Source organism: Thamnophis sirtalis, unplaced genomic scaffold (genome assembly GCF_051295495.1).
Source record: "Thamnophis sirtalis isolate CommonGarterSnake01/CBP01778 unplaced genomic scaffold, rThaSir2_p1.2 scaffold_7, whole genome shotgun sequence".
Taxonomy (NCBI): Eukaryota; Metazoa; Chordata; class Lepidosauria; order Squamata; family Natricidae; genus Thamnophis; species Thamnophis sirtalis.
Genome location: NW_028261387.1, coordinates 1,973,337 through 2,093,535, shown reverse-complemented (window position 1 = coordinate 2,093,535; position 120,199 = coordinate 1,973,337). Strand labels below are relative to the sequence as shown.

Here is a 120,199-nt window from a genome sequence, read left to right as displayed (position 1 = left end):
CCATCCGGTCACATGGGCGGCAAGCCACTCCCACAAAGGAGGCCACACCCACAGAGGAGGTTCGAACAATTTTTGAAACCCACCACTGAACTGAACCCTAGTGGAAGGTATTCCCCCCTTCCCTTGCTATCATGGCATTTCCTGTCAGCATTTTTAAATGCGTTTACTGTGACACAATGCACTACAAACTATCCAACTAAAGTTGATGTGACCGAAGCAATTTATACATTCATAAAAACCTACGGAGATTAATTTATGTTTCTGGGTGTTATGCGAGTCCACACAAGTGCTTCAATTGAACAAAATATCATTAAATTAATAATAATAATATGCTCAGCAGTTCAAGTCTCGCTGGCTCAGGGTTGACTCAGCCTTCCATCCTTCCGAGGTTGGTAAAACGAAGACCCAGATTGTTGGGGGCAATATGCTGACTCTGTAAACAGCTGAGAGAGAGGGCTGTAAAGCACTGGGAAGCGGTATATAAGTCCAAGTGCTAGTGCTATGTATTATTTCAAAATGGCTACTATTTACAGTCTTCCCAATCCCATGTATATATACTTCACAGCATCTTGTCTAAAACCTTTACAATAACATGTATATTTCCGAGATCTATTTTGGGCTATTAAAGAAAATCTTAAGGCATATCCGCATTGCACCCTTCAGCAAATCTTGATCGGTGTTCATGCCAGCTTGACTCGTAAGCCTGCTGGTCATGCCAGCACAGCCAATAAATTTAAATATACTGGACTTTCACGCTCTTTGTTTGAGAATCAAGTTATATATATATTGAGGAGAATGATTTTGTCCTCTGTCTGTACTTCGTGCCCTTTTGGTATCTATATATTTACTGTATATCTATATCTGTCTCTGCCTCTTATACGAGCCGAGGTGGCGCAGTGGTTAGGGTGCAATACTGCAGGCCACTTCAGCTGACTGTTACTGGAACGAACTCCGCGCGGAGATTCGGACCCTCACCTCTCTCCCGGCTTTCCGAAAAGCCGTTAAAACCTGGCTGTGTCGGCAGGCCTGGGGTCGATGAGTTCCCTTCCCCTCTCGACAGGTGTGGTTGTTGGTCATTTTAAATGTCTGTTTTGTATTTGTATGTTCCCCTTCCCGCTTGAGTTGTTCGCCGCCCTGAGTCCCTTTAGGGAATAGGGCGGCATATAAATAAAATAAAACTTAAACTTATCTGCAGTTCGGCGGTTCAAATCTCACCGGCTCAAGGTTGACTCAGCCTTCCATCCTTCCAAGGTGGGTGAAATGTGGACCCAGACTGTGGGGGTGATATGCTGACTTTGTAAACCGCTTAGAGAGGGCTGAAAGCCCTATGAAGCGGTATATAAGTCTAACTGCTATTGCTATTGCCTCTGTCTGTGTGTTTGTCTGTCTGTCTGTCTGTCTGTCTCTGTCCTCTCCACCTTCCCCATCCCTGTCCATCTGTCTCTCTCAAAAGGGCATGAAGTACAGACAGAGGTCAAAATTATTCTCCTCAATATATTATTACAAGCTTAAATGCTTTCTGTGCCACGGAGGAAACCGATATAATTGAATCCAGTAAGCTGGATCTTTCTCTATGACTCCACAATAGCAGCAGCAAATCCCGAGAGTTTCTGAAGTTGCTGAAGAACTGAAACAAACTTGAGCAGAGATGAATTAATCATCTTCATATGAGAACCAGTTTGCCACAAGGGCCAGTTAGTGAGTCACTGGAATGACAAACTCCAGGGATGCTGATCACGTTGGATGTGGTGCCAAAGATGATTCCTGACTCTGACTCAGAAACTACGTGAAATACATATAAGAATATGTCATAAATCAGTGGCTGCCCTTCTCTCTGTGTTGAAAACAGTTGGTGAGCGTGTGTGTGTGAGAGAGAGAGAGAGATAAGACAGCTTCTTATAAGCAGTTGCTCCAGCCATACAGTCCTTGTCCCCAATAGGTTGCTTTAGTGCAGTGTTTCTCAACCTTGACAACTTGAAGATGTCCTGATTTCAACTCCCAGAATTCCCCAGCCAGCATTCGCTGGCTGGGGAATTCTGGGAGTTGAAGTCCGGACATCTTCAAGTTGCCAAGGTTGAGAAACACGACTTTAGTGCTTTCTCGGTAACCTTCCCAACCGTCAGTGAAAACGAGCTATTTGGTTGGTTAATTTCTGTTTTAACTGCTTATGACCACAATTCGGGCCAGAATTGCCATTGCTCACCAAGGGGCTTGTTAAGTGAGTTGCACCCGATTTTATGACTTTTTTTGGCATGGTTGTTAAGTGAATCTCTGCAGTAGTTAAGAGAATCACACAATCGTTGTGAAAATCCAGCTTTTCTTAATTGAGTTTGCTTGTAAGAAGCTGGCTGGGAAGGTCACAAATGGCCTCGGGACACTGCAGCTGTCATCAATACATGCCGACTGCCACTTGTCCAAATTCTGATCATAGCAATAGCAATAGCAGTTAGACTTATATACCGCTTCATAGGGCTTTCAGCCCTCTCTAAGTGGTTTACAGAGTCAGCATATTGCCAACAACAACAATCCGGGTCCTCATTTTACCCACCTCGGAAGGATGGAAGGCTGAGTCAACCCTGAGCCGGTGAGATTTGAACCGCCGAACTGCAGAACTGCAGTCAGCTGAAGTAGCCTGCAGTGCTGCATTTAACCACTGCGCCACCTCGGCTCATGTGACCTTGGGGATGCTGCAATGGTCATAAGTGAAAGGATCAGTCGTAAGTCACTTTCTCAGTCCTGTCGTATCTCCGAACAGTCACTAAGCCAACCTGTATATTTGTTATCTATCATAAAGAGTGATCCTCCAAGAAAAACAAGCTTTTGAAATGTTACGTTTTAAAATAACGTCTTGAAACAACTTATAAAATCTCTTTCTGCTTCAGAGTAAGATAAATCTGGGCACAGGTGGAATTTTTGGTAGGTAAAATCAGTTTTTCTTTCTTCTAAAGCAGATGCTGCTTCGGTTTCATTTTCTTTGCATCGAATCCACACACACCTTGCTTGAAGTGACAAAATGCACAAAAGGAGTAGATAACAAGGGAAAGGCTAGGCAGCCTCACATATGCTATTTAAGGAAAGGTGTTCTGTCCCCCTTCCTTGGCTCGTTAACAAACGGCAGGCAGACAAACTTAAAAGGAACTCTCTTTATCAGTTCTCAGCTCAGACTGGCTGCGAGCCCAAAATAAACCTAATTACAGTCTCTGCCTGAAGATAACGGAATGAAAAACAAATCTTTCTTACGGCAACACAAGTTGAACAAAACGAAAGCAAAGCACTTCTTCCAAAGTCTCTACGAATCAGGGTTACAGAAAACAAAGCACTTCTCCAAGTGTATCTTACATAAACCACGACTGATGATCAATCAATGTTGAACGAACCAAGGAACGTTGACTCCTGCAACCAGGGCGTGGCACCATCCGTCCTTTTATCCCCAGAATATGCCCCTAATGAGCCCCAGCTGCATAATGAATCTTGCTTCCCGAAAAGACTCACAGAAGACATCTGCTGAGTCACAACAGAAAGGTATATTAAAAAACAGGCTGAAATATGTAAATTGCAGTCTCAATTCTGTCCCTGGGAATTCAGTCTTCTGTATCTTTTAATCACAGCAGAACAACAATTTCTCATAGAAATAATTCCCCAATAACTATGGAATACATTGATCTCCATGTAAATCATACAGAGAAACAGAAGTCGCTGTTGTGCACTGGTGACATGACAGCTGCAGCTTGGTACACAATTAATAATGAGACACAGTAAGTAAAATTTGGCACTCAGGAACTGCTTCAATAAATATATCTCTAATAGGCATGTTAAATGTCAGATGCTGACTCCTCGTACATTACAGTAAAGCATTGATTCTTTCGTTTATTGAAACGGAATGATTAGCCTTTTGTGCCAAAACTAAAGAAGCAAAGTTATACTTTATAGCACAGGAGTGTCCATGCCTGCTGGGGAATTCTGGGAGCTGAAGTCCACAAATCTTAAAGTTGCCAAGGTTGGATACCCCTGGTTTAGCACAATGTATTGACTCAGTCTAGAGCAGTGTTTCTCAACCTTGGCAACTTGAAGATGTCTGGACTTCAACTCCCAGAATTCCCCAGCCAGCGAATGCTATTGCAACCTTCTAGGATATTCCAAATTCCCAGTTTTGTCTGTTAGTCTGTAAGTCTGGGATTTCTTGATGGAAATTTTAATAACCAATGGAAGATCTGATCATTTTTAACTGCTTGTCAACTAGGTCCCGCCCACCAACTCTAGACTAATATTCCCCACTTAAATTCTATTTTCAAATGAATAGACAACCTATTTAGAGGGTACTATTTTTGATTATTTAAATAGAAAAAAGGCTAAGGAAGTAGAATTTATTCCTCCTACACCAGTGTTTCTCAACCTTGTCAACTTGAAGATGTCTGGACTTCAACTCCTAGAATTCCCCAGCCAGCGAATGCTGGCTGGGGAATTCTGGGAGTTGAAGTCCAGACATCTTCAAGATGCCAAGGTTGAGAAACACTGCTCTAGACTAAAACTAAACAACTAATCTTAAGGCTTACTGTACTGTGATTTATGAATCAAACCTATCTTTGTGGAAGCGACATACAAGTGGTTTATTATGTAGCAAAGACTATACTGGTAGTGTGCTGCATATAGAACTAAACTATGTAATTTTTAATATATGTGTCCTGCCATCCACAACAGAAGACTTGTGAGATGATGTAGCCTCATTCTCAATTATATTATTGTGGCAATTGTTTATGATTCTTGGACACACCTGGAGGGAAATTAGTGGAAGCCCTACGTATCCTAATTCTTTCGAAATAGCATGTAGTGGATTACTGTCAGAAACCAAAATGCATTCCTCCAGGAATGTATCACTGATTATCTGAGAATATAAATACCCACTTCATTTTATTCCATATGCAAAAAATATCAGAAATATATTGGGAAGCATTTTGAGAGATACAGTAATTACAGCCATACCGTGCATTTCAAAAAGCAATGTTAACACATTATCCTAAAACGATTCATTGGATCTTAGGTAGGGCTCACTGAAAACAGCTATCATTTTTCAGCTTTACCCGTTAAATAATAATTCTTTTTTTTTGGTAGGTTGACCTATAGCAATAGCACTTAGACTTATATACCACTTCATAGTGTTTTACAGCCTTTTCTAAGCAGAGTCAGCATATTGCCCCCAACAATCTGGGTCCTCATTTTACTGACCTCGGAAGGGTGGAAGGCTGAGTCAACTTTGAGCCTGGTGAGATTCAAACTGCCAAATTGCAAGCAGCCAGCAGTCAGCACAAGTGTGTGTATGTGTACACACACACAAACACAAAAAAACAGTTGTATCAGGCTAAAGAATGGAGTGACGTTCAGATATGTAAGATTCTGTTACTATACCCCTATAATAAAAGGACATATTAGCATTTGTAACTTTGGTTACTTGTCTGATCTACTCATAAGGCAAATATCTAGTGTTTCTGTATAATAAATGCATTGTATATTAAATCAGACTATTAAATCATCTTGTTCACAGAATGCATTATTCTAAGCTACACTTGTTACTGTTGCCTAACATTAATAAAATTAACATAATCTGCTGATTCAAATCCAAACAATGTTATGACTGATTCAAATATTACATTAGACCATGTTTAGGTGTGGTTTGGTATTGTAGACTGCAGTTCATTGTGATTTATAAACCGTGACTGATGGCTAATCATGATGGGTTAGGCAAAGCAATTGAGACTTGGCATGATGAACACGGAGATGATTCTACTCTCAAAATGACACTGTAAGGCACTGCATGTCAGAACAACTAGACAAGGATAGTTTTTTCCCCATGCCATCACTCTGCTAAACAACTAATTCCCACAATACTGCCAAACTATCTCGAAAGGCAATATTACCATCCTTATTCTCCTCTTCCCTATTTGCCCATCTCCTTATCATCTTAAGACTATGACTTTATTGCTTGAATCTTATGATTTATATTGTTTACTTAGTATCCTAGTATGATTTATGTTGATTGCTTATTTAATATCCATGACTATCACTAAGTGGTGCTGTATCTAATGTTTTCTGATGGATGTATTTTTACAGTGACTATGAAAATGATCTATCACCGTTGTTGTATGTACACTGAGAGTTTATGCACCGGAGACAAATTCCTCAAGTGTCTAATCCAGTGGTGGGTTTCAAATTTTTTTCAAACCTACTCTGTGGGTGTGGCCTCTTTTGTGGAAGTGGCCTGCAGGCCATATGACCTGGTGGGAGTGGCTTGCCGGCCATGTGTTCTCTCTCTCTCTCTCCTTCCTTTTGTCTCTCTCTCTCCCTTTTTCCTTTTTTCTTTCATCTCTCACTTTGCCAAAGACTGAATGAACAATTGCAGTTAAGAAGGGAACATCAAATAAGCATTAAATGTGATATCTAACATACTGTGTGACATATGCAAAGTATCAAAAATTAGAATGCTGCTATATCTATAGTTAGTATGTTAATTGTTATTTTTTAGTATATAGAAAACTTTCCCTATTGGCTTTTTTTCAAATTAAGTTAGAGAGAACCATATGCTTCTTAAAGATAAGAAACTGGAGGATGGAGGAAGATGTACAGTTTGTTTACAGCTGCTGCTGTTCAACAACTCAAGATAGAAACATGGTTAAAATATATATAAAGAGTGAAATATAGCACCTTTAACTGACTCATTACAAGAAGTGTGGGTTCCCATGGCAACAACCAGCCTATTTCCCCACATGCATGAACCACATAAAGTGATAACTAGCTTTCTATACCAGCAAGAATTATATTTAAAGATTTGATTTTTACAGAAACCAGTTCTAAGTTGAAGAAATCCTGTGTATCTAGAAAGTTGTACATGTTAGTATAATTCTATCACTTTGTAAGATTCATCCATTAGACTCTACATAGTCCCTCCCCTCTATTAGAAAAATAATAATCATGCATGTAATACTTTATCTGGACTGCTCTTTCTTGAATGAAGATTGCAGCATACAAAGGACTGAATGAAGAGGAGGTTTCAAAAGTGCCTGCCAATTATTAATTTTGGGGGAGAAGGCATGGAAGTCACCCCAGAACCTAAACCCAGGGCACTCCAACAATGTGGCTTCAGGATACCTTAATATAGGCATCATATATTTATGATGTGCAAAAAATGAAGAGGAATCTGGATATTCTCAGATATTCTGCAACTGTTCTTTAAAGGCTTCGAGACATCCAGGACGTGCAATGCTCAGCTCTTAGCACTGAAACCCGAGAGCACGATAGACTGATTTGAGATACAATAGCTAAAAATGGTGTAGGACAGTGTTTCTCAACCTTGTCAACTTGAAGATGTCTGGACTTCAACTCCCAGAATTCGCTGGCTGGGGAATTCTGGGAGTTGAAGTCCAGACATCTTCAAGTTGACAAAGTTGAGAAACACTGATGTAGGAGGAATAAATTCTACTTCCTTAGCCTTTTTTCTATTTAAGTAATCAAAAATAGTACCCTCTAAATAGGTTGTCTATTCATTTGTAAATAGAATTTAAGTAGGGAATATTAGCCTAGGGTTGGTGGGGGGACACCTAGTTGACAAGCAGTTAAAAATGATCAGATCTGCTATTGGTTATTAAAATTTCCATCAAGAAATCCCAGATTTACAGACTAACAGACAAAACTGGGAATTTGGAATATCCTAGAAGGTTGCAATAGGAAACCAATTCTGCATGTTCCGTGAAAACTACACAATCTAACAATTGCCAAGAACTAAGTTCTTGTTTATTAGACTTTACAACATACATATAGCAACAACCACTTAGAACATGTGATCAGCAAAGCCAAACAGCAAGACAGTTTCTATGTTGAGATAGGACACATCATCATCATCATCATCATCATCATCATCATCATCATCATCATCATCACCATCCAGGTCAATAGATCACAGTTCAGTCTTATGCAGTAATAAACTGAATGGTCTTCATGGTGTCAAGATTCCCATTTTATCCTTCCTGAATTTGAATACTTATGTCGTCCAAGTGGCACACATCTCCAAAAACCAAGTTATTAAAAAGTTTTTGTAAAACTCTCAAGATTTGCAGAAGTATTTCCTCCTTGTCCCACTCCTTCTCTTTACCCGCTCCCTTTCCTCTCCTCTTAATTTCCCTCCCCCTCCCTCTCCCTTCCCTCTGGTAACCTGCATGGATGAAGTCATGAAAACATTAAAATCCGCCCCCCCATCCATGTTTCTACCCAACCTTCTTTTCCCTGTCCCATCCCCTTCCCCCTTTCCTCCATCTTCTCCCTAGCCCATTGTACAACTTTGTCCTCTTTCCTTCCTATCCCCCTGCCCTTCCTGCCTCTCCCCCTCTCATCCCTTTCCCTTACTTCTGATAATAACTTGCATGGATGAAGTCTTAAATTCAGTATATTTCCCCCCTCTTCCTACCTGCTCCTTCTCCTCTGCCTTACCTCTTCATCCTCAACCCTTCCTCTTCCCCTCTCCTCTCTTCCCCCTTCCTCTCCCTCCCTCTCCCTTACCTCACATAATAGCCTGCATGGATGAAGTCATAAAGGCATTAACCCCCCCCCCCGCCTATTTATGACTACTCTCTCTCCTTTACCTGCCCTGCCCCCCCTCCCTATTTTTTCCTACTGGGTCCACTCCACTTCTTCACCCCCCTCCTCTTTCCCTTCTCTTTCCTCTCTTCCCTTCCTTCCCTGTTGTATCCCCCCCCCTCTGCTATCCATCCTACTCCATCTTTTTGTCCCCTCCCCTTCCCCATCTCCTTTTCCCCCTTCCCTGCTCCTCTCCCACCTTCTTGCTTTTTCTTCCTCCCATTCCCTAAATCCATTAGCCGAGGTGGCACAGTGGTTAAATGCAGCACTGCAGGCTACTTCAGCTGACTGCAGTTCGGCGGTTCAAATCTCACCGGCTCACGGTTGACTCATCCTTCCATCCTTCCGAGCTGGGTGAAATGAGGACCCAGACTGTGGGGGCAAGTTGCTGACTCTGTAAACCGCTTAGAGAGGGCTGAAAGCCCTATGAAGCGGTATATAATTCTAACTGCTATTGCTATTGCTATTATCCTTCCTGTCATCCTTCTCCTGATCCTGACCCTCAACTCACACTCCCTCTTAGCCTGTCCTCCCTCTTTCACTCTCACTCTCATTAATCTCCTAGCAATCTCACCCTCACCCCTACCTTAAACCTAACTCAATTTCACTTACCCCTCTGAGAGCTGGCCACAAAGGAGGGAAGCTTCCAAGAGCTCCATCGAAGAGCAACTGACCTCCAGGAAGGCATCTTCGCACTGGTAACTCATAACTGGCAGTAACTGACACTTTAGCCTGCAGGGATGAAGTCATAAAGCCCCAGGAGATGACCAGGCTGTCTTCTCCTCCTATCAAAGGACACCTGCTCATCCACCTTTATGACCTGCACTCAGGCCACACAAATGTCTCTAGGAAGCTACCAAACCAGTGTTTCTCAACCTTGGCAACTTGAAGTCCTGTGGACTTCAAGTTGCCAAGGTTGAAAAACACTGTACCAAACCAATCACTAAAACTGCGTGCATTGTCCCTTGAAATCAACAGGACTGAATTTGGCAGATCTCACTGATTTTAGTGGCGCAGCCCATTGACTGGAAAGACCAATCGATTTTAAAACCAAATTGGTCAGCCTGATCCATTTAGACCAGTCGCAATATATACTTTGCATTGTTTTGTTTGAGATAGGAAAAACAACCTTCAAAATTTATTACTCTCTTCTGCTGTTTGAAGTCTCTGTCTTCCACACATGCATATCTCTGCTCCTGTGCTGTTTAAGGGGTATTATTATTAGTCTAGGAATTAAAGACTGTTTTAAGTTAGTTTAGGAATTAATTACTGTTTCTTGAAGGGACTGCCTCTTGGGTAAGACTGTCTTGCCTTCTGGGAAATGTAGTTTTATGTCACGTATTCCTGTGTTTCTGAGGGGCCATTGGGAGTTTACTGCCTACTTCTCACAATGGAAGTAATTCCACCGTTTTTTTCCCCATAAATGGGACAGATTAGGATCAGTCAGAAGAATCTCTTCATGACTGTAAAGTACTGATTTGAGAATGCCTGATAATAAATCTGATCTGCTTGTACTTTTGTGCAAAGTTTCTGTCTGAGAAGAGCGTTTGGATCAGAACAGTCACCTTGTCTTATTTCCTGAGTGATGCTCCTTCTGTTTTCCCCATCAAAGAGGCAAGGCTCTATAAACAGTTGAGCGACAGCGGACATGGGATATGGGGGTCAAATTAAACTGCATGCAAACTTGTTTTAGGGAATCAATCTTTTTGTGTGCATCAAATTAAACTTATTTTAAGGAATCAATCTTTTTGTGTGCATCAAATTAAACTGCATGCAAACTTATTTTAGGGAATCAATCGTTTTGTGTGCATCAAATTAAACTGCATGCAAACTTGTTTTAGGGAATCAATCTTTTTGTGTGCATCAAATTAAACTTATTTTAGGGAATCAATCTTTTTGGGTACATCAAATTAAACTGCATGCAAACTTGTTTTAGGGAATCAATCTTTTTGCGTGCATCAAATTAAACTGCATGCAAACTTATTTTAGGGAATCAATCTTTCTGTGTGCATCAAATTAAACTTATTTTAGGGAATCAATCTTTTTGGGTGCATCAAATTAAACTGCATGCAAACTTGTTTTAGGGAATCAATCTTTCTGTGTGCATCAAATTAAACTTATTTTAGGGAATCAATCTTTTTGGGTGCATCAAATTAAACTGCATGCAAACTTGTTTTAGGGAATCAATCTTTTTGTGTGCATCAAATTAAACTTATTTTAGGGAATCGATCTTTTGGGGTGCATCAAATTAAACTGCATGCAAACTTATTTTAGGGAATCGTTTTGTGTGCATCAAATTAAACTTATTTTAGGGAATCGATCTTTTGGGGTGCATCAAATTAAACTGCATGCAAACTTATTTTAGGGAATCAATCTTTTTGTGTGCATCAAATTAAACTGCATGCAAACTTATTTTAGGGAATCGTTTTGTGTGCATCAAATTAAACTGCATGCAAACTTATTGTAGGGAATCAATCGTTCTATGTGCATCAGTGACAGGGCCTCCTGCTTGTGCAGTGGCGTGGACTAGGAAAGGTCCCTTCCAACTCTGTTACTTTGTTATTTGGGAGAACAAAGGAGCCTTTGTCCCCCCCCCAGGGGACTTCAGAAAGCTAAATGTCACTTAGTGGTGGGGAACGATGAGTAATAAAACGAAACGCTCATGAAAGGGGCGATTGGAGCCAACAATCGCTTTATCCTCTCTTCTCCCCCCCCCCCCCCACTTTTGTTAGGAACTATTTGGGTTGCAAAACTTCAAACGATGAGGAGCAACAGATAGTAAACTTTGATCTTCTGGCTAGCTTTCCATTTCATGCAGCACCAGCAGTCGCTTCGGAAAAAAGTCAAGGGAATTAGCGGGCTTTTGCAGAGAACAAAACGGGCCTTCGGTTTGCAAACGGGCGGTTGGTTTCCAAGGAAACCTCGGGCTGCTTAAAAAGACGCGTCCGCCATTTTATGCGGACGTCATCTGCAACGCGCCGGCGGTCGCTCAAGACGCAGCCCGCGTTTCCAAGAGGAACCGGAAACGAAGGCCCGGAAACAACAGCTTCTCTCTTTTTTTTTTTCGTTCTACCTCGGAGAATCCGAGGCGCCGTGACGATGGCTAGAACGGCAGGTTAAGCGTTGCAGGAAGCGTAGAGAGGAGCCGGTCTCCTGTGCGCTGGAGGACTGACTTTGTGGTAGGGTGATTAAGGAAGCCTGAATCGTTTTGCACGGGGAAACTTGGGGCGTCGGTGGCTGTTATTGCAAACGCCCCCCGCTCCCCCTTTGCGTGCATGCTGCCTTTTGTGTTGTTTTGGGTTGCTTTGTCTATATCTGCGGTCATGTGCTAGAGAGAGCATCGGATCCAGTGGGAGAATCGCTGGAGATCTATTGATGGCAGGTCCAAGGGCTGATTTGCAGTAAGTTGGCAACGATTTTTGAACTGTTAAAAGTCGGGAGCTATTTTTAAATTGAAAGTAAATATCTTCGCCTAGTTGATTGTTGGGGGGAGGGGTCTCTGTAAACCGCTTAGAGTGCTTTAACACAGCGGTCTCCAACCTTGGGCAACTTTAAGACTTGTGGACTTCAACTCCCAGAATTCCTCAGCCAGCTTTGCTGGCTGAGGAACTCTGGGAGTTGAAGTCCACAAGTCTTTAAAGTTGCCCAAGGTTGGAAAATGCAAAGCAGAATGAAGCGGTATATAAGTCTAAATGCTATTGCTATTATGGCATGACTGCTTTGCCGTTTTATTGCTTTGATCTGTGTGTTGCTCTCTTAATTACACGCTACATTTAAAAAAAATTAGTACATTGACCTGCTTGAAATGCTGTAAAATGATCCATGATTCCAGGTGATAAAATTAATAGACTCTCACCACAGCTTATATGATTCCAATTCAAATAAACTTGCTCCTTTACAAATGGAGAATAATCTGTTCTTTGAGCTTCCTGTTGCCCTTGCTGGATCATGTGGAAATGTTAATGTGTCAGAAGGTTGACAGTTCTAATGATTGTGTATTTTCAGGATAGGTTGTTGAAGAATGTTTGTTCCCAGATCTCTCAAGGTCAAGAGGAATGCTGTTGATGAGGAGTGTTGTGTCGCGAAAACCCCCAAATCTTCCCACAATGAATCTGCATCGGAAAAGCCTACAGAACTTGGAGATTCCAGGTCTGACATCATAAATGCAGCAACGGTTGAGACTGATGCATTGAAATCAACAGAAGGACACAGTGCGCCACAGATATTTTCAGATTCAACTCTGGCCCTTACTGAATCAGGGTCAGAAAACAACCAGGACTCTTGTGATACAGAGGAACCCATAAAATCTTTCAGTAAAACTCAGCGCTGGCCACAAGCTGGGGAACCTGTATGCGTGGTCTGTGGCCGGTATGGGGAGTACATCTGTGACAAGACTGATGAAGATGTATGCAGTTTGGAATGTAAGGCCAAGCACCTTCTACAATTCAAAGGAGAGGAGGAAATCTCAAAGCCTACTAAGAGTGAGCAAGCCGTCTCTCATCCCACCTTACCTGAAGCCGCTTATGCGTACGAAGAGAATGAATTCCTGTTAAGCCTTGAGGAGGAGCAGATCGAAGGCTTAAAACAGCAGCTGGGCATCGCTGTCGAAGGGCAAGGAGTCGCAAGACCCATTGTTGAGTTTGAACATTGTGGCTTCCCGGAAATTCTCAGCAGCAATTTTAAAAAAGCCGGCTATGAAGTCCCAACCCCTGTCCAGATGCAGATGATTCCAGTTGGGCTACAGGGCAGGGATATTGTGGCCACTGCAGACACCGGCTCCGGGAAAACTGCAGCTTTCCTGCTTCCTGTTATAATGAAAGCTTCAGAAGAGGTAACCTTTTGTTCATTGAGAGGACCCACGTTTATTGAGAAGAATTGTTCAGAGCATTCCAAGGCATTTGAGAAATTCCGCATAAGGTTTTTGAAATTTGAAATTTAATAGAATTTGTATGCCGCCCAATCCCATGGGACTCTGGGCGGCTTACAGAGCAAGATAAAAAAACCATGACCCGTCAAAACCGCGGTAGACTAAAGTGCGCTCAACGAAAGCGCGTATGTGACGTCATCAGCAGCGCGACAAATACGACCGCGGAGAAAAAAGGGCGCTTTAAAAAGCGCTTTTAAAGCAAGCCGATTCACATAAAGGTAAGGGTTAGGGTTAGGGTTAGGTTAAGGGTTAGGTTTAGGGTTAGGTTAAGGGTTAGCGTTAGGGTTAGCGTTAGGTTAAGGGTTAGGTATAGGGTTACGTTTAGGGTTAGGTTTAGCGTTAGGTTAAGGGTTAGGCTTAGGGTTAGGTTTAGGGTTAGGTTTGGGGGGGTTAGGTTTAGATTTACGCGTTAATTTTAAGTTTACCGCTCACAGCGTGCTGTTTTCATCGCGCTGTGATGACGTCACATACGCGCTTTCGTCGAGCGTGCTTTAGTCTACCGCGGTTTTGTGGTGGAACCAAAAAAAACATTTTAAAAAATTAAGAATAAAAATATAGTTTTTAAAATTACATACCATCCATTCTGTCTACGTGGGGCTGGACATTAATCAAGAGCCCCAGGCCTGCCGGAACAGCCAGGTTTTGGTAGCTTTTCGGAAGGCCGGGAGAGTGGGAAGGGTCCGGATCTCTACGGGTAGATCGTTCCACAGGGCCGGCGCAGCTACAGAGAAGGCCCTCCCCCGAGGGGCCGCCAGCCGGCATTGTCCGGTTGACAGCACCCGGAGGAGGCCCAACCTTTGAGATCTCAAACTTTGTTGTTTTCCGGAGAAACTATACATGTAAACTTTTTAAAAAATAAAATAAAATAGGTTTTGCCTTTCTGTCATCTCACTTAAAATATGTGATTATATTTGTGATGTTCATCTGAGTATGTTTTTGTGGAAGAAATTCATACTTGGGCAATTTAAATGTTAATAAGTCTGAAGACTGGAGCAGAATGATTACAATGAAAGAATAAGCAAAATCTTCCTTCCCATCTTCGAATGACTCCCTTCCTTCCACTTGCTCTCACTTCTGCACTTCAGGCAGAATATTGGTGTAGTGGTGTATACTGCTGCAATATGTTATACCAGGGGTGGGTTTCAGGCGGTTCGCGGCGGTCCCCACGAACCGGTTGGTCGGCGAACCCGGAAGTAAGTAACTTCCGGGAACGCCGAATTATCTGCCCGCCCGCCCGCGTTTCATACCCGGTTTTGACGAGTTCTGCGCTTCCACGCATGTGCAGAACGCATACAGCGCCTGCACGATCCTCCAGGAGCTGCTGGAGCATCGCACAGGCGCTAGTACGCATGCGTGCACTGCGTGCGTGCATGAGGACACCGCGGGCCCCGTTCCAACCGAACCGGTTGGAACGGGGCGAGAAACCCACCCCTGTGTTATACATGGTATGACTACTGACATTGCAAGATTAACTATGGATGTAGTGATGGTATTGAGTTGGTTTGATATAAATTAACTCCTCTCATGTTTTCTTTTTCTGACATTTTTAATCAAAGGAAAAATCAGTAACCTATTATTTGGTTTTTTCTTGCTTTTTAAGACTGACACTTTGTCTGCTCTTATTCTGACGCCAACGAGAGAATTGGCTATACAGATAGAGAAGCAAGCTAAAGAGCTCATGACTGGTCTGCCGAATATGAGAACCGTTCTTCTGGTTGGAGGATTGCCTTTGCCGCCCCAGCTTCATCGCCTGAAGCAAAACGTTAAGGTAAATCACGTTATGTTAACAAGGTGAGCCAATGAATAGGGATAGGAACTAAGTCAGCCAATGAGGACTAATTGGACTCGGAAACAGTACTTGCCATGTGAGCAACAAGGAGACAGGAAGGAGCCTGGCTTAGCTGAGAACTGAAAGTGAAACTGCTTGTGTTTTGCTTGTATTGACTGCTACCTTGGAAACCCTGCTTTTGGTAATGTATTGTATATTATTATGATTATTTTGAATCCTGCTGAATCAGTTACTTGTGTGTGCTTTCGGAATGTGATTGCGGCTGCAAACTGTGACCAGCCAGGTCAGCTTCAGCACTTATTGCACCCTGATTCAGCACAGCTGATCGACGGGTGGATTAGACTGCCGGAATACCCCCAATCAGCTGTTCCAGGCTGCAGGGATTGCCACAGACCATCGCTGCCTCCATGCCTCGTGTTTTTGGTCTCTGGTGAAAGTGGATGGGGCTACATTCGGTATATAAGACGCACCCAAATTTTCACTCTTTTTCGTGGGGGAAAGGTGCGTCTTATACTTTGAGAAATACAGTAAATAGCTATTGCAGCGAAATTCCCAGATATTTTACTTCTCCATGTTGAAACTGGAGCCGTTGCAGCCCTTCAGAGCTCCATAACCTTAAACCTCCTTAAATGCAGGCAGGATCATTCTTTCTCTTAAAAGTATTCACTTTTGGATGCAGTCACGTACCAACCAAGAAGGGCATGGATCTCAAATACTGGTAGATATAGAGGTCCAAAGAATCTGTCCCTTTTTCTCCAGTAATAGGGCCAAACTTTTCCCAGATAACCACATCGGTCCATATCTCAACTGCTTCCACAGAACCAGTACATCCATCTCCAAGCAAATCTAAGTAATTTTATGTTTCGTGTGCTGTGAAAAAATCCTGTTTTTCAAATTTAGACATTTTTTTTTCATTTTGGATATTTGATTTAATAAGTTTGTTGGAAGTTGTAATAACAATGAATTTATTTATTTGTGTTTCCTGCCTTTATTTTAGGTAATCATAGCAACACCTGGAAGGCTCCGAGAAATTCTAAAGCAATCTTCTATTCAACTTCATAATATTAAAATTGCTGTTGTTGATGAGGTAAGTGTATATTATTTTTTTAAAAAAATGTGAGGATAGTCACTAGTGTAATGATTCTTCTATTTTGAGGAGGTATGGTTAAATGACTCTTTTTCTGTAGGGTAACTAAACACTGTAGACCACAGTGGGCAAAATATTACAGTTTTAATACTGTAGTTTATGCATGATTAGATTTACTTACATAGCATGTTTGGATTAACTTAGCTTGACATACAATTCAGTAGTATCTCAAAACCTTTTCAACTGTCCATTTTTGAAGATAATGTTTCAGCAGTGACAAATTACAACTGTGAAGATCTTGGCAAAGAAAGAGATGAGTGTGTAAAAGAGTTACTTTCACCTACTTTGGTGGGCATTGAAATAGACCAAATTTTAAACAACATCCTATCATTCTGGACTGTTCCACATAATTATTGTTGACAGAAGCTGTGGACAGAAAAGAGACATAATTTGAGATACTGGGAATATGTACTTCCGGTTCCACCACAAAACCGTGGTAGAATAAAGCGCGCTCGACGAAAGCGCGTACGTGACGTCATCACAGCGCGACAAAAACAGCACGCTATGAGCAGTAAACTTAAAATTAACGCGTAAATCTAAACCTAACCCCCCCCAAACCTAACCCTAAACCTAACCCTAAGCCTAACCCTTAACCTAACCCTAAACCTAACCCTTAACCTAACCCTAACCCTAACGCTTAACGTAACCCTAAACCTAACCCTAACCCTTAACCTAACCCTAAACCTAACCCTTACCTTTATGTGAATCGGCTTGCTTTAATTTAATTTTAATTTAATTTATTTTTAATTTTATTTGTCGCGCTGCTGATGACGTCAGGTATGCGCTTTAATCGGGCGCGCTTTAGTGGACCGCGGTTTTGACGGGTCACGGTACTTCCTAGCCAAGTTGTCTTTGTTACTCAAAGAAGCACCACTATAATATATATTTTGCACTACAATTACTATCTAAAGGACTGCTCTTTCCCTCTCTACGGGCATCGGTGTTCAGAACCATCTGCTAGCATGGTTATTGCTGGGAGATGAATTTCTCACAATACCGAAGTAGTTAAGTTTGGGAAATGCTTAGAGTTTTTTAGAGTTGCTTAGAGTTTTTTAGAGTTTTATTAGTATTTGTAGGCCGCCCTTTTCCCTGAGGGGACTCTGATGCTGATCGTAAAGCCCAGGTAGATGTTGCTAATAAATGTAAAATAATGTTTTCACTCATCTTCAACAAGAAGAAAACACTAGTTAATCCATTTCTTTTGTTTAAAATAGGTTGATACCATGCTAAAGATGGGCTTCCAGCAGCAGGTCTTAGAAATTCTGGAAAATATTCCCAATGATCATCAGACCCTCTTGGTGTCGGCCACGATGCCTTTAAGCATTGAACAGCTGGCGAGCCGACTTCTGCAGAATCCAGTCAAAATAACAGTCGGAGAAAAGAATCTGCCGTGTTCCAATATTCGCCAGATTATTTTGTGGATAGAGGAGCCTTCCAAAAAGAAAAAGCTTTTTGAAATATTAAATGTTAGTGCCCTCATGGAAATGCACGTCTTTGTTTCTTTTCGTCAACCATAGATATTTGGGGAGGGGGGGATGTTCTAGAACCATTGCTATAATCAATTTTGTTTCTGGAAATGCAGCCATTAAAACCATAAATCTATTCCTCTTGGGCAATTTCTCTGCTGAAATATTGATAGCATCAATCTTATTAGTTATATAGACTTGCATATTACTGCATGTATGTATGTATATGTGTACATGTGTGTTTATATGGGGGTGGGTAGGTGTGCCTGAACCTGTGACGGTGGAAGCTATTTTAATTAAGTAACAACTAATATTCAAAGAATTATGCCCTACTCCAAGGCATTTTTGCTACGTTTGAATAGAAATCATGCTATGCTATACATAGTTTTCATAAGAGTGTTAAAAGAATTTGTATTGTGGCATGTTTCCTTCATAAGAAACTAAAACATATAACCTTTGGGCTGTGAGAATTTAAACAGCTCTTGTCAAAATACTTAAATCCTCATGGTGTTAAAAGCATTTTTACAAACTATAGTAATAGAAAATAATTACGGATATTTGCATTCTTTTTAACTATTCAAAAATATTTGAAACATTATTACTTCAGCCTTAGTAATACTGGAAAATAGTTGGATACTTCCTTGGTTTTATTTAACACCACTAAATCTCACACTATTCCATTTATCTCTTTTTGGGGTACATAAATTAATCTTTTTTTAACCTTATGCTCACTGTGGTCTCCCTCTTTTTTTAGGATAAGAAACTCTTTAAGCCTCCAATACTGGTATTTGTGGAATGTAAATTGGGTGCTGATCTTCTGAGTAATGCTGTTCATAAAATCACAGGTTTACAGACAACCTCAATGCATGCTGAGAAATCACAGTCAGAAAGAACTGCAATTCTACAGGTCTGTAAACATCTGGGGCCTATCTAAAAAAGCTAGTTAAATCTATGATTAAAGAACTCTAAACAAGGTTTTCCCAAAGTGTGGCTTGAGCACCTCTTGAGGTTCTGAAAAATCAAAATATTTCAAAAGTTCTCTTGTTTTAATTTCTAATATAGTAAATATCGATACAGTAGCTACAACCCTTATAAACCAAAGCTCTTTGGGGTTCTCAAACTTGAGACCAAACTATTTGAGAACTGTTCCTCTAGACACAGTACACTATTAGGTAGAGAGTTTGAGATTGACCCCTCAGTGAGTCTACTTTTAGATGAAAGTTATTTTTCATATCACAAAATATATCTGAAGATCCATTGTGTTGGCTAAAGCAGCTATGGAATCATGTTTTCAACTTTATAAAATTACATAGACACTTCTTTTTCCTTGTTGTTCATCTGTTGTTTCTGTTTTCTTCGAAATGTATTTTTTGGCTGATGCCCTTGTAATTTTGAAAGGTATATCTCTCTTGATGACAATAATGATTATATTTCTCTTGTGCTAGGGATTATTGCAAGGGAAATATGAAGTCGTAGTAAGTACTGGAGTGCTTGGGCGTGGCCTTGACCTTGTCAATATTAAGCTGGTGGTGAATTTTGATATGCCATCTAGCATGGATGAATATGTGCACCAGGTAAATACACTTTCTGATTTAAAAGGCATAGTGTAATATTGAATCTTTAAATAAAAAAGTAAGTCTTATTGCACAAAAGACCTACAAAGTGCTTGATGATACAAAATGGACTGCGGAGGAAGGACTTTTCAAATTAGAAGTTCACTCCTGAGTATGTTACACATTTTAAAGAGTGCCTAAAGAGCTATGTTCCGTGTTCTGTCCCCCCTTCTCCGCTCGTTAAACAGACGACAGGCAAACAAACTTAAAAGGAACTCTCTTTATCAGTTCTCGGCTCAAACTGGCTACGAGCCCAAAAATAACATAAATAAAGTCTCAGACTAGATAACAGAATAGCAAACAAAAACTCTTACAACTCAATGCACTTCTCCAAGTGTATCCTTGAATCAGGGTTACAGAAAACAAAGCACTTTTCCAAGTGTATCTTACATAAATCACGACTGATGATTAATCAATGTTGAACGAACCAAGGAACGTTGACTCCTGCAACCAGGGCGTGGCACCATCCGTCCTTTTATCCCCAGAGTATACCCCTAACGAGCCCCAGCTGCATAGTTAATCTTGCATCCTGAAAAGACTCACAGAAGACTGCTGCTGAGTCACAACAGTTCCGTATCATGCTATAGGTATAAACAACGAATTGTATTTTTCCAAGCACATTTTGAACAAACAGGTAAGAGAACCAACATTCATTTCAAAGTCTATGGAGATTCTCAGTCATCCAGGTCAGTGGGTCCCAGAGGTGCTTTTCAAAAGGCAACTGGATTTAGTTTTTTTCTTGAAAATATTCTGTAAAAGTGGAATGTTTTCAAGAAAAAAAGTGAGAAAGTCCAATTGCTTTTTGAAAAGCACTTTTGGGTACATTCATTTAAATAACTTCCTTACTAAAGTTAAATTAAACTGCAGTGAACAACATTGTTTTGTGATGTGTCCATGACTCTACATATCCTGCCAAAAATACGGGATCATAAAACTTGAAAACATACGCGATTTATTTTGTTAACTGCTTAGTTATTGTGTCTATTTGCTACATTGTTTTCATTTTTTAAATTTTTCTGCTGATCATTAATCAAATAAATATTGTACTGTATTGTATTGTTCCTTTGTCCATGACTGAAACTTTAGTCAATTTAATTATTTGTAATTAGATATATATTGTACAGGGGGTTCTTGACTTATGACCATTTGTTTAATTATGGTTTGAAGTAACAACAGCTTTAGAAAAGTGACTTACGTTCTGCCTTTGAAGTTACCACTGTTACACTGCCTCCACCGTCACATGATTGCAATTCAGATGCTTGGGAACTGGCATGCATTTAAGACAATTGCAGCGTCTTGTCATGTGATTGTGATTTGCAACCTCACTTAGCTCCCAACAAGCAAAGTTATTTGAAGAAACCAGGTTTAATTAATGGTCCAGTGATTCATTTAACAACTGACTGATTCAGTTAACAGTGCAGTGATTTGCTTGAATTTTTATGATAAAAAATGGTTGTAATATTCATTTCATTTCATTTATTGAATTTCTAGGCCGCCCAATCCCGAAGGACTCCGGGCGGCTTACAGAAATGAAAAATATTAAAAAAGAATTAAAACAATGAGACACAACAGAATTAAGAAGAAGCATACAACATACACCCAATCAAAGGGGGGCTGGACCTCAATTGAAAGGTCAACAGCCCCAGGCCTGCCGGAAAAGCCAGGTTTTAATAGCTTTGCGGAAGGCCATGAGGGTGGGTAGGGCCCGGATCTCTGGGGGTCGCTCATTCCATAGGGCCGGAGCGGCAACAGAGAAGGCCCTACTCCGAGGCGTCACCAGCCGGCATTGTCCTGCTGAAGGCACCTGGAGAAGACCCACCCTGTGGGATCTTATCAGTCGTTGGGAGGTATGTGGCAAAAGACGGTCTCGTAGGTATCTGGGTCCTAGGCCATGTAGGGCTTTAAAGGTGATAACCAGCACCTTGAATCGTGCTCGGAGACCAATGGGAAGCCAGTGCAGCTCGCGGAGGATAGATGTAGTATGGGTGTACCTTGGTACACCCAATATCGCTCGCGCGGCTGCATTCTGGACTAATCGTAGTCTCCGAACACTTTTCAGGTCCAGTTGTGTAATGATTTGCTTTATGATCACACTGGTTTACACTGAAAATTCTGATTAGAATTGTGGCTGTAAGTCAAGCTCTGTCTGTATAAGTTACCTGTAACATTTATCATTGATTTTAAGTACCATTGCTTCCTCCTTTTTTTAGGTTGGAAGAGCAGGTCGGCTGGGTCACAACGGAACTGCAATTACATTTATTAATAATAACAGCAAGAGACTTTTCTGGGATGTGGTGAAGCGCGTTAAACCAACTGGCACCATTCTCCCACCCCAGTTATTAAATTCTCCATATTTACATGACCAAAAGCGGAAAGAGCAGCTGAGGACCAAAGAACACCAGAATAAGCTTGTAACGGGGGATAATCTTATGGACCTTATTAGAAAACATGATAAAAGTACGCCTCAAAAATAACAAGCTATATTTAAAAAATATAATTTGTTCATGTCGACTTGTTTTATATGCAAAATTTTAATCCATTTCTATGGATGCGCTTCAATAAAAATATAAATTTGTAGTCCCATTAATTCAAAATGAGAGAGGTATTAATTATTTTTTTCATTTAGTCCAATGCTTAATTTTTGGTGAGAGCTGATAGTTTAAGAGCCGTGGTGGCGCAGTGGGTAGAGTGCAGTACTGCAGGCCACTTCAGCTGACTGCTAGATCAGCAGTTCAGCGGTTCAAATCTCACCGGCTCAGGGTTGACTCAGCCTTCCATCCTTCCGAGGTGGGTAAAATGAGGACCCAGATTGTTGGGGGCAATATGCTGACTCTCTGTAAACCGCTTAGAGAGGGCTGAAAGCCCTATGAAGCGGTATATAAAAATCTGCTATTGCTATCCATCTCCATGCTTATGAGGTATCAAGAATGCTATTTTAGTAAGAGATTAATTTTGTTAACTGGAGATAATGACTTATCCTTGGTCATTTTATACAGTATTTCATTAAGGGCTTAGAACTCAGGTTAAATGAAAAAATACATATGTACAGGTGAAACTCGAGAAATTAGAATATTGTGCAAAAGTTCATTTATTTCAGTAATGCAACTTAAAAGGTGAAACTAATATTTGAGATAAGAATCATTACATACAAAGCAAGATAGTTCAAGCTGTGGTTTGTCATAATTGTGATGATTATGGCGTACAGCTCATGAAAACCCCAAATCCACCATCTCAGAAAATTAGAATATTACATGCACTCAATAAAAGAAGGATTGTACATAGAACAATATCGGACCTCTGAAAAGTATAAGCATGGATATGTACTCAGTACTTGGTTTGGGCCCCTTTTGCAGCAATTACTCCCTCAATGTGGCGTGGCATGGAAGCTATCAGCCTGTGGCACTGCTGAGATGTTATGGAAGACCACGATGCTTCAATAGCAGCCTTCAGCTCTTCTGCATTGTTTGGTCTCATGTCTCATCTTTCTCTTGGCAATGCCCCATAGATTCTCTCTGGGGTTCAGGTCGGACGAGTTTTCTAATAACTGAATTCCAGCGCATTTCTTTGCAACACTAGAGCCAACATTGCCTTTTAAAGACAGCTTGGCATTCTTTAAAGTGTTGTTGCACCATCTGCATAGGTAAAATAGGTATTTTCTTTTAAGCAAGTTTGGAGGAGTGAAAAAGATCATGTTAGGGGAAAAAACAATGGAAAAGGTCAGTTGAATTGTTGAAAAGGGGACATTAGATAGGAGTGCCTGAATGGTGACACCATCCATCCTGTTATCTAATTATTAGCCTCCGATATACAATCACAAACTCAACTGAAGCCATAGCTGGAATTAGGTACCACTTTGTACAACTTAACAAATGTATCAGGAAGTGAAATTTAAACACATGCACATATGCCAATTTAAGCAAGACTAAATATTCTAGGAATGCATGTTATGTTATCTTCCAGGGGATTCTTAAGGACCTCAGATAATTTATTATTTGTAATTAATTCCGTTAAAGCACACAGACACACGTGGGCACACACGCACACACACCTATGGTATGGAGATTTTTGGTATGGAAGAGCCGAGGTGGCACAGTGGTTAGGGTGCAGTACTACAGGCCACTTCAGCTGACTGTTATCTGCAGTTCAGCGGTTCAAATCTCACCGGCTCAAGGTTGACTCAGCCTTCCATCCTTCCGAGGTGGGTGAAATGAGGACCCAGACTGTGGGGGCGATATGCTGACTCTGTAAACCGCAAGCCTTATGAAGCGGTATATAAGTCTAGCTGCTATTGCTATTGCTATTTAAAGAAATTAATACTTTTCTCTTTGACCATATGCCAGTTTTCTACACTTCCAAACATCTGAAATAAAAGTCTGAAATAAATGTCCCTTTCGCAGTTGCAAGCTTCATCTTATGCACATGGAAAACAGTGATATATTTTTTTCATTTCAGAGATTTCGGGCACAACCAGCAATTTTATTTAGTTTTACTGTTAGAAGTTAAAATAGAAACGCCAACCTAAAGCAGTTGCTCTAATTTTTCACTCTTTAAGGTCTTCTCATTGACATGCGGAAGAGAGAGAAAAACATTCTCTCAAGTACCAGGCTCAAGTCTTCGATTCACTTAGCATTGGGTCTCGGTTGCCAGCAGGAAATGAAATTTAAACACATGCACACGTGCCAATTTAAGCAAGGCTAAATATTCTAGGACAGTGTTTCTCAACCTTGTCAACTTGAAGATGTCCGGACTTCAACTCCCAGAATTCCCCAGCCAGCATTCGCTGGCTGGGGAATTCTGGGAGTTAAAGTCCAGACATCTTCAAGTTGACAAGGTTGAGAAACACTGGTGTAGGAGGAATAAATTCTACTTCCTTAGCCTTTTTTTCTATTTAAATAATCAAAAATAGTACCCTCTAAATAGGTTGTCTATTCATTTGAACATAGAATTTAAGTAGGGAATATTAGCCTAGAGTTGGTGGTGGTGGGGCACCTAGTTGACAAGCAGTTAAAAATGATCAGATCTGCCATTGGTTATTAAAATTTCCATCAAGAAATCCCAGACTTACAGACTAACAGACAAAACTGGGAATTTGGAATATCCCAGAAGGTTGCAATAGGAAACCAATTCTGCACGTTCCGTGAAAACTACACAATCACACAATTGCCAAGAACTAAGTTGCCAAGGTTGAGAAACACTGTCCTAAGAGCCGAGGTGGCGCAGTGGTTAAATGCAGCACTGCAGGCTACTTCAGCTGACTGCAGTTCAGCAGTTTGGCTGTTCAAATCCCACCAGGCTCAAGGTTGACTCAGCCTTCCATCCTTCCAAGGTGCGTAAAATGAGGACCCAGATTGTTGTTGGGGGCGATATGCTGACTCTGTAAACCGCTTAGAGAGGGCTGAAAGCCCTATGAAGCGGTATATAAGCCTAACTATTGCTAACTATTGTCCTAGGGTTAGGGTTACATGTTATGTTGTCTTCCAAGGGACTCTCAAGCACTTCGCTTCACAACCAGAGGTGTCGCTGTAGCGCCCGAGCAGCAGCGATTCTTTGACCGCGCCAGGTCTTCCCCGCTTTCGGAGCCGCGTGTGACGTCATCTATCCTCTCAACCAATAAGAAGCAGCGCGGCTTATTCGAAAAAGGGGAGTCGGAGGTGCAGCTGGAATGGCCGTCTGTTGGTTTAATGTCGACGGGCAGGTAAGGAGCAACGCGCCCAAGGTCACGTCTGGATGCGCCTTCCCATCTTTTGCTTATTGATTAGTGACTTGCTAGATTTCTACAGCTTCTTTAATCGGGTCTCTCTCTTTTTTTGGAAGCATGCGAGAAATATTGCAAAGAGAAAACGAAGCCCCGTTGTTGCTTCTTCTAATGTCGGGTTCGAGAACTGGAGGGAACCCAAATGTCTTCAGTGCAATTTCAGTGCAAATCCGTATTCCCTGCAGATGGTGGGAGTTGTAAGCTAGCAACACCCGGAGTTTCAGAAGTGCCTATTTGTCCCAATTTTTCAAACTCAATGTGTGGACTTCAACTCCCAGAGTTCTCCAGTCTGCATGGCTGGCTGGGGAATTCTGGGAATTGAAGTTCACTCATCTTAAACTTGGCTAAGTTTGAAAAAACATTATTTTTTAGTCCCTTCAGGATGGATTTCTTTAATTTGGAAATGGTGTCAGGTGTTTTTCCCCCCCCTTCTCCTTAGTGAATTCTAAGGAATTATAATTTGATACCAACTTTATGATTGTTGGATCAAGCATTCAGGCCTTTTCAAAAATAATACCAATAACAGATTGATTGAGATCAAAAGATGTACAACTTTCATAATTGTACAGAAGTTTTATAAGCCTGATCATAGCATCGGCAGAAACTCCCCTTTCCACACAGCCCATCAGTTTATAATTTGCTGCTATGCTGTAATGAATTCACTGTTTTGAAGTACTGTATTTTAAGAAATAAAAAAGCTTTTCACTTTTCTTCGTTTTTAAAGAAAAGCAGATTGAAAGTTTGATTTTTTTAATTGAAAATTTTGAAAAAAAACTTTTACCTCCCTCCCCCTCCCCTCCCCCCACAGCCCCCCCACCTCCCCCCACCCCGACTTCCCAGAACCAATACAGGCTATAAATCTTTAACAAAGCTATTCTAAAATAAACTTTAAAAAAAGTTAGTCTCATCTTTCATTTGAGCTTTAACTTCTCTTTGCTAGGCTAGCTCTAAACAGATGATATCATTCCTTATTTCTTCAGTCATAAACTATCTGGAATTTCTTAGTCCCATATTTATTTTGAGTATAGTCACTCCATCTTCTCCGCTCCAGTTTATATCTCTCATTGGAGTGGTCCTTGAGATATGCTGAAAGTTTCATTTTTATATCCCATTTATATCTCGGTCTGCTATATACTTTTTCACTCAAGACTCATTTTGTGGAGTATCCTTTCTCTGCTAGAAGAGAGATTCCTGTCCTTGATACATTTTGTAAGTGGGTCCCAAACAATCTTACTCCAGTGTGAATTTGGACATTAGCTTACAGTACTTTAATATTATCATTGACTTTTTAAGAAAACAAATATCACAGGTAAGTCCTTCACTTATACCCCCATTCATTTTGTAATTGAAGTTACAGCAATAATGAAAAAAACCGATTTATAACCGTAGCAATTTCCCCATGGTCATGTGATCAAAATTTGAGTGCTGGGGTCATGTGATTATCATTTCCAATTCTCCCAGCCATCTTCAGACAAGCAAACTCAATGGGGGAAGTTGGATTTGCTTAATGACCACATGATTCAATTAATAATCATGGCAAAAAAAAAGGTTGTAAAATTGAATGTGACTCAGTTAACCACTTAACATCTGCTTTGCTTTTAACAGAAATTCTGGGTTCAATAATGCTCATAAATTGCAATATATTAATTGTATATGCTTTATAATTTTCTTTGCTTTAGTTTTGCTGTAACCTACTTGATTACGTTAGGAATAAGGAAGATTATAAATACTGTGAAATAGATGGATAAATATTATTTAGTCAGAAATGCATGCCACCAGTTTTAATAAGCCCTTTCTAGCAGTGCAGCCTTATTTGAAATTTAAGAGGTATTTTACAAGCTTTAATTAATTGTTATTTGATTGCATGTGCTACCACCTACAATCCTCACACTTTATTTTTGATTTTTTTCCCACTTGAAAATAACAATGCTTTTTTTTCTGTTTTGTTTTTTGCAGATGCCATCATGACACATTTTGTTTACATTATATAGAAAGTGAGATTTGATGCCAATTCTTTTTTTTTTCAGACAGATTTTATATGAGATAATTTCAGTTCTACCGCTGTGGTTAGTAGTATTTAGTCTTAATGTCTATTGGTTCCATTCCTAAGAAAAGCCACGTTAGTGAGCTTGTTGCGTCTTTGCAAAAACAGCCTTCAGGAAATGTCTCTTCAACGCCTGGATTTGGACAACAGTTAAAGCCGCATGTATTAGAATACGAGAGAACTAGTTCACTTTCACAACCTTTGAATCAGACTAAAGAAATAAATAGGACCTATGTAGTTTCTGCCTGTAACAAATTGCCCGGTGCTTTACCTGCATATACATCAGAAATCAAGTTGACCCTCCAAAGAGGAAGAGCAACGAGGAAAGGAGAATCCAACATAGATAAAATTCACGGCAGTGATGGTACACTGGTGGAAGAAAGATTAACCGTCCAGCCCCGAATTTTAACTAGATCAACTGAGAAATCTAAGACAAATAATATTTATGAACCTAAAACAGAAAATGCTGGATACGTGCCACCGAAAAGTAACGATGCTCCATTTTCATCCAAGGGTAACAATAGTGATATTTTACTTATGAAGGCTACTGGGAAGACAAATTATAAGACAACTGATAGTTGTGTTACTGGGAATGTCACACCCATAAAACCCAGGACACCTGCTGCTTCTCAAAATCAACATGAGATGTCTCAATTGTTACGCTTAGCCACAACTACTCCTAATAGTAAGCCATCAGCATTAAAAACGCCTGGAAGGTTCAGTAAATCAAATGGAAGTGAAAAGCGGCAGAATAATGTCACTAAAAATGAACATTTGGAAAGGCAGAAGACACCAAGGAAAAGTACAGCGGAAGTATTTAAATCGACTGTTCGGTATGCCAAGTGTCCCGGGACTCCCACCTTAAAAAATAGGATGACATGCCTTCAAATTCCACAAAAGAGAAGCTGCGATGGCTTCACTCCAAGCAAAGTGGGAAAGATACAAGAAAACACCCCGTACGCCCAGCGAGTTGCTTCAGTTAAAGAAGACAGCATAAAGCAGAATGTGCCCTTTCAAGACAATTCTTTTAAAATAGAAAACAGCAAAGTGACTGTGGCTGTGAGGGTGCGGCCCTTTAGCTTCAGGTAAGTCTTTGCACAGGTCGTTGTAGTCGTACTGGGGCATTATCTTCTTTCAAGATTACGATCATCATGGACGCCCTTTTAGTGACGAACAGGAGCTATCCAATTTTATTCCTGTCGTCTCTTTCCCTAGTCCAGGGTTTCTCAAATTCAGCAACTTTTTAAGGTCTGTAGCAGGGGTGGGTTTCAGGCGGTTCGTGGCGGTCCCCGCGAACCGGTTGGTCGGCGAACCCGGAAGTAAGTAACTTCCGGGAACGGCGAAGGGCCCACCCGCCCACGTTTCTTACCCGGTTTTGATGAGTTCTGCGCTTCCACGCATGCGCAGAATGCATACAGCGCCTGCGCGATCCTCCAGGAACAGCTGGAGCATCGCACAGGCGCTAGTACGCATGCGTGCACTGCACGCGTGCACGAGGACACCGCCGGCCCCGTTCCAACCGAACCGGTTGGAACGGGGCGAGAAACCCACCCCTGGTCTGTAGACTCCCAACTCTCAGGTTTCCCCATCCAGCCTGCTGGCTAAAGAATTCTGGAAATCGAAATTATATAAGTTAAAGTTGTTGGGAATGAGAAACACTGTTCTGCTAGTCTACTAGCAAAGTTAATCTACAGCTTTTTGCAATGTAGTATGATGGCTTCCATAGTTGTTTTTTTTAATCTGCTTTCCCCTATCCTGAATCTAGTTTTGGGTAGGTTGGAGACACATTTGCTGCCAAACCTACCAGCACCATAACTTCCATTTCTAGCGGGTATTATTTTGAACCTCAGGAGTTTAGGGGCCTTCCTTAAAATTTTATAGAATTAGGGATTGGTTCCACCACAAATGCGCGTACGAGAAAAGCGCGTGTGACTAAAGCGCGGTGACAAAACCGCACCGTCAAAACCGCGGAGACGAATGAGCGCTGAAGCGCGCCGAAAACAGCGCGCCGACAGAAGCGCGCTGTAACATAACCCTAAAAATAACCCTAAAAATAACCCTAAATCTAACCCTAAACCTTACCTTAACTTAAATCACGCTTCTGTCGGCACGCTGTTGTCGGCGCGCTTTTGACATCGTGGTTTTAGCGCCGCGGTTTTGTTGGCACGCTTTTGACGTTCGCGGTTATGTCGTGCCACGCTAGGGATTCAAGTCCAGTTCCAGCAGAATAATACACTGCAGATTTGGCAGCCGAAAAACCATGCCTTCGTTGCCTTCCCCTGAAGGTTTATTTTGTTCAATACTAAACCTACTGAAATGTCCTAGTGAATTCACATTTATTTTATATTGTTGTATGATGCTAAATATTAAATATGCTTTCACTCAATATTTAAATGTATTCTTTTGTGTAGTGGACATATATAGTTGCATTACATCAAGTTCTACTTATTTTGGTTTTATTGCATATATTTTGATTTTGATTCTATTCTATTGATTTGCTTGTTTGTGAGATTATATTTCACATTTCATTCAGGAGCTCAAGGTGACGTACATTATAATTTTTCCTATATTTCCTTGCAACAGCCCTATGATTTGACAGAGACTGATTACTCTGAGTTACTGAGTGATTCTCATTGACTGAAGCTGAAGTAAAAACATGGGACTTTCCAATACAGAAAGTCCTTGATTTACCACCACAATTGAGCCCAAAATTTCTGTTACTAAGTGAGACATTTGTTAAGTGAGTTTTGCCCCGTTTTATGACCTTTCTTGCTACAGTTAAGTGAATCACTGGAGTTGTCAATTTAATAACACAATTGTTAAATCAGTTTGGCTTCCCTATTGACTTTGCTTTCAGAAGGTTGCAAAAGGTTGTAGAACTTTGCAACCATCATAACTATGAGTCATCTGAATTTTGATCACATGACCATGGGGATGCTGCAACGGTCCTAAGTGTGAAAAACGGTCATAAGTCACTTTTCCCAGTGCCGTTGTAACTTTGAATGGTTGCTAAATGAATTCTAAGTCAAGGACTTAGTGGTACCAGGTGTAAGTACTACATCATGATGGTGCTGACGTAATTTCACCCGCCATTTCATATCTGAATCGTAAGGTTCTGATGGTGTAAAACCTTAAGATCTCAGTACAATTTATTAGTCTCTTATTTGGGTTAGAAAAAGAAAAACACATAAAGAAAAAATATACTAATGTGAAAACTACTATAAAATGATATTCTTGATCATGATAAGAGTTTTTAACTTTTCACAACTCATATCCCAAATGTGATTTATACACTGGAGTTCCCAGAACATTAGCTAGATATATGCGAATTGTTAAGTTTTCACGACTATTATAGATCTAATATGTTGAGCGTTTAGCTCATTGCAAATTGCATTTATTTTGTGTTTTTATTTAGAGACAGAAATGAAGAATCTCTCCAAGTGGTTTCCATGGAAGGGCAAGAGACTGTTGTTCATCATCCGTCTACAAAACAAATATACAGTTTCAACTTTGACTTTTCATTCTGGTCTTTTGATAAGGGCTCCAACTATGCGAGCCAAGAAAAAATATACCGATCCTTGGCAATGCCTCTTCTAGAAACGGCCTTTGAAGGATACAATGCTTGCCTTTTTGCATATGGGCAGACTGGTTCTGGAAAATCTTACACGTAAGTTGAGTTGGAAGGGAAAATATGGGGGCCAAATGAGGATCAGCTGCATTCAATGTATGTTGCCTTTGACGGTGATCTTTAATATTTTTACTGAAATATGATTGCATCTGTTGAAATCAATGCAAATCCATGAAGCTAAGATAGAACCTCAGCTTGTCTTTGAGATGCCATGAGTCTCTTCGCTGTTCCTCTGCTGCAACAGATTATTAACATGTTTGATCCCCTCTAGAATATAATTAGAATAGAAGGCAGCTCTCCAGTGATAAAATTTCTGAAAACACGATAAAAAATATTTCTGAGAATATGATAAAAATGCGCACACTCTTGTAAACCAGGGGTGGAATAATATGGTGGCAAACAGACTTTAAAGCAGGAGTTTAACCAGAAATTCCTTTTTAAAAAATGGTACTAAATGTTCTCAGGCAATCATCTTTTGGGTTGGATGCAGAAATTATGCGAGGCCATAGATTCTTTTAAATGTGGTTTGCTGGATAAATAAGAGTTAACTGAATTTATATAATACATTAAGTCAAACTGGAAAAAAATATTTTGATTCAATTCACTGTTGAATCCATTTTTTGTCTTGGACACCTGCCAGCAATATAGTTAGTAATGTTGTTCTCCTTAGAAGGCATATGGTAAAGATGGTTGTAACAAGGTATGTGAGGTCTTTTAAAAATGCCATGCACGTATTATTAACAGGAGTATTAATACAAGTTTTATTGCATTAATAAGCAATACAATAAGATCCAAGGGTGTGTAGGAGGTTTAATCACATGTTTAGTAGCTATAAATAACTGCTCTTCTGTGTGATTCAGAATGAAGATTAAGTTCCCAGCTGCAGTTAGAAAGTCATAGCTGAGCTGCATCCTCTGAAATCATTCTCCAAAACATGGGATTCCCCCCAAACTATGAAGGAGAGAACAGTCAGCCTTCAAGATGGTACTTTCCAATAATTGGCAGTCTGATGTCAGTTAAAGTAAAAAATAGCAATAGCAGCTAGACTTATATACTGCTTCATAGGGCTTTCAGCCCTCTCTAAGCGGTTTACAGAGTCAGCATATTGCCCCCAACAATCCGGGTCCTCATTTTACCCACCTCGGAAGGATGGAAGGCTGAGTCCACCTTGAGCCGGTGAGATTTGAACAGCTGAACTGCAGTCAGCTGAAGTAGCCTGCAGTGTTGCATTTAACCACTGCGCCACCTCGGCTCAGTCAAAATGAGGCATTGGATGTACTGAGAAGTTGGGTGGACTTTCTGTATCCAAAGTCCTTCTGGGTTTGCATCTGGAGAATTTTCACCCCTCCTTTTCTAAATAAATTTATAAGGGCAAAAACCTATTCTCTTTTCTTTCTGTCTTGCCAGCAGTAGCACTTTTAATTTTGGAGTATCCAAGAAGGAAGGCAACATTTCTTCACCTTATTATATATGCTATCAGATATATTTATACTGATACTATATTGATATTGATACTATTATATCATTTGAGGATGAAATCTGCAAGAAGTTCCTACCTTTGTTATTAGAATATGTGTGTGCGTGTGTGTGTATGTGTGTAAGCTTTTGTCTTTCAAACAGTGGTTTATATATACGACTTATGTATACGTACATACAGGTGTTAGGCAAATACTAGGCAGGCAATCAATCTTCAATTCTACACGGAGAACTGTAATGGAGAGAAATACATAAGGAGAGATAGATGTCCTCACATGGCCTCCCTTATATATACAGCTTCTTAAAGTGGCAGTAACCCTGTTGACTTATCCCCATGTCGTCATCTCTGTTTACAGCCTTACAGCAGTTGGTCAACTATTAAATCATCATTACCCTGACAATGTCTCATTTATTAGTCTAATGAAGATGGTTAATTTCTTTTTTAATGCTTGAAGATTTTTCAGTATTCTGATTCTATAGAACAATTCTGATTTCTTTAAGTTGTTTTTTTTTTAAAACCTGGACCTCTTTTGTATGGAGAATGATTTGAAGAAATTCAAAGGTCTTCTGCGGAACTGAATATATTTAAATTGTCATTACAGCATGATGGGTTTTGATGATGATGAACGAGGAATAATACCGAGATTCTGTCAAGATCTTTTCCATCAAATAGCAGAAAAAGAAACAGAACAGGTACTGCAATGCTTACATCCTCCTCAGTTCAGATTTGAAGTATTGTTTTAGCCTGTAATAATTAAAAGTGCATTTCATTAGTTTCTGGAATGCAGATGGGATTAAAATAAAATTTCTTCATAACAGTGCTTCAACTGTGATCATTTTTCCTTAGCTGAGGTAAATAGAAGCTAACATTTATAAACGTTCATATAAAGAACAATGTGATGCAGATAAACTTTATGCCATCTAAAATCTTTTAGTAGGAAAAGCAAAGTTTAAGTTCAGATGCACGCTAGGATTTTTAAATTTTAGGTTTGTAGATTTGGTGCATGTTACCAAAAGTATGTAGTCAAATAGCATCAGAAACCAATTCTGTTCCTTCAAGTGAAGGTTTTTACATACTATGCTTTTATTTAATTCAAGACGCATATATTGATATATTGAAACAGTCTCGCAAGCATTATGAAGTTGGATCACCAACCTGAGTCGAGGTGGCGCAGTGGTTAAAATGCAGTACTGCAGGCCACTTCAGCTGACTGTTATCTGCAGTTCGGCGGTTCTAATCTCACCGGCTCAAGGTTGACTCAGCCTTCCATCCTTCCGAGGTGGGTGAAATGAGGATCCAGACTGTGGGGGGCGATATGCTGACTCTGTAAACCGCTTAGAGAGGGCTGAAAGCCCTATGAAGCGGTATATAAATCTAACTGCTATTGCTATTGCTAACCTCATAGTTTGGCTAGTATTACAGGATAATGCGGCTTTTGTAAAAAGTGAACAAAACATGTTTACAATTGTATCACTTTAAACCAGGGGTGTCACACTCAAGGCCTGCGGGCCAGATTCAGCCCACGGGGTGCTTAGATCTGGCCCGTGGGGCTGCCCTGGAAACAACGAAGGACCGGCCAGCGAAAATTGAGCTCGCGAGGGCCTCCTCCCAGCCCTCTGCCAGCGGAAACATCCACACGCCCCTCCTGAGATCAAACAGCCCTGATGCGGCCGCAATAAAATCGAGTTTGACACCCCTGTTTTAAACCATTACTGACTGGGGTAGAAAGAAACTGAGACAATGATCCTTGATTATTGTTTAACCTAGAAATGGTTAGGGTCTACATTTATCCTACATTTGGCCATTCATCCTAATTAAGATACCAGCATATCTTATTTTGGAAAAGGGGTTTTAGGCTGTGAGATTGGTGTCTTAAGCATCTCTAAGCTTTAAGGCAGTGTTTCTCAACCTTGGCAACTTGAAGATGTCTGGACTTCAACTCCCAGAATTCCCCAGCCAGCATTCGCTGGCTGGGGAATTCTGGGAGTTGAAGTCCGGACATCTTCAAGTTACCAAGGTTGAGAAACACTGCTTTAAGGCATCTATTTTGCCTATGTGGAGCTTAAAACTTCTGTTCTCCAATGGAGTAATAGGGTGCAAATCAGTGGTTGGATTCAGCCGGTTCGCACCTATTCAGGAAAACCGGTTGTAAACTTTCTAAGCAGTTCGGAGAACCGGTTGTTGGAAGAAATCTCCTTTTGCTTTTTTCCCGCTTTACAGGGCTAATCCTGTAAGGAAGGCAGGAAGGAAACATTCTGGTGTTGTTTCTAGCCTCATCTTTATTGCCCTGCTTACAGAAACCGCCTCTCCGGTTAGCCCTTATTACATTGTAACAGCTAAGGCGAAGCGCCCATCGATGTGAGTGATGTTGAGTTGACCACGCTCACCCAGTCACATGACCACCAAGCCCCACCTACCCTGCTGGTCATTGGGGCAGAGAACCAGTTGTTAAATTATTTGAATCCCACCACTGGTGCAAATGTTGGGTTTCCCCCTCTCTGTGGAGGTTCTCTGAGTCATAAAAAAATCCTTGGATCACACTTTTTCAGCTTCCACTATCATGTAGTCCAGATTTATTTCCCCAAAGTACTTAACCAGCAATCAAACTTTTCTTCTTCTTCTTAGACTACTTGTCATCTTGAAATCAGCTACTTTGAAATCTATAATGAAAAAATCCACGATTTGCTTATCTTCAGAGCGGAAAATGGAGAGAAGAAACAACCTGTAAGTTAAAATGTTAATTTTAAGTAAATAAGTTTGTTTGAATGTTTAATAAATTTATAGGCCGCCCAATCCCGGAGGACTCCGGGAGGCTTACAACAATACATTTAAAATAGAAGTTAAAAACACAAAAACATAGTTAAGAAGAACACAACATACACCCAGTCTAATCGGGGCTGGAACTCAATCGTGAGTTCAACAGCCCGGGGCCTGCCAGAATAGCCAGGTCTTAATAGCCTTACGGAAGGCCATGAGAGTGGGCAGGGTCCGGATCTCTAGGGGTAGTTCATTCCAGAGGGTCGGAGCGGCTACAGAGAAGGCCGTTCCCCGGGTAGTTGCCAGCCGACATTGTCTGGCTTACGGCACCCGGAGAAGGCCCACCCTGTGCGATCTTATCGGTCGTTGGGAAGTATGTGGCAGAAGACGGTCCCGCAGATATCCGGGTCCTAGGCCATGTAGGGCAGTCTGGGTTATTTTGGATTTGGATTGGATTTATTACATTTATATGCTGCCCTTTTCCCCGAAGGGGACTCAGGGCGGCTCACAATTCAAGTCAGGGAAGGGGGTACAGACAGGGGATAAAAAAGACGAACATAATAATACACAATTTAAAAGCACACAACACCCATACCATTCGAGGGGGGACAGAAGCTCATTAGCCCCAGGCCTGTCGGAACAGCCAGGTTTTAAGGGCTTTGCGGAAGGCCTGGAGGGTGGTGAGGGTTCGAATCTCCACGGGGAGCTCGTTCCAGAGGGCCGGAGCAGCCACAGAGAAGGCTCTCCTCCGGGTAGTCTCCAGTCGACACTGGCCGGCGGATGGAATTCGGAGGAGGCCTAATCTGTGGGATCTAATCGGTCTATTGGAGGTAATTGGCAGCAGGCGGTCTCTCAAGTTTTTCTCTGATGTTTTGTTCTATTATTTTATTTTATTTTTCTCTGATGTTTTGTTCTATTATTCTGTTTTAACTCTTATTTTTAAACCTCCTAAAACTTAATTTGTTTGCTGTTTTGCCTGATGCAATTCTTACAGTGAAGTATATTAATATTCTTCATAGTTTATAAATAAAATGTAAAGTGAAACAACTTTTTTTTGAGAATTCTCACATTTTTATAGTGTTTCACTGAGATCTTAATGTTGCATGCTGCCTGTATGAGAGTTGGGTGGCCACATAAAACTGTTTGGTAAATAACTAAAAATGATTAATTCTTTTAAAACATTCACATTTCTAATCAGCTTTTTTTTTTTTAAATTAAAAGCTTCGTGTAAGAGAGCATCCAGTCTTTGGGCCATATGTGGAAGAGCTGACAGCGTAAGGGATTATCCAATGATGCCTTTTCTCTGATAGAATGGTATCTGCCAGGAGAAAGTTATTTCTTCCTTCAGTCTTCCTGTTTTCTCCAAATCTGCTCTTGAACTGGTTTGGGGAATATGCACAGTTATAAGGCGGGGACTTAGAATTGATAGGAAGTTTGATTGTGCGAAGAGGATGTCTCTTTGCCGAGGTGGCGCAGTGGTTAGAGTGCAGTACTGCAGGCCACTTCAGCTGACTGCTATCTGCAGTTCGGCGGTTCAAATCTCACCGGCTCAAGGTTGACTCAGCCTTCCATCCTTCCGAGGTGGGTAAAATGAGGACCCGGATTGTTGGGGGTGATATGCTGACTCTGTAAACCGCTTAGAGAGGGCTGAAAGCCCTATGAAGCGGTATATAAGTCTAACTGCTATTGCTATTGCTATTTGGATATTCTTGGATTAGCCATACATTTTACTTTCTGAATTTTTCTACGAGCGCCTGGGTGCTGAACTGCAGCTTTATTTGATGATGCAAAATATATCAAGAAATTTACCCTTATTTCTTAGCTGTTGTAAATAATGAAATTCAGTCCTCAACTAATCAAATTTTCTGTGGATATTCTCTCTCTCTCATTAACTTCCTTCTCTTCTCCAGACTTCATTTTATTTTACTCACTGACCTCTGGGGGTCTTGTTTCCAAATTGGTATTTACTATTTAGACTTCCAATAGAACAGCCACCCATCTTGATTCGCCTTAACTTGGTCCCTTGACCAGTTTCCCAGACCTCAATTTACCCACGTGGATTCTCCTCCTTAGTCAATTATAAGCTGTAGTCGAACATTTCAATTTTTATTTTTACTTAGAAGATAGATTGCAAATATTTAGTTTGTAATCCCATTTAATTGGTTCTAGTTGGCCCAACAAGCAAGTAAAAAATAAATTTCTCTGTAAACGTTTGTAAGTTCTGAGCAAGTATGCCAGTATGTGTTTATTGTTCTGTATCTAAACTGTATACTAAGACTACATTATACTATTAGAATTAAGAAGTATAATTTAAGCAGATTGCTTCCCATGTGTCAACATTCATTTTTCTGACTAGGTAAAATTATTCCTTTCCTTTTAGGAATGCTGTTAGTTCTTACTCTGATATCCAGGTAAGATTTTGTTACTTAAATATAAATTATGAATCTTTCAATAGAATGTGTAATGATATAACCATTCACTATAGTAAAGAAAAGATTATAGAGTTATGGAGGGAAAATATGTTATATTATACTGACTTTTGTGTGGTATTAAAATATTTGAATTAGTAATAAGTACTGGCATCTTAGTAGAAAGTTCCTTGCATTATCAGTTTTTAAATTCATTTTCTTTACAAACTCAGGAAAAATTTGAGAAAGACTCTGTTTTTTATTTGCATACCATATAATTTCAAGAGGAAGCTCTCTTTAAAGAAGAAGTAACATGACAAACACAAAATACGAATGCTAACCAATTCTTTAATAAATGCCGATAAGCTAATTTTAGAGCTGTGGTTCAAAGACCGTTTGGATAATCAATTCCGCTTGTTTCTTCTGTATATATAAAATAGCTTATGGAAGCCTTTTTAAAAAAAACCAGTGGAACTCTTTGCTGTCCAAAATGAGACCATCCATTCCTTACCAAAAAGAATCTAGTAATTTGTTATTATCATTATACTACTGATATGCAAAGTTGGAACCAAGCAATATGGGCTGGGGAAGAGTGAGTAGCTAGAACCGTGATGGTGATCCTATGGCACGGATGCCAGACAAAGCGCTCTCTGCGGGCACGCGAGCTGTCGCTCCAGCACAGCTCCACTGCACATTCGTGTGTGGGGGGTCACACATGCATGAATGGTGGGTGGGGTGCATGTGGGGGGCGTGGGCACATGTATGGTTGGCAAAGGGGGGGCACGTATGCATGGGGACGGGAGTGTGTGGGGGTTTGCACACGCATGCATGAGAACGGGGCGCACGGGAGTGCATGTATAGGGGGGGCGCGGGGTTAGGGTGTTGGGAATTGCATTATGGGTGCATAATGGCATGGGACGACTAAAAGGTTAGCCATCACTGGACGTTTGAGGAAAGCTTCACTTTAATGTGTAGCGTATAGACCAATTGAAAGCTTGGGAAGACCGCAATCTCAACGGCAACGCGTATTACTAGATTGAGAGATAGGCTTCACCTGTTTCTTTAAGGGGCCAACAAGATGCTATTGCACTTATGCTAGAGAGAGATAGTTTAGGTCAGTGTTTTTCAACCTTGGCAACTTGAAGATGTCCGGACTTCAACTCCCAGAATTCCCCAGCCAGCATTCGCTGGCTGGGGAATTCTGGGAGTTGAAGTCTGGACATCTTCAAGTTGCCAAGGTTGAAAAACACTGGTTTAGGTAGCTGTTTTTCCAAATGAATGCTTTTAAAACTTGAACGTTTTATTAGATTAAAAGATACAAATCTATGATATCTAAGTTCTGTATGTACGTTTACATCTGTTTTATTCACATTAGCTGCTCCTCATGCTTACGTTAGTAGTAATGGGATACGAAGTGCTTTTTAAACATTTGCACCTCCTCTCTTTCGTCAGAACTGGCTCCAGCTAGGAAATAAGCACAGAGCTACTGCAGCCACTGGAATGAATGACAAGAGTTCTCGATCTCACTCGGTTTTCACGTTGGTGATGACGCAAACCAAGGTATTAAGAGGACTGTGTTAAAAGGTTGTGTAGGTTTGCTGATGTTGGCTTTATCATAAGACTTTTCAAACATTGACAATGTTAATCAAATAACTTTCTTCTCTGAAGAAGGTAGAATATTCCTTTTAGACTTAGCAGTAGACTTATATACCACTTCATAGGCCTTCCAGGCCTCTCTAAGCGGTTTACAGAGAGTCAGCATATTGCCCCCAACAATCTGGGTCCTCATTTTACCCACCTCGGAAGGATGGAAGGCTGAGTCAACCCTGAGCCGGTGAGATTTGAACCGCTGACCTGCTGATCTAGCAGTAGCCTGCAGTGCTGCATTTAACCACTGCGCCACCTTGGCTCTTTTCACTGCTGCTATTCTTCCCAGCAAAGATAGCTGTAGTTTCTCCCATTTTTTTTCATCTCTGTCTGTATACTATGACAGGAAATGATTTTGAGGGATGACAAAAATGGGCATGAAATATGCTTTCTCTAAGGAGGAGGATTCGCAACCTTTCCTGATCAAAATTATTTTGGCTCTAAAAAATGCTTGCCCTTTGATGGATTACGGCAGAAAATGAAAACAGCTTCCTCTTGAATTTTCAGAATCCTCATTTGTCTCGAGTGTTGCCCTCTTTAACCTATAGCAGACTTGGTAACCATTCCTATTTAGTAGGTATCTATCAACAAAACTGGTCTCTGATTTTAGCCAATTTTAGATTTTTCTTTCTATCCTTTCATTTTTAACGTGCTGGCAGCATTTATTGACTATGCATGTTATTGCTATTGAAATTGTAATATAAAATTGCTATTATAATTTTATTATTGCTATTAAAATTATAAAAATTGTAAAATTGCATGTTATTGCTATTAAAATTGTAAAATTGTTGGGGAGCCACACTGTACGAAGGAGGAGATCCTTCTGTATTTGTTATAAATACATTAACTGACTTGTTGCTTTGGGGAGTTTATAGTGAGTTTAATCACAATGATCCATGTATTTGTTTTAGACAGAGATTGTGGAAAAGAAAGAATATGAGCACAGAATCATCAGTCGGGTCAATCTAATAGACTTAGCAGGGAGTGAACGCTGTTCTACAGGTCGAACCAGTGGAGAAAGACTGAAGGTATGTATACGTAGGCAGTTTTTTAATGGAAGTGCTTGCCTTGTTTGTCTCATTCTCCGTACCAAACAGATATGCTGCCGCAGATTTTGAATGTTGATTGATTTAATTGCAAAACAAATAGCACATATGATCGTTTATAAGAGTTTTTGATCACCTAATTATTGCCAGCTCATACAGCTTATAAGAGTAAAACCAGCAGAAATCAGTCAGTTTATTGCAGTCTTAGTTGTATCTGTCCACCCCGTGCCAATTCAGTGAAGCGGTGCCAGTGATGTGCCAGTGCCTGGAAGCTGTCAGGTTCTGGATGGGAATGAACAAGTTTGCACTCAACCCTGACAAGACCGAGTGGCTATGGATGTTGCCCCCCAAGGATAGTCCATATACTCCATCCCTAAGCCTGGGGGGTGAAATCTTACACCCCTTAGAGCGGGCCCGCAACTTGGGTGTCCTCCTGAACCCACAGCTGACATTAGAACACCATTTGTCAGCTGTGACCAGGGGAGCTTTTGCCCAGGTTCAGTTGCGGCCCTACCTGGACCGGGGGGCACTTCAAATGGTCACTCATGCCCTCGTCACCTCAAGACTCGACTACTGCAACGTGCTCTACATGGGGCTGCCCCTGAAAAGCATTTGGAGACTACAACTGGTTCAGAATGCAGCCGCGCAAGCGATATTGGGTGTACCTAGATACACCCATGTTACACCCATCCTCCGCGAGCTGCACTGGCTCCCGATTGGTCTCCAAGCGCGCTTCAAGGTGTGGTTATTACCTTTAAAGCCCTACATGGCTTAGGGCCTGGATATCTACGGGGACCGTCTTCTGCCACATACCTCCCAGCGTCCAATAAGATCTCACAGGGTGGGCCTTCTCCGGGTGCCGTCAACTAGACAATGTCGTTTGGCGGCTCCTCGGGGGAGGGCCTTCTCTGTAGCTGATCCGGCCCTGTGGAACGACCTCCCCCCAGAGATCCGGACCCTCCCCACTCTCGCGGCCTTCAAAAAGTCTTATTGGGCGCTGGGAGGTATGTGGCAGGAGGCGGTCACGGAGATATCCGGGTCCTAAGCCATGTAGGGCTTTAAAGGTGATAACCAGCACCTTGAAGCGCGTTCGGAGACCAATAGGGAGCCAGTGCAGCTCACGGAGGATAGGTGTAACATGGGTGTATCTAGGTACACCCAGTATCGCTCACGCGGTTGCATTCTGGACCAATTGTAGTCTCCGAACACTTTTCAAGGGCAGCCCCGTGTAGAACGCGTTACAGTAGTCGAGTCTTGAGGTGACGAGGGCCTGAGTGACCATTTGGAGTGCCTCCCGGTCCAGGTAGGGCCACAACTGGTGCCATGTGACGGGTTGCAATTTGTAAAACTCCCAACTGGCCTTTGCAATGCGGATTGGGAATCCTGGGTATACTAGTCCCAACAAAGTTGCAGGCCACCAAGCTGGAGAAAGTTGTTCTATAACATTACAGCGCTGAAAAATCTATTTCCACAAGGAATCAGGATTTTAAACGCATTGATGTTTCTTTTTAATCAATACAGGAAGGTGCAAGCATAAACAAGTCCTTGTTAACTCTGGGGAAAGTTATTTCTGCCCTCTCTGAGCAAAATCAAAGCCGGAAGAAGCTATTTGTTCCATACCGTGACTCTGTTCTTACATGGTACGTACCCATTTTTAAGAACTGTAAGAGAAACTTTCACTCTTGTGTGGCATTTGTCCTCAAATTTCTTGCTCGGTTATTACAAGAATCGGCAGTTGTGACAGTAAGTATTAGAACTACAGGTAGTTTCTAACTTACACCAGTCCATTTAGTGACCATTTGAAGTTACGACGGCACTGAAAAAAAGGGACCGTTCATATTATTACCGTTTTTCACACTTATGACAGTTCAGCATCACCATAGCCACGTGATCAAAATGTAGAGGCTTGGCAACTGACTCATCTTTATGATGGTTGAGGTGCTCCGGAATTACGGATGACTTTTTGCAATCTTCTAACCAGCAAAGTCAACGGGGGAGCCAGATTCACTTAACAATTGTGGCAAGAAAGGTGGTAAAACGGGGCAAAATACACTTAAGCACTGTCTCACTTAGCAACAGAAATTAGGGGCTCAATTGTGGTCGTAAGCCGAGGACTAATTGAATATTTTTTCCAAGTCTCTGATTGCATTCTATTCATTTTAGCAAGTAGCTCTTCTATTTTTCTGCCAGTGTATTTAAATTCTTTCATCTTTCCAGAAGGCAAAAAATATGATGCTACCACAAGCTCAACGTATATTTTGTCCAAAGAGTGGAATTTGGGTGCTTAATAACAGTCTTATGCCTACCTACTCATCCTACTCAAAGTTATAATCCTTTGCTTGCCTACTTGGGACTTACGTGTCAGACAACACATGTGGGATTTCATTGTCCCTTTTAATATTTTAATAATTTTTCTCAATATAAGGGTTTAGTCTGAGGCAATGAATCTATGCTTGTAAGAGAATAAGATCAGACCAAAAAATCTTGCTTCAACAAGTTTGTTTCAAGAGCTTTCGTGTTTCATAAAAATTATACAACCTTAAATGAACTTTTTCAGAAAGGATTGGCATACATAAAGGTACAGTTGGCATCTCATATGTTATTTATTTATTTATTTTATACATTGATTATGTATACACCTGGATAAAAATGAATAATACCTTAATATTTGGTAGATGGAAGGCTACAAGTCCTTCAGTCCCAGAAGCTCATTTCAATAGCTTCTTCAGTAGCCTTCAAAGCCAAACTAGCTACCGCTTTCTAACTAGTGTCCCAGCCATCCTATTACTGAATGCCTGCGATGTGTTGAGTGAAGAGTAAGAGCCGAGGTGGCGCAGTGGTTAGGGTGCAGTACTGCAGGCTACTTCAGATGACTGCTTTCTGCAGTTCAGCGGTTCTAATCTCACTGGCTCAAGGTTGACTCAGCCTTCCATCCTTCCGAGGTGGGTAAAATGAGGACCCGGATTGTTGTTGGGGGCAATATATGCTGACTCTGTAAACCGCTTAGAGAGGGCTGAAAGCCCTATGAAGCGGTATATAAGTCTAACTGCTATTGCTAAACCAAATTTGTAGTTTTTGTCATAACAATGGTTACAAAAAAATAATAATCAGAAATAAACTAAGTAAGTACCCAACAGATGAAGAGTTCTTAACTATTGAAGAAGTATTTAGCATTCTGTCTGCACAAATATATAGGATAGGTCACGTTTTTTCACTTTCATTTTTCATTTTTGAAAAATGTAGCAGTGGCATACTATATAAGAGCCGAGGTGGCGCAGTGGTTAGGGTGCAGTACTGCAGGCCACTTCAGCTGACTGTTATCTGCAGTTCGGCGGTTCAAATCTCACCGGCTCAAAGGTCGACTCAGCCTTCCATCCTTCCGAGGTGGGTGAAATGAGGACCCAGACTGTGGGGGCAATATGCTGACTCTGTAAACCGCTTAGAGAGGGCTGAAAGCCCTATGAAGCGGTATATAAGTCTAACTGCTATTGCTATTGCTATTCTCTGTCTTTTGAGTCCCAGCTGATTGGGAGGAAATGGGGATTTTGCAGTATCTTTCCCCTGCCACGCCCACGAAACCATGCCCACCAAGCCACGTCCACAGAACTGGTAGTAAAATTTTTTAAATCCCATCACTACTGGACACCTGTCCCTGATCCCTTGAGTGAAGAAATCTGTTGGCTGTGCCTTAACTGGATTGATTTTAACTTGTTATTGTCCCCTTTTAAAACTGCAGACAATACACACATTTGTGCCTTTATTCTCTTTCAAACCAAGGCTGCTAAAGGAAAGTCTGGGTGGGAATTCGAAGACCTCCATGATTGCCACCATCAGCCCTGCGGCCAGCAATGTAGAAGAAACACTTAGTACTCTTCGATACGCTAAGCAAGCTTGTTTCATAGTCAACACCGCCAAAGTGAATGAAGATATGAACATGAAGTTACTTCAAGGTAAGAATGATAATTCTGCTTATTTGTCTAAATCACTCTTTTTTCCCCCCCTGTGCCAAGATGTGTGTGAATTTACTGGAGAATATGCATTTTGCAGGAGCAATTTGAAATTGGTTTCATCAATTCATTAACCAAAGCTTATTAACGATTGGACAAAAAACGGGAAAACTCGCTGAACTTGCAAACTAAATCTTGTTTGATGGCAAGACTAGTTGAATGCATTGATGGTTCCTAAATTTAAGGTGATAGTTTCTTCTTTAGCACCCAACCAAGTTTTATGTTTTAAAGATATAATCTGAATTATATCTGTGTTGTGACTCAGCAGACGTCTTCTGTGAGTCTTTTCGGGATGCAAGATGAACACTGCAGCTGGGGCTCGTTAGTGGTGTGTTCTGGTGATAAAAGGACGGATGGTGCCACGCCCTGGTTGCAGGAGTCAACGTTCCTTCGTTCGTTCAACATTCATTGATTATCAGTCATGGTTTATTTGAGAGCACTTGGAGAAGTGATTTGCTTTCTGTAACCCTGATTCAAGGAGGCACTTGGAGAAGTGCATTGCTTTGTAAGAGTTTTGTACTCTGTTATCTTCTTGAAAGAGACTTTATTTCTGTTTATTTTTGGGCTCGCAGCCAGTCTGAGCCAAGAACTGATAAAGAGAGTTCCTTTTAAGTTTGTTTGCCTGTCGTCTGTTAACGAGCGGAGAAGTGGGGGACAGAACATATCTGAATTTTATATTTTCTTAAAGTGCCAGTTTTGTTTGATTGGATGTGTTACATTTATATCCCAGGTTTCCTTGTGCAGCTCAAATTGGTATACGTTATTTTGTCTCCATAAAAATAATTGTTTGAAGTAAACTGGGTTGAGAGAATGTGATGGTCCAAAATCACCCAATTAATGATCCAAGTTTGGACTGAACCCTTACCTCCCTGGTAGTGTCTAATCTCCTACGCTGGCTATTCTAAACTAAATTAACCGATTTATTCTAAACTAAATTCTAAACGAAATTAAATTAACTAAATTCTAAACTAAATTAACCGATTTATTCTAAACTAAATTCTAAACTAAATTAAATTAACTAAATTCTAAACTAAATTAACCGATTTATTCTAAACTAAGTTCTAAACTAAATTAAATTAACTAAATTCTAAACTAAATTAAATTAACTAAATTCTAAACTAAATTAAATTAACTAAATTCTAAACTAAATTAACCGATTTATTCTAAACTAAATTCTAAACTAAATTAAATTAACTAAATTCTAAACTAAATTAACTGATTTATTTTAGAAAACCACACTTAAGACTAACTACATTTTGAGTTCTACATAATTTTGGGCTGCACATTGTCCAAGACAGAAACAGAGGATTGTAGGCTCCTCATATAATATCTCATATCTGGAATATGCAGACCCAGTTCTTTATGCTGCCTCTGAAGAAGGCTGGTTAGGTATCATGCTTTCGGGATAGGGGCACGGTGAATGTGCGAGTAGTCCCCGAATTACGACCACAATTGATGCCAAAATTTCTGCTGCTAAGTGAGAAGGTTGTTAAGTGAGTTTTGCTCCATTTTACATCTTTGCTTGCCACGGTTGTTAAGTGAAACACTGCTGTTGTTGAATTAGTAACCCAGCTGTTAAGTGAGTCTGGCTTCCACATTGATTTTGCTTGTCAGAAGGGCATAAAAACTGACCACATGACCCTGGGACACTGCAAACAAATATGAACCAATAAATAAGAGCCAAGGTGGCTCAGTGGTTAAATGCAGCACTGCAGGCCACTTCAGCTGACTGCAGTTCGGCGGTTCAAATCTCACCGACTCAAGGTTGACTCAGCCTTCCATCCTTCCGAGGTGGGTGAAATGAGGACCCAGACTGTGGGGGCGATATGCTGACTGTGTAAACCACTTAGAGAGGGCTGAAAGCCCTATGAAGCGGTATATAAGTCTAACTGCTATTGCTATAGAGCCGAGGTGGCGCAGTGGTTAAATGCAGCACTGCAGGCTACTTCAGCTGACTGCAGTTCTGCAGTTCGGCTGTTCAAATCTCACGGGCTCAAGGTTGACTCAGCCTTCCATCCTTCCGAGGTGGGTGAAATGAGGACCCGGATTGTTGTAGGGGGCGATATGCTGACTCTGTAAACCGCTTAGAGAGGGCTGAAAGCCCTATGAAGCGGTATATAAGTCTAACTGCTATTGCTATTGCTAACCAATAAATATGCCAAGCACTTGAATTTTATCACGTGACCGTGGGGATGCCATAAGTGTGAAAAATGGTTGTAAGCAGTGGTGGGATTCAGCCAGTTCACACCACTTCGGGAGAATGGGTTGTTAACTTTCTCACCAGTTTGGCGAACTGGTTGTTGGAAGAAACCATTAGGGCAGAGAACCGGTTGTTAAATTATTTGAATCCCACCACTGATTGTAAATCTCTTTTTTTCAGTGTTGTTGTAACTTCGATTGGTCGCTAAATGAATGTGAGTCAAGAATTGCCTGTATTGTAGTATGTTGGGAATAATTAATTTACTATGATTCTTACACGTACATAAAATGCCTTCTACTGTTGACAAGTATATTGTCAACAGTAGGGAAAAATTGTTATAAATACATATTATTAATAACAGTTATGAGATCATATAATTGTGAATGTATATATGAAATTGATAAAATAAAATAAATTATATTAAAAAATGCCTTCTGCAGCTTCAGATTTGCTTTTGAATGGAGCCTAATTGTTGCACGCAGCTATTTTTTTTTTTTTTAATGATGACACTTTAGGCTCCTTCTGAGAAAGATCATCAAAACGCTGCTAACGGAGGATTGGCTTCTGAGTAATTGCTAAACTTTGTATTTTTATTTTTTTTGAATATAGAATTGAAAGCTGAGATTGAGAAACTGAAATTGGCTCAGAAGAATGTTCAGAATGTTGATCCTGAAAAGCAGAGACTTTACGTGCAGGAAATCACGTCTTTGAGAATGAAGCTACACTATCAAGAACGGGAGATGGCTGAGATGCAGCGGTAAAGTTGATCTTACAGGATAACTAATTATAACAGCGTTTCTCAACCTTAGCAACTTGAAGATGTCCGGGACTTCAACTCCCAGAATTCCCCAGCCAGCGAATGCTGGCTGGGGAATTCTGGGAGTTGAAGTCCGGACATCTTCAAGTTGCCAAGGTTGGGAAACACTGAATTATAAGGTTGTAATAATGAACCACTGACACTTTTAAGTTCGTAAAGGAAATGATTTCTTCCCCGGTTTTTCCACTGTAAAATGCAATATATATGACCCAATAAAAGAAATGTTAATACAAAATATTAGTAAGTATGTACACCTTGATAGATACTAGATATGAAGTTTAACCATTCAACTACATCAGATTTGATTCAGACTGCTTCATTGCAATTTGATTAATAACTATTTGTTTAAAATCATCTGATTATATGAACTATTTATATAATAACCAGTGGTGGGTTTCAAATATTAATAAGAGCCGAGGTGGAGCAGTGGTTAAATGCAGCACTGCAGGCTACTTCAGCTGACTGCAGTTCGGCTGTTCAAATCTCACCGGCGCAGGGTTGACTCAGCCTTCCATCCTTCCAAGGTGGGTGAAATGAGGACCCAGATTGTTGTTGGGGGCGATATGCTGACTCTGTAAACCGCTTAGAGGGGGCTGAAAGCCCTATGAAGCGGTATATAAGTCCAACTGCTATTGCTATATGCAAGTCAATGGGATTTAGAGATTTATGATTTAATTTATGAAGCAAGTTAATCTTGCTTCAGCCCATGACTTGACATAACTTAACCATTATACTTTATTATAGTAAAGAGTTGTATATTTATATCTAGATAGATAGATAGATAGATAGATAGATAGATAGATTATAGATAGATAGTTAGCTTTATAGATATTAAAATCAAATTTCATTTGATCTGCTTGGCAATTTTAATGTTTGCTTCATTATGTTCATTGGCTATTGCATAATAAATCTGTGTACTTGTTGCATAAACTCTGTGGTCGATTTTTTCACATAATTAAATTTAAAATACTGGTAATTACTGATTACATTTCAAAGTCCTATATTTTTCCTGGATAGTTGAAACAAATTCTGTCACGAGATTATGCTTCTTTCGTTTTGTAAAGCCAATGTTTCCATAATGAACATAGGCACAAAGATTTACATGTTCGTTTTTAACTTCTTACCATGGCACTTGTAATACGTTTTAAAATTATTATTTAGTAGTACCAGGTGATATTTTTATTTTGTGTTAAAGGGCCTGGAAAGAAAAACTTGAACAGGTGGAAAAAAAGAAGTTTCAGGAAACAATGGAATTACAGGTACTATTCTTCTTTACAATTAGTTGCTGTTAATAATCCTGGATACATTTATTTATCTACAGAAACTTTTGCAGGGCAGGTGAACTTCAAATACTCTGCCTCACACAATTCTGAGCCATTATTTATACTAAAGTGGGAGTAGAATTTCAATACGTCTAGAACAGTGTTTCTCAAACTTGGTAACTTGAAGATGTCCGGACTTCAACTCCCAGAATTCCCCAGCCAGCATTCGCTGGCTGGGGAATTCTGGGAGTTGAAGTCCGGACATCTTCAAGTTGCCAAGGTTGAGAAACACTGGTCTAGAAGGTATAAAATTGCAGAAGACCAGCCTTGTTTCTAAAAGTTACAAATAATACAACAACTCAACTTTTACTAACATACCATTTTCAAATCTCAAATACGAAATTGCTTACTTTCTTAACTCCTCGTTTTAGAAAGCCGGCATTGCATTCAAGGTGGATAACAGTTTACCTAATTTGGTTAATCTTAATGAAGATCCCCAACTGTCTGAGATGTTATTGTACATGATTAAGGAAGGAGAAACTACAGTTGGGAAAAGCAAGCCGAATTCACGTCATGATATTCAGCTGTCTGGCATCTTAATTGCTGATGATCATTGGTATGTTCCACTGATTTCGACCAGATTTAAAAGAGCTGATTACTGAATTGCTATCCAGATGCGATCAACGTTTACATCTTGATACGTTTTTTTGTTTGTTTGTAGTGTTATCAGACATAAAGGTGGAGTTGTGTGTATTCTTCCTGTTGGAGAAGCGAAGACATACGTTAATGGGGAATGCATTTCAGGAGCTACACTTCTACGTCATGTAAGTTGATAGACACAGTTGTAAATCTATTTACATGGGATTTTCAAGTTTTAAGGTCATATATTTGTTTAGAATAGACTATCTCTACACAGGTAGTAGCCCTTGAATTATGCAACTTGAATTATACAACAAAAATTATTGTATTTTTCGGAGTATAAGACACACTGGAGTATAAGACGCACCAAGGTTTTGAAGAGGCAAATTAAAAAAAAAAAGTTTTTCCACTCTGCAGACCTCCCACAAATGGCCTGTGTCAGCCTCTGCTTTGCTGCTGCTTCGGCTGCCATTGAAACGGGGAGGGGGGGCATGGTATTTGGGAGGGGTTTACTAATGGTGCTGGAGGAAGATTCTGGAGTTCTGCTGTCGGATTGCACATGCGGAGGAGGTTCCCGCCAAGGCCAACGGCACCGACATTCCATCTCGGTGATGCTTTTCGAAGTTATCTCACACCTGACACTTGGGAGAATTATGATTGGACTGCCACTGGGATGCCAAGGGGTGGGGAATGGGCTATTCTATATATCACTCGCTTTCACGCCTAAATAATCAGTCTTCGCTTTGCTACGCTTCTAATCATTTATAATTAGTAAAAGTACACTTGATTTCTATCAATGGAGTCTCGTGGTCTTCTTTCCTAATTACTCAATGAAGAGGTGCTGACAGCCTGTTTTTTTTGTCAAAAAAAGGGCATGGATAGCCTTATGGAGGCATATAGAGTGCTCCTGGAGGCTAGGGGGTGGGGAGCAAAATTGAGCAAAAAACGGCCCGCTTTTTGCTCATTTCTGCCCTCCCCAGCCCCCAGGAGCTCTCTGAAAGCCTCCATAAGACTATGCATGGCTATTTTGGAGAAGAGGCAAAAAAATGCTGTATTCAGTCTATAAGACGCATCCAGATTTTCAGCCTCTTTTTTGAGGGAAAAGGGTGCGTCTTATACTCCGAAAAATACAGTATACAACTAGACAGAAGGACAGTTTTTTTCCTGAATGCCATCACTCTGCTTAACAACTAATTCCCACAACACTGTCAATAATTTACTGTATTACTATTATTCTTCTCTTCCTTCCTAGTATCTATCTCTCCCCACTTATGACTATAACCATGTTGCTTGCATCTTTCAATTTATATTGTTTTTGTTTCCTAGTGTGATTTGATAGCTTATTAGTGACCTTGACTATCACTAAGTGTTGTATCTTTTTATTCTTGATGAATGTATTTTATTCTCCTTATGTACACTAAGAGCTTATGCGCCAAAGACAAACTCCATGTGTGTCCAGTCACACTTGACCCCCCAAAAAATTCTACTCTATTCCATTCCACAATTGATCCCAAAGTTTCCATTGCTAGGTGAAATATTAAGTGAAATTTGCCCGATTTTACGACCTCTCTTGAATCACTGCGGTTGTTACGTTAAGTGAATCTGGCTCCCTCACTGACTGTCGTCAGAAGATTGCAAAAGATGATCACACGACCCTGGGATACTGCAACCATCGAAAGTATGGTCAATTGCCAAGCATCTGAATTTTAATCACGTGATCATGGGGATGTTGCAATGGTTATAACTGGAAAATTTGTCAGCTGTGACCAGGGGGGCATTTGCCCAGGTTCGCCTGGTGCACCAGTTGTGACCCTACCTGAACCGGGAGGCCCTCACAACAGTCACTCGTGCCCTTGTGACCTCTAGGCTGGAGTACTGCAATGTGCTCTACATGGGGCTGCCCTTGAAGTGCATCCGGCGTCTTCAGCTGGTACAGAATGCGGCCGCGCGAGCGATCGTGGGTGCACCTTGTTTCACCCACGTAACACCTATCCTCCGCGAGCTGCACTGGCTGCCTCTTGATCTCTGGGTACGCTTCAAGGTGCTAGTCGTCACCTACAAAGCCCTTCATGGTATTGGATCTGGGTACTTGAGAGACCGCCTGCTGCCAATTACCTCCACTAGACCGATTAGATCCCACAGATTAGGCCTCCTCCGAATTCCATCCGCCGGCCAGTGTCGACTGGCGACTACCCGGAGGAGAGCCTTCTCGGTGGCTGCTCCGACTCTCTGGAACGAGCTCCCCGTGGAGATTCGGACCCTCACCACCCTCCAGGCCTTCCGCAAAGCCCTTAAAACCTGGCTGTCCCGGCTGGCCTGGGGTTAAAGACTCTAACCCCACTCGAATTGTATGACTGTTGTGTTCTTAAATGAGGTAGTGTTTTCATGTTGTAAATTGTTTGTCCTTCCCCCACCCCTTTTGAACTGTGAGCCGCCCTGAGTCCCCCCAGGGAAAAGGGCAGCATACAAATATAGCGAACTGAACTGGAAAAAAAATGGTCGTAAGTCACCTTTTTCAGCGCTACTGGAACTTTGAACTGTTCTAACTAAAGGACCACCCTGTACTCTGCAGATGTTTTCTGTAAGGTGACCTAAATGCGAAACTATCTGGATTTCCTAGGGCGATCGCATCATTCTTGGAGGTGATCATTATTTCCGATTTAATCATCCAGCTGAAGTTCAGAAGATAAAAGGTTTGTCCCGTGGGACTTCATTTCCTGAGGAGGGTCCAAAGGACTTTGAATTTGCAAAAAACGAGTGGCTGGCTGCTCAGCGTGCTCAGTGAGTAATAGCAGATGTGTTGTGCTTTAAATAGTCCCTGTATTTTCCCTTCCATGTGTGGTTAACTTAGCAACAGAGGGTGCAATTACTGTTACGGTTGTTAAGCGGGACTACTTGTAAGTTAGCTTTTTTTCCCCACTTGGGTTACGTATGTTGTCTCTTTCCAAACAGCAGCGACATTTAAATTTGAATTAATTATTTCCCAACAGAAATAATTTAGATCTAAAGTTAAAAAGAACTCTAGTTGAAAGGATAAGTAGAAATTCAGTATAACATATTTTAGATTAAACATATTTTATGTATTACACACACACACACACACACACACACACACTCACACACACAGAGGGATGTGGTGGCTCAGTGGCTAAGACAGTGAGCTTGTTGATCAGAAAGGCCGGCAGTTCGGCGGTTTGAATCCCTAGCGCCGCGTAACGGGGTGAGCTCCCGTTACTTGTCCCAGCTTCTGCCAACTTAGCAGTTCGAAAGCATGTAAAAATGCAAGTAGAAAAATAAGAGCCACCTTTGGTGGGAAGGTTAAAGCGTTCCGTGCGCCTTCGGCGTTTAATCATGCTGGCCACATGACCACGGAGACGTCTTCGGACAGTGCTGGCTCTTCGGCTTTGAAACGGAGATGAGCACCGCCCCCTAGAGTCGGGAAGGGCTAGAATATTTGTGCGAGGGGAAACCTTTACCTTTATCTGTCTGTCTGTCTGTCTATACATATAAACACACACACATGTGTATGCGTGTGTGTGTGTGTGTGTGTGTGTGTGTGTGTGTGTGTATTCATTCTCTTTAGAACTTGAAAACAACAAGTCCTTCTTGAGAATGTTCAAAAACTATATTAGGATTGATAAATTTTTATGCTTTCGCGTGTAGTAGTATTTCTGAGGTATAACTTGTAGCATTGATTTCAAAATACTTCTAGGCTTGAATCAGAAATAGAAGAAGCTCGTCTTAAAGCTAAGACAGAAATGATGCAAGGCATCCAGCTTGCCAAGGAAATGGCTCAAGAAGAACTTAGTGCTCAGCAACAGAATTACGAGACCAAAATAAAGTCATTAGAAGCACAACTGGTAGGTCCTTACTGACGCTTTTATAAAGCAATGACTTAATCTGACACGCAATAACAAGGTGATAAACTTTGAAATGTAACTAAGCTTATGCTTGTGTGCAATCACAAATCTACACTCGCCGTACAAGTAAGACAATAAAAGTAGGATCTGTAATAGAAATACCGGTAGGTGATGAGTTTGCAAGTACAAGAGCCGATGTGGCGCAGTGGTTAAATGCAGCACTGCAGGCTACTTCAGCTGACTGCTAGTTCGGCAGTTCGGCTGTTCAAATCTCACCGGCTCAGGGTTGACTCAGCCTTCCATCCTTCCGAGGTGGGTGAAATGAGGACCCGGATTGTTGTTGGGGGCGATATGCTGACTCTGTAAACCGCTTAGAGAGGGCTGAAAGCCCTATGAAGCGGTATATAAGTCTAACTGCTATTGCTATTGCTACATTTCCCCGCCACCTCCAAGCCTTTTTTCTTGAAGCTTTGTATCCAGTTGCGTATGTAGGCTTAGCAGTCAATTTCATTTCTCATTCAGCCAGCCTTTTATCTCTGCAGGGTCTGATCTTTCATCCTATAGAGCAGGGGCTCCCAATCCCCAGTCCTTGGTCCGGCACTGGACTTTAGGCATGCCAGAAACCAGGTTGCGCAAACAAGCAAAGTCCCACCTGCGGGATGCAGGCAGCATGTGAACCCACACACCCCTCTGGTCCATGGAAAAACTTCTTTCCACAGAACCGGTTCATGGTGCCCGAAAGATTGGGGGGCCACTGCTATAGAGGGGTGTTGTGGCCCAGCAGGAACCGTTGGAGCTGCCACCAGACTCCGACAGTGAGGGGCCCTATGAGTCGGCTCTGGAGGATGTGGAGGACCCTGGACAGGGTTCCGACTCCGAGCAGGGTGCAGAGAGGCTGGTTGGCCACCAGGAGGTGCCTGAGCCTTGGACCAGTGGGGAGGAGACAAGGGAGAGTGAGCCAGAAGCCAGCAGTGAGTTGTTCCTGGATGCATGCCATCGAAGAGCTACTAGGCGTCAGGAACAATTAAGCAATTACAGGAGGTGATTGCACTCAGCTGGTGGTCATTAGGCTCCTCTCCAGACTATAAAAAGGCTACTTGTGCACACGCCCCTCTTTGCAGAAGTCAACACGGAATCGAATGTCGGAGAACTTTGTGTGAGCTTGGCAGACTGGATTGCTGCCAAACCTTATCTGTGTTTATTGCTGCCCAAGCTTGTCTGTGCTGGATTGCTGCCAAGGATCTGTTTGTCTGTTAATTAAATTCTGTAATTCATCTCTGGCTCGGAGTGTGTTTTGGTGTGGAACGAGGGGGGGTCAGAACAGAGGGGTACCTTATTATTTGGAGGGGTCTCTTTTCTAGCCCAACAGGGCCATGAAGAGATGGACTTTACTAAGGTGCAAAATGCACGAGAAACACAAATTCTCCTTCAAAGGAAACAGCAGATCCCTGAAATCCTTTGCTGAAGATAAGACAATCTGGTCTGCGTTTACAGACCGGGAATACATTGTCCCATATCTAATAACCCTGCGGATAAAGAGGCCCACGTGCACCCTCTTCTCTGAAGGGATGAAGTCATAAATCATGATACTTTCAGGAGAGAGATGGCACCTCTTCTTTGTTCAAAACTTCCTGTCAATTGTTATCTGTGACCCTGTTGGATTTTAGCCCTGAAGTTAAGAACTTTGCATGGATGTAAACCCATTCTCCACCCAAACGCCTTTTAACTTCACAACAGCTTTTCCTCACAGCCCAAAAAAATAATAAAAGCTATACAGTGCTAATTCACCATACTATATTTTCTCATTTTTCTTCCACTGTGTCCAAATGCTATGGCCTCTATAGAGCAGTGAGCATTCTTTTGTTCCTGTGATAACAATCCAGAGGGATTTATACCTTGATATTTGGCCTTACTTCTTTGCTAATGACAATAACACTATTACACAGTGTTAAAGGAAGAGATATGGGGGGAAAAGGAGGAAGATACGCATAATTGAAGTCTTTTTGTCCATTCCATACACATATGGGAAATGATAAAATATTGCAGTGGCTTTTATGAAATAAAATCTTTACGTTGGTGCCTATGATTCAGTCTCCTTCATTTCTTAGGAAGAGGAATCCCATAGGAAACAATTGCAGGAAATGAACAACCAGATGGCTGCAAACAGAATTGAGGAACTGGAGAAAGCAAAGCGGGGCCTTGAGCTAGAAGTCAACTTTAACAAGAAGCGATGGGAAATAGAGACATTGGCTGCCAGAGAGGTAAACAAGCTAACTTCCTCTCTTAGTATTTTTCTCCAGTATCTTCAAGAACATGTGAGTCCTTGAGTAGATCTCTTCCATGAAATCCATGAAATTTATCCTATTAGAAATTAACAACATCCCTAATGTTAAGAGAGAGCCGAGGTGGCGCAGTGGTTAGAGTGCAGCACTGCAAGCTACTTCAGATGACTGCAGTTCTGCAGTTCGGCTGTTCAAATCTCACCGGCTCAAGGTTGACTCAGCCTTCCATCCTTCCGAGGTGGGTAAAATGAGGACCCGGATTGTTGTTGGGGGCGATATGCTGACTCTGTAAACCGCTTAGAGAGGACTGAAAGCCCTATGAAGCGGTATATAAGTCTAACTGCTATTGCTATTGCTAATGTATTATCCAGTTGTATTAAGTTGAGGCTATAAAGTGTTAGATACTTAGAGTCTTATTAGCAGGAATCAAAATTAATGAATTGTTAGTTACATTTATATAGGCCCAACTAATTGACTCAAAACTGTTTACCACCAGTAAAAGAATTCCCAGTGAGATGGGACAATTTGATAAAATGAATACAATCTAAAAAAAAAAACATGATCCAATAATACAAGACAATAAAATAAAATCTTGGGGAAAACCCATGTCTCCAAGTTTCCCTTAAAGGACAGCAGGGTCAGGGGAATATGAAAGTGGGGAGGACACCATTCCGGAGGGCAGAAACCATGACAGAAAGCACATTTCTTGGGATTCCCTAATGATATTCGAGGATGGAACCACTAAACAATTATTTCTTTCTCAAATCAAAAACTCACATCTGTCTTTCAACGGAACTTACATTTAGAATAGGAATAATAACCATAATAAACTTTTAAAAAAACATTAGAATTCTTTAGCGTTAGAAATTTGGGGATCTAGTTGAAGGGTTTATCAACACTGATATTCCTTAAGTCTCTTGCTGGTTGCCAATCTCTTTTCAGGAAGAAATGATGGAAACTGGGAACTATGAATTAAAATTATGCAATCTTTGGATTCAGGGAAGGGAAGTGATGTTTGGTAGTCTGCAGGACTATCTATCACTTCTCTCAATTCTTCCAAGAGCTGGGTCTTTTCCAGGGATCATTTTGCTTCCCATAGCATCTGTGGTGCAATCCCAGGAAAGTTCAGATTTGGCGTCAGGAGATGAAGATAAGTGGCACACATCCATGACTGTCCTCCCTGAAATACCTTTTTGCCTTCAGATCTGAAATGGTGTCTCACCAGAGATTTGTTTATTTATCTGAAGAACCTTTATGGCTGCCCATCTCACATGCTGTTCCTAGGGAGCTCACAGTAATTAAAGAACACACCATGCTTTCCCACCAATGTTCTAGAACCCCCTTTATTGCTAAATTAAGTCAACCCTATCTCAATGCTTTTGGAGAAGAATCAGGTCTTCACAGCCTTCTGGAAGACCTAAAGGATAGGGCGCTCTGAATCTCAGGTAAGAGGCTATTCCAAAGTGGACATGAAGAAGTTGTGCCTCTGAGGTCCCATTATGTAACAATATTATAGGGAAAAGGCCTTGAGTTCACCTATAATGCAGTGGTCTCCAACCTTGGCAACTTTAAGACTTGTGGACTTCAACTCTGAGAGTTGAAGTCCACAAGTCTTAAAGTTGCCAAGGTTGGAGACCACTGATCTAATGTAAAAAGAGCCGAGGTGGCACAGTGGTTAGAGTGCTGTACTGCTGACTGTTATCTGCAGTTCGGCGGTTCTAATCTCACCGGCTCAGGGTTGACTCAGCCTTCCATCCTTCCGAGGTGGGTAAAATGAGGACCCAGATTGTTGGGGGCAATATGCTGACTCTGTAAACCGCTTAGAGAGGGCTGAAAGCCCTATGAAGCGGTATAGAAGTCTAACTGCTATTGCTATGTATTGGAACAGGCAGACACCCTCAGCAAGAGACAGTCCTGCATATAACCTAGCCCTGTGTCCTCACGGGGTAGTAGAGTCAAAACCAAGGTTTTAGCCATGACAGTGCGATTCATCTACTATTTTGACTTTTTAAAAATCATACCCTGCAGACACTCCGGTGTACTACCTACCATCCTTTTATTTATTTATTTTACAAATAACTCAAGGTGGCAAACGTATCCAAAATACCTTCCTTCACCAATTTCCCCCACAACAACATTCCGGTGAGGTGAGGTGAGAGAGTGAACTGGCCCAAGGTCACCCAGTTGGTTTTAATGTTTAAGGCAGTACTTGAACTCATGGTCTATTGCTTTCTAGCCTGATGCCTTAACCACTGGCCCTTGTGTTGGACTGCGTCCTCCAGTTTTAAAAACTTTTACCAAGAAAACTTCCCGCCCTGATTCTGTTTTAGGTTTTGAAAGACCACACAGTTCGTCACGTCAAGATTCTCGAAGCTCTGGAGGCTGAGAAGCAGAAAGTTGCTCAAGAAGTGAAAGTTCTTCAGCAGAACCGGGGAAATAGGAATAAAGGTATATATGGCTATAATATTTTGAAATTACCTGTCTAGTAGTTGCCTATAAATAAATATTAATGCATTTTAAATAAGTAACAGAACTGCTTTCTAGTACGGCTCTGGGAAGGACCCCCTTCTTCTATTTATAATGGGGAAGACAGCATATAATTTTCTATCACAACATTTAGGACAGGGATGGCTAGCCTTGCACAGATGCGACCTCACATGCATGCACATGTGACATGGGTTTTGCCGAATTTTATGACCTTTCTTGCCACAGTTGTTAAGTGAGTAACAAGGTTGTAAGTTGAGGACTATCTGCACTTCTAACCCCTGTTTTTGGGTAGAGGACAGCCAAGCTTCTTTTCCTACTGAAATAAATTCTCTTCACCCTGTAATTCTTCACAATCTGTTCTCAAAACAAGGGCCCCATTAGGTTCGGTGGCATTAAGCTCTTGATAAGCGCGTACCAAATTGCCAAAACCATTCTAGATTTTAATTCTGGATCCCACGGAAGTTATTATTTAGTCTTCATCTTTGGGAGAGAGACAGGTGCAGAAACTGGCAGGGCTTCACTCCATGCCAACGTTAATGATGATTCGTCATTCCGAACAATATCAGTCTTGTTAGTAAAAAAAAAAAAAAAAGGCCTTTAACAGACCTGGCTGTGAAACATTCTAGACTAGTATTCCCCGTTGAGATCCGGACCCTTACCACCCTTCCGGCTTTCCGCAAAGCAACTAAGACCTGACTGTTCCAGCAGGCCTGGGGCTGTTGAATTTTCCAGCCCCATCCGAGGTTACGACTGTTGTTGTTTTTTAAATTGTTTGTCTTTTTATTTTTATTTTGTACCCCCTTCCCCTTCTGATTGTTAGCCACCCTGAGTCTTCCGGGAATAGGGCGGCATACAAATCAAATAAACATAATATAACAACATAGTACAAAACACTAGGAAAAAAGGCTAAAGCTTATAATAGGATTCTGTTTTAATTGCAAACCTATAATAATACAAGGGATACGGTGGCTCAGTGGCTAAGACACTGAGCTTGTTGATCAGAAGATCAGCAGTTTGGCAGTTTGAATCCCTAGCACCGCCTAATGGAGTGAGCTCCCATTACTTGTCCCAGCTTCCCAACATTACTTGTCCCAGCTACTTGTCCCAGAGCCGAGGTGGCGCAGTGGTTAAATGCAGCACTGCAGGCTACTTCAGCTGACTGCAGTTCTGCAGTTTGGCTGTTCAAATCTCACCGGCTCAAGGTCGACTCAGCCTTCCATCCTTCCGAGGTGGGTGAAATGAGGACCCGGATTGTTGTTGGGGGCGATATGCTGACTCTGTAAACCGCTTAGAGAGGGCTGAAAGCCCTATGAAGCGGTATATAAGTCTAACTGCTATTGCTATTCTGCTAACCTAGCAGTTCAAAAGCATGTAAAAAATGCAAGTAGAAAACAGGGACCATTCTGGTAGGAAGATAACAGCGCTCCATGTGCCTTTGCTGTTGAGTCATGGCGGCCACATGACCACGGAGATGTCTTCGGACAGTGCTGGCTCTTCGGCTTAGAAACGGAGATGAGTACTGCCTCCTAGAGTCAGGAATAACTAACACATACGTGCATTATCTTTATAGTAATACAATTGATATACTAGGGTTCCTAATAGTCTCTAAGAAACTAAGGTAGCAGGACTCCCCGAAAACGTGATGTCCAGAATCTCCCCAAATTGTATCTGCTATAGCAGGACAAATTTAAAAGAAGAAATAACAGAATTGTCCCTGTGCATGGAAGGAAAATCGAGTGCCTGTAAATATAGAAACATATTTGGATTTTTGCATTTATTTATATACAGAGAGACATAAAACCTGGAAAAAAATTAAAGAACTTAAAAAATTATATACTGGTACTCTTATAAATAAGAAATTTCCGCTTTAATTGCTAAACCTTTTCAAAAAAAACATTTTGCAGAGCCAAACTGGGATTCTTTGAAACTCTCTATGATGCTCAGAGAGGCCAACACAATCAGCAGTCAACTTCACAAGCACACGGTTTTTTGCAGGTATGTTCTTGACTAAAAATATTGGAGGTTGTTCCTTGCATGCCTTTTTGATTACTGCAATCGGATGATTGCCTTTAAACAATCAAATTAAAGCCATATTTCGGAGTAGCATTTGGAGTCCAAATAGTTTCTAAAAACGAAATGACTCCAAAAATCTCTATGGCTATTTTTAAAATGCTTCGTTCTGAAATTAAAAACCTAGATCAGTGTTTCTCAACCTTGGCGACTTTAAGTCCTGGGGACGTCAACTCCCAGAATTCCCCAGCCAGCTCTGCTGGCTGGGGGATTCTGGGAGTTGAAGTCCCCAGGACTTAAAGTCACCAAGGTTGAGAAACACTGACCTAGATAATTTGTTATCTTCTCAATCTATAAAATGCAATTCCCTCCTGCCCCCACCAACTGTCATTATAAAAGGGGTGGTGTATCAGATGGTGATTTGTCACTTTACGTTCTGGGAGTAAGTTTGTTATGTTCTTTTATCAGACATGATGTCATGGCTCAAGAAAATGGCCTTCAAGTGCAGGTCCGTAACATCAGGCTGGGTGTTGCAACCTACTGGAGCCTTGAGAAATTTGAAGACAAACTGGCTGCAATGAAAGATGCGTACGAGGTTTGTTTAAGCAAAAGCCTGAAATGCTTCCTATATTGCTTTGATGAAGGAGATGTTGAGGCACTTTCAGAATTTGCCTGTAGGGGTATCATCTCATTGCTTGCCTCCGTAGAAGAAAAATAAGAGCTGGCTTTGACGCCCAGAGGAAATATTTTAATATAGATAGCTGTTGTGGCCCAGCAGGAGCCATTGGAGCTGCCGCCAGACTCCGACAGCGAGGGGCCCTATGAGTCGGCTCTGGAGGATGTGGAGGACTCTGGACAGGGTTCCGACTCCGAGCAGGGGGCAGAGAGGCTGGTTGGCCACCAGGAGGCACCTGTGCCTTGGACCAGTGGGGAGGAGACAAGGGAGAGTGAGTTGTTCCTGAATGCACGCCATCGAAAAGCTACTAGGCATCAGGAACAATTACGCAATTACAGGAGGTGATTGCACTCAGCTGGTGGTCATTAGGCTCCTCTCCAGACTATAAAAAGGACTGCTTGTGCACACGCCCCTCTTGCAGAAGTCAACGCAGGAACTAATGTCGGAGAACATTATTGTGAGCTTGGCAGGCTGGATTGCTGCCAGGGCTTATCTGTGCTGGATTGCTGCCCAAGCTTGTCTGTGCCGGTTTGCTGCCAAGGACCTTTCCATCTGTTAATTAAATGCCGTAACTTATCTTTGACTCGGAGTGTGTTGGTGTGGGACGAGGGGGGTCAGAACAGATAGCCATTCGTTATCTCTGAAATGAGTCTGAAAGTACAAGTAGTCCTTGACTTATAACTGTAAGGTGGCGCAGTGGGTAGAGTGCAGTACTGCAGGCCACTTCAGCTGACTGCTATCTGCAGTTCAGCGGTTCAAATCTCACCGGCTCAGGGTTGACTCAGCCTTCCATCCTTCCAATTTTTGATTTCCCTCCAGCCCTGCTGAAGCCTGCAGAGTGCTTCTGGGGGTTGGGGAAAGGCAAACACGCCTCTGTTTTTGCAAAAAACGGCCCATTTTTCACAAAAATCGGATGTGGGGATGGGCTTCAGGAGGCCAAAAATGGTTGTATGGGGTGTATAAGATGCACCAACATTTCCACCCTCTTTTAGAAGGGAAAAAGGTGCTTATTATACTCTGAAAAATACGGTACTTATTTCCAATAATAGATGGATACTTTGAAAAATCAGTCACTTATAAGGATCCTGATATATATTGTGGAGGGCAGCCCTAGATTTAAGAGATATGTGAGAAAAGTTCTTCCATGGGTTTTAATCTTTGCGGAAAGAGTATGAGTTTTAAAAATAGTAGGTTGATCTGCATTTTAATATGTGATCATGTCCTAGTTGAATGTTGCCCTTTAGTCTTAAACTCTGAAAATGATCTTCAGGAAAACAAATTCTTTTTCCAGACGAACAGCACCGAGAGAACTGATGAGATTTTTTATGACCCTACTGATGAGTGGGAACCTGATTTTTCAAACGCATCCAGCTGTTCCAAGTCTACAAGGAGGTAACTAGAACAGTGTCAAATCATGTCTCAAGATCACAAAGTTGCATTTCCCAAAGTAAGAGGAAGTAGAGGAGAGGAGGGAGGAGAGAGAGAGAGAGACAGACAGACAGACAGACACAGAAAGAGAATGAGAGAGGGAGGGAGAGAGAGATAGAGACACACACAGAGAAAGAGACAGACAGACACAGAGAGAGAGAGACAGAGAGAGAGAGAAAGAGAAAGAAAGGAAGAAAGATAGAAAGAAAAAAGAAAGTGGGAGGGAGAGATGAAAGAAAGAAAGAAAGAAAGAAAGAAAGAAAGAAAGAAAGAACTAACTTATGATCACAATTGAGCCCAAAATTTTAGTTGCTAAGCAAGAGCATCATTAAGTGAGTTTCAGCACATTTTCCAAGTTGGCCACGCCCAACCGGTCACATGACCGCTCAGCCACTCCCACAAAACAGGCCACACCTACAGAATAGGTTCTAAAAAATTTTGAAACCCACCACTGGACTAGAGGTTTCAACCCTTGGAAGGCAAATCTCATTGGCAGTACACAAAACCAAACTTTATTCTGTAAAAGAATAAAATAAAAAGTCAATGTTTAAACTTTAAATATTAAAATGCAGACAGTCCATCTTTTAAGAATATAGCCATGGATCTCTTCAGATTATGAGAACAATAAAAGCTTGACTTAAAATTTATCCAAGAATATCTTATCCTGCCAGATGTTACTCATCTATTCCAGTAGAATATTCTGCCAGAATCTACAGAAAAGTAAGGGAAGTTTCAAATTTATTAACATAGATCAGAAACAAATTCTTTTTAAAAAAATGTTAATACCCAGCCTGAAGAACAGAAAGGCTTGGAATCCATTCAAAAACCAGCCTCATACAGAGAAATTGAATTTAAAACAGGAGACGGCACATTGCACCCATAAACGCAGAACAAAAAATGTTAAAAGTTTATATCAACTTCTTGGGAAATAACTTCACCTGGACATCTGGTCCTCAGATGCGGTTTTCCTGGATTTAGTTATTTAATTCTCTTCTTTAGATTCCGGGAGTTTTTGGGAAGACAGTAAATCTCCCTCTTCCATCCTCAGTTCCCAGTTTTTTCATTTGTTTTTTTTCCTCTTCTCTGTTTCTGCTTTTGTTTAAAAAGAATCCCAATTTCCCTATTCCCAGCAGGGAAGAAGGTCTTAAAAGACACTTACTTCTGTATGAGACCTAAAGCCAGCCTCCTTGAGAATGAAAAATAGACTGGCATGCAGCTGATACTCTGGGAATGCAGACTGGCAAAGAATACTGGCATTCTTAGAAGTGTTACTGAAACTAAATATGATCTCTTTTACTTGTTACTCCCGTGTAACTTTAGGAGAAGTAGAAGTTTGAGAAAGAGCAAGAGAATCTCTGGGTGTTTGTCTGGGATAAAGGTGAAACTGCACAATTCATGTGTAACAGGTATGTCTGTTGTAATGCTCTGCCCTTCAAAAGTTGTCTTTAAATGTTGTTTTTTATTTTATTGGCCCTCTATTAAAGTACTTGAAGTTTTATAAAAGTCCTGGAAGTTTTATAAAATTTATAATGGCTGGATTATTGCAATGCGCTCTACATGGGGCTACCCCTGAAAAGCGTTCGGAGGCTACAGCTAGTCCAGAATGCAGCCGCGCGAGCGATATTGGGTGTACCGAGATACACCCATATTACACCTGTCCTCCGCGAGCTGCACTGGCTGCCAATTGGTCTCCGGACGCAATTCAAGGTGTTGGTCATTACCTTTAAAGCCCTACATGGCTCAGGACCAGCATATTTGCGAGACCGCCTACTGCCGAATACCTCCCAACGGCCGATAAGATCCCATAGGGTGGGCCTCCTTAGGACGCCGTCAGCCGGACAGTGTCGGTTGGCGGGGCCTCGGAGGAGGGCCTTCTCTGTGGCCGCTCCGACCCTGTGGAATCAGCTACCCCCAGAGGTCCGGACCTCACCCACCCTCATGGCCTTCAGAAAAGCTGTTAAAACCTGGCTGTTCCGGCAGGCCTGGGGCTGTTGACCTTATTATGTAGGGTCCAGCCCCAATGTGAATGTATGCGTGTTGGAGAATTTTAATCTTTATTTTTATTTATTATTATTTTTTTCTTTTCTTATTCTGTGTAAGCCGCCCGGAGTCCTCCGGGACTGGGCGGCCTATAAATTCAATAAATTAAATTAAATTATGTTTTCTTTGATATATTTTCCCCTCTTTCAAATGATTTAAAAAACAAACAAACAGTTATATATTTTGCAGAGGGAGTCTTGACTAAAAATAAGGAAAGCCATAGTGGTTATCATGATGCTCATGTCTTCTTTCATCCTAGGCGCAACTGATACATTGGCCAATCTGATCTCAGACCCCCACGAGTCATTCGTACCAGGCATTTGTAAGGAACTGCTAAGTTCAGCTTTGGATGTGCTGGGACAGGTTCACGAAGAAGAAAGCATGGCACAAATTCTTTTAAAAACTTTGATTACAATATACACTCGAGTCATTGCTATGACCAAAGCTTACGAACAAGCTGAAGAAAATCCAGAGAACTGTAAGCTCTACTTATTAAACACAAATCAGATTGGTTTAATTACTGCAATGCACTCTACATGGGGCTGCCCTTGAAGAGTGTTCGGAGACTACAGTTGGTCCAGAATGCAGCCGCGCGAGCGATATCGGGTGTACCTCGGTACACCCATGTTACACCTATCCTCCGCGAGCTGCACTGGCTCCCTATTGGTCTCCGGACGCGCTACAAGGTGCTGGTGATTACCTTTAAAGCCCTACATGGCCTTGGACCTGGATATCTGAGAGACCGCCTCCTGCTACATACCTCCCAAAGGCCGATAAGGACTCACAAGCTAGGCCTCCTCCGAGTGCCGTTGACCGGACAATGCCGGCTGGCGACCCCTCGCGGGAGAGCCTTTTCTGTAGCTGCTCCGGCTCTGTGGAACGATCTCCCTGCAGAGATCCGGACCCTTCCCACTCTCGCGGCCTTCCAAAAAGCCACCAAAACCTGGCTGTTCCGGCAGGCCTGGGGCTGTTGATCTATGAATTAGGTCCAGCCCCCAGCTAAGCCGAATGTATGTTGTGTTTTTTAAACTGTTTTCATTTCTCCCCTATTTGTCATTTTATTTTATCTCGTATTTGTAAGCCGCCCGAAGTCCTCCGGGATTAGGCAGCATATAAGCTTATTAAATTACAAATTAATTAATTAATTGAAACGGGGGCTATTAAGTTTTCCCCAATTCTCAAATTTGCATTCCAATTGAGGATTTTATCTCTGTGTTTAGTTTTCTCTGTGGATCAAGTTGCCCAGTCCAGCAGCATAGCAATTACATCGGCTTTCCAACAATTCGTTGTTCTGACTAACCAATGGCTGAAGAATTTCTCGAAAAACAATGAATTTGTAAAAGTTTTCGATGAATTAAGAGAAGATGCAAAACATTTGGGAGGATATCTGCAATTGCTCTTTCAGGTAAGGGATCTTGCAAGCGACCCTTATAAATATCAGTACTGTAAATACGTGGCACGACAAAACCACGCTCGACTAAAGCGCGCCCAATTAAACCGCGTCGCTGACATCATCAACAGGGCGACAACAGCGAGCGCGGAGAAAGAAGGGCACTTTAAATAGCGCTTTGAAAGCAAGCCGATTCAAGTTAAGGTAAGGGTTAGGTTAAGGGTTAGGGTTAGGTTAAGGGTTAGGGTTAGATTTAGGGTTAGGTTTAGGGTTAGGTTAAGGGTTAGGGTTAGGTTTAGGTTTAGGGGGGTTAGGTTTAGGTTTAGGGGTTAATTTTAGGTTTAGCGTTTACAGCATGCTTCTGTCTCCGCGCTGTTGTCGCCCTGTTGATGACGTCAGCTACGCGGTTTCGTCGAGGGCGCTTTAGTCGAACGCGGTTTTGTGGTGGAACCCTGCAAATACTGTTTAAATCAATTTATACACGTCACCAGTTTAAATTTAGTCTCTGCTATTTTAACCGTGTGAATTGGAAGGAATGAGGGAAATCCAAACGGCAAACACTTCCTCATGCTGTAAGTTTACATTCCAGGGTGGCTCTGCAGACCTGTCAACGGTAGTAGCAGAGGCTGAGAAGAAAATAATGCAGATATTGAAGCACCTGGCTAAATACATAGGACATTTGGCAGCCGTGACGGGCTCAGGGCTAAGTGTTACAGATGGAAACAGAGGTGATGAAAGCAATGCACAGGTAAAGTAAGGGTGTGCGTATTTATGTGTATAGTATGTGTATGTGTGCATGTGTATACAGGTAGTTATTAACTTATGATCAGTCACTTAGCAATAGCAATAGCAGTTAGACTTATATACCGCTTCATAGGGCTTTCAGCCCTCTCTAAGCGGTTTCCAGAGTCAGCATATTGCCCCCAACAACAATCCGGGTCCTCATTTCACCCACCTCGGAAGGATGGAAGGCTGAGTCAACCCTGAGCCTGGTGAGATTTGAACCGCCGAACTGCAGATCACAGTCAGCTGAAGTAGCCTGCAGTGCTGCATTTAACCACTGCGCCACCTCGGCTCTTAGCAACAGATTGAAGTTGCAACAGGCTACTTAGGATCCAGATTCTGATAGCCCCCCCTGCCCCCCCAAATCACATTTTGGGCTCTCAGCAATTAGCAATTAGCCCGCATGGTCATTTGCAGCCTCCCACATCATATGGCCATCATTTACAACATTTCTTTTTTTGCTGGAAATCAGCTCTATACTTTGATTTTCAAGTAAAAACTGCTCATTGCGAAAAATGGATTTGTTAACAACTGCCGGGATTGCTTAATTGAGCGCAAAAATAAGTCTGTAAAATTGGGCACAGTGATCCACCCAGCACTATCTGGGTGGTTTACGCCAGCATATTGCCCCTAACAATCTGGGTCCTCATTTTACCAACCTTGGAAGGATGGGAGGCTGACTCCTGGGAGTTCTGGGTACTTGAGAGACCGCCTGCTGCCAATTACCTCCCAAAGACCCATTAGATCACACAGATTAACCTCCTCCGGGTTCTGTCTACTAGCCAATGTCATCTGGCTACTACCCGGGGGAGGGCCTTCTCTGTGGTGGCTCCGGCCCTTTGGAACGAACTCCCCGTAGAGATTCGGACCCTCACCTCTCTCCAGGCCTTCCGAAAAGCCGTTAAAACCTGGCTGTGTCGGCAGGCCTGTGGTTGATGAGTTCCCTTCCCCTCTCGAATCGTGTGGCTGTCAGTTGTTTTTAAATGCCCTGTACTTTTTGTGTTTCCCTTCCCCTCCTTTGGGTTTGTGCGCCGCCCTGAGTCCCGCTGGGAATAGGGCGGCATATAAATAAAATGAACCTTGAGTCAACCTTGTGCCCCATCAGGATTAAACTTCAGGCTGTGGGCAGAGTGCCTGCAATACTGGATTCTAACCACTGCCCTTTACAACTGGTATAACTCACAACCATCGTTCCATGTTCATAAATTGAAGATTGCCTATAAAAAAGTGAATCAATGATAGGACTTGGTGCCAAGGTAGCTGCAGACTTACCATCTTCAGCCAGAAATGTACATTTCTCAGAAAAAACTATTGTAGGTTCTTCACTTCCATTAAGTCTGGGATTGGGCTGAGGATTGAACCAGTGGGTGGAAATTTTTCCCCCCTTGATTTGCCCAATATTGATAGTGTTCCGGAAATTGGTTGAGACAAAACTTTTCTTAAAGCCTTATTTGTTTAACAGGATATTATATACAGCTAGATGATTGTACATTGTTTTAGAAAGGATGTTGGCTTTGGTTTTTTCCCCTAATTACCACTTATTATTTATTTATTACTTATTATTATTTTTCCCTGTATGTTTCATGATGTTGGACCTTTTTGATTGTGGCATAGAAATGTAATAAATATTTTTTTTAAAGATGGTTGCGTCAAATAGCCATGGTGTTATTTCTATCAATGGGCATCGAATTATTAACAATTGTAAGCATTCATAACTATTAGAAAACTATAACTGAGTTTTTACTTTGTATTCTAATTCTGTCTTTCTGTTTGTATCAGAAACAGTTCATACCAGATATCTGTGATGGAATAGACTTGGGACTGAGAGACCTTTTAGATTATATACAAAAAACATGCAGGGCCATGCAGAAGGAATTCTCAAAATGGTACCCACAGAATGAGGTGATGTGAAAATAAAAATATTTTTTTTTTCAACATCTTGGAAGTATTTTTTTTAAGTCTTCACAGATTTAATAATTTTTTGACAAGCTTCACCTTGATTTTATTGAGAATTTCTAGAATATGTTGGTGGCTCTCATATACCTTCATAAGTAATTCTTGATAGGATTTTTCTTTTTTTTTGTCTTATGCCATCTGTTACGCCATATAAAAACATATAAACATTTGTACACGGGAGGGGAATGCTGTCTATTTCAAGGTAAACAGATTTTTGGGAATGAAGGCCAATTTGGTCTGATGTGCTGGAGACCAGGGGTGGGTTTCAACCGGTTCGCGGCGGTCCCTGCGAACCGGTTGGTCGGCGAACCTGGAAGTAAGTAACTTCCCGGAACGGCGAAGGGCCCGCCCGCGCGCCCGCGGTGCTTACCCGGTTTTGACGAGTTCTGCGCTTCCACGCATGCGCAGGACGCATACAGCGCCTGCGCGATCCTCCAGGAGCAGCTGGAGCGTCGCGCAGACGCTAGTACGCATGCGTGCACCGCGTGCGTGCACGAGGACGCCGCCGGCCCCGTTCCAACCGAACCGGTTGGAACGGGGCGAGAAACCCACCCCTGCTGGAGACCCAATCAATATGGAGACCAAAACGTAATCCACGTCCTTGACAGCTTAGTTTTAATACCTGCACTGTGCTTCTCCATGGGGATGCCTTTAAAAATTGCACTTTACACACTTAAGTATTTAAGTATTTAATAAATTTATAGGCCGCCCAATCCCGAAGGACTCCCGTCTAAAGTGCAGCAGCTACTTTGGCCAATGAGAAAGACTATTCAGAAAATGCCCCAAAATTACTTTTGCCAATAGTAAAACCATTTTTGAAGGGTTAGCAGGATCTAGGCTAAAGAAATTTAAAAAAATATATTATGCATTTTGATTTGAAAATTATATTTGAGGTACTGTATGTTGTTATTTCCATTAATAAAGTCCCTGCTCTTAACTCAACTTTATGCAACAAGAAATATTGAATGAATAATTTTCAGATATGATATGGTGTTAAATATTTTTACTACAAAACATTTAGCAGTTTTTAAACAGACCTGACAAAAAATAAAAAAATTAATTCTCTTAGTGGAACAAATAATATTAATGTTTAATTCAAACATTATTCATGAAGCAAAACTTTAAATGATACTTAGTTGTTCTTGTGATAAATGTTGATTCCAGAGAAACTTTTTAAATCACTATCCTGTTAATTTGTGTTTTAATGAATTATTGAACTTATATGCACTAAGTTGTGTGTGATCCTTTTCTCTGGTTGAATCGCAGCTGTAAACGGGTTTTTTTTCTTCTCATCCTCTGAATATATTTGTGAAGTGATGTTTCTGTGCACAATCTTTAGTGTATGTATCCTCCCCTTATGGAGTGTTCATATAGCTTGACTTGTCTAACAAAGGCTTAAAGGTTGATTGATTTTATTTATGTATCAATCTACTTCTGCAACCTGCCCCCTCCCCTTTTGCAGTTCCTCTAGGTGGATTGCAATTTCTGAGGCTCAGCTGTACATACTTGCAAAATTATTTGGAAGAAATGCTTTGAACCATGCACAAGGCCAATACCTCTCTGACATGTGTTAAAGCAGTGGTCTCCAACTTTGGCAACTTTAAGACCTGTGGACTTCAACTCCCAGAGTTCCTCAGCCAGCAAAGCTGGCTGAGGAACTCTGGGAGTTGAAGTCCACAGGTCTTAAAGTTGCCAAAGTTGGAGACCACTGTGTTAAAGCAGCTGAAAACAGATGCAGCTGTTTTAAAAGTCACATTTAAACTCACATTTAACTCTGCTTTAATTGCTCAAATCCTTAATTTTTTTTCCCCAGGTTCAGAATCAAATAAAGTGCAAAGCAGTTGAATTGGCTAAACACCTTGAGGAGATCATGTCTGAGTGTAAAAAGGTAGGTAGAAACTCTACAGGTAGTCCTTGACTCACAACTCTTCATTTAGCGACCATTCGAAGTTACAATGGCACTCACGAAAGTGGCCTGACCGTTTTTTACGTTTACGATGATGACAGCATCCTCATGGTCATGGGATCAAGATTCAGACATTGAGCAACTGATTCATATTTATTTATTTATTTATTTATTTTTTATGAATGTGTTTTTATTTTTCCATTTCATTTTCGTACAGTCACATATATACACTGTTGATTCATATTTATGATGGTTGCAGTGTCCCAGGGTCATGTAATAATCACCTTTTGCAACCTTATGACAGGCAAAGTCAGTTAGGGAAGTCGTATTCACTTAACCATGTTACTCACTTAACAACTGCAGTGATTCAACTGTGACAAGGTCATAAAATGAGGGAAAATTCACGTAACACATGTTTCATTTAGCAACAAAAAAATTAGGCTCGGTCGTAAGTTGAGGACTATCTGTATTACATTTTTCATCACAATTTTTTCCCCACTGCAGTTGGAATATAATTTTTCACAATATTATTGACACATACATAACGACATATTCTTTTTTCAGCATTTTTTAAATCTTTTATATCACAGGTATCAAACTCGCTGCGTCATGTTGCTGTCATGTGGCACACCGTGATGTTTTTTCCCCTTTGCGGAGCTGGGGTGGGCGTGGCCTATGCGTGATGCATCTGGCTTGTGGGCCGCCAGTTTGACACCCCTGCTTTATATTTCTAAATTGTAAATCAAATGACCACAGAAGTTCTATTTAGTGCATTATACTACCTTGATATTTACTGGCTTAAGTAGTTCTCAAATACTAACTTATTTTTTTCAAAAGTGTTTTTTTTCCCATCATCTTGAAAAAAAAAACTTATTCCCACTGACAGAATGAAGCAGTCAGTCTATTAGCAGAAGAAGAATCTGTTGACCAAGAATTAAAGAAGGCACACGATAAAGCTACCGAATTCTTGGAATTACAACGTTGCTTAGATCAAGTCCACCAGATGATTATTCATTTATTAGAAGGTATTTGGTTTCATTATCTGGCAAAACCATTTTGAAAAATTATGGTCACAAAGCTGCAATAAAACTGATCCAGGGATTCTTTATTTTGTTGTGATAGAAACTGGTGATTACAATCCATTATGGTTGGTAACATAGCCGATGTTTAGATTGGATTTGGCATTTTTATGCATCTCATTTTCCCCCCTTAATGCTGTCTCATAATATTATCTCAACCAGTGTTTCCAAATTAGGTATGTTTTTACATTTTGGGGTCTCATGTATCAAATAATTTTCGATAGCTTCTATAACTTGTTCCTAACTCTACGACCACCAAACATGTATTCATCATCATGATTAATTTGCAAGAAATCTATTTCCACAGTTTCTATAGTCTTATTTCTATCTGATTTGCTCTTCTATTCTTGAGTTTGTTTATTGATATATATACACAAGCAGCTCCTTATTAATTTCCCTTCCAGGAATGTAGGTGCTTTATAAAAACCTGGTGCCCTTCTTAAAAAGTGAACTTTGCCAAAATAGATGCTTACTGAACAGCTTCTACATATTATTATTTACTAGAAGGGTTGTTTTTTTTTTTTAAAGTAACTTTATGGTTGATGTTTGTGGGAGCCTTAAACAGATTTTCAAATATTGGAACAAATTACAGCCGAGACAAATGGTAATTTCTATAGTTACGTACATTTGTACGTCATTTCCGTAAAATATTCTAAGTCAGAAGAAAATAAATTGGGAAGTCGGGGGGAGGGAAGGGAGGTGGGGATCTGGGGGGAGGGGGGAAATATAATATGTGTTAAATTTTAAAGCATGATTGCACTTGTATACTGTGGTTTTTTTTAATGTTAGTGTCAAAACAGAACAAACTGAATATATTGGAAGGTAATAGAAGTATACCGAAGGGAGGAGCTGAATGAAAGAAGGAGGAGGGTGGAGAGAGTGAGAGAGAGGAGGAGGAGAAGGGAGGGAATGGATTAAGAGAGGGAGTGATAGGGTTAGGGTTAGATAGAGGGGGAGGGGAAGTAGGTGTAGAGGGGTATGAGAGAAGGAAGAATGAAAGTTGGAGGGGGATGAAAGAGGGTGTATGGTGGGCTAAGGCAGTATATTGGGTTTGTATTGTAGGGGGCATTTTCTATAAAAGTGAGGGCTGTGTTTATTACCCAATGTTATATGCCTCGGCTGCACAGTAAACATGTGATTGTATAGAATGAAATGGAAATAAAAAGATTTGTATAAGAAGGAAGAAGAAAATAAATTATTTGTGTCTCTTTTCAAATAATGCATAAGTGACTCAACTCCTGAATTTTGAATTGTTTTCGACTTGATTTACTTCCCCTCCCCCCTCCTTGCAGGTGCCTATAGAAATAAACGTCCATTCAGATTTCTTATCAAAAAGATCTGCACCCTAATTGGGAAATTTACAGCTCTTTATCCATCACCTGCTCTGCCTCTTGGCTCAAAAGACTGTCTTCTTCACGAAATCTCACCAGTGGCGGACCAGGATGAGTTGAACTCCGTAGCACAGTCTCTCATTATAAGTTTTGAACTTGAAGAGAGACAACGTTCATTCCACCTTCAGGATGGGGGCGCGCCGAACGCTAAATCACAAGGAAAACAATTTGTAAGAGGTGAGCCTGCAAACTTTGAGAAACGAAAAACAGTTCCCAAAAGGGAGTATAAACTTTTGCCTACCCCTGAAAGCCTACAGGAAAGTTTACATTGGGTATAAATCACACACTTACCTTGGGATTGTATATGAATCGATTGTGGATAAATTATTGCTTTAGATCAGGGATTGTTCAGAAAGCTATATTTATATACTGTAAAGGTTCTATATCTTGATATAATAGCCTCACAAATGAATTATCTCAGGAGAACTCAAATTCAATTCCCAATTGGCTCATATTGCTTTTCCGGAATGTGGAAAAGCAAATACATGTGTGTCTCCATTATAATGCATGTAAAAATACCAATGGCTTTGTGTAAATTTAATTTTCTCACTAAAGAAGCAGATGAAAACGCCATGGAAAAATGTTCTTGGCCCACAAATATACAACCTGGTCTTGTTTCCATTGCAGATGAAATTTAGATAGAAAAATCCAATTCAAAATCCAATTCATTCTGCAAGAATGCAGCAAGTTTATTTTAAACCTCTCAGCTCATATCAAAGAAGACATATTACTTAATTCAGCACTGATCTTATATTTATGAATGTTTAATGAGGTAAGAGTTATTCTATTTGCTGCTTATAACTAGGCCAACTACATTCAAGGGGACTAACTTTCTCTTTCTCCGGAAAATGAGGGCATTTGTTATTTAGATTAATGCTGTGCCATTTTGATAGTAATAAGAGAGAAATATGCAATTTATTCTGCAGTTAAGTCTTTCCTTGACAGCGTGTTGAGCCTAGCATACAGCAAATGGATTTGTGAGCAAATGCGAAATGCACAAAAGTTTTACCATTTAGTAGTCATGTCTTAACCCCAATAAAAAGCTAGACTGGGTGTTGCCTTAACCTTTGGCTGTGGTTTTTAATGGTTTATTGAAAATTGCTTTAGAAAGGAAGGTGGAAAGCTTATACATAGCAATATGGGTCCCAGGTGATACATGGGATAAAAATGATGTGACAGTACGGTGATTTAAACACCTCCACACACATTTTTTCTCATCTCAGGGACAACTATATTTTTAATTAAAGGAGGGAGATAGTTTCCGAATAGTCCTTCCCTCTGCTGCTTTTTTTGTAGTGCATATACAGTTTGAGAGCAAAAACTGTCTTGTTTTTAATATCGCTCTGTTAAAGAATCAAAGGTTCACCATTGGCGGAAGACCTTAAAAGATTCTTGTCCTAACACAAAGAGAAGTATAAACATTTTTGCTTTCATGCTGGGGAAAAAAACATTCAGATTTGATTAAAGTTTGACTAGGTAATTACACCCATAATCATGTCCTACCTATCTTTTCCACAAATATTTGCACTTATACTGTATGTATGTAAAATGTCTGTAACATTAAAGTTAAATTATAAAGATCTTGCATGTAGTCAGAATTTGTTTTTTTTTTAATGTAACTGTATTTGTACATATTTAAAATGCTGAGGAAAAGTCATATTAAACTATTATATTGAAATATGTTCCTTGGTTTTTATTCGTACATTTATATTTTAGAATTTTTACCTTGCAATGGTTTGATTTTATCTACTATTTTTGTAGTAGCAGTTCATACGTTTATTATTAGACAGAGTGGTATTATGCTTCTGGCTGGGATTTATACCAGTAGCCCTTGATTTACAATCACAATTGACCCCAAAATTTCTGTTGCGAAGCAGGACAGTTGTTAAGTGAGTTTTATCCCATTATCCCAACCTTTCTTGCCACAGTTGTTAAATGAATCGCTGGAGTTGGTGCCTTAACGATTATACCAAACTGGCTCTATGAAAACATTACTACTGTGTTATGAATCTGGGCTAGTTTAACCAAAATGTCTATCTCAGGATCAGTCTTGATTCCATCACTTCTAAATGGGTCAACATTAATTCAATATAGATAGCTATGTGCATTTTATATGGCTAGTAACTCAAAAATCCTTTGGTTTAAAATTCCTCTGTAGGCAACGCTCAAATATTATTTCCAGTTTTCAGTTGTTTTGGAACTCTTAATGCTATGGCGCTGTTGAATTGAAAGTGTAAAGTAGAGAATTCATTTGAATTAAATCGTCTCTACATGTCAATATGTTTTTTTTATTATTAAAAGAAAGAAACCCACATTTAAGAATTAGGGCACGTTTTTATATCCTCAAATACTAAACCTTTGTATAATATTAGCTTCAACTTTCTTTTTAGAGTAATACTGCCACCCAGAGGTAAAATAAAGAATCACATCTATTTTCCATAGGTATTTTCTCTGTTTGCAGAAATTTAATCAAATTTGATCACAATTGTCTATAATGTAATTGTGAATAATCTGCTTGGAAGATGCTAATCAGACCCACCCAGCTAATTATTTTAAAATTTAATGTAAACTGAAAAGAACTGAGCTCTCTAAATTATGCCTGATCAATGGATTTATATCCTTAAAATGTTAAAGTGGGTTGAGGATAATGTTGATTAATTAAAAATGCATTTAAGTATAGTGGATTCCCCAAAAATGTATTTTGAAATGATGAACATCAGATTTTCTTTGTAAGAAGTGTAGGCCCATATAACATGGTCATGTGATCATCTGGTATCTTTCTGGAATAGTGTTTTAATCTTTAATCAAGGAAATCTTTAAATGTTAAACATGTTAATGTGATGTTGAATTATATATGACAACTTTGGAATATGCTTTAGAAGGAATTATAGCTATATGGAGCCTGGAGGTTGGATAAAATAATTATATTGAAAAACTGGGAAAGTTATTTCCGATTTTAAGGAATGTGGGCTTTTGTAAGCATGGCATAACTGTTATGAAAAAGTGATATTTTCTTTTAATGAAAGAATAAAGCAGTAAATACTACTGTGACGAAATTTTGTGATATTTATGATATTGTTATGTTATGTACCATTGGCTATTGTTAGGTCTAATACATGAAGCCTTTTTGTTTTCTTTCCGTTGGCTTTTATTACTATTTTTAAATTAAATTTACGTATGGTCTTGTTTAACTGTAATTTGGGGTGTTTTATCAATTTTGCATGTAATTTGTATTTTGAAAAAATAGAAATGCAATTGCGTTTAAAAAAATAAACCCTGCCATATGCACACTTCCTTTGTGGAAAGCTAGGTGTAAGGTTTTAGCTGTAGAACTATCTACGATTTAAATATAATTTAAATATTGCAATTTATTCGCAATTACAAATGGCGCCTTGGATGTCTTGAGATACCTCTGGGACAGGCCGGCATTGTTGGGAAATGCTAATCCAGGAAGCGAGAAGGGCTTAAATGGCGAATTAGCCTTGAATCGTTACATAGCTGCAAGAGATTCAGGACTGACTGCCCGTTCTCCCTGCCCATGGAACCTTACCTGTTGTGACTCAGCAGAAGTTTGCTGTGAGTTGAGTCGAGATGCAGGAATAACAATGCAGCTGTGGCTCATGAGTGTGGTCTTCTGGAGATAAAAGGACTGATGGTGCCACGGCCTGGTTGCAGAAGTCAACGTTCATCGTTCGTTCATTGGTCGTGGTTTATTTGTGAGAGGCACTTGGATAAGTGATTTGCTTTCTGTAACCCTGATTCAAAGAGACACTTGGAGAAGTGATTTGCTTTCTTTCTGTACACCTGGTTTGGCCGTAAGAGATCTTTGTTTTTGCATTCTGTTATCTTCTTGCCAGAGACATTATTTATGTTTATTTTGGGCTCGCAGCCAGGCTGAGCCGAGGACTGATAAAGTTATTTCCTTTTAAGTCTGTCTGCCTGTCGTCTTTGAAAGAGCGAAGGAGGGTGGGTCAGAACACTTACCTATCTGTTTCTAAGGGAAGGCAAGCAGTGTGGAGAATTTTAGTGTATTTTAGGCAGAAAGTATATTGGATATATTGCCTGATTTCAGCCAAGCAGGCAGTATTTTAAACTGTGTAGACATTTTAAATTGAAAAGTAAGTCCTTCACAGTTCATCATTTGCCCAATTGAATATTATATAAGAGGTTTCTATCTGAGCTCAAGATAAGGGTCAGAAGTAGTTTTTTTCTTCCCACTATCCCATTTTCAGATAACATAATGTGTTGTTTGTTTGTTTCTAAAGTAAAAAAAAAAAGAGTTGTTCAATTCCATCCTTCAAACTAAGAATCTCCACTTAACTAAACTATTGCTGTTCCTCTCTTATTTTTAATGGCTTTGCACTTATAACAATGGAAGACAATTAGATTAAGATTCTGTGCATTAAATTCTGTATTTCAATTTGGTTCAGGTTCAGCTAGGGCCCCCTGTTTTTACATTCACTTTTATATGACGTAGAGATAATCCTTGACTCACAACCTTTTGTTTAGTGAACATTCGAAGTTACAACAGCACTGAAAAAAAGAGGCTCATGACTATTTTTCACACTTAACGACTTGCATTATTCCCCATGGTCACATGATCAAGATTCAGGGGCTCTGCAATTGATTCATATTTATGACGGTTGCGGTGTCCTGGGGTCATGTGATCTACGACCTTCTGATATGCAAGGTCAGTGGGAAAGCCAGGTTCATTCAACACTGTGCTACTAACTTAATAACTGCAGTGCTTCACTTAACAACTGGGGCAAGGAAGTATATAAAATGGGGACCAAAGGTCACTTAACAACTTAGCAACCTAAATTTTGTGCTCAATTGTCGTCAAAAGTCGAGAACTACCTGTAGAAAGTAGCCAGTTTTTAAAAGCCAGATTCTTAATGGTATCATAACAGAAAATTAGAAAGCTTGCCCTTTGTGGTATAATAATATTATTACAAGCTTGAAAGTGGGTGGCTAGTCATATTACACACACACACACACACACACACACACACACACACACACACTGAGCCATGTGCATGAACACTGAAGTGCAGCTGGTATTCCTTAAAAAATTAGGTTTGCAGCCACAAAAGTTCAATCCTGGAAAAAATTACTGAGAAATGCAAGAGTAGTGATGTAATATATTTGTTTTAAATGCTTAAACATTCAGGGGGGGAAAAGCATTCATCTGCTTTTATTTCAAGTCATTTTGAACTAAAATCCATTTCCTTTTTGGCAAGCGTAGAATGTGCATTTTAAGAGTTTAAAAACTGGTATTTCTAATTAAGCTAGAAGCAACTTGAATTATGTTTCTTCAACAAAAAAAAATTATACGGCATTGCTTATAATTGCCACCCAATAAACTTCGGTATCTTTTACTGAAGCCAAAAAGGGGGTTAAATTCAGCAATGATGGGACGACACATATTGCAATTTTAAAAGGTATAAACGGAAGCTTTTAATGTAGGAAATGTCCTAGATACTTTAAATATCTGGTGATAAATTAAGCTGTCAGCCATGATTATATGATGTGGAACAAGAGCAAATTTGTCCATCAGTGGCTGACAAAACTGCTCAGCTGTACGCCTTCAAACTGCATGTTTTTTTTTAAAAAAAAGAAATCTACTGAACAAGATCAAAGATCAAGGAATTTTATTTTAGGAGACAGCAACGAAGCTGAAACATTAAATGAAATATATTGCTAGACTAATTTGGCATAAAAATACCATCAATTCAAAAGTATATTGCCGGCAATAGTGAAGTGATCTGCTTAATTCTGAATGTATCTTTGCTTATTTAGAGACTGACTCTGCAAATATATATATAAAAAAACATGGTTAAGATCACAGCTTTAATTTTCCTAATAGATTACAGTATAAAGCAATACGTAGGCAATGGCTTTATTAGGTCACAGGGAAGTTTATAAAGATTTTTCTCTCAGGTTATAAACTGGCCTCTCTTTCACAGCTTCTATTCTCATTTTTAGGTATCACAAATTAGTACATGTTTAAATAAGTCCAGTTTTGCTCTCCCATTTAAAAACCTTCCACTTTCCAAAGGTAAGGATAAAACGATGTTTTATTTTAACCACTGATTTTGTTTTATGCTTCCAAAAATGAGGGACTGAAATCCCCCCCCCCCCAATAAAAAAAGTCTTTGTAAGAATCTTTGGTAATTTTGGTTTGATCCTGGATAAGTTTATATATTTGCTGATTATTCCAATATGAATGAAAAGTGATATTGGCATATGCTGAACATCCTACACCAACTTTCCTTCCTGATACTTCATTTCTAAAAAATGGTTTATTAATTTAGATACCACCATAGTTATTTTTTTATATATAAATAACTCATTTTCCCCCCACAATAACTGTGAGATGGGTGGGGTTCAGATAGAATGGCTGAGATAAAGTTATCCAACTGGCTTTCATGGCTAAGACAAGACTAGAACTCCCTGCCTCCTGATTTTTTAGCTGGTGTCTTAACCACTAAGCCAAATTGGGTCTCTTTAACTACTTTATCTATCTTCAGTTTAGCCTGATAAAGTTAACTGGCTCGGTGTAGATTTTGGATTCTTTTTCTCACGATTCATTTAGAAATCATTATCTGTCAAAACGGCTAGAGCAAAACGGAATCAAAGTAGATACTGCATCTTGATTAGGAGACAAAATTATTAACACAAGGAAGGAGCAATAATAACCAATAAGTATTTTGATGGTAAGTTTTGGAAATACGTCTTCAGCATTATTTCGGTCCCATGCAGATAATTTCCATTCCACTAGATGGAAGCATTTCATAATATACTGCTACAATTTCTGAGCATCTTTTAAGGAGCGCTAAGGATTTTTCTCCTAAAAGTAAGCAATGCTCTGAGAAAATCATCTCTTCCAGCCTCCAACTCTCTCCCAAACTGAAAAAGGTCTATTTTTAAAACGCCCACACCCTAGCCTATTCCTTAAGAAAGAAACTAAAAACCTGACAAATTCTATAGTTAGAGAATAGCTATTTTTGTTGTTCTGTTAGAATATCTGCATGCAAGCTGTCAATATATTTTTTAGCAACTGGAACTATATTTGTTCATACAGTTTAGTATTGCTTATTCTGACCAACAGTGATTTTGTAGGGCTCCAGAAGACCTTTTCAATTCATCTACTCCTTAAATTTAAAACAAAGCAAAATTTAGATAGGCTAGAAAATCTGTAACCAAAATATGTGTGTGATCCACCTTCCATTTAATCTCTTTAATGCAGTGTTTCTCAACCTTGGCAACTTGAAGATGTCCGGACTTTAACTCCCAGAATTCCCCAGCCAGCATTCGCTGGCTGGGGAATTCTGGGAGTTGAAGTCCGGACATCTTCAAGTTGCCAAGGTTGAGAAACACTGCTTTAATGGAATTGAGATCCCATAGTAGGCTATGACTGGTTCTGGTAAATGTACTTTCAACATGTATGTGGGGTTGGAGTATAGGAAGTACAGTTTCCCCCTCCCTCCCTCCCTCCCTCCCTCTCTTATTTATCTCATCAGTTGTGTAATACAGTCAGTAGGTAATTCAGAGATAAAGTGGTTTCCACTGGGGGGGGGGGGGCGTCCTGCAATTTATGTAAAATAAAAACTTATCCTACACAAGGACACTTTAAACAGCACATTTTTACGTGAAGTATATGTGTTCCAGTGGATCAAAAACAGTTACCTCCCTAACAAACATTGAATACAGTCTTATAAATATTTACATGACAATGTGCTACTGTATCAAGCCGTTTTTGTAATATATCCAAGATTCTACTTTATTTATTTGTTTATTGTTTATTGCAAAAATCTATGTGGCCGCTAGGAGCCAAAAATTATGATCAATCAATATCTACTTTTATTCAGATGAACTCAATGACACAAAGCACAGGCCCAAAAGCGAGCAGGCAAACTCTTTTGGAGATTGAACACTTCCACCAATAATTTCATCTCTTTAATTAAAGCAATTTCATCTGTCATTATATTACCTAACCAAGTACATCGAAATCCTAAAATTGTTGATGGTAATTATATGATTGACCGTGTTTTCAAATGTTTAAGGAGAAAGGGAATAGTTGAGTTATCTGAGGTAGCACCAATCCAGTGGTGGTTCTGGATCCTGTTGCAACCGGTATGCTTCAACGGGGTCCGGTGTCCACCATGTGGACGTGTGCATGCATACTTACTGCCTGTGATGCTCCAGCTGCTCAGTGGAGCGTTGCGTAAGCGCCGTATGCTCCGTGCGCGAAACTCCCAATCGGCTCAAATAGTGGTTAGGAGAGCGGGTGGGTGGGCCCTCCAGAGCACTGTACCGGAATGGTATCTGGTGCTCCCAGCAGGCACCGGTACGCCCGTACCGGGACGTACCAGTCATATCCCACCACTGCACGTGTTGCGTCCTTTCGACACAGCCGGCAGGCGAGGCCAGAGTCGAAGGCTCCTGATTGGCCCAGGCGCGCCTGCCGGCTGGCGGGAAAATCACTAGCCACCGATTGGCCAGCCGCCTGACAGCTGTCAAATATAAATAGCTGTCAGGCGGCCCGCGCGCTGTCCGTGTTCTGAACTTGTTCATTACTGTTGCCTGTTAATAAAGACGTTGAATTTTACCTCATGCCTCGTACCTTAAAGCACCAGTCTCAAATGCAAAAATAATTTTAGTTTTAATAATAATAACCGAATGTTCATTTATCAGCACATCATTTGGATATTTAATTGTAAAGAAAAACTAAAGGAAGTGTTATAAATGGAAGCCGCATCAGGAAAGCCAAAGTAAAAATTCTTGAGTGTAAGAAATACCATGTTTGGTCATTTCCCAGGAAAACAGCTTCTGATGAGGAGCGACGTGTGGCTAAAAATTCCACAAGATTTAGCTTGTCAATTTCACTGCCCCGTGGTTGGAGATGACAACGTTCTCTCTAGCCAAAATAAGGATTTGCACATTTATTATTTGGATACTAGAAATGTTTATGGATGTTTTGATTTTCTTTTCCAAACTGCAAACTGACTTAAGGTCCTACCGAGTGCTTTTCTGGACATTAATTTGAAGTACAAAAATAGTTGAAGATCTCATATCATTTTGTCAGTGGGCGATAAATCTTGGTTGACAACTGTCATTGTAAAAGAAACAGCATCTTTTATATTGATACAAATGTTAGCTTATTTTCACCTGAGCATTGGAAAGTCTGAAATGAGAGCCCATCATCATAAATTTCCCTAAGCTGTTGCCCTTCTGATGAGAGTATTGAAATTCTCAGAATTTTCTAGATGAAATTAAGGAGAAAGGGAACATCTGAGTTGTCTAAGATAGCACTAGTCTTGAATGCAAAAATAATTTTAGTTTTAATAATAACCAAATGTGCATTTATCATTGCATCATTTGAATATCTCATAGAATAGAAAAGAACAGAATAGAACAGAATATAATTCTTTATTGGCCAAGTGTGGTTAGACACACAAGGAATTTGTCTTTAGTGTATATGCTCTCACTGTACATAAGTAGAATAAAATACATTCATCAAGAATAAAAAGATAAATATTCGATTTGATAATACATGTATTTATATAAATGGTAAGTGATGACTATGGAAAGAATGCACAAAAATCCTGTAACCAATTGACACACTGTTCATAATGGAAGATGATTTTATGTTTTTACTTTGTTTTGTTTTGTCGGTTTATGTTTGTTTAAAAATAAAAACTTTATTTAAAAAAAGAATAAAAAGATACAACACTTAGTAATAGTCAAGGTTGCTAATAAGCTATCAAATTGTATTAGGAAACAAATAAAAACAATATAAATTTAAAGATACAAGCAACATGGTTATAGTAATAAGTTGGAAGAAATAGATATTAGTAAGGAAAATATTATTATTATTATTATTATTATTATTATTATTATTATTATTATTATTATTATTATACAATTGTATCACAGCGGCCAGTTGTTTCGCCGGATTTGGCATTGGTTACTAGTCGGGCCCCACCCAGGGGCCTAGGACGTCGTAACGTATTTTCGCAATATGCGTGCAGATCCAAGCAGTGCTTATTATTATTATTATTATTATTATTATTATTATTATTGAAGTAAATAAAGGAGGTATTTTAAAGACAACTAAGTCAAAAGTTGAATATAAGAAAGAAGTAATTGAGAAGCGAGCTGAAAATTGGAAAAAACAAAGCTATGCATAGCCAATACTTGAAAAGTATTGAAGGCAAAGCTGACCAAAAGCTAACTTGGAACTGATTAAGATCAGGAGCACTGAAAAAAGAAACAGAAGGCTTTATTTTGGCAGCTCAAGAACAAGCCTTAGCCACAAACTGCATGAAGGCAAAAATTCAACATGTTACCACCAACAGCAAATGTCGCCTCTGTAATGAGAAAGACGAGACAGTCGACCACTTGATCAGTGGGTGCAGCAAAATTTCACAAACTGACTACCTACAATGCCATGACCGCATTGCTGAGATCATTCACTGGAAATTGTGCCAAAAGTTTGGATTTGAGTACAGCAAAAATCACTGGGACCATCAGGTTGAGAAGGTTTTAGAGAATGAGAAAGTCAAGATCTTGTGGGACTTCAGAATTCAGACTGAGAGGCACTTGGCCCACAACACACCTGACATAATAGTTGAAAAGAAAAAAAGTATGGTTCATTAACATTGCAATACCTGGAGATGCACGAATTGAAGATAAACAGGAAGAAAAAATCACAAAAGTACCGGGACTTGCAAATTGAAGTTGAGCGACTGTGGAAAAAGAAATCGTGTGTTGTCCCGATTGTAATTGGAGCCCTTGGAGCAATACCCAAAGGGCTACCTCGCTATTTGGAAATTTTAAATTTATCAGACTTGAACATTCTGATTCTACAAAAAACCACCCTACTTGGAACAGCTGATATCCTCCGATGTTACCTTAACAGTTCCTAGGTCCTTGGTTAGCTGTTGAGCTACCAACCAGCCCCAAAAGCTGTGAATCTCACCAAAGATTAACCACATAATAATATTAATAATTATTATTATATTACCTTAACAGTTCCTAGGTCCTTGGTTAGGACTCGAGCTGTTGAGCTACCAACCAGCTCCAAAGGCTGTGAATCTCACCAAAGATTAACAACATAATAATAATACAGTCTTAGTAAATTATTTGATAGTGTTGTGGGAATTAGTTATTAAGAAGAGTGATGGCATTCGGGGAAAAAACTATCCTTGTATCTAGTTGTTCTGGTGTGCAGTGCCCTATTGTAAAGAAAAGTTAAAGGAAGTTGGTTAAAAGAATTCTTGGAGGAGTTGTCCTGTGTCTGTGGAGGAGTCCATATTGGACTATAATATTAGTTTGGAGGAATGGACTCCAACTCTGTTCTCTTCTATTTGACTACAGAGCAAGGCTGCTATTTTCCTTTCCCCCATTCATAGGAACCTTTGCCTCACTCTGCCTGTCAGTTCATTTGCTCATTACTGTCTCCTTCCTCCTATTTTTCTTCCAGGCTGTTTTCTCACAACTTACCTTCCCAGTGCAAATTGTGAAAAAGCAGCACAGAGCTATGGGCACAGCTATTTTGGAAAAGTGCCCGATTGCAAATTTGCTGACACGTTATCATTTCTGCTTCCTATATCAGGGGAGCATTTAGAATGCAAGAAAAGGAAAAATGTTTGAGGAGTTAAATGATTTCATTAACTCTTTTTTTTTTAAAAAAAATATAGCTTTTCCTAGCTTTCTGGAAGAGCAATTTCTCAGATTTTGGGTTTTTTTTTGGAAACCATCAGAGAAATAGATACAAGCACATACCGAAAACAAGGTTAGAGAGCATTAGAAATGTATTTTATTTTTATTTTGGGCAATAGGGGTTAGAAGGCTTTTTTTTTATATTCTGTAACAGCTCAGAGGACGGGACCCTGACGGGATTATGCTTTCTGGACTCTGGCAACCTGGAGTGGGTGAGAACTGACTCGCTTGTGGTGTGCATAAAATCCTTTTTGGAAGGCTTGCGAAAGAAGTGGTCAGATGTAAAATTCAATTTAAAAAAAAATGAAGTGGAGAGAATTCAAATGGTGGATGTTAATTCAAATGGAAATTCTAGTGTTTTTTTTCCTTCTTGGATGATATGCCTGCTAAAATTACAGCATGTGGGGAATACATTTTACTAAGATGCTATCTCTGAGAATGAATATGATGAAGATTACAAATAGAACATCACATTTCGTTAGGGTTTCCTCCATCTTATGGAATAGTTGTTGTTTTTACATCAATACAGCTCACAGCTTAAAATGTTCTAGAAGGGTGAACCATCTCCTAAGGGAAAAAGTTTTATTTTTATTCTTCGAATAGTAAGTTCCATGCCAAGGAGAGCTGGATTTCAACAATATCTTGAGAGGCACAAGTTCCTCAACTGGGTTGTGTGTGTGTGTGTGTGTGTGTGTGTGTTTTGAGAAAATCTCATTCCATTTGCAAGGGCACTTGGGAGAGACACTGTTTTGGACAAATACACATAGTTGTATTAACAGTAGGATCATAACCATGTTGCCTCCTATAGGTCTAATATGTAAGGTGGAAATTTTATATTCTGTATCATGGATTGAGAACTCAGCTGGGCTTGCATCAGAGGTGGGTTCCTACCAGTTCACACCTATTCGGTGGAACCGGTTCATCAAATCTACCGAACCGGTTAGAAGAGGTTCCACCAGTGGACCCGGAAAGCAGGCCACACCTACAGAAGAGGTTCCAAAAAAATTTGAAACCTACCACTGGCTTGCATATTCATAACCTTGCATAAATATTCTTGTATGAAATTACATTGTTGGAGGGGGAAAAAAGTATCCTTTGTCCCACCGAGTTTTTCATTTTAAATGTGGATTGTCCAATTCATGATTTGATCTTCTTTGAATGTTTAACTAGATTCTGTGGGTTTCCTTGCATCTTATTTACTTATGGAATATAGTGCTTAGTGTTAGCATATAAATGTTGCTCGTCAATGACAAAGTGTTATTAGAGCTTTCCTTCATTCCTCAGGCTGTCAGCTGAGTTGATGATGTGTAAGCATGAGCCTGGTGTATCAATTGCCTAATAAAGCATGTTACAAAGCTCTGAAAACAGGATGAATTTGCCCTGTTATCTTAACAAAGTGCTCAAATGATTCTGAGGAATGAGTAATGATCTATGATTGACACGGGACAAATCCACATTTTGAGAAAAGGTATTTTGCTTTTCAAACCTTGCCACCTAAAACATGGAGCGATGACTGAGTTAAAAAGCAGGCAGCCAACTAGATAATTAGACTGAAATTATTTTTGAGGTTGGATACCTAATTATGTACTTAACACAACAACATTGTACGCGGTTTGAGAGCTCACTAGCTTATTTTCTACCTTGTGACGCTTTTAAAAAAGTAAATATGCAGTATTTGGTTGCAAGCATAGTATATGGAGTATCTATTGTTCTAAAGGCTTATTGTGAATTCAGGCTTATGTGAATGAGTCAATGCAATTGCGATAGAATTTAATCTCTATTCATATCAACTTCATCATTATGTATGTTGTTTCCAGAATATAGAAGGTCTATATTGTGGAGCTTCCAAGGAAGCTACAGTTTAACTTCCAAGACAGGAAACGACAGGAAGGTTTAATTCCCATTAATCCTGCATGCAGGCTGCTCACATGGAATGATTAACTATTGAAGAGTCAGTTAGTGTGTTGGGTGAACTAAAAAAAAAACCTAATTGATTCCGCCAATTAACACTGAGGGAGTTAGTTAGCCCCTAAAATCAGATTTGTTTGACACTAATCTAATTTTCTCCAGTCAATAAACCGCCACTCTGTTCTGTGAACTGCTTAACCCAACATAAATAACTTCCAACATCTGCAAATTGAGGCAAGTCCTACTATTCCATTTCTGTTGTCGTTTTGTCCCTTTGTGACCACATGGGAGGAGCTAACGAAGGGGCAGAAGCAGGTGGATGTGAGTTCCATGGATGTGCTTTATGACTTGAATTTGAATCACGGATTTTAAAACAGGTTTTTCTCACCGTTGCAAATAAACAAACAAACAAATATCAAAAAAAGTGGTTCCTTCTCATTTGTAAGAGCTATTAATAAGTTAATAAGTATTAACAATAAAGTTGTTGCAGGACTGCTAGAGATACTCTATAGCAGTTAGCAATAGCAGTTAGACTTATATACCACTTCATAGGGCTTTCAGCCCTCTCTAAGCGGTTTACAGAGTCAGCATATCGCCCCCCAACAACAATCCGGGTCCTCATTTCACCCACCTCGGAAGGATGGAAGGATGAGTCAACCCTGAGCCGGTGAGATTTGAACAGCCGAACTGCAGATAGCAGTCAGCTGAAGTGGCCTGCAGTGCTGCACTCTAACCACTGCGCCACCTCGGCTCTATAGCAATAGCAGTTAGACTTATATACCGCTTCATAGGGCTTTCAGCCCTCTCTAAGCGGTTTACAGAGTCAGCATATCGGCCCCCAACAACAATCCGGGTTCTCATTTTACCCACATTGGAAGGATGGAAGGCTGAGTCAACCTTGAGCCGGTGAGATTTGAACAGCCGAACTGCTGAACTGCAGTCAGCTGAAGTAGCCTGCAGTGCTGCATTTAACCACTGCGCCACCTTGGCTCTAGATCGGGGGTGTCAAACTCGTGGCATCATGTTATCATCACGTGATGTATCACGACTTTTTTTTTACTTTCGCAAAGCTGGGGATGGATGTGGTGAAGCACATGATGCATCCGGCTCATGGACCTCAAGTTTGACACCCCTCCTCTAGATTATACATTGCTTCTGCAGAGAATTTGGCCAGGGGATGAGATTAGACAGCTGTGGGGGGAAAAAAGTATCCAGTGTATGAATTATGCAGACTGCAGCTGACCCATTCATACCTCAATTAAATTAAAATGTAAAACATTGTATTTTTCAGGCTTATGAATTGCATGCTACCGGCCGCAATTAAGTTTAATTTACTTAAATTTGCATTAAATAATAATCATTTATTTCCATACAGTATGTTTAAAACCTTTATGATATTTTCAAAGTTAGCATTTCAATTTTTGTAGGGCTTTGGGGTTATGCGTTTCCCTTGAAATTTGAGGTTGGGTATTCCAGATATAAAATCGCAGGATTGGGCCCCACATTTCTGGCCTGGCACGCGGATTTGAAAACTTTAAATTTTCCCATCAACTGCTTACTTATTCAATTTCTATACCTTAAGAGGTTTTTTTTAAAAAAATCAATTGATGTTGGTGCTAAATTTAAGAGACTCTCTTAGCTGAAGTGATTTTTCCTCAGCAGACATAAACCCCAATCTACCTCTACCTTTATTACATTGAAATTACTTTTAAATCCTGTATCATAAGTTGACCTTCTATGCGCTGTTTGCATTTTAATTGTTTCAAGAGAAAATATTTTTATAATATTATAAAAGACCAGGCTTCTTCTATGAAGTAGGCAGCTGGATGGAATATGTATGGGTGTTGGTACACACTTGGTACACACAATATATGTAATACAGGCAAATATTTGATTGCACTGTTGGGGTTCCCCTCTTGGCATTCCTGACCTCACCCTGTTGAAAACTCTACCTTCTTGTAAAAAGTCAACTGGCTCCTAAATGGGGTGAATAATTAGGGAATCATTAGCACTGGTTCCAGAAATAGCAAAATATCCAGTTGGAAACATCGCTATCCAACAAAATGAAATCGTGAAAAAAGTAAGGTTTCTACATTTAGGCAAGAAAAACAAAATGCACAGGTACAGTATAGGTGGTACCTTGCTCAACAGTAGTAACTGTGAGAGGGATCTTGGAGCCCTTGTGGACAACCATTTAAATAGGAGCCAGCCGTGTGCAGCAGCTGCCAAAAAAGCCAACACAGTTCTAGGCTACCTAAACAGAGGGATAGACTCAAGATCACATGGAGTGTTAATACCACTTTATAATGCCTTGGTAAGGCCACACTTGGAATCCTGCATTCAGTTTTGGTCACCACGATGTAGAAAAGATGTGGGGACTCTGGAAAGAGTGCAGAGAAGAGCAACAAAGATGATTAGGGGACTGGAGGCTAAAACATATGAAGAACGGTTGCAGGAACTGGGACTGTCTAATTTGATGAAAAGAAGGACCAGGGGAGACATGATAGCAATAGTCCAATATCTCAGGGGTCGCCACAAAGAAGAGGGATAAAAACTATTCTCCAAAGCACCTGAGGGTAGGATAAGAAGCAATGGGTGGAAACTAATCAAGGAGAGAAAAATTTAGAACTTAGAACTAAGGAAAAATTTCCTGACAGAACAATTAATCAGTGGAACAACTTGCCTCCAGAAGTTGTAAATGCTCCAACACTGGAAGTTTTTAAGAAGAGATTGGATAACCCTTTAGAAAAAAAACCCAGGGGTGTTCAAACTTGACAGCTTTAAGACTTGTGGACTTCAACTCCCAGAATTCCTCCTCCAGTCGTGTTGGCTCAGGAACTCTGGCATCGAAGTGTGCAAGTATTAAAGCTGTCAAATTACAAGACCCTTGCACCCCTAATCCTTCAGAAAAGAAAACCCCAGGGGTGTTCAAACTTGACAGCTTTAAGACTTGTGGACTTCAACTCCCAGAATTCCTCCTCTCGCTCTTCATCTTGATGATATGCGGACGGGCGGGGGGAGGGAGCTGGAACCGGTTCTAAACGGCACTGTAGATTTGTGGAACCTCTCCTGTAGAAGAGGTTAGAACTGGCAGGAACCCACCCCTGGTCCAACTCTTTGTGAATAGTGTTAAAACCCCTGAGAAGCCAAATAGCAGAGAAAAGAATTTAATGGGAGTTGGTGTTAAAACAATGAAGACAATAGAGATATCAGTCTCCCCAGAGGTAGTTACAGATTCCTATTGTCCCACTATCAACCCTACTCAAACAAGTTTTGCAGTTTTGAAAACGTGACCTCATGGAAGACTTTCTCATGGAAATTACAGTGGAATGAATGAACGTATGAATTGGCACCTATCCTGTACAACATTTGGAGAGAAACAAAAACTCCATCTCTGCCTGCCTGTGGTCTTTTATTCAACTTCAAGCCTTCTCAGTTGACAGTTCTCGGTGCATAATTGCTGACGTATTTTTTTGTGTGATATTATTTTCATAGCTTGATCTCCCAGCCTTAATTAATTTCCTTACATACCCCTAGGATATATTTTTAATGACTCGCTTCATTCTGGCTAGGGTAAAGGTTAGCTTGTAATTTAGTCACAGTAAACAGATGGGATTTAGGCTGCCAACAATGAAAAGGCTGCATAACACGTACAGCCGAGGCAGACAAGCACCGTCCCCCCCCCAAACATGGAAATTAAAGGAGACATTTTTGAAAGAAACGGTGAGAGAGCGCAAAACAGGCCCACTAGCTAAAAATGGCTTGTAAATATGCCTTTTTTTTCTTTAAATAAAAAGGGACAAGAACGAAGAATTGCATTAATATTTTGACCATAAGTAGGAACAACAGTTCTGCTGTCGTTTCCTCTGATGAACAGTTTTTCAAATGGATTACAAGGCTGAGCAGTCAGTTTTTGAGAGGCGGCGTGTGGTAGATCTGGGGGGGGGGGTGGGGGGCTGCTGAGATTGCCATTGATTAATGGATGTTGTGATAAGCAGGGAAAAAGATCAGGGTGGACTTATCCTGGTTTCAGCTGTCACAGCTGCATCTCTGTACTCTTCTAACCCTATCCGTCTCTCCGGAAGCCTTTAAAGTACCTCCCTTTTCTTTCTGGCAAATAATTTAACCAGATGCCAAGGTGCCCAGAAACAGCTGTTTCTTTAGGAAATTTGCTTCAGGCTTACATATTTGGTATGGGTAAGAATATTGCTTGCGGCAATGACTCCTTGTGGAAATGGTGAGTAGGGTGTGTGTGAGCCCTGAGGATTGTTGTTTACCAAAAGTGGTTTCGTAAAAGATAGCAATTTGGAACAAGTGCCAACTCACTCTCTCTCTCTCTCTCTCTCTCTCTCTCTCTCTCTCTCTCTCTCTCTCTCTCTCTCTCTCTCTCTCTCTCTCTCTCTCTCTCTCTCTCTCTCTCTCCCCCTCCCTCCCTCCCTCCCTCCCTCTCTCTCTCTCTCCTTTTCCCTCATAAAACAATATTTAATATATACAGTACATGCATATGTTTCATTGATTTGTCTGAGATAAACTACTTGCATTGAAACATAATTTGAAATGTAATGACAGTTCCACAGTATTGAATCAGTGTTTGCTGTTCCAGTTTTGCCTGGAAACGTTATGGTAACAAACAGGTGGGCTTGTTCCAGACGGATGTTTACTTTTGTTCATGAGAATTGTCCCATGGGTGTCAATGGACCTATTTGTCAGAGCACACTATACCCATCTCTTAATGTGCATTCATATGCTAAATATTTGAGAGTCATTTGGCTGAGACGGGGGGCTATAGAAATTGAATAAAGGAAGAGTTCTAAAACGCTTTGATACTTGGGATGAGTGCAATGGAATTACATACTCAAAATGCAGGAAGGTATTAAGTGTTTGCATCTCAAAGCTTTTCCTACATGCTGTCCAGAGATACTAGAATGCATTGTATGCCATCACCAACCATCATATGGATAGTACTGATTCGGAACTGGAAGAATGTGAGAACTACATCAATGAGAACTAGCTAGAAACCATATGCAGGTCACTCTAAGCCCTTTGAAAGCAGAACAGGGTAAAAATCAGTCTGTTCTCACTGTCAGGAGAGTGAGTTCCTTAGTTCCAGGTTAGATCTCTCTCCAACTAGTTTCTACCGTTGCTTCTTGTCCTACCCTCAGGTGTTTTGGAGGATAAATTGACCCTTCTTCCCTTTGACAGCTCTTTAACTATTGGAAGATAGCAATAGCAGTTAGACTTATATACCGCTTAATAGGGCTTTCAGCCCTCTCTAAGCGGTTTACAGAGTCAGCATATCGCCCCCCCAGTCTGGGTCCTCATTTCACCCACCTCGGAAGGATGGAAGGCTGAGTCAACCCTGAGCCAGTGAGATTTGAACCGCTGAACTGCTGAACTATAGCAATAGCAATAGCAGTTAGACTTATATACCGCTTCATAGGGCTTCCAGCCCTCTCTAAGCAGTTTACAGAGTCAGCATATCGCCCCCACAGTCTGGGTCCTCATTTCACCCACCTCGGAAGGATGGAAGGCTGAGTCAACCTTGAGCCGGTGAGATTTGAACCGCTGAACTGCAGATAACAGTCAGCTGAAGTGGCCTGCAGTACTGCACTCTAACCACTGCGCCACCTCGGCTCATAATATCATAAGATGGCTATAACATCACCGCAAGCCTTCTCTTCATTAGGCTAAATATACCTAATTCCCCCTTAGCTTTTCATCGTATGGTTTAACCTCCAGGCCCCTTATCATCTTTTTTGCTCTTCTCTGCATTTTTTCTAGGACTGGGATTGTGTATGAGCTGAGGTGGCGCAGTGGTTAGGGTGCAGTACTGCAGGCCACTTCAGCTGACTGTTATCTGCAGTTCAGCGGTTCAAATCTCACCGGCTCAGGGTTGACTCAGCCTTCCGTCCTTCCGAGGTGGGTGAAATGAGGACCCGGATTGTTGTTGGGGGCGATATGCTGACTCTGTAAACCGCTTAGAGAGGGCTGAAAGCCCTATGAAGCGGTATATAAGTCTAACTGCTATTGCTATTGTGTGGGTGCCATCACTAGTGGTTTTCCAAGAAAGGATTGAACAACCATTTGTCTAGGGTGGAATAAGAATCCCTGCCTAGGGCAGGGGGTTGGGTTAAAAGACCTCCAAGGTCCTTTCAAGCCATGGGATTCCATGATTCTTTCAGAATAATACACCACCCACTTTGGACATGATCAAAGAAATGATAGGAATTGAAGAGTGACACGCCTGTTGTATATAAAAGAGAATTGAGATCCAATGACTTTTTAAGGATGAAACCAAAGAATTGTTACTATTTTTGACTGAATATACAAGAATACTGTTTTTTCTTCATGAATAAGATGGGGATGCCACTGAACCACCCTTGAATGTCTACATGCATGTGTCCATGTTATTTTCTTGGAAATGTTTTACCATACCGCCGAGGTGGCTCAGTGGTTAGGGTGCAGTACTGCAGGCCACTTCAGCTGACTGTGATCTGCAGTTCAGCGGTTCAAATCTCACCGGCTCAGGGTCGACTCAGCCTTCCGTCCTTCTGAGGTGGGTGAAATGAGGACCCAGACTGTGGGGGTGATATGCTGACTCTGTAAACCGCTTAGAGAGGGCTGAAAGCCCTATGAAGCGGTATATAAGTCTAATAAATAAATAAATAAATAAATAAATAAATAAATAAATACCACATAATGTTTTTGATATTCACAGAAACGTATTGGGAGATGAGAAGCGACAACGAGTAATTAGTTTCTGATGGATTAAAAGAGCTTAAGGAGGTAGTTAATATAAATTGCAAACTTGTGAAAATTATAAGAGGACGGCAATTTTTATATAGATAGACAAGATGAACATTTTTTTGTGATTTAAAATAAGGCTTTTCAGAGGGAACAGCCACACTCCCTCTCCCTCCCTCTCTCTTTCGCACATATTCCTTCCTTCTCACGCATACACACCACTTAACAGTAAAAAAAAATTTTTTTTGAATCTTAAATTCAAACCAACTGATTTGTGTTTCTCACACACTGCCTCTTCTCTAAAGTACCATATAAACTCTATTTTTGAAGGGCAAGGAGCTTTTAAAAACATTGTTATCCGGAGGTGGGTGGGAAGCAGTTCATTTTTCATGTAAGTAAAAACGGCAAGGAGCTTGTTCTTTAAATTCTAACGTTTGAATATATTTAAAATCAAGGACCTTATCTATCCATAATTTGCCACTTAGAATTTCCACTGAATACATTGGGAGAGCGAAGAACCACCTTAGGATCGTGGCACGACAAAACCACGCTCGACTAAAGCGCGCCCGATTAAACCGCGTCGCTGACATCATCAACAGGGCGACAACAGCGAGCGCGGAGAAAGAAGGGCGCTTTAAATAGCGCTTTGAAAGCAAGCCGATTCAAGTTAAGGTAAGGGTTAGGTTTAGGGTTAGGTTTAGGGTTAGGTTAAAGGTTAGGTTAAGGGTTAGGGTTAGGGTTAGGTTAAGGGTTAGGTTTAGGGTTAGGATTAGGTTTAGGGCTAGGTTAAGGGTTAGGTTTAGGGTTAGGTTAAGGGTTAGGTTTAGGGTTAGGTTTAGGGGGGTTAGGTTTAGGTTTAGGGGTTAATTTTAGGTTTAGGGTTTACAGCGTGCTTCTGTCTCCGCGCTGTTGTCGCGCTGTGATGACGTCAGCTACGCGGTTTCGTCGAGCGCCCTTTAGTCGAACACAGTTTTGTGGTGGAACCCCTTAGGATTATCTCATTAAAACCATTGAAACATGATTTCCAGATCTACATTCTGCCTTGGCTGATATGATTTCAATGAAATGTCTAGATTCTTCTGCAACCAAATTCAAATCAAGTAACTTATTTTGCCTGTTGAGTTCATTAGATCCTTTTGCTCCTTTTTTTTGCAGGAGAATTGCTTGCTCCTTTCTCCATCGCGTATGTTAACACTTATATATGACAAACCTTACTTTAGTTATTTGTAGCTGAGCAAGACACATTTTGATGGGAAACTATTTCTGCATCAAACAAGCAAATAAATCTTGGGCTTTAAAAAAAAAGAGCACTACTTTACAAAACATATCTGAGAACCTTTGTATTTCAAAATCAAGCTATTTATTTATTCAACCATAATACCATGTGTCAGCCATGTCTTGTAATGTCTTCTGTCATATAAAAGCAAACAAAGTCATGTTACATTAATGCCTTGTCTGAGATCATATGACTGACTGGCTATAATTCCATGCCCCTTTTGCTATTAAAAACATCACCCAGAATGTTAAGCAGCATTTGAATAAGAGCACCTACAATTTGCACATGGTTACCAAAGCTGGGGAGATTATTTCTGATTTGAGTGTTTGTACTGCGCGTGTTTGTTTGAATTATCCCATGCATCCCATGAATGTTATTGAAATTGGATAGGAATAAGTTCATTGTTTCATAGATGTGCACCCCAATTTTATACTTGTTTATTCAGAATTAAATCCCATATACTGTATGTATTTTGCTCCAGGAAGTATGCATTGGATTACTTCTTTTTTTTAAGTTTGCAGGTTTTTAATACTACAGCATCCATGAACCTCCTTTCAAACTGCTTTCAAGTTTCTGTAATATACAACTGTTGGTGGGAAAAGAAATATACCCTTCTTCACCTTGGAGACAAAGAACAAATTTGGCTGAGTCACTTTCTATAAGATAAGAAAATCAACTTTGTGTGTGCGTATTTAAGAAGAGATAATGCTGGCAATGAAATGGTTGAGCGCTAAGCTTTTTGTCCAACCTTCATTTTCAATCTTTAGCTACTGCATTATTATCAGGGGGAAATTTAAACCTATGAATTCTCTGCAACATGTAGTCAGATTAGCTATTCTCAACTTCTTTCATGAAGTATATTCCATCTTCAAACCACAAATATTTCATATAAACAGACCAACCAATGGTGGGTTTCCATTTTTTTAGAACCTCTTCTGTAGGTGTGGCCTGGTTTGTGGGAGTGGCTTACTGGCCATGTGACTGGGTGGGAGTGGCTTGCCATCCATGTGACTGAGTGGGAGTGGCTTGGCAATCATGTGACTGGGTTGGTGTGGCCAACTTGCAAAACGTGGTGAAACTCACTTAACAACACTCTTGCTTAGCAACCAAAATGTTGGCTCAGAAACTCTGGCATTTGAAGCACGCAAGTCTTAAAGCTGTCAAGTTACAAGACCCTTGCACCCCTAACCCTTTAGAAAAGAAACCCCAGGAGTGTTCAAACTTGACAGCTTTAAGACTTGTGGACTTCAACTCCCAGAATTCCTCCTCCAGTCATGTTGGCTCAGGAACTCTGGCATTGAAGTGTGCAAGTCTTAAAGCTGTCAAGTTACAAGACCCTTGCACCCCTAACCCTTTAGAAAAGAAAACCCAGGGGTGTTCAAACTTGACAGCTTTAAGACTTGTGGACTTCAACTCCCAGAATTCCTCCTCCAGTCATGTTGGCTCAGGAACTCTGGCATTGAAGTGTGCAAGTCTTAAAGCTGTCAAGTTACAAGACCCTTGCACCCCTAACCCTTTAGAAAAACAACTTCCAGGGATGTTCAAATTTGACAGCTTTAAAACTTTAAGGTTTAGATAGGACTCTTAGAGGTGGGCGGGGCGATTGGTGAGCCAGCCAATCAGCGAGCGGCGGCCGGGGAAAACGTGGTGCGGACGGGCAGGGGGAGGGAGCTGGAACCGGTTCTAAACGGCACGGTAGATTTGTGGAACCTCTTCTAGAGAAGAGGTTAGAACTGGCAGGAACCCACCCCTGAAACAAACTTATGTTTATATTCACTTTAATTAAATGAAGGTTTTAATTCAGAGCTCTATAAACTCACAGAAAGTCAAAGATATTTTTTTCCCAGTGAAACAAAGATCTTGGTTTTTCAATAGCAATAGCAATAGCAGTAGACTTATATACCGCTTCATAGGCCTTTCAGGCCTCTCTAAGCGGTTTACAGAGAGTCAGCATATTGCCCCCAACAATCTGGGTCCTCATTTTACCCACCTCGGAAGGATGGAAGGCTGAGTCAACCCTGAGCCGGTGAGATTTGAACCGCTGACCTGCTGATCTAGCAGTAGCCTGCAGTGCTGCATTTAACCACTGCGCCACCTTGGCTCAATATTAGGTCTCTTACTAGGGGAAAAAAAGGGGATCTGTGCAATTTCTCACCCACTTTTTTGCCTTTCCTGTTATTCTTACCTGCCCAGGCCTCTCTCTTCCCCTGCTCCAGAACAGCAAATGTGTTCACTTTTCCAATAATTCCCTTCAGCATGAAGCAGCTTTTATGCTCTTCAACAAGTGTTTGGTGGGAAAGCGTTGATACTTATTAATCTGTTTCTTGTCTAGAAAGTGGGCTTGTGCATGATTTCTGGCAAAACTGGCATTTTTGATTGCTCCCGATGTCTGCTGGAGGGCGGTTACACTGAACAGATGTGGTTTGGAATTGTTGTTCTTTGTAATTACCCTCATTAAATGAAAGCATCTGTCAATCAGCTAGGCACTTTATACACACCAATCACTTGCAAGAGATTTACATGTATATATTTTATACACATAGGTGGGGGGAAGATCTAAACAACGTGAGCACTTCATTAGATTTAATAATTTGGCAAACACATGCTAAGTTACTTGAGACCTGTTGATAAATAACCTACCAATTGCTTTCAGGTGCTTTGTGGCCTGCAATATTATACACCCTTTACGGCACAAACAGCATGGATTGAATCCTTCAGAATGAAATACTCTAATGTACTATGTATTATGTGCACTGGATAGGAGAATCATACACAGTCCATCAGCATTAAAGAAAAAAAGCCACTTCTCCTTTAAAAACATCTAGCTCCTTTCAGATATTTAAAATTTGTCAAAACACATTCTAGTTTTATCTGACCTCCCTACATTGAATGGAAACTGAGTCATTCTGCAGGAGCAAACAGCAACATCCCTTCTCTGGTTTTCCTCCATAAGCGCTTTGTATAAGGCTGGTACATATTCTCTCCCTATTACACATTTTGAATGCCAGAAGACTTTTAGGGAGACCTGTTTCCAATATATAAAGCGTGGTATAACTACCGTATAGATCCAGTTTGTCTACTTTCTTTTAGTGTCCCTATACAGGTAATCCTCCACTTATGACCTTATATGTTAAAATCTGAATCTAGGAATTTTTATTTTCTCATAATGAAAAGTAATATTCCTCTTCCCCATAAAGCAAACAATCCATGTGGGTTTTGTGTGCGCATACAGCATATCCCAGCGTCTTTGCTACGCGCAGAGTTGTATAACTGTATTTGGGGAACCAAGAATCTTGGTTTGGCAAAAATGGTCATTGAGGCAACAAGGTGGCTTAAGATATAGTTCGAAATAAGAGGGAAGCTTCTTCCTTATTCTCCTCACCTTATTCCCCTGTCAGGGGATAACAGGATTTCATAATAAAACGACCACAGGAAGAGATGAAAACCTATGTTTAGAATCTTTTTTTTTTTTTAAAAAAAGAGGAGAGCACATGTTTTGTTTAAATGCGTGCACATCCTTCTGGCTGGAACATCTGTTTCTAACCGGTTGTTCCCCTTGGCTGCTTTTCAATTGGATTTCCTTGAGCAGGTCCAAAGCTTGTCACCTTAGCCAGGGTCTGTTAGCTATCACCACTGGTCCCACATTAAGTAGGAGGTTCAGGGCTAAGCTAATAACTCTTCTGCTTTCTGACTGATCACAGCATTTCTTGTGGTGGCTACTTATCATGTTGGCTCCTCAGGGAAGTTGCCCTCTTTGTCTGCGTCTTTTTTGCAGAAACTGTTTTTCCTCCCTTCTCTTCTGTCATCCCTGCCGTTGCACTAAGAATAGCAAGAGAATTCTTGCTTGCATGGAAATGCTGTTTAAGCCTCACCTGCTGTTTGCATGCTGCTCTAGTCCACTTAGGGCTACCTTTTTACATCTAAATTACCTGGCTACCTGTATTCCCGACTCCTTTCTCTCCCCCACCCCACTCCATGGCTGCTTACGAACGGAGTGCCTGTGAACACGAAGGCTGATTTTCAGCTCAGCATGTTAGCATAGGAGCAATCTCACTTTCGATGCTTATTCTAAATATACTGAATTGTTTAATTTGGTTGGGAGTTCCCCTCCCCCCGCCTCTTCTCTCCCTTTCTGCTCTCCTTCCAGCACATCTAAACAGATATCTCACCAATGCAGCTACGAAAATATTGGCAGCCTTGAAATTTCTACCATAATCTCTGGATTCGGATGTTTTCCCATTCCCCCCCCCCCCCATCTAAGCAAAGAGAGAGCTTCAAGATGGATTATTCTAACACATTGGTTATTTTGCCTTGTTCTAATATGAAGCCTTTGGGTGGCTTTGCCATCTTTTCTTTCTTAATTGATTGTGATAAGAAAAGCAACCAAAGGAAAACATTTAATTCCTATTTCATCCCTTGTGGGAACAGCCATCTCTCTCTCCATCTCTCTCTCCATCTCTCAGTTCAGTTCAGTTTATTAAATTTATATGCCGCCCTTTTCCCCCAAAGGGGACTCAGGGCGGCTCACAACTCGAACCGGGGAGGGGGATACAGGCAAAAGATTTAAAAACAACATCTCTCTCTCCATCTCTCTCTCCATCTCTCTCTCTCTCACACACACACACTCACTCTCACTCACTCTTTCTCTCACTCTCACTCTCACTCTCTCTCTCTCTCTCTCTCTCTCTCTCTCTCTCTCTCTCTCTCTCTCTCTCTCTCTCTCTCTCTCTCTCTCTCTCTCTCTCTCTCTCTCTCTCTGCCAGATCTCCGGGGACATGATGTTCCACAGCATAGGAACTGCCATAGAAAAGGCATGCTTTATAGGTCTCACTACAGAGCAATATTTAAGGTAAGGTTAGCCTGGAGCATGCCTCCTCTATCCAATCTGGTGAATGGGCAGATACCTTCTGGGAACAGACAGAAGATGACTGCATTGCAACCACATTTTCCCAATTCAATCCCCCACACTTAAAATTAAATATTAGAATTTTACTATATGGACCACTAGGACGATCATATCTAGGCTGCAAAAATCAGGGCAGCCACCAGAAGGCTACAGGAATACAGAACATGCTAACTCATGGCTGGCGCCATTTTAATGGTCGTCTAGACTTTTGGAGGCAAGGAATAGCACTCCAAGCTGAAGAGAGTAATAATATACTCTTCTTTTCTTCTAGATGTTGTGCGAGGGAGTTAGAACATATCTAAGTTCCACAAGCTTCTTGCTAAAACCAGCTAACTCAACTCTCTCGACATTTTCTTCATCTGTAGTAACAATGGGACAACATGTGGAATTAAATCAAATTATGGAGTTACCCTTGTGATTTGTTGAGGATCATGTGCCAGTGGAGGATGAGACTGAAACAAGATGGGATGCCAGAGCTAAATTAATCACCCTCTGACCTCTTTGTCTCTGTCCTAAGCAGACTATTTTGTACCATTAGTCTGACCTGAGCTCCTGTGAAAGGCCTATTATTAGCCAAAGGGTTATCATTAAATTTGGATTGAGGCTTATCAGGTTAAACTTGCCTATTGTAGTAGATAAATGTCTATTACTCAAAGCACCAGAGTTGTAGGTAGTTCTTAAAAGTCCTTAATGTGCCCCTTCAGATCTCAGAAAACGACCAAATTATGTTAGGAGGAGAAAATTTTGAAATACCTTACGGAATATATGAATGTTGACCTGATTAATTTTTATTAAGATTTGAAATGTGAATGAAGATAAAATTAAGGTTTTGCTCTGGTCCCACCTGCTACGTTTTTTGAAGTGTGGCTTTAGCAAAATATGCCATGAATTCTGCAGAACCTCTAGCTGAGAGCAGGGATGATTTTATGGTCTCTGGTGGATGGGTTAAGAGTTCAAGTGATTTCTCTGGCTCTTGTAACCTTCAGTCTGATAGATTGGATGATCTACACCACTATTTTGTACATGTGATAGCCAGTATAGCTAGATTTTATATTGTCTTTTGATACTGATTTTAGGAATGGTCTAACTACGTAATTTTATGTGCAACATTCCACTGTATTTTCAGTTATGTCTAGCTATACAATCAGACCTACAGAATTGCACGCATGTATGGTATAGAAATAATGGGTGGCAGGATGAAAAAATGGATGGGAATATATATTAATTGACTGATAATGACATGGAATTTACTTTGGGATATTGAAGCAAAATTTAGTGGATCATAAATAGCATCCATTATGACCTTAATATTCAGTTTACATTAACACCATATAACAACTTGATAATACTCTTAGTACTACTTAATCCTGGGTCTATCTTAGAACTGAACATTCTGAATTTATTTAATTTTTAAAAATAGCCAAATAGATTTGTTATAAAAAACAAACAAATATCATCTATTATTTTTGTGGATTCGGATATAAGCAATCTTCATTTTAAGCCTATGTTAACACAAGACTTACTCATTGTTAATATAAATTTTTAAAAGTCACCTCAGGATAAAAGGTCAGTTGGAGTGATGGGTGATCATAAAGTCATTTGTCACTCAGCATCTATTAATAACTACAAATCTGTTGACCGAAGAAATGTGCATGGTTGTTAAATATAAATTTATAATATGTACTTACAAATATATATATATATATTTAGTGTCACAACCTCTGGTAAGCCCCAATTATGGGAGGAAGCTAATTGCTTCCATCATCTGTCAATCGGCTCGTCACAAGAGTCCATCACGACAGAAACCCAATATGTGCTGATAAATAAATAAAGGAAGACTAGTATAGATCTATTTCAAGCTATTTAGCTCTCATCAGCTAGCCATATCCTTACTGGGATTCGAATATTAAATAAAACACACACACACACACACATTATATATATATATCTGTACAACATTTGTTAGCATGAGTGCTAGCATGAATATTACAATACATGCACAACATTTGTTAGCATGAATGTTAATCTTCAAAATATATACTAAACTTGCCATTTTAATTTTGGAATCAGAATGGAATCTGAGGTTGGACATTAAAGCAACTAGAAAACGCTACTAAAATATTAATGACTCAAATGAATACTTCAGCTTATTGAAATGCACACACGTGTACACCCATGACGATAATAAGTATTCAGAGCTTTTCATGTAGCTTTGGAAGGTTAAAGAGAAAGTGCCAAAATGTTTCCCATTAACATGCTTTAATTATTCTAAAGGGTTTTTTTTTCTTGATGTTGATTTTAAAAATTCATTTTTGCCTCCAGGCCATTATAAAATAAATACCTGTTTGGGGAGACAGTCCTTTCTATGAGGAATGGTATGATAATTCTGTCACATATTGTCTTAAGTCTTTGTATCATTGACAACGATGGGAATGACATACCTATGTCGATAATTAATAATACACTTGGCCTTTTCTATAACTTTCATGCGATATTAGAGCGTTATTTCAGCATGCGGTCCTTTAAAGAGACAGTCAGCTGCGGAAGAGAAGGTTATCAGGACTACTAAAACTGTTGGATGGTCAGTGTCCTCTTTGGACTATGCTGTCATTCATCACTGGGTGTCCTTGAGGAAACTTGAGTAAAGTGATAATTCTGAAGAGCCCTACGTGATAACACAAAGTGTTGAAGAGGCATTCAAGTCAAGCTAGAAGATTGTCCTTGCTGGCACTTGTTTCTGAATGAAGTTGTTTGAGGCCAACTTCATAGGTCAGATGGTACAAAGAAGCAAGGATAACTCAAGAAGAGCTAGAACAGTGTTTCTCAACCTTGGCGACTTTAAGTCCTGTGGACTTCAACTCCCAGAATCCCCCAGCCAGCTATGCTGGCTGGGGGATTCTGGGAGTTGAAGTCCACAGGACTTAAAGTCGCCAAGGTTGAGAAACACTGAGCTAGAAGATCAATCTTCAGATCTAAATGGTCACCTTTGTTTCAGTTCTTTGAGATGCTCGCCTTACATTATTATTTGTGGAACCTCAACCTGTATATTTAGTCAGTTATCATTTCATAAACTGAACTGTAAGCATCGTAGGAGAGGGCTGAGTGATTTATGTAATAGGAGACCGGGAGCTTTCCAATGAACCATGTGAAACAGTTCATTAAAATGTTTATGCATTTGGCCGCTTAATGAAATGGAAGTTTTACTGCTGACTTATAAAAACCTTGACAATGTTTAGGCTAAAATAAAAAGGACTTGATTGTTATTTAATCCAAGTTGTGATCATCTTCACTTTCTCAAGTTCACATCGTCACCATCATTTTCAACCTACTGACAAGCCATTATTCAATTTTGATTCCAGTGATTTAGACACCTTAGGAAAAAGATAAACATACTTGGTTTTGGTAATCCCATGTGGCTAAGAGATCTCCCCCCATTTCAAGACTTAAAAAAAATACACCATCTAGGTTCCTCCTATGTCACCTGAGGACCAAAACGTAAGAAGAGTCATGCTGGATCTGATCAATGGCCCATGCGTTGATTAATTAAAAGGTTATATAGTCCTTCTAATTGAGTGAAGCCTGGAGTGCTTCATTATACAAACAGTAACAGAAAAAAATAAACATTAAAGGAAGTTAAGGGCTAGATAAGCAAAACTAAAGAAGATGTAGAATAAAAACCTAAGGGTTCCACCACAAATCCGCGAAGCCCTTCTGCGCGGAGACATAAGCGTGAAGACTAAATCGCACCGTTCTAAGGACTAGGGAAAAACGCGACCCTACCGCAATGACATAATCGCGGAGGGCAAAATCACGCATTCCCAAGCACTCAGTACCCTAACCCTAACCCTAACCCTAAACCTAACCCTAAACCTAACCCTAACGCTAAACCTAACGCTAAACCTAATGCTAAACCTAACCCTAAACCTAACCCTAACCCTAACCCTAAACCTAACCCTAACCCTAACCCTAACCCTAAACCTAACCCTAACCCTAAACCTAACCCTAAACCTAACCCTAACCCTAACCCTAACCCTAACCCTAAACCTAACCCTAACCCTAAACCTAACCCTAAACCTAACCCTAACGCTAAACCTAACGCTAAACCTAACGCTAAACCTAACCCTAAACCTAACCCTAAACCTAACCCTAAACCTAACCCTAAAACAAACCCTAAAACAAACCCCTAAACCTAATCCTAACGCTTACCTTAATTGAAGTCGGCTATCTGCCGTGGCGCCGTTTTAAAGCGCCCTTCTGTTGCCGCGCTGTTGTCGCGGCGGTGATGACGCGCAGTGATGACGTCGCAGCTTTAGCGCCGTGCTTTTGACCAGCGCGGTTTTGTCATGCCACGAAACATAAGACCTACATTCCTAAACTTCCCTTGTATACAATGGGGTGAATGAGAGTTAGTCCTATAGAAAAGGACTCACTACAGACTAGAGAGGGGGTGCCTCTCTTTTAAATGGTGAAATGACAACATTTGAAAGCTACGGCACAGAAGCCTGGGAGACTATTACCAATGGAAAACTGTTCTGACCCCCCCCCTTCTCCATCCAGGAACGAAAGCCACAAACAAACGTAAATAAGAATACTTTTAATCAGTCCAGACTCTCGTTGGCTGCAAGCCCAAAATAAACAAAGAGATAAGCACTCTGGCAGCAAGTTCCTACAAAACTAGGCAATGCAAACAATCTCTCACAGCAAACCACTTCTCCAAGTTGGTTTCTCTGGATCATGAATGTTGACGTCTGCGAAAGGGCGTGGCACAAGCAGTCTCTTTTATAATCAGGAGAGGATCTTAATAAGCATCAGCTAAATGTAATCATCTCCTACAATTACTCAGTTGTTCTTGCCACCGAGTAGCCCTTCGACGGCGTGCATCCCGAAACAACTCACAAGTGTTTTCCGGAACACTTCCTCTGATCCAAGGCTCTGCCACCACCTGGTGGCCAACCAGTCTCTCCTCGCCCTGCTCAGAGTCGTCACCCTATCCAGGGTCCTCCACCTCCTCCAGGGTCGACTCATAACACCACTCTCTGTCGGAGTCTGGCGGCAGCTCCAACGGCTCCTGCCGGAGCACAACAGAAAACTAATTTTAGGCTCTAGCTGGTTAATAATTTTATATACCACAGGTAGTTCTTCAGTTATGATGGCAATGAGGACTGGAGTTCTCTCACTAAACAATATAAAGTGCATTCAGAAAGTATTCATTCCCACTTTTGTCAATTTTCTTATGCTGCAGCCTGATTTTACAGTTGTTGAAATTCATTTTTTCCCCTCATAAATCTACACTCAATACTCCCTAATGACAAAAGGAAAACAGAATTTCAAAAATGTCTATTAATGCTCACAACCCTCACAACGTTGAGCACTATATCTTTACTGTAAGGTTACATTACAGGATTTTGCAAGCCTGAAAGAATTTCTCCCCTCTTCTCCTTTTAATCTCCAGGAAACTAGGGAAGGCCCTTTCTTCCCATGCCCTCTGACTGGGAATTTCATTGAAGCAATTATCACATACAGGGCTAATTCAATATACTTTGAGGAGAGTTTGTGGTTGTTCCATCATTGTAGGCTTTCAAGAAAAGGTTGGATAAAACATTTATCCAGGATGGTACTAGGACCTCTGCTTTAGGCAGGAGATTAGACTAAAGACCTCCAAGGGACCTTCCAGCTGTATGATTTTTGGATTTACGTGGTGTTTGTCCAGTCTTTTCACCTGTTTACCTGTCTGCCAAGATCATTCCCACATCCCATTGTAAGTACCGTATATACTCGAGTATAGGCCGACCCGAATATAAGCCGAGGCACCTAATTTTACCACAAAAAACTGGAAAAGTTATTGACTCGAGTATAAGCCTAGGGTGGGAAATGCAGCAGCTACCGATAAATTTCAAAAATAAAAATAGATACCAATAATGCCATTGCCCATTGAATAACATATACAGCCTGCCTGTGCCCATTAAATATACAGTAGCCATTGTAAAAATTTGCTCTGCATAACAAATTATTATCACACAATACCGGTGTATTCAATGAAATACTTCACTCACCTCATGATGCTGATGTCCCGCTGTGATGATGATGTCCCGCCTCCTATGACACACGGCACAGTGATTCCTATCATTGGATCACTGTACCAGAGGAGGTGGGACATCGCTATGTGGCTGCTTGCCATAACAAGGAGGAGGTGGGACATCGTTGCAGAGCGGCAGGAGGGGGAGGAAGGGGAATCGTAAGATAGCCCTGCATTACATTAGAACGTGAGGAGGGGGGATGGTGCGGTGCACGCTGCACGGCAAACTGACACAGAGGGAGGGGAAACTCAGGGGCGCTGGGCCATTCACGAGCGTCACCCAGCGGCATGGCCCCACCCCTTTTTCTCCTCCATTTCGGGCAAATTTTTCACTGACTCAAGTATAAGCCGAGGCGGCTTTTTTCAGCTCAAAAAGTGGGCTGAAAAACTAGGCTTATACTTGAGTATATACAGTATTTCTATTACTGTACATGAGGCAGAGATTTCTATGATAGTAATTGCAAGATTTCTGGAGCATCCTATCTTGAATTTTCTGTAGGCAGAGAGGAGGCTCTGTTATACCCAAAATAATATCCTAAAGCACTACAGTGACATATATGTAAGTATTAATGTAAAAGTAAAGGTTCCCCTTGCACATATGTGCTAGTCGTTCCCAACTCTAGGGAAAGTGCTCATCTCCGTTTGAAAGCCGAAGAGCCAGCGCTGTCCGAAGACGTCTCCATGGTCATGTGGCCGGCACGACTAAACACCGAAGATGAATGGAACGTTGTTCCCTTCCCACCAAAGGTGGTTCCTATTTTTCTACTTGCATTTTTATATGTTTTCGAACTGCTAGGTTGGCAGAAGCTGCGAAAAGTAATGGGTGCTCATTCCGTTACACGGCGCTAGGGGTTTGAACCACTGAACTGCCGACTTTTCTGATCGACAAGCTCAGCATCTTATCCGCTGACTTACTTCATATGTAAGTATACTAAATCTCTTGGATTGCATTGGGAGATCCAATAAAGACCAGGAAGAAATTCCAATGCATTTATAAATTCTCCTATTCCTGTTGGAGAGATTCTTGTGCAGTAGTTGCTTAATCACAGTTTTAAAAGAATTTGCATTAAAGGGAGCTTGGAAACTGCCTGTTGCCAGAGCAAGCATCAAGTTTCTAAATGGCCACTCTTTTCTCATCTTACTTGAATGAACATGGGCCATCAATTTCTTTGTAAGGTGAAGTAAATGTAAAGCAGTGGTTTAGCATCCTATACATTATCTTGCTTTTATGGTTACAAATTGGATACTCATGTGCACTGACCCATATCTCATACTGGTTATCAGTAGCTGGTTGCAGGTTGTTGTTCCAATAGTGTATTAGGGCCTCAAAATGAAATCTGATCCAAAAAGGTGTCTAAGGCAATTGCATGATTGGAACAATTTTGCTATTTGTCATAGTTGTGAACTATATATTGTGACAGGGGTTTAAAAATGGAAGCAAAAGAACCCCAATGAAAGGCCAATTCAATGAGCTAATTGTCTTAAATTAATATTCACATTCAATCGTCTCAATTAATATTCACATTTTCTTGTTCCAAACTTTACAAACTTACTTTAAGAGAGCTGAAACCTCATTTTCTATCTGGGTTTTCCCAAAGTCTCCTGACTTTAATTGTAAACGTAAATGCCCCTTGGTCCTGGATCATATCAACTTGATGTCTATAATTGATAGGCAAACACTTTTTACAGACGGCTAAATGGTAAGTGTAAAATATAATACTTGCATACATACATACATACATACATACATACATACATACATACATACATACATACATACATCTTTTGTAGAAGGGGTCAGAGACATTAGGAAGTTAAAAGAGAGTGTGAGTTCTGCCTTTGCACTTTTAACCTGTTTGTTTGATGTGTTTCTATAATTGATCCCATACGCTGGCTTGTAGAGAACTTCTTGTCAATTATCATATTGCAAAAAATCACATTTATTTAGAAAGGAATTCACATTTGGATTGGGACACTACACAGAAAGCCCAGCAATTTACAATACTCATTTAATAATAAAAATTATTTAAAAGGAACAATTTACAGCACTACAGAAGCTTGTAATTGGTTGTTTTAATATCACAATTTAAGAAAGAAAGAAAGAAAGAAAGAAAGAAAAAAGAAAAAAGAAAAAAAGAAAGAAATCCTAAATTAAATCTGAAATGAATTAAAATGGATCCCTGCATGATAATTGCTACATAATTTTGTTTGGATTGTAATTTGTGGTGTTATTTTTATGGCTGACATGAGACATAATATGTTTCCCAGGTTTTGCAATTGCCAGCCGACAAATGAAATCTGTCAGAAAATATTTGCAGCTTCCCTTTGTGAAGGTTGTAAGACTCTGGAATACAATTGCATGCCACAATTATTTAATACACATATCCGTGGAATATTTTTTTTAATGAAGTAATAAGAACTACAGACAAATTCAGCACAATATTCCTTTTCTTTATTGCAGTAGGATTATTTTACAGGATTTCAGATCAAGAGCTCTTTCATTCTCAGATGGAAACATCCTCTATGCTCAGCACTAATATCAACCAGTTTGGGTGGACGAGACACTCCGGAAACTTCAGATTGTGGAGAAAGCAACTGTTTGTTATTGGGATGGTAATGTTGGTGAAATTAATACTTCACTTAGTAAGTAAGTAAGTAAGTAAGTAAGTAAGTAAGTAAGTAAGTAAGATCTTTATTACGGTCAAAGACCAGCAATATACATTTGTCTTTACACTATATTAAAAATACTAACATTAAAATATAATTAAAAGTATTTACATTAAAAGTGGATAATAACATTATGGTCCAAAGATTGCTAAAGGTATGTCCAGATAATTGGTGCAAGATGGTACTATACTGTAGCCAATTTTTACTTCACTTAGTACTTTTATTGCAATTTGCCTTCAGTGAGTAATACTGCTTAAAAATTGACATACATCAATTATGACAAATATCAATTATTGACACAATTAATCAGTGGAATTAATCCCAGAATTGTGGGTGCTTCATCTCTGGAATTTTTTTTAAAAAAAAGATTGGACCACTGTTCCAGATCGTAAAAGGTCTTCTGTTTTGGGAAAGGTGTTGGGACTAGAAGATCTCCAAGATCCCTTTCAGCTCCATGATTCTATGATTTATTATAAATCATTAAATGCTCTTGAAAGAGGCATTTCACCAAGTGAAGTAGCAAGAATGATCTAGAGTGAAGTGCACAGGTATGCGCAGAGAACTGGAAGATGGTATCAAAGAGGCCATGGAAAGCCTTAGAAAGGGGTGTCTGCTTGAACAATTGGAAGTGAAGTGCTTTGTTTCCATTCTTGTGCATTGCAAAACATTTCTTTTGAAGACTCTGCACATAGTGCATATGCTTCAAAGTGTGGTAAATTGTGGTGTAACATAGTTGAAGCAGTTTAAAAGTGTTTATAATCCTTCCTGCCAAAAGGTGCAAAGACCAACCTGGCTATGTGAACAAGCTAGGTATAGAAAGTTCTCTAGGTAAGGCTTCAGTAATTTATCATAAGGGGCAACAATATTAGCAATAGCAATAGCAGTTAGACTTATATACCGCTTCATAGGGCTTTCAGCCCTCTCTAAGCGGTTTACAGAGTCAGCATATCGCCCCCAACAACAATCTGGGTCCTCATTTCACCCACCTCGGAAGGATGGAAGGCTGAGTCAACCTTGAGCCGGTGAGATTTGAACCGCCGAACTGCAGAACTAGCAGTCAGCTGAAGTAGCCTGCAGTGCTGCACTCTAACCACTGCGCCACCTCGGCTCCTTCAATATTATTGAAGGCAACTAATTTTATAAATAAAGACAACCAGATCTATCAAAGGTTCTTAATATTTAAAACATTCATAAATTTTGACAATGAGGTAAGCATGAAGAATGCAAAGGACAGAGATAGGCAGTTGGGTAGAAAGACTGAAAAAATCTGAAAAAGTCCGCGACTCAGTATATCTTGAAAGCACCAGGCTGGGAAAAGCTGCATTCAGAAATAATGATCACATATGTGTCATTGGCTGATAGAACCCTATAACATAGCAAAGTCTATTAGGAAACCTAAGTTGGACTTTCCCTTTAATTTGTTCCAGAACAGTGCAGATGGTTGTATCCAGCCACCATACATATTTTCCTTAATGAAGGAGACTTAGAGCGGTGCACTGCTGTGGATGTCAGCAGATAACCCATTAAACAAAGGAAGGAATTCATCAGATGGTATTTTGCCTGGTGAGGATCTTTAAAAAAAAATTAAGAGGGTAGCCACGGCTGCATAATTAAAGCTGGCCACTTAAAAAAAAAAAACTTCGTTGCGTGCAACACAATAAAATAGAGGTGTAGCTTTCATTACGCTCCAGTGACCACCATTTTGATTCAGAAAAGAATTTGGGAAAGTGTTTGGCCTTGGATAATTGTTAAAATTATTTTAGGATATGCAATGCAATATATCTTGAAATGGTAGGAAACACTGCCCCTTATTTTCTGCAATGCTAGTAGGAAAGTGCTTCATAAACTACACAGGGTTTAGTTCATAGGGGCATCAGCACCTTGGATAGATCTGGTTGCCTTTGTTTATAAAATTAGTTGCCCTCAAGAATATTGTTGCCCCTTATGATAAATTACTGAAGCCTTACCTAGAGAACCTTCTATACCAGTGTTTCTCAACCTTGGCAACTTGAAGATGTCCGGATTTCAACTCCCAGAATTCCCCAGCCAGCGGATGCTGGCTGGGGAATTCTGGGAGTTGAAATCCGGACATCTTCAAGTTGCCAAGGTTGAGAAACACTGATCTATACCTAGCTTGCCCATGCCATAGGGGCATCAGACATGCTGAGTAAAAAGGATGCAGCTAAAGGGAATTCCATAAAGATATCCTCCATCTCTTTGTTAGTACATAACTTGTTTCAGTCAGGGATAATCTTTTCTACTGTTTCACATATTTTTGTACCACAACAATATCTTGTTCTCTTCTGTCGGATCCTATCAAACTACCTTTATACAAGTCTGGATGCTGTACTGCCAAGTCCATTAGTATTCTATTAGTACATGGGGTGTATATTACTCATTTTCTACCTCCTCTGCCATCAAGTTCTTGCTGATATTTGGGTACTTATTACAATCTTTTAAGAGCTTTCTTTATGTCAGCATCCTTCGTTCATCTCCAAATTTATTGTCAAATTGCTTAGTTTTTCTTCAGGCTTTTGTTTATAGATTGCTTCATATTGCATTCTTTCCCAGTTTTCCTGGGCCCCTGGCCTTCTTTCAAAATAGTTTTTCTAGACTATTATTAGTCAACCAGTTTAATCTAATTATTATTAATCTACTATTTAGGCTAATCAGAATCAGGGACTTTATTAGAACAAATGGATTATAGAGTTAACCACCCACATATGAATGGAATGGAAAGATATGGTTTCATCCCTGTTGTATTAGAAATTATAAAAATCATCATATTGATGCATGTGTATAATGATAAGTATCTTTAGGTTCGTACCATTATATGTTAAAAATATATTTTTTAAAAATAGAATTAATCTTCCTTGGAAAAAATTGATTATTTCTTTGTGGTATTATATGTAAACTAAGGAGCATTAAAAGTGTATTACATCCGTATAAAACACAATATAAAGAAGAAACCAATGTATTATTTATGTATATGTATACGCTTATGTGTACACACGTTTCTGGATGTGTGTACATAGACAGAAGCAATAAAGTTATGTGTAAATCTAGCTTATTATTGTCCTCATAATGGACAATGCTCACAATTAAAATGCTGGCAGGAAGAATATTGGATAGAAATATACATATTTAATTCACCAGCAATGTACCATACATTGGAAGCTGATTTCATTGTTCTTAAATTAGTTTACTATTAGAATGTTATATTTGGCAGAGATGAATTTTTAAACTTCCAATGAAGCCAGAAAACAGAGGTGCTTGCAGATGAAAGAAAAGGAAATAATAGTTAAATTCAAAATCTTTAGGTAAAAGGTACAATTATACAAATAAGTTATGTGAATTATAATTACATTGAACAAGTTTGAACTCAGTTGCAAACTAGGGGAATCAGCTGGTTTGACATTACAGTATATAAAAAAGTGTGCATAAGATAATTTTTTTAAAAAAAATAGCATTTATTTATAAACTATAGAAACAAAATAGTGATGCGTACAATATTTAATTTTTTTAAATAGACTGGCTTTAAGGCCACAACTGCTTTTCTCTATTTATCTTGCGCTGTTTTGGCATTTACACTTATTGAAAATTAGTTATGTTTCCAACTGAATAATTTCCAGATCAGAAGCTCATTAATTCAGCCACGACGGGCTTTGGCAGAAGTTTCATTTAAGGGACAAGAGCGCTGAAGTTAGAAACATGTTTGTCTCTCTCTTTTTTTTCATGAATAGCCTATGTCTATTCTCTATGAAATTGATGTCAAAAAAGTATTATATATTTTCTGTGGGAAATAGAAGGCTGCCCTCCACTATCCTTGTCAGGCCGTCGTATCCTTTTAATCATACTTTTCATTTCAGTACATTGAAATTTCCGTTACCAAGGACAACATCATAAATAAAAGTGTTTGTGAAATTTTTACCTGCAGCTTCCTAACTTTGTGCATTAAGCATGAGACTAGCAGAGAGGTGGTCAAATGTGAAAATTTATAATCATTTATTACGTACGGCTGAAGCGAGAAGGGAATAAAAGCGTGAAGGCATACATCTATAAACTGGGGCTGAAAAGCTTAAATGAAAAGTAAAGTGAATTTCTGTGTCTTGTCATAAAGTAATGAGAAGCTAGAGCTTTTATTCATAGCAACCCAAGATGCATTTACTCTCAATCTAGTTCCAGCAGTAAATGCTCCTCTGATCTATTGCTTCACACTTACAAAGAAATATTTGTGCTCTACATAATCGTATAGTTAGGAGAATTACTGCACGGTTGAGAAGATTCTATAAAGGTTTATAGCTGATGATGTTACCGTAATTTAATCATGATCTAGCTAATGTAGTACTTTAATATCACAGGTTATTTTTTTATTTACCATTTATTAGTAACTGACAGAGTCAATCATCACTACATCATAAACAAATCATGGAGAATTCTGGTGCAACCTTATAGCGCTGGATCAGATACAGTGTGGTATTTTTATAGAACAAGTCCCATAATGACTTAACCATTGAATTGTTATTTAACTGAATGTTGCTCATCTTAATCCACCGGGCAGTGAAAACCCGGGTTCATTTACTCTATGAATACAATTAGCATGGTAAAGTGGTACAAACACACCAAACATGTTGACAGTCACTATTTGCAATGTTGAGGGTTGGCTCAACTAAGAAGTTTAAGCATCTCAAAAATATTAAGAAAGCTTGATAAGGTTCTTTTCCCTTAGGATTCATATAAGGCATGGGTCCTCAAACTATGACCGGGGAGCGACATGTGGCCCGCCGAAGCCATTAATCTGGCCCGCACAGGACTACGAAGGTGCCCCACCCACATTGCCCCACCCACCCTTTGGCCTCAGGAGGCCAAAAAACATGTGAAAACAGCCTATTTTTGCCCCCAAAATGGGCTGTTTTCTCCCTTTTTTGCTTGCAGAATGCTTCTAGAGGTGGGGGAGGTGAAGAATGGGGTGCACAGATGCCCCAGGAGGCCAAAAAATGGGACCATTTTCACCTCCTCCACTTCCAGAAGATAGGGAAAGAGAGAAAGATAAACAGAGAGAGAGGGAGAGAGACTTGTTGATTGTAAACTCCTTGGGGCTGAGGAGAATTGCTGCAAAACTGAGTTTCCTGAAGTGAACCATGAAACTCCTAAACAACTGAAAAAACGATCAAGGAAAAAGAAAAGTCAACCAAAAGAAGAACATGCAACAAAAGCAAATAAAACACCCCCTGGAGCAAAACAAATTAAAGTTTAATTTGTGTGCATTCTTTAACGGGCTGTTAAATTGGCCACACCCACCCAGTCACATGACCACCTAGCCACGCCTGCCGACCCCCTCCTGCCCCCAACAGTCTGAGGGACCGTGAATTGGCCCCCTGTTTAAAAATTTGAGGACCCCTGATATAAGATTTATCCTTATGATCAATATGTTAATCCCAAACTAGTTGATGGTTGACTTTGCCCGGAATTTTAGCAGCAATTTGTTTTGCATTGAGCATCCCCTGGTATTCCAAAAACAGAATCTACACGAACTGGTAATATTGATTATTAGCGATGGTTTTCTTTTACCTTGTGTGCTTAGCTTAAACTGTCCTTCCAAAATTATTACCACGGTAGTTCCATTGAGAGAAAACAAAAATGCCGATGCAGAGCATTATTGGTACAATTTGGTCTTGAATCTTGGTGATCGTTGCTTTAATATAACCCAACCTTCCAGATCATGGTGTTGCCAGATGGGCTGGGATTAAGAGGCCCAATATTCTCAGCCAGCAAGGCCATCAGCAGATAATTTAAAAAAATGTTTTTTTTGAGGATGGGACAGTATCATTGAATAATATCCACCTTCTTAGATGGAGTGGGAAATAAAGATACATTAATATATTAAACATGCTTGTCATTGCAATTAAGTTGAACCACTTATATGAATTAGTTTCTTGGACTGTAATTTGACATACATTTAAAAAAAGTGATAGGAGTATGCAGCTACCAGGAATTTGATTCATTTAAATTACTTGCATAGTATGTGTTACTTACTTGGTAGCTTTTAATTTGGGAGGTTATATTTGTAGAGTAGGCATTTTGCAAATAAGCAGCAGAAAGCCGAAAGGTGAAATGATAGCAAAGGTTTTCTGAAAGCTCTGAGGACAAAGGCTGAGAGCTGTTTAAATAATAAACATATTAAATAATAGTGCTTGAAAACTATTAGAAGTGATGCATACTTACTTAGGAGCAGAATGTATACATCCATGTCTTCATTAATTCATAACCAAGAAGGAATATAGCATGGTGCCTGGCCCAGAAATGATAAAATATTTTATATAGGTATCTTCCTTAAGAACAATAGTTGATATGATTTCCAGTATTATTGGAATTATTTGCACATGAGACAAATAATTTATCTGTGAAGTAAGTTTTTAAAAAATACAGTTGATAAATGCCCTCACACTAGGCCATGAAATAAATGAGTATAATTAATGCTGTGTATTTTCATATAAACTCTTGTCTTTCTTTGTCTAACTCTCCATGCTATCAGTTATATAACTGCAAGTTAACTTTCAGTATGCCGATTTATTTCCATTAAAAAAAAACAGGTTTATTAGATTTTTAATTTTAAAGCATTTGTTAACATCTTATTTGCTAGGAGTGAAATTCTGACTTTGTGTAATTTCCTTCCTCTTTTATTTTTAGTATTTGAAAAATGTAAGCATTCAAATGAAGGCTGCCAACTGTTAAAAATCTTCAGTATGTTTTATGTGACCCGTTTTCAATTGATTGGTCAATCACACAATTAAAATATTGTTACATCCAAGCATACATACAATTAACATTTTGGGAGCTTATATGATTCTATAGAAACCTTACCTATGACTCCCTTTTTTAAAGAAATTATTTTGAAACAAAATGCATAGAAAATTAGAATTAGTGATTCAATTCACCGATCATCTGTTTGTATACAAGTGCACAAAGATTTCCTTGAAGTGAGTAAAATGTGAGTAACTTCAATTCATGCCTAGAAGTGCTACTTGAGAGTGACCAGTATTTTTACTACACTCACAAAAACATTGTTCAAAGAAGCTATACGACTCTTCGAAAGTATCTACTGGTGCAATAGAAGGAGCTCTGGTTACAAATCACCAAAAGAGTATTGCAAATGGTATTGCAAATGGATTAAAGAACAGGTGAAGTTACTAACACTAAAAGTTTTAACAAGAGAGAATTGAAATTAAAAATATGGACATGTGATTTCTAATTTATGTACTGATACTTTCAGTCAACAATCAAATCCAAATGCCTATTTGGAAGGCAGGACTCAGAAAACGCTGCTGTCAGATTATTTTCCTATCCTATAAAATTTAATCTGTAGGGTACCTAAAATACTGCTTCATCATATCACAATTTATCAATATTCTGCTGTTTCCTCTATTGGCATCTCTCGTCATTATATTTCTGAAAAAATAAGTAAGAGTGTAGGTGATCTTGAGAGAGAATGATTTAAAGTCACCTTATCGGTTCCCATAACAAAGTGGAATTTGAGTCTTTTGAATCCCAATCCAGTCCTAATCCAATCTTTTAGTCAGTATCTTGACTGCCTTTAGCACTCTCACACTGTAGATATAGCCCTAGGAATATCAGCAAATTTGCTTTATTTTATGAAACTTTTTGAGATTATCCAAAGATTTGGTTTGATATAATCTCAGAAGCAAGCACCCCATGTCTTTCCTCCTCCGTCCTATAATTCAATTTCAAGAGACAATAATAGTTACATATCTGCCTTAGGAAGCAGTACATGGATGTGGTTAACAAACTGAAATTTATTCTAGATTAGATGGAAATACTTCTTAAGGATCTATCCTTCAAGGTAAATCTGATCAGGAAACATTGCAAGGATTACAGCCATGTTACTTTATTGTGGTAAAACCTGCCTGATTTATAACCAAGGTAGATTATTCTTAATTCCATTCTCATGCCTTTTTTAGGACTAAGCTTTTCTCCCATTTTTGTACCTACATTCAGGTTATCTCCTCATTCCTTCAAAGATATTTTTCTGTGTTCAGTCTCTTTAATCTATCATTACCTATATGGTTATTGTGTCTTCAGCTGAATATTTGTACAATCAGCAGGCCACAAAGTTTTTTTAGATTTCTCATAGCCTCTCCTGTTGCCAATGTTGGTAAATTAAAATTAAACTAATGATTTTAAGATTGGATTAAATGAAGAGAGGGCAGTAGAAGAAAAATAAGACGGGTAAGGTTTAGAAAAAGTGTTTTGCTTTTTAATTCTTATTGTTTCTATTTTGTCCCACTTCTCCCTTGCCTGTGGTCCCTGGTACATTCTCCAAGGAATCTGAAGGAAATACACTGGGAGAAAGCAACTTTGCTCTTAGTTATCTTCAAACAGGATTATAGCAAAGCATTTTAGTTAAAAGTTTTGTCTTTCCTCATTTCAATCCTTTGAATTATTCAGATCTTCCATGCAAAATTAATGGTTTACTGGGACAGAGAGATGTTGTCATGGTTACTGTCCTTCCTGGCTAACATAATGTATTGTCTTCATTGATGGGAGAATAACTTAAAGGTGCCGATTGGCTGATAAATAACCAATGACATATATTGTTCACAAGCGATCCACCTCTCCGGGGATCTACCAATGAGTGTTCATAATGGTATTTCCTACCAATAAACATATATCTCTGAAAAATGGTGGGGAATACACAGCATAATCCTGCCCTGACTAAAGCAGGCATCAACCAATTATTTTTTAGTGTGGGAAAATCCAGCAAAAAAGTATTTATATACAAAATTGTGGGGAGGAAACTAAGGTAAGAATTAGTCAATTAAACTAGGAGTATTGAGGTTATTAGGATAATCTGATATTGAAGTTCAGGACAAATAATGAAAGTGCATTTGACAATAAATTAAAGCTTCTATTTGTATAACATTTGTTCAGTATTTGTAGTTTTAAGTATAGAACTCAGTCATATGATAATTGCCTTATATTATTATTTACTTCTAAGACCCCACTAAGATCTGGATTTAGATATTAAATTGGCTTTGGGCCAAGTACTGTATTATTTGACTGCAACTACTAGTTCATTAATTGAACACATTACGGATTACCAATCCAGTGCGATCCCACAGAGTTGGCCTCCTCAGGGTGCCGTCGGCCAGACAGTGTCGGCTAGCGACCCCCAGGGGGAGAGCCTTCTCTGTGGGAGCCCCTTCCCTCCGGAATGAGCTGCCCCCGGAGCTTCGTAGAATCCCCGACCTCCGGTCCTTCCGACGCACCCTAAAAAGTTGGCTTTTCCAGCAAGCCAGCCTGGCCTGAACAAAACAAAACAAATTATTGATTATTGCTAATTTTAATTGGGCTTGTTTTTTGGATATTCCATTTAATTTTTTTTTAACTTTTGTAATATGTGTTTTTTTTAATGTTGTATGCCGCCCTGAGTCCTTGGGAGAAGGGCGGCATATAAACCGAATAAACCTCAAGCCTAAACCAATCAGCTTTGTGCAATTTTTGGTTCTTACTCTATTTTAAAACCCATGATAATTCTTTATTTTGTCATCCTTGATTGTGTGATCTTATGGTAGTGAAAATACTTTGAGGTATTCTACTACAGCTAGTACCACTTTGGCAACCTTTTTCCCAATCTTTACTTTTTACTTTGAGTTGTAGGAATGGCTCTGTGAAAGGAAAAGAAGGATATGTCCTCCATTAGTTGCTTGTTGCCAACCAGGTTAAATATCAGCTGTTGTTGTTTTTAAATCTATTTTTCTATGTGTATCTACAGAGATTCACAACTATGGTTAATTGTGCATTTTCTTTTTATGCGTACGTAAAAATGATCTTATAGAAATGGGGGTCATTTATCCTGAACACACATATTTGAAATAATGCTTTTTGTTATATAGTTAAAGTAGATCACACTGTTTAATCAACAGTCTTGGGCCAATGTTCTCTCTTTCAAAAGCTTCCCTTGCCTTCTTTCTACCTCCCTGCCTTGTTCCTTGGATGAGAAGCATTCTTTTGCACAATAATCACTTTTCTCACCAATCTATCAGATCCTATTTGCATCATCCCTATTCACATTTGCATCATCATCCCATCCATATTTACATCATCAACTTCTGTTCAGTCCATAAGAAAATGTATTGATTGATGACAAATTTAAGGCATTGTCAAAAGTATCCATTGTACGTTGCTTAAGCCCATAGGAAGAATAGTTACTGCAAATTGTCAGAGATGAAGTGTCAATATTATATTGCTCAAACCTGTAGGGTAACATATTGATTTTTCTTTTTTAGTTTGTAAACATGGAAACCATTTAAGAACACTGCAAGGTACACTAAATTTGACGCTAAAGATTCTGTCTCGGAGTTTCAACTGCAATGTTCATGAATCAGAAACATTGGGAAGCTGCTATATAGTCTACAGTAGTCCCGAAATGTAGTAATTTAAAACCATATCACATCATCCGTTGCTTTTAACAGTTCTAGATGTTTCAAGTCATTCATAATGCAATTTAACCTAGCTCATATCATATGCCAGCTAATTAGGAAATCATGCTGATGAACCTGGTTCCACCACAAAACCGCGTTCGACTAAAGCGCGCTCGACGAAACCGCGTACCTGACATCATCACAGCGCGACGAAAAAAGCACGCTGTGAGCGCTAAAGCTAAAATTAACCCCTAAACCTAAACCTAACCCCCCGAAACCTTACCCTAAACCTAACCCTAAACCTAATGCTAAACCTAACCCTAACCCTTAACCTAACCCTAACCCTAACCCTAACCCTAACCCTTAACCTAACCCTAACCCTAACCCTAACCCTAACCCTTACCTTAACTTGAATCGGCTTGCTTTCAAAGCGCCTTTTAAAGCGCCCTGCTGATGACGTCAGCAACGCGCTTTAATCGGGCGCGCTTTAGTGGACCGCCGTTTTGTCGTGCCACGGATGAACCTAAAGCATGCACTGATGTGGAAACATTAAGAGGATGCATTAATCACCGTTCTAATATACCAGATCCTGAAAGACCCAACTGCGAAATGTAAAAAACCCTCAGCAACGTTAAGATGTGTGAACTTCAATTCTCAAAATTCCTCAGCCAATAGACAAGGTGAGGAATTCTAAGAGTTAAAGTCCAAGTATCTTAAAGTTTCCTGAGGTTGAGAAACATTACAATAAAATGCCAAATCATGACATAGTTACTAAATTACTTGGGAAAGGCTGGAGCTCCACATCAGGGCCTCTACTTTCCTTAGGAATGGTCCTGGAATCCTGGACATATCTGTAGTGCTGAAAGCATCCTTATCTGAATCCTTGTACAAGTCCTCCCAAGATAGATAATAGGAGATGAATCAATGACACAAGCAGTGTCCTCTGTAGTGTGGATTTTATAAGTGAGTGTCTGTAATACCCTGAAAATCCTGCATCAAATAAGTAATCTTTTGGTATAATTTATACGCGTAAAGGAATCCCTGTCATATTTAGGCTGGCATTATAACAGCCAACATACCTATCCTTGAACTAGCATAAATTCTTGGTTGGGAATTTCCCTACCAATCAGAACTGGATGAGAAACAAAGAACAAGAAAGTCCAGTTCCTTTTTGGGGCGGAAAAAGCACTTTTGGGACAACCACGATTTGGATGATTAAGAATCTTCATTGACATTTCTCGATCTACTTTTGTGAAATTGTCAGAATTCAGTGTTTTTCCAACACAAACAACTGGAATTATTTCTACAAGACAAAAATCCCTGTCTTATAGAGTACTTGAAGCAGATCACTTTTGTAGAATCCTGCAGAATTCTACAAAATCAACAAGAATCAGAATTTTTGATATTGAAGTAATTTTCATACCTATAAAACTGTATGCAAGTTTTTGAATACATTTTACTCATTATTCCTTCTTTATCTGTGAACACCGTAGTGTTACATTTGCAGAAAATTATTTTTAAAAAGCAACAATATGGAAGATAATCATGCAATTTGTGACAAGGCCTTGAATCCATGACATTAAGTCAATTTTCACATATTTTCCAGACAACTGTATGGAAAAACCAGAAGGCATTCTTGCTATAAAAACAGTGTACATTATTTATATTACATTTTGTTTAAAATCAAGATGAATTTAGCATTGTTTTGCATAGTTTGAGGACTTAATTTTGAAAGTGCAGAAATTTCAGCAAATATTTAAACAAATTCATGATAAATTCAACTCGGTTCTCTTTTGCACTTGTAAATATGTGTTTCTTTAGTCTAAAAAAGTAGGTTCTTTGATTAAAGTATATTGTATTGCAATCCTGTTTGGTGAATAACACTTTGGTTATAAATCTATTAGTCTTTAAAGC

At 40.0% G+C, this 120,199-nt stretch overlaps 2 protein-coding genes across 3 annotated transcripts; both read left to right on the top strand.

Moving 5' to 3' along the window:
• Positions 1–11,743: 11,743 nt before the first annotated feature.
• Positions 11,744–22,159, top strand: DDX59 (DEAD-box helicase 59). 2 transcript variants are annotated; one of them, XM_087719194.1, is made up of 8 exons: positions 11,745–12,023; positions 12,633–13,453; positions 15,150–15,317; positions 16,336–16,425; positions 17,700–17,951; positions 18,706–18,858; positions 19,397–19,525; positions 21,775–22,159. In XM_087719194.1, exons 2-8 carry the CDS (start codon positions 12,644–12,646, stop codon positions 22,036–22,038), a joined length of 1,866 nt encoding a protein of 621 aa, XP_087575320.1. In that variant the 5' UTR covers positions 11,745–12,023; positions 12,633–12,643; the 3' UTR covers positions 22,039–22,159. The 2 variants fall into 2 exon arrangements, with proteins under 2 accessions (XP_087575321.1, XP_087575320.1); XM_087719195.1 differs by lacking the exon at positions 16,336–16,425 and having other exon boundaries at positions 11,744–12,023.
• A 5,246-nt stretch (positions 22,160–27,405) lies between these two features.
• Positions 27,406–72,896, top strand: KIF14 (kinesin family member 14). The gene is made up of 29 exons (XM_087720774.1): positions 27,406–28,448; positions 30,779–31,030; positions 33,070–33,160; positions 35,094–35,192; positions 36,447–36,499; positions 37,606–37,636; positions 39,086–39,193; positions 40,192–40,308; positions 41,848–41,966; positions 44,104–44,276; positions 47,143–47,290; positions 48,546–48,609; positions 49,044–49,228; positions 49,334–49,436; positions 51,872–52,032; positions 52,964–53,111; positions 55,220–55,372; positions 57,724–57,841; positions 59,785–59,875; positions 60,359–60,485; positions 61,858–61,958; positions 63,315–63,400; positions 64,294–64,512; positions 65,255–65,439; positions 66,014–66,172; positions 67,987–68,109; positions 69,977–70,051; positions 70,956–71,094; positions 72,441–72,896. The coding sequence occupies exons 1-29, from the start codon at positions 27,406–27,408 to the stop codon at positions 72,815–72,817; spliced, it is 4,848 nt and encodes a 1,615-aa protein (XP_087576900.1). The 3' UTR covers positions 72,818–72,896.
• The last annotated feature ends 47,303 nt before the right edge of the window (positions 72,897–120,199 follow it).

Bases quoted from the DNA above. Each gene is read 5' to 3' on its own strand.
- DDX59 (XM_087719194.1), top strand. From the start codon at position 12,644: ATGTTTGTTCCCAGATCTCTCAAGGTCAAGAGGAATGCTGTTGATGAG. The intron at 16,426-17,699 runs GTAAGTGTATAT...TGTTTAAAATAG, and splicing joins AAATTGCTGTTGTTGATGAG to GTTGATACCATGCTAAAGAT. The intron at 19,526-21,774 runs GTAAATACACTT...TCCTTTTTTTAG, and splicing joins TGGATGAATATGTGCACCAG to GTTGGAAGAGCAGGTCGGCT.
- KIF14 (XM_087720774.1), top strand. From the start codon at position 27,406: ATGTCTATTGGTTCCATTCCTAAGAAAAGCCACGTTAGTGAGCTTGTT. The intron at 36,500-37,605 runs GTAAGGGATTAT...CTTTCCTTTTAG, and splicing joins TATGTGGAAGAGCTGACAGC to GAATGCTGTTAGTTCTTACT. The intron at 65,440-66,013 runs GTAAGGGATCTT...TTTACATTCCAG, and splicing joins ATCTGCAATTGCTCTTTCAG to GGTGGCTCTGCAGACCTGTC.